This window comes from Ahaetulla prasina, chromosome 16 (assembly GCF_028640845.1).
Source record: "Ahaetulla prasina isolate Xishuangbanna chromosome 16, ASM2864084v1, whole genome shotgun sequence".
Lineage (NCBI taxonomy): Eukaryota > Metazoa > Chordata > Lepidosauria > Squamata > Colubridae > Ahaetulla > Ahaetulla prasina.
In genome coordinates, this window is record NC_080554.1 from 9,503,178 (window position 1) to 9,635,000 (window position 131,823).

Genomic DNA, 131,823 nt, shown 5'->3' on the forward strand with positions numbered 1-131,823 from the left:
GTAGATAGATAGATAGATAGATAGATAGATAGATAGATAGATAGATAGATAGATAGATAGATAGAATGAATATACGATGGATAAATGATACATGATAGTGATAGATGAGAGAGGGGGGAGAGGGAGAGACAATGAATATAGGATAAATGATACATGATAGTGATAGATGATAGATAGATAGATAGATAGATAGATAGATAGATAGATAGATAGATAGATGATAGCTAGAGAGAGACAGAGACAGACAGAGACAGAGACCGAGATGAGAGAGAGAGAGAATATACAATGGATAGATAGATTATACACAGTGGTGGGATTCAGCCAGTTCGCACCTATTCGGGAGAACCGGTTGTTAACTTTCTAAGCAATTCGGAGAACCGGTTGTTGGAAGAAATCTTATTTTGTTTTTGTTTTTCACTTTACAGGGCTAATCCTGTAAGGCAGGCAGGAAGGAAACATTCTGGAGTTGTTTCTAGCCTAATATTTATTGCCCTGCTTACAGCAACTGCCTCTCGGATTAACCCGAGCTGTTATTACATTGTAACAGCTACGGCGAAGCGCCCATCGACATGAGTGACATTGAGTTGGCCACATCCACACGGTCACATGACCACAAAGCCACACCTACCCAGCTGGTTATTAGGGCAGAGAACCGGTTGTTAAATTATTGGAATCCCACCACTTATTACACATTATAGTACATGATAGACCTATGGATAGATGGATAGATAAGAGACAGATGATAGGGATAGAGATATAGATAGACAGACAGACAGATAGACAGCTATCATACACACCCAAACAATTCTGCCTTTTCGGTGCTCTAACTGGCTCAAAATTAACGTCATCAAGTGTTTTTATTAGCCAGTTCCACTTTTGTAAAAGAAAAATCTTTCATGTCATAAACAAACAGGAGCTTCTCCTAACAAATATGACACCCTCTACAAACAAGCAACTAATTGCTACGATTGCTCACAGAAATGTGTATTTATCAAGGACGCTCCTCCCGGCAAGCCCCCACCCACCCAATCCGACATTAAAATTACAACTTACATCTGTGTGATGGGGAAGTTGTTGTGGTGGCTTACCGCTTTTGAATAGAAAAACACTCCAGGCCAAGGTCTTTGAGCAACGTTAAATTAAACGGCCGTGGGGACTTCGTCTCCAGCTCGAAGGTGAAAAATTGCCTTTCTTGTCATCCTTTCAGCTGTTTAATTGGCCTAACTATTGAAAATTTAAGAACATTAACCTAATGTTCCCCCAAAATAAGTCCCCGTTAAGATTATCAGCCAGATGGGTGTATTTAATGCCGTATTTCCCCCAAATAAGACCCAATTGGAAATAAGTTCTAGCGTGATTTTTCAGGATGCTTGTAATATAAGCCCTACCTCCCAAAATAAGCCCCAGTTAAGATTAAGTAAAGTTAATTAATTAATTAATTAAGGTTACGTTAAGATTAAGACGCGGTGGCTCGGGCTAGGATGTTGAGCTTGTTGATCGAAAGGTAGGCAGCTCAGCGGTTCGAATCCCTAGTGCTGCCGTGTAACGGGGTGAGCTCCCATTACTTGTTCCAGCTTCTGCCAACCTAGCAGTTTTGAAAGCATGTAAAAATGCAAGTAGAAAAAATAGGGAGCACCTTTGGTGGGAAGGTAACAGCGCTCTGTGCGCCTTTGGCATTGAGTCATGCCGGCCACATGACCACGGAGACGTCTTCGGACAGCACTGGCTCTTCGGCTTTGAAACGGAGATGAGCACCGCCCCCTAGAGTCGGGAACGACTAGCACATATGTGCGAGGGGAACCTTTACCTTTTTAAGATTATCAGCCAGATGGGTGCATTTAATACCGTATTTCCCCCAAATAAGACCCAATTGGAAAATAAGACCCAATACCTCTTTTGGAGCAAAAATTAATATAAGACCCGGTCTTATTTAAGGGGAAACATGGTATCAACTCAGCTAGATTAGAGCAAGGTGTATCCAGTCAATTTTTTTAAAATTTTCACTGTCAAACAGATGCTACATTCCCATCCCACCTAGGTTTTTGCAGATGAAATTGTGAATGTTTATCTAAGTGCAGCTAGGAGCCAACCCTAGGTGCTCCAGGGGTGAGAGGTTGCAATTAGAAGTTATCTTAAATGCTGGACTTCAGAAATAAGCCAAATCTGTTGACAATGTGACAATAAATGTGACCTGAGCCACATGAATCCAGAGATGGGTTCAACACATCTCACCATGACTTATTTGAAATAAGTTCTCTTCTATGTGTTTGTGAGGATTCTCAGTCATCCAGGTCATGGTTGTGCCAAAAGTGCTTTTTCACAAGGCAACTGGACTCGGTTATTCCTTGAAGACATTTCGCTTCTCATCCAAGAAGCTTCTTCGGTTCTTCCGAAGGCCCCTGGACTCTCTTTTTTCTTGAAGACGTTTCGCTTCTCATCCGAGAAGCTTCTTCGGTTCCTCAGAAGGCAACTGGATTCTGTTTTCCCTTGAAGACGTTTCGCTTCTCATCCAAGAAGCTTCTTCGGTTCTTTAGAAGGCAACTGGACTCTGGTTTTCCTTGAAGATGTTTCTCTGCTCATCCAAGAAGCTTCTTCGGTTCTTTAGAAGGCAACTGGACTCTGTTTTTCCTTGAAGAGGTTTCGCTTCTCATCCAAGAAGCTTCTTCGGTTCTTCAGAAGGCAACTGGACTGATATCCCTTGAAGACGTTTCTCTGCTCATCCAAGAAGCTTCTTTAGTTCTGACCTGATGAAGTGAAGAAGCTTCTTGGATGAGAAGCGAAACATCTTCAAGGGGAAACTCTTCTACATATCAAACTGGAATGGTTGACCACCTCTCTTTCTCTGTCTAGAATTCCCACCTGTGTTTAACAGAGATTTTAATTATTTCTTCTTTTCCTTTCTGGAAACCCCAGCTGCTTAGCAGATGGTAAGCATGGGGGGGGGGCCCCAAACCAGCCCTCTCCCCCACCCCAAAAAAAAAAACCCAGGGGGAAAAAAAAGGCTGAAAAAAAACGCTACGTTCCTACACCCCTATTCATTCAATCTGCTGTTTTGCCTGACGAGTAGACTAATCAGCCATTACACCAGCTACTCGAACGCTTCTCTGGTGTAAATGCATCTGTCAGCCACATTCCACATCATCAATAAAAGCTGGCAGATCGTTTTCTAATTCAATGATATAAGCTCTAAGCATCTTTGGGGGGGAAATATCATTTTAAAGATTGCCGTGCTGCGGTTTCCAGGGTTGGTTGCATCTGCATTGACAATATCTGCCTGTTGGAAGGTGAACCACTGGTGAAATCCAATTTTTTTTTACTACCGGTTCTATGGGCGTGGCTTGGTGGGCGTGGCAGAGGAAGGATAGTGCAAAATCTCCATTCCCACCACACTCCAGGGGAAGGATACTGCAAAATCCCCATTCCCTCCCCACTCCAGGGGAAGGATACTGCAAAATCCCCATTCTCACCCCACTCCAGGGGAAGGATACTGCAAAATCCCCATTCCCACCCCACTCCAGGGGAAGGATATTGCAAAATCCCCATTCCCACCCCACTCCTGGGGGGTAGAATAATGCAAAATCCCCATTCCCATCCCACTCCAGGGGGAAGGATATTGCAAAATCCCCATTCCCTCCCCACTCTGGGGCCAGCTGGAGGTGGTATTTGCCGGTTCTCCCAACTACTCAAAAATTCCGCTACCGGTTCTCCAGAACCTGTCAGAACCTGCTGGATTTCACCCCTGAGTTGAACCTTCTTCATCCTGGAATTGACGCAGACCTCAGCTTGCATCCTTAAGGTTGGGACACCGGTTTATCTGAAAGAACCGTATCTGTTGGCTTGTCCAGCCTGATTTGCAGATCAACTCTGCAAAGCCAGGAGGGCCAAGGGGCGGAAGACTGGCTCTGGCGGTCTGCACGAGAACACCCTCACCCATCGCCACCTGTCCATAGCTCTGTGGCTTTCAAAAGGCTTCTGGTTTCGATTCCAGGACCTTCAGCTTAAAAAAATAATAATAAGCAGGCGACCAGCAGCCATCTGGATTATGTGGTGTGTGGGCTCGTGCAGTCTGGAACCTAGGGGGGGAATGTAGCAAATGAAAGTGGTTGGTGTCCGGCCATTTCAATAGATGAAGCGCCAACCAGAAGGCCTCTGGAAAAGACGCTGCCTCTAATGTGGGGGCTGGAGATGGGAGTGATACATTTGAAATGAAATAATAAATCCAATAGAGAGGATTTCTCCTTGTGTTGCTTTTTACATGACAAGATGGAGTGGGGTGGGGTGGAGCTGGGCAGGGTGGGATCGGATCGGATAGGGATGAGATGGGATGGGATGGGATAGATTGGGATAGGATAGGGATGGGATGGGATAGGATAGGGATGGGATAGATTAGGATGGGATGGGAAAGGATAGGGATGAGATGGGATAGATTGGGGTGGGATAGGATAGGGATGAGATGGGATGGGGTAGATTAGGATGGGATGGGATGGGATGGGATGGGATACGGATGGGATGGGATAGATTGGGATGGGATGGGATAGGATAGGGATGGGATAGGATAGGGGTGAGATGGGATGGGGTAGATTAGGATGGGATGGGATGGGATGAGATAGGATACGGATGGGATGGGATAGATTGGGATGGGATAGGATAGGATATGGATGGGATAGGATAGGGATGAGATGGGATGGGGTAGGGATAGGATAGGGATGAGATAGGATAGGATAGGAATGGGATGGGATGGGGTAGGGATGGGATGGGATAAGATGGGACGGGACAGGACCGAATGGAATAAGGCCATGATGGTAAACCTATGGTATGCATGATAGAGGTGGCACACTGTGCCCTCTCTGATGGCACATGAGCCGTCGCTCTAGTTCAGCTTCACTGTGCATGCACATGCGTGCGGGGGGGATGTGTGCGCATGCATAGTGAGGCAGGGCACATGTGTGCATTTGCGGGCATGCGTGGGGGCCCGGAGCACATGCATAGGGCCCACGTGCACATTGCATTTTGGGGGTTCGGGAGCACATGGGTACATTCTGGCATGCATGCGCACACTTTGGGCACTCAGGAAAGGTTAGCCATCACTGGAATATGGAATAGAAATCAAATAGAGTAGAGTAGAATATATAGAGTACAGAATAGAATAGAATAGAATAGAATAGAATAGAATAGAATAGAATAGAATAGAATAGAAGTGGAGTGGAAAAGAAGTGAAGTGAAGTGGAATAGAATAGAATAGAATAGAATAGAATAGAATAGAATAGAATAGAATAGAATAGAATAGAATAGAATTGGAGTGGAGTGGAGTGGAATAGACTGGACTGGACTGGACTGGACTAGACTAGAAGTGAAATAGAATAGAATAGAATAGAATAGAACATTTTATAACATAAAATGTTATATTCCAGTCTCTTCCTCAACCCATGAATACGTTAGCAAGGAGCTGAATATTTGTGGTGATGCTTTCATTTCCACCTAATCAGAAATATTTTCCCGACAAACTCCCACCACCACCACCACCGCAGGTTGGTTATTATTTGATTAATCACGAAGCGCCCGGCTTTAATTTCCAGGGGCGTTTTTTTTTTAAAAAAAAATGGTTGGATATTTTAATACCTGATCTCTTCAGGTAGCAATTTGCATTTTCAGGCGGAGATATTTAAAGGGCAACTCTTCGTGGCATTTTCTCTCATGGCTCCTGCACCGTTTTGTGCATTGGCTGGGATGAATCTAAGTGTCACATTTCCTGGGTTGTTGTTTTTTTTCTTTTCTTTTCCAACCCAGCCGATGAAAATCCCCACCGTTTTTTATTCCATCTCAAGAGTCTGGTCACAAACCTAGTTTCATTTCCCCAAAACCGTTCCTTACTGGTTTTCCACGTCAAACGATTCTAGGTTAGAGTCATTAAAATATTGCTCTGCTTAAGAGATTTCGTTTCCCCCAGGGCTTTTAACTGGGGGTGGGAGGGTGGGAGCGATTTCCACGGCGCTGTTTAAATTAATTAGGTCAAAATTTTGCAGGGGAAGAAGAAAAAGTTCTCCTTGCTAACTTCTCCACCCCACCCCCACCCCGTAAAATGCCTTCTCTTATTTCCTCGGCAATTACAGAGCCTTGGTTCATTAGCAGGTTTTCACTACGAAGGGATTTTTTTCACTCTTTCAAAACTAGGATTGTGCAGAGACTAGACAGTCACTTATCGCCTGCTTGAACAGGGGACTGGACTAGAAGATCTCCAAGGTCCCTTCCAGATTCTATTATATTCTATTCTACTCTATTCAACTCTACTCCGCTCCATTCTATTCCATTCTACATTTTTATTCTCTTCTCTTCCAATCCATTCCACATATCCTATCCTATCCTATCCTATCCTATCCTATTCTTCTTCCATTCCATTCTACATTTTCTATTCTGTTCCGTTCCGTTCTATTCTATTCTATTCTATTCCATTCCATTCCATTCCACCTTTTCTATTCTATTCTATTCTATTCTATTCTATTCTATTCTATTCTTCCATTCCATTCTACATTTTCTATTCTATTCCATTCCATTCTATATATTCTATTCTGTTCTATTCTACTTTACTCTACTCAACTCTACTCCATTCTACATTTTCTATTCTATTCTATTCCATTCCATTCCACTCCATTCCATTCTACAAATTCTATTCGGTTCTATTCTACTCTACTCAACTCTACTCCATCCTATTCCATTTTACATTTTCTATTCTATTCTATTCTATTCTATTCTATTCTATTCTATTCTATTCTATTCTATTCTATTCCATTCCATTCCATTCCATTCCATATTTTCTGTCCCATTCCATTCCATATTCTATTCTATTAAGGGTGAATGACAAATAGCCCTCGACGTACTACAACTGAGCCTCAAACTTCTGTGAGATTGACCCCCTTCTACCACCTTTCTTGCCACTGTTATTAAGCGAATCACTGCCATTCAGCTAGTAACCCAGTCATTAAGTGAATCCGCCTTCCCCATGACAGGTCGCAAAAGGGGATCACGTGACCCTGAGACACCGTGATGGTCATAGATACAAATCAGTTGCTGAGGGTCTGAATTTTGATCATGCAACCATGGGGGATGCCGCAAAGGTCGTAAGAATGAACGACAGCCGCAAGTTATTCTTTTTTCCCCATTGTAACATCGGTCACTAAATGAACTGACCCAAGGAGGCTGAGATGTTACAAAAAACCACCCTCCAGGCAGTGTTACCATAACTGCAGATTTGATGAATCCTTTTTTATGGGGGCAAAAGGCCAAGGAGAATGTTCTGATCTAGGCTTCCTGAGACAGGAAAAATGAGTCACAAATAGTTTGGAAAGAGCCCGACAGAGGTCTGTTGTGACCCAGGCCCAAGTAGGTAGTATTAAACTTAGTCCGTGGAAAAATAAACTTTATTCGAACAGCTGGGAATTACTTCATTCCCAGCGTCGTTCAACTCAAAGTAAAACAAATGCCTCCCAAACACAAATTCTTCAGTTATCTCACAAACCTTAGTCCAATTAGGCAAACTGCCAAAGGCCCTTCCTGGCAAATGTCCACAAGCCACAAAAACAACGACATACACAAAGCAGAGGACGCAGCTACGTTGTTTTCCGGCAAATCTCAAACACTATTGCTGGTCTGTTTTAAGCTTTATGGGAGAGGCCAATCATCTCTTGGCCTTACTCTTGAGTTGTCCTCTCTGCTTGAGCTGCTCTTGCCTTCTGGCAGCTCTTCTCATGCATGCATTAGGAACAGGCTCCTCCTGTTCCTCTGCCTCACTACTATCAGCCTCTGGAGGCTCTGGAGTCCGCACCTCACTCCCCGATGGCCCTGGCCCCACCTCAGCCTCATCGCTGTCCGATTCCGGTGCCAGTTCCGTAGGTTACTGACGGACCACAACAAAGTCTGCCGCAGTCCTTCGGGATAAGGCTGATAAGCACCCACCTTTATCTCCCTTGCCACGCTGCCAAAGACCTAATTGGCAATTAGCTTTGCAAAGCCACACGGAGCACAGAGTCAAAAGGGAGCTTCAGAATTCAAACTGAAGCACAAACACAGTTGCTTCTTGCAAAGGCTCACGTGCCTTTGCTCCTCCTTTATGTCTTATGGGGAAAAACATCTCCAAGCCCTACTTCTGAGTTGTCCCTTTTGTTTTAACTGTTCTTGCCTTCTGGCAGCTCTGTGCATGTGCGCACTGGGAACAGGCTCCCCGTTCTTCTGCCACGCTGATGTCTGACTCTGGAGGCTCCAGAGTAAGCACACGACTCCCAGATGGCCCTGGCCCCCCCTCTGCCTCCGACGCAGAGCTCTCATCCGAGCCTTTCTCAGACTCCAGGACTGGCCCATGTTCCTCCCCAGCCTCCTCACTGTCCGACTCTGCTGCCAGCTCTGTAGGCTGCTGTTGTACCACAACAGAGAACTGGAAAAATTGTAGAAGGCACCCAAATATATCTCAGCCCCCAAAAAAGAAACATACAAAAGAACAGAAAGGGCAGAAATCACAATTACAAAGCAAGAGAAAAAGCTTTGCTATATATAGCCTTGCAGATGTTTCAGGTGTTGGGAACGGCATTCACAAAAGGAGGGATTCGGTGCAATTAATTCTGAAAGGTGTAAATTGATAGCAATTTCTGATTAGCTCCAAGTGTCTATAATTTAGTGACGGGAGTAAAATTAATCTGATGTCTCTGGTGAGAATTTTAACGAGGGTCTAAAATTAACAGAATATAACAGAATAGAATAATCGAGTTGGAAGGGACCTTGGAGGTCTTCTAGTCCAACCCCCTGCTTAGGCAGGAAACTCTACACCACTTCAGACCAATGGTTATCCAACCTCTTCTTAAAAACTTCCAGTGTTGGAGCATTCACAACTTCTGGAGGCAAGTTGTTCCACTGATTAATTGTTCTCACTGACAGGAAATTTCTCCTTAGTTCCAGGTTGCTTCTCTCCTTGATTAGTTTCCACCCATTGCTTCTTGTCCTACCTTCAGGTGCTTTGGATAACAGCTTGACTCTCTCTTCTTTGTGGCAGCCCGATTAAACTTCAATTCGATCATTCCCAGCGTCGTTCAACTCAAAGTAAAACAAATGCCTCCCAAACACAAATTCTTCAGTTATCTTACAAACCTTAGTCCAAGTAGGCAAACTGCCAAAGGCCCTTCCTGGCAAACGTTCACAAGTCACAAAAATCAATGCAAGACGTAGACGAAGCAGAAGACGAAGCTACCAACATTGTTTTCCGGCAAAGCCCAAACACCGTTGCTGGTCTGTTTTAGCCTTATGGGAGGGGCCAATCATCTCTTGGCCTTACTCCCGAGTCGTCCTCTTTGCTTTAGCTGCTCTTGCCTTCTGGCAGCTCTTCTCATGCATGCATTAGAAACAGGCTCCTCCTGTTCCTCTGTCTCACTACTATCAGTCTCTGGAGGCTCTGGAGTTCGCACCTCACTTCCCAATGGCCCTGGCCTCACCGACTCCGTTGCCAGCTCTGTAGGCTGCTGATGGACCACAACAGATCCTCTGGGCAAAGATGTTAACCCTCTGGAGCACTGTCCTATCTTGCCACTGTGCCATTGGCAAACCATACGCAGGTGCAGTAAGTTAAAATACTAGAAGGCCACCAGCAGTTTTCCATTCAGTTGTTGTTTCCTGAGAAGTCTCAGGTAGTATAATCTCTGCTGGGCCCTTTTGACCAGGGGTGCAATGTGAGCACCCCAGGTCAGGCCCTCTTTTTATGACAACATTCAGAAACTTAAAACTGGCCAGTTGCTCCACTCAGCCTCCACTGATGAGCAAGGGCTGGATGTCTGATCTATTCCTTCCACTATAAGCTCCTTGGTCTTATTGGTGTTAAGGACCAAGTTATTGTCGCCACACCACGAAAGCAACCGGTCCACTGCTAAGTCAAGGGCTAGCTGGATGCAAAACCATACCTCAAAAAATTGGACTCTCCAAAGCTAGAGGAAACATTTTCCCCAACCGTTAGAATCCTTTATGTTTGAGGTGGCTTGAAAGGATTTATGAAGGAATAAAAATAAAGGGATAAAATGTAGATTTTTGAGAAGAGATTCAAGGTGGACTGTGCTAGTTTCAGGCACAAAAATTAACAATCACCACCACATTTTTTAAAACAAAGAGATCCATTTATTGAACTGGAAACGTGGATCTTAACATTTTGTTCCTGAAATCAATTTCCTTGTCTCACACTTTACAACGTATAACTCGGAGCATAAATCCGGAGCATAAATCCATCCCCTCCATACACACACACACACACACACACACACACACACACAAGTTTTAAAGTTAGAACAAAAAAATATATTAGCTGTGTACCGTATAAAAGGAAGCGACAAAAAAAGCTGGAATCCAGCCATCCGGATGTAATAGAAAAAGCCAGAAAGGTGAGAGATTTTTATGGGGAAATAAATTTATTCCCTGCAGGAGCCAACCCTTGGCTTCATGGCTGGAAGTTGAAGGCCAATACTGGATCTATTTATCTATAAGTTCTGATTTTTCAGAGGGTGGTTTCTCGCCAGTAAACTACTCATCTTTCTAAATTCTTCGTAATCTCTGGAGAGAATTCACCTCTTTGATAGAGAAGGTGAAACTTTTAATGTTTCAAGAAGCGGCCATGTTTTCATACTTCTCTCCTCAATAGATCAACACCTCAAAGAGATGGTTGACATGCAAACTGACAGATGTCATTGAAGGTCCTACCAAGTAAGGCCAATGTTGAAATGATGGGACTAAGGATCCACCCTGACATTACCCTGCCAACAAAAGTGCACATAGTCAAGGCTATGGTTTTCCCAGTTGCAATGGACGGCTGTGAGAATTGGACCATAAGGAAGGCTGAGTGCCAAAGAATGGAGGCCTTTGAACGATGGTGCTGGAGAAAACTCCTGCGAGTCCCTTGGACTGCAAGGCCATCCAACCGGTCAGTCCTAGAGGAGATCAACCCTGATTGCTCTTTAGAAGGCCAGATCCTGAAGAGGAAACTCCAATACTTTGGCCACCTAATGAGAAGGAAGGACTCCCTGGAGAAGAGCCTCATGCTGGGAATTATGGAGGGCAAAAGAAGAAGGGGACGGCAGAGAACGAGGTGGCTGGATGGAGTCACTGAAGTAGTTGGCCTTAAATGGATTCCAGGGGATGGTAGAGGACAGGAAGGCCTGGAGGAATGTGGTCCATGGGGTCGCGATGGGTCAGACACGACTTCGCAACTAACAACAATAGTCCAACAGCCGTAAGTAGACTTGATCAAGTCTACTAAATGCAACTCCAGAAACACAGACCAAGAAGAACCAAGGAGAATCATCTCTGTACCTCCAAATTTGCTGCTGGACTCGGTTGTTCTCCTCTCCCCAAAAAACACCCCCACTATCTGCCATTTTCATGAAAAGAAATTCACCCAGAATTAACTTTCTACGTTTCCTTGGCTGTCTGAAAAAATCCCAAGCAAACATCCAGCTATCATTTTAATTATTCTGCTTTAGTATTTTCTGCTGGCACTAATTGCCTGGAGGGGGTCTAAGGAAAAAAATTAAGACATTTTCTTGCTTGGGATGGTTTAATCTAGCTACGTTCCTAAGGGCTGCTTCAACTTGTAATATTTTTTTCCCCCTAATAGGAAAGAAGCGATCAGTCTGGGATGGAGAAGATAGGAGAGGAGTAAAAGAAATATTATGGAACTGAAATTGTGTTGGGGTGAGACTCTGAAAAACATCCAGGTTGATCAAGACAGAAGTCTATTTAGCTTGGCCACCGGTTTTCCATCGGCGTTGGGGCACCCAACCGAGATGCCGATCAATAAATACTTCTTTTAAATCTTACCTTAAAAGACGTTCATCTCTAAAATGGTAATTATACAAGTCTGATGCCATAGCAAACAAGAAATGTATCACAGAAAACCGACACATTCTAAAACAGTCTACAGGAATGGTTTAGATCCGTGATGGCGAACCCACGGCACGTGTGCCACAGGTGGCACGCGGAGCCAGATCTGTGGGCACACGAGCATTGCCCTAGTTCAGCTCCAGCATGCGTGCACGCGCCGGCCAGCTGATTTTCGGGCCTTCCGGGCCAACTGGAAGTCGGGAAACAGGCCATTTCCGGCCTCCGGAGGGCCTCGGAGGGGTGGAGAAGGCTGTTTTAGCCCTCCGTCCGAGCGATGGCTTAATTAGCTGACTATCAGCTCTGGCAGCAAGCTAGTGAGCGTCTGCCAGGTGTCTCTGTTATCTCCCTTGATGCCGATGAGTCAACAAACAGTACTTCAGCTCTTAGTTAAGCAGTTGATTTCCCTGCTACAAAGTGGCATAGCAGCTCTCGCTGCTTTTATATCCTGTTGGGTGTGGCTCCATGACTCAGCACTTCCTAGGCCTGCCCCACCCCTGCTTCTGTTGTTCCCGCCTCTCCTGCCTACGAAACCTAGGGTCCAGCCAGGCCTGATTGCCATCAGCTGGGTCTGGAGGTGTGGCCTGGGGGGGGAAGAGTCAGGGGACGGAGGCCTCGTTATCTCCTCCACCTGGCCTGCCTCTGGCTCCTGGAGCTGAGCCAGGGAAGCCGGTGCTCCCGAGGTAAGTCCTGATGGCCCTTCCCCCTCACTTTCCAAGTCACTTTCTGGCAGGGGCCCCGGCATGCAACATGCAAAGACACAATTTAGAGGCAGTTGCTCTGCCCAAAAAGGAGGAAGCAGAAGGTCTCCTGCAGTTTGCGGGGGGGGGGGGAGAAGGGAGAGGGGAATTCCTACTTACAATCCAGTGAAGCGAGCAGAGAAATGGAAGCCTCCTCAAAATAAACATCTCCCTTCCCCGATTCTACAGTTGCAAATGTGGGTCAGGAGCACCCAAACGTTGTGGCTCCCAACTAACTCCTGCACCTGAGCTCTGAAGGAATGATGAAAGATTCTGCAATTATGGGATGGAGGGAGTGGAGAGCGACTTGCTTTGTGAAAACCAACATCTCCATTTTTATTTTTATTTTTTTCATTTCAGGGTCCTCTCGGGTGGCTGGGGTGATGGAGATCAAAACCCCGCGAGCTACCGTATCTTTTCCGACTATAAGACACAGTTTTTTGTCTGTATGTCTTACAAACCGAATATTGCCGAAGCCACGCCCACCCACCAGCTGTTTTTTGGGCTACGGACGCCCTGTTTTTGGGCCTATTTTTGGCCTTTTTCAGGCCTTTTTTGGCCTGTTTTTGAAGCTTTTTTGGGGCCATTTTTGAGGTTTTCACCCCATTTTTTCAGCCCTTTTTGGGGGCTTTTTTTGAGGATTTTTTGGCCCATTTTCGAAGCTTTTTTTGGCCTGTTTTCGAAACTTTTTTGGGGCCGTTTTTGAGGCTTTTTTCAGCCCATTTTTCACCCCATTTTCAGGCCTTTTTTCAGCCTTTTTTTGAGGCTTTTTGACCCATTTTTGGGGCTTTTTTCAGCCCATTTTTGAGGCTTTTTAGCCCATTTTTCACCCCATTTTCAGGCCTTTTTTCAGCCTGTTTGAAGGGTTTTTTCAGCCCATTTTTGAGGCTTTTTTTCAGCCTGTTTTTAAGGGTTTTTTCAGCCCATTTTTGAGGCTTTTTAGCCCATTTTTCACCCCATTTTCAGGCCTTTTTCAGCCTGATTTTGAGGTTTCACCCCATTTTTCAGCCCATTTTTCAGCCCTTTTGGGGCTTTTTGAGGATTTTTGGCCCATTTTTGAGCTTTTTGGCCTGTTTTGAAACTTTTGGGGCCGTTTTGAGGCTTTTTCAGCCATTTTCACCCCATTTTCAGGCCTTTTTTCAGCCTTTTTTTGAGGCTTTTTGACCCATTTTTGGGGCTTTTTTCAGCCCATTTTTGAGGCTTTTTAGCCCATTTTTCACCCCATTTTCAGGCCTTTTTTCAGCCTGTTTGAAGGGTTTTTTCAGCCCATTTTTGTGGCTTTTTTTCAGCCTGTTTTTAAGGGTTTTTTCAGCCCATTTTTGAGGCTTTTTAGCCCATTTTCACCCCATTTTCAGGCCTTTTTTCAGCCTGATTTTGAGGGTTTTTTCAGCCCATTGTTGGGGCTTTTTTCAGCCTTTAAAAAAAAACCAGTCTGAAAAAAAGCCTCAAAAACAGCCCCAAAAAAGCCCAGAAAACGTCCCCCAAAAAAGCATTGAAACAGGCTGAAAAAAGCCCCCAAAATGAGCCGAAAAAAGTCCTAAATCATTGCAGAAACAGGCCAAAAAAAAAAAGACTAGAAAAAGGCCGAAAAAAGGCAGGCCAAAAACTTTTGCTGTTGTTGTTTTCCTCTTCTAAATTTAGGTGCGTCTTATAGTCCGAAAAACACGGTAGTCATTTTTAGCCGAGACCTTGAAGCACACGGGTATCTGCGTGCCCACCTCCGAGCTTCCCACACGCCAAAAACTCCACCCGCCTACATTAACTCGGCCTTCGCTGACATTCTCGGCAGCCGGTCCATCTTCATGCCACTGACATGTAAAAGTGCCACCCTTTTCGCAGAAGCAAAGCCAAAGCACCGAGTTTGGCCCAGCCAGGGAAAGCTGGAGAAGAAGAAGAAATTATCGGTACCCAAATTTATCATCCTCGGGACCAAGAGAGAGCGTTGCAAATCTGGTTATCCAGAAGACATCCGGGGTAGAAAAAGCCGGAGTAAAAGGGTGGAAATGTAAGGAATGTTAAGGCCTTGGAGGGAAAGAAGTATTCAAAAGCACCGGCTGGGCAAAGGAAAATGGGTCTTTATTGTCGGCCCCCCGGAGCCTTCGCTTAAACCCTCTTCTTGATGAGGCTGGAAGGGGTGGCTTTGCTGTCTGATGGCTGAACCTGGGGAATAAAACAAAAGGGTTTTTTTTTGGCATGAATGGGGCTATCACAGCGACAGCAAAATAACCTCTTTCTCTCCCCTGTTGTGGGGTTTCTGACTGTATGCTAGCAGGTTCCCCCGTGTAGAAAAAATTCCCTGCACCTAGAAAATCTAGCAAGACAGGGGAAAAGACTTAGCTGCCCATCTCGGACTTCAGAAAACTCACTGGAAGTTTTTAAGAAAAGACTGGAGTCACTTATCTGAAATGGTATCCTGCTGCTTGAGCAGAGGGCTGGACTAGAAGACCTCCAAGGTCCCGTCCAGCTCTATTATATTCCTAGTTTATTCGTATTCCTATTCTATTCTCTATTCTTATTCCTTATTCTATTCTACCTTCCCTATTCTATTCTATTCTATTCTCCCTTCCATATTCTATTCTATTCTATTCTATTCCTATTCTTATTCCCTATTCTATTCTATTCTATTCTATTCTTATTCCTTATTCTATTCTACCTTCCATATTCTAATTCTATTCTTATTCCCTATTCTATTCTATTCTATTCTCCCTTCCATGTTCTATTCTATTCTATTTCTATTCTTATTCCCTATTCTATTCTATTCTTATTCCTTATTCTATTCTACCTTCCATATTCTATTCTAATTCTATTCTTATTCCCTATTCTATTCTATTCTATTCTATTTCTATTCTTATTCCCTATTCTATTCTATTCTATTCTTATTCCTTATTCTATTCTACCTTCCATATTCTATTCTAATTCTATTTTTATTCCCTATTCTATTCTATTCTATTCTATTCTATTCTATTCTTATTCCTTATTCTATTCTATTCTCTTAAATGCTTTTAAAAGTAAAAAAAAAAAAAAGTTGGCCATGCCCACCCAATCACATTACCTCCCACCCCCAAGCCACGCCCACAGAACCAGTAATAACAAATTTTACATTTCACCCACTGACCGAAGCCCAGTGATCGGTTGAACGTTAAGGGTTATCTGAAGTCCCTTCTCCAAGACGGGAGTTGCTAATCAGTTCTCCAGATCCCAATTATCGGGTTTTGTTTTGTTTTGTTTTTGCAAGGTGGATGATTCCCTAGTCCACACGACTTACGGAAAAGAAAGCAGGAAAAGAGACCGGAGGATAGGGGTGAATGTTTCTACTTACTTCAAGGTTTCCTCTGGCCTTTTTTAAAACATTGTGCGTTAACGCCACTGCAAAGAGAAAGAGAGACGGTTCGGCTTGAGAAGGAACATTTTCCCATGGCTTCCGGTGGCAGGCTTCGACTTACGACCGGGTGTTTAATGTCCCCCCCCCCAAAAAATATGCCCATTTGGGAGAGCAGATTTGGACTTACAACTGTGGGGTGGCGGCTTAAGAACCACCGTTAAACAAAATGGTTGAAAAAATCGGGCCTGGTCATGTGGTGCCTTGACTTAGGACTGCAATGATTTATGACTGGAATTCCATGCTCAGTTGTGGTTGTAAGCCGAGGACTACCAGTAAGCTAAGACAAACGTGGCTTGGAAGTTAAAAGCCGTGGAATAAGGAGAAATTTCCTGACAGTGAGAACAATTAACCCCTGGGACAGTTTGCCTCTAGAAGTTGTAGGTGCTCCATCACTGGAGGTTTTCAAGAAGAGATTGGGCCATTAGAATAGAATAACAGAGTTGGAAGGGACCTTGGAGGTCTTCTAGTCCAACCCCCTGCTTAGGCAGGAAACCCTACACCACTTCAGACAAATGGTGATCCAACCTCTTCTTAAAAACCTCCAGTGTTGGAGCATTCATGACTTCTGGAGGCAAGTTGTTCCACTGATTCATTGTTCTCACTGTCAGGAAATTTCTCCTTAGTTCTAAGTTGCTTCTCTCCTTGATAAGTTTCTATCCATTGCTTCTTGTCCTGCCCTCAGGTGCTTTGGAGAATAGCTTGACTCCCTCTTCTTTGGGGCAGCCCCTTAGATACTGGAACACTGCTATCAGTCCTTCTTTTCATCAAACTAGACATACCCATTTCCTGCAACCGTTCTTCATATGTTTTAGCCTCCAGTCCCCTAATCATCTTTGTTGCTCTTCACTGCACTTTTTCTAGAGTCTCCACATCTTTTTTTACATTTGTCTGGAATGGCATAGGGTGGGCTAGAAGAAGGTTGGGCTAGAAGACCTCCAAGGTCCCTTCCAACTCTCTTACTTAGCAATTCCGTTAAAATACTCCAAAGAGACCCACAGACATGTCTCAGATTCCCAGACAATGACAATTAATCAGTGGAATGGCTTGACTCCAGAAGTTGCGATTGCTCCATTACTGGAGGTTTCCATGAAGAGATTGGGCAGCCATTTGCCTGGAATGGCATAGGGTCTCCTGCTTGAGCAGAGGGTTGGACTAGAAGGCCTTCAAGGTTCCTCCAAGGTACCAAGGTCCCTCCAAGGTACCTAGGGGTTTTTAATTCGTTTTAAATGGGGTTTATTTTTATATTATGTATTTTATATTTCAATTTAGGCCATATGGAATACGTTTTTTAAAATAGTTTTTATTGTAATATATTGTATTATTTTACTTGGCTGTTCACCGCCCTGAGTCCTTCGGGAGAAGGGCGGTATAAAAATTAAAATATTAACTTATTTTAGTTAACTTATTACAATCCTGCAACAACTCGGCTATGGCTGCCAACGCCTTCAAATTTTTGAACCCTTGGGGTAAACATGTCCATGTGTATTGCATTTTGGTTCCTGTAGTTGGGTTCTCCCATTCAAAAGCGAACAGTGGCTGACTAATGGGGTGTACTGCGATCATGAAGAACGCATCCTTCAAATCTATAACGGATTTGGTGGGATAAGTAAGGGCCGTAATAGCTCAGGCTGTTAGAAGCCTGTTATTAGAACACAGCAGCCTGCAATTACTGCAGGTTCAAGCCCGGCCCGAGGTTGACTCAGCCTTCCATCCTTTATAAGGTAGGTAAAATGAGGACCCAGATTGTTGGGGGGGCAATAAGTTGACTTTGTAAAATATACAAATAGAATGAGACTATTGCCTTATACACTGTAAGCTGCCCTGAGTCTTCGGAGAAGGGCGGGATATAAATGTAAATAAATAAATAAAATAAAATAAAATAAATAAATAAAAAATAAATAAAAATAAGGCTGAGAAGTGTGTAAGGGTTAGGGACAGAAGGATGGATGGTCACTGTCATGTCATTGATTATCCTGAGGTCTTGGACTGGCCTATAAGACCCATCGGGTTTCTTTATGGGCGGGCTACAAACAACCGGACCATTCTGAACAGGGTTTTATAGGCCACCTTATTATTATTATTATTATTATTATTATTATTATTATTATTGTTGTTGTTGTTGTTGTTGTTGTTGTTGTTGTTGTTATTCCAACTCATCAATTCTGTTAAAAGTATTCCAGACAGGTCTCACGATTCCCTACTGGACATTATCTCAAAGAGATGTTCACACTAAACAACTCTTACGGCTAGTCAACTTCCTACTTGTTCCCCAACTGAGATCTAGCTTGGAGCTGGTGTAGCGGGGAGGAAAGTAGGGTTCAAAAAAAGGAAAGTGAATGGCATTGGGTCAGACCAAGGGTTGGTCTGTTTCAGCCTTCTGAGGTCACCGTGAACCTCAAAAGGAGGACAAAAGAGCAGAGAAGATGGAAGACTTCCCCACTCACACTGATCTATGATGACCCTCTCCATGTTTTCTTTGAGTTGGTTGGTGGAATACAAGCGCTTGGCCATGCTGTAGAGCTTCTTCTCCTGTTCGGTCACTTTCCGACGGAGTTTGTAGACCTCGGACTTCAGACTTTCATCCTGCAGAGCAAGGAGGACAGTTAGCTTTCCTTCGCATGACGGGTGTGGGCTTCCCAAAGGATGGGTAGAGGCAACTATGGCCGAAGATGACAATGCTTTTTCTCAAGAAGGTTTATCTGTTTCACGCCACAAACCTCTAGGTGGCCTCAAGGATGCAAATGACCAGCTGTCTGCAGGGGGTATCAATCCTTCCATTCCCCACCATCCCAGTCAGAGCTGAAGAAGCTTCTCGGAGGAGAAGCGAAGCGTCTTCAAAGAAAAAACAAGGACGTCCGGCTGCCTCTTGAAAAAAAGCACCTTTGGAACAATCATGACCTGGATGACGGAGAACCTCCGTAGACACATGGTCGGTTGGGTTGAACCAAAGAGCTTCTGCCCAGCATGTTGCCAAAGATGTAACAGGGGTGTCAAAGGGGCTACCCTGGAAACAGCAAAGGACCAGCTCGTGGGGCCTCTTGCCAGCATAAAATGGAGCTCAGGGGGACTGGGTCGAGCTTTGTTTTCGCTGGCAGAGGGTTGCAGAAGGCCGTTGCAGCTGAGAATGGAACTGGGGAGCCCCGTTTTCGCTGGCAGGATGCTCGGGCCACCACAGGCGCCCCCGGCACGAAGTGATGTGGAGCTGGCCATGCCCACTGTGGCCATGGCCACCCGGGCCGCCTGAGGTCAAACACAATCAGGGGTGGGCTTCAAAAAGTTTAGCAAGGGGTTCTCTGCCCGGCGGCTGAGTGGGTGTGGCTTAGTCAGCCTCCTGCACCAAGGCAGGGGGAAGGGGGGCATTTTTGCCCTCCCTGGGCTCTGGAGGCTTTCCTTGAGCCTCCAGGGGGGCGAAAACAGCTTCTGCAGGCTCCGTTTCCGGCCTTCCCAAACTTCCGGTAGGCCCATTTTTCGCACTCCTCGAGCCTCCCTGCACTTGCCTGCATCCAAAATGGGCCGCGTGAAGACTGCTGGAAGGGGCGGGGTGGGCAGGGCCAGCCAAGAGTGAGGATTTGGGGGTTCTCCGAATTGCACAGAATCTTAGCTAGAGGTTCTCCCGAACCCCTGCGAACGCCCCAGCAGCCCTCCCCTGGACACAACCCTGATGCGGCCCTCAATGAAATCGAGTTTGACACCCCTGCTTATGGAAATGGTCCCTCCCTCCCTTGCAAACCCTTCACAACTGGCCAGCGTTCCATCGGGTGGCAGCAAACCGTAGTCAAGAAAGGCTTCCTTCTATTGGCCGAGAATTATCCAGGGTTATCTTCAAAGGGAAGACTTCCAGCAGAGTGAGGAGGGGAGACAGAGGCTCTCTTGGCAGGTCTCTATCGTGGTACCCTCTCTCTAGCTCAGTGGTTCTCAACCTTTATAGTGCTGCGACCCCTTTAATACGATTCCCCACGATGTGGCGACCCCCAACCGTAAAATTATTTGAATTTATCGCGCCTGAAGCCGTATTGGCTAGCGATCTGAACTGCTTGCGATTGCCTTGAGGACGGAGGCATTAAAGCGGAGACTCCTCCCCTATTAAGGTTATGGCGCCTGAAGCCAGATTAGGCTAGCGATTGGGAGTGATTGCAGCTGGCTTGAGAGGGAGACATCAGAGCAAAGATTTCTCTCTTTTTTAATTGATCAGGCCTGAAGCCGAATTCGGCTAGCGATTTGAAGAGCCTGCAGCTGGCTTGTGGAGTCAACCGTTGGAGCGCGATTCTTTGACTCGCAAGTATACTTCCCATATTTCCGATGGTCTTAGGCGACCCCTGGCAAATCGTCATTTGACCCCCAACGGGGTCCCGACCCACAGGTTGAGAACCACTGCTCTAGCTTTTTGAATGCTTGAAATGTCTCCCTCCCTCCCTTCCTTCCTCCTTGCCCGCCGGGATCCTAACCTGAAGTGAGTAAGCAGCAGCGTGGACCACTTTCATTGGCAAGGAGACCCTCCAGAGGAGGTTCAGGAGGCGGCCAGCTTCTTCCAGGTTCTGCTGGACCGCCTTGAAGGTGGCAGACAAACTGTTCAGAGGAACCTGGAGAAGGGGGGGGGAGGGAAAGGGAGGGAAAAGATGAGAAATATATATATATATATTATCCTGTGGGATGGGTGGGTGGGTGGGTGGGAAGGAAAAGTCAGTATGAATTAACGGCCCAAATCCAATTTGCTACAGTTCGGGGAGGGCTGATGAGCGTGAATATTGCGAGTCAGGCAAAACTAATTTATTCCATTTAAAAAGGTAGCGAAATTATGTATTATTATTCAAGACCGGGTAAAGGGGGGTGGGGGGCTGTCGGAGGAGCAGGAATGCAGCCTAATCAATAACGGTAATTAATAATGGGTTACATTTACTGAGCTCGGTGGGAAAACACACTCCCTTCCTCTCCTGTTTTGCATTCCACGTCTGGTCATTTGAAAGTCAAATGACTCCGGACGTCACTTTGGGCAATATAGATGTTCCTCCCTTAGCAGACCCCCTTAAATGGTTCCATTTAACGGTGAGCGAGCTATCCGGAGCAGAGGCAAAATGTGTTCTTTGGCAGATAGATGAGAGAGAGACAGAGAGAGAGAGAGAAACAGAGAGAAAGAGAGAGACAGAGAGAGAGACAGAGAAAGAAAGAGAGACAGACAGACAGAGAGAAAGAGAGAAAGAAAAAGAGAGACAGAGACAGACAGACAGATAGAGAGAAAGAGAGAGAGAGAAAAGAGAGAGAGAGAGAGAGAGAGAGAGGCAGGGAGAGAAAATGGAAAGAATTTCTAAAGTGAGAAATGGGCAATAGAGAACGTGAAATGGGGAGAAACTAACCATGGTCAACCCAAAGGTGCTTTTTTTTTCAAGAGGCAACTGGACTTTCTGGTTTTTCTTTGAAGAAGTTGTGCTTCTCATCTAAGAAGCTTCTTCAGAGAAGGAGGAGGAGGAAGGAGTGGGAGGAGGAGGAGGAGGAGAAGAGAATAGGGGGATGAGGAGAAGAAGAAGGAGCAGGAGGAAGAAGAGGAGGATGGGGAGGAGGAGAAGAGAGGAGGAGGAGGAGGAGGAGGAGGAGAAGGAGAATATGCTACTTCTTGGATGAGAAGCGAACGGTCTTCGAAGAAAAAACAGAGAGTCCAGTTGCCTCTTGTAAAAAAAAAAATAATAAAGCACCTTTTAGGACAACCATGACCTGGATGACTGAGAAATTCCAGAACCAAGGTCAGATTTTGGGGTGGGGAGCTTTCTCCGATGGTAACTAGAAACTTTCTGGTTTTGAATGCGAGTCCCTTTGAAAGAGGATTGAAAACAGAAAATGGCCTGGAAAATGGCTTGAAAACAGCCAGAAAACAGTGTAGAAAATGACCTGAAAATGCCCAGAAAAACAGTCTGGAAAATGGCCAGAAAACAGCCTGAAAAAAAGCATAGAAAATGACTTGAAAACACCCAGAAAAACGGCCTGGAAACAGTGAAGAAAATGACCTGAAAATGTCCAGAAAAATGCCCAGAAAACAGCCTGAAAAAAGCATAGAAAATGACCTGAAAACACCCAGAAAAACGGCTGGAAAAAGGCCCCCCAAAACGGCCTGCTTTTGCATTTTAAGGCCATTTTCCGGCACTCGTAAAGACCAGCTGACATGCGCGCCGAAAACCAGAATAGCAGCTGGCGACGGCGCGCATGCCCATAGAGAGGGCTCTGCATACCACCTCTGCCACGCCTGCCGTAGGTTCACCATCACGGAACTAGACGAAGGGCAGCTTATTTTACCCTTCCTCTCAATTATGGGGGAAAAAAATATCACATGGACCCCTGGTGCCTTAACACTCCATCCTCGACTCTTCTAGAAGTCTGTGGTTCCATAATAATCCCACCCACTTACTGTCAGTGCAGAATCCAGACCTTCCGCGTCTTTTAGATGAAGCTCCAGTTTAGCCAGTCGCTTCCGCCCTTCCGTGATCTGCTTCCGGAGACAGTTGTAATCTTCAATCAAGCCAAGGATATGTTGACCGTTCTTGTCTGCCCAGACGCAGTGACTAGGGACGGAGCAGAGCTCCTTGCTGGTCAACAGGTTGCAATGGGAAGGGCTGTCCAAGGTGCTGAAACTCAACTCTGCCAGCGGAGGTACAGAAGATGATGTTGGGTTAGTTACTGACCGTCTGATTGACACGTACAGGTGACACTCCCAAAGTCCTCCTCTATGGAGAAGTGAAGACTCATTCCTAGTAAACCCACGACCCATAAATTTTCTCTACTCCTTCTCTACAGTGGAAAACAATAGAACTCCTCTGCTTCTAAAGAACTGGATGAAATTAACGGAATAACGAACAGTTGGAAAAGACGTTGGAGGTCTTCTAGATTGCCCCCTTTTTCTTATCTATTCCCTTGAATTCAAAATAACAGAATAACAGAGTTGGAAGGGACCTTGGAGGTCTTCTAGTCCAGATCCCTGCACAAGCAGGAGACCCTATACCATTTCAAACAAATGGTTGTCGAATCTCTTCTGAAAAACCTCCAGTACTGGAGCATCCACAACTTCTGAAGCCAAGTTGTTCCACTGATTATTTGTTCTCACTATCAGGAAGTTTCTCAGTTCTAAGTTGCTTCTCTCCTTGCTTAGTTTCCATCCGTTGCTTCTTGTCCTGCCTTCTGGTGCTTTGGAGAATAGCTTGACTCCCTCTTCTTTGTGGCAGCCCCTCAAATATTGGAAGATGCTATCCTGTCACCCCTGGTCCTTCTGTTTCTTAAACTAGACCCATCCAATTCCTGGCACCGTTCTTCATAAACTATCAAACGATGAAGCTGCCTCTTTAGAATAGAATAGAATAGAATAGAATAGAATAGAATAGAATAGAATAGAATAGAATAGGAATAGAGTAGAGTAGAGTAGAGTAGAGTAGAGTAGAATAGAATAGAATAGAATAGAATAGAATAGAATAGAATAGAATAGAATAGAATAACAGAGTTGGAAGGGACCTTGGAGATCTTCTAGTCCAACCCCCTGCTTAGGCAGGAAACCGTACACCACTTCAGACAAATGGTTATCCAACATCTTCTTAAAAACTTCCGGTGTTGGAGCATTCACAACTTCTGGAGGCAAGTCGTTCCACTGATTAATTGTTCTGTCAGGAAATTTCTCCTTAGTTCTAGGTTGTTTCTCTCCTTGATTAGTTTCCACCCATTGCTTCTTGTCCTGCCCTCAGGTGCTTTGGAGAGTAGAGTAGAGTGTAGAGTAGAGTAGAGTAGAATAGAAGAACAGAGTTGGAAGGGACCTTGGAGGTCTTCTAGTCCAACCCCCTGCTTAGGCAGGAAACCCTACACCACTTCAGACAAATGGTTACTCAACATCTTCTTAAAAACGTCCAGTGTTGGAGCATTTATAACTTCTGGAGGCAAGTTGTTCCACTGATTAATTGTTCTCCCTGTCAGGAAATTTCTCCTTAGTTCTAGGTTGCTTCTCTTCTTGATTAATTTCCATCCCTGCTTCTTGTTCTGCCTTCAGGTGAACAAGAAGTTCAACCTGGCCAGCTGCATTACAGAGACCAAAGGCGCATCAACCTTTCTCCTTATTTCCTAATCCCCTTGGGAGTTAAATAGCTCTGAGACACACACGCCTATTTTTGCATTGTTTTAAGATGTCTTGATTCATCTAGATATATATATATATATTTTCCCAGCTCGGCTCAACAAGGTCAAAAGTACCTGATGAAGCCCACTGTCAAAGTGGGAATATTTATTCGGTAAGCTAAGGGTCATCCATTATGTTCTGTGGCAGTAGATGTTCCCTTTCCCATTCAAATTTGTATGGCATACGGATGCTTCTGTCTTCCCCTAAGGTTTAAGTGGCTAGAAACTTTGATTTAACAGCTGTGGAGGAGGGTGGGATGGAGGGGGAGTAGGAAGAATGCTCCCCCTGGGCACCACATAAATTCTACTGATTCATTCACAGACCATCCAAAGTACATATTGATCATTTCCAAGCGATGTGCAACCAAATCTTAAAACAAGCTATTCAGTCAAGAGAAAGTTTACAGAGACCGGGTTTAACCATTTGGTCTTTCAAGGCTACAAGCTAGGCTTCTCTGCCACCACTTTGGTCCTGCAGGATTTTGAGAATGGCTCCTTAGATTGGATTCTTTGGGAAGAGACTGTTGTGGCCCGCCAGGGGCCAGCGGATCTGGCAGCAGATTGGAACAGTGAGGAGATTGGGGAGGAACATGAGCCAGTCCTGGAGTCTGGGGAAGGTTCTGACGAGGGCTCTGCATCGGAGGCAGAGAGGGGGCCAGGGCCATCTGATAGCTGTCTGCTGCCTTCGGAGTCAGACATCAGTGAGGCAGATGAACAGCTGGATCCGGTTCCCAATATGTGCATGCGCAGAGCTGCCAGGAGAAGGGAACAGGTAAGGAACAAGGGTCGACTCAGGAGTAAAGCCACAGGTGGACGGTGAATGGTCCCTCCCAGAGGGAATAAAGAGGAGCGAAGGGGAAAGGAGTTTGCAGGAGACAATTAATTCATTCCTGTATTCTTGGTGTCTGAAAGATATTGGTCTGGCCACTCTCCAAGTCTGATAAAGGTCAGTAATTGTGAACTATCTTGAAAGACTGTGGGAGAAGAAAGACTTTGCTGGAAAGGAATTCACTGTAAATTAAATAAAAGGGATTTATCGGGAAGGACTCAACTTCGTGCTGCTGGGGAAGCCTAGGTCAGAACAGAGATAGAGGTAGACATGGAGGTTTCTGAGATATCTCCTTCCAAAGAATCCAATCTAAGGAGTCACTCTCAAAATTCTGAAGGACCAAGGGAAGAATAAAGAGTACGTGAACTCAATCCCTCTCAAGTTTGTTTCCACAAAACATCTAACCACCTTGCATGGACTTGTTGAGTTCTCCACTCCGCTTTTGGGAGAGATGAAGAAAACTGTCTGGTGCTGGAAGGCAGCTCCATCACCAATTTCCTCGAGCTAAATATAGTTTGGAGAAGATAAGAAGATGAGGACAAGTTACAAGAGGATGGGACGACTTCCCACCTACAGATCAAAGGCTTCATGAAGCTCCTACGTGACGTGAAATAACCCCAACGAGCCTTTGGAGGAAATACACAAATCCAATCAGCCCCAACTCAAATAGTAAAAGACTCCATGAGCCTCAGCTTTCCCAAACCTCACAGGATCTTTAGCATGGATATATGGGTGGTATCTCCTGCCCAACCCATCACCTTCATTGATGCCAAAACAAAAGACTGATTCATAATTGGACAGTGTGATCACTATGGGTGGGAAGAATAGAATAGAATTTTTTATTGGCCAAGTGTGATTGGACAGACAATCACATGGTGCATATGTTCTCAATGTACACAGAAGAAAAGATAGTGAAAAGAAGTGGAAACTAATGTTTAATTACCATGTTTCCCCAAAAATAAGACTGGGTCTTATATTAATTTTTGCTCCAAAAGACGCATTAGGGCTTATTTTCTGGTTAGGTCTTATTTTGGGGGAAATATGTTACTAAATGCACCCATCTGGTTGGCAATCTTAACTGGGGATTATTTTGGGGGTAGAGCTTATATTACAAGCATCCTGAAAAATCATGCTAGGACTTATTTTCCGGTCGGGTCTTATTTTCGGGAAAACAAGGTATGTAGCATTGCACGGGAAAACTTCAGAGCTGGTTTTAATTCTTCAGTGCCAAAATGGTGTACTCAATAAAGTTTTGCTCTGGGGATTTTAAAGTTCCGGAGAGTGCCTGCTTTTCTTGGGTTCACAAGTCGGATAGTTGATACTTCATGAGCCTCGACCACCCCAAACTTCACAGGATCTGTAAGATGGATTTATACCTCCTGCCCAGCCCCTAGTACTGGTGGCTTTGATGTGAGATGATGGCCAAAACAACCAAGTCCGGAGAGCATCAAGTACCCCTCATTTCAGCCCTGAGCTACAGATATTCTCCTTTACGGATGCTTCTTCTCCTTACCTTTGATCCCAGTCGGAAGTTGTTGAGACTCGTGACCAAACAGGTAGCTGATCTGCACAGCTGGTCCCAAGCAGCCCTTCTCCCCCTTTCCTAGACGCAGCTGCTCTTCTACTTTTTCGTGCAACATCTGGTTGGACTTGATGCTCTGCTCCAGCTGCTTTCTCAAGAACTGGATTTCAGTCAAGAGTTCGCCCAAATCAAGAGGTTGATTTTGATCCTTCTGACATTCTTCTGCTCCATTCTGGCGCCGATCTAAAAGGTATTCATTGTTTTAGGAGAGGAGGCGGGCAGTTTAAGAGGGGGGGGAAACCACATTACTGTTATGAATAATTAAAATAGCAGCTCTTAAAATGCTGAACAATCCAGAATCTGAGCCAGCTCCAAAGAGTAGGTAGATAAGGATTTTACAAGCCAAAAAAAAAAATTGTAATAATAATAAGGCATGCCCACCAATGCACACAGACATGTATGCACGTATAACCTTCTCTAGTAATTGCTTTCACTCTCCAAAGATTTAATAAGAGCCAAAAATTATTTTTCACTTTGACTATAAAAGCTAATGTTGCATACCCAAAGCAAAAAAAAAAAAATTAAAAAAAAAATTACATATATTAAAGGACTGGAGTGAAGACGATTTATAAATTTTGAAGGACGTTTGGGAGCCTGGTGAGAAGAGAAAGAGAAGCTGGCGCGAGATTAAATAACCATAAGAAAGTGTCCCCATTACGAGACGCCGATGTGGAAGGTGGGAACCGAGCAGAGGTGAGACCGCTTCTGTTGTGAGCCAGGCCCAAGTAGGTAGTAGGAAACTCAGTCCGTGAAAAAACAAACAAACTTTATTTGAAATAGCTGAGAATTACTTCATTCCCAGAGTAGTTCAACTAAATTAAAGCAAATTCTTCCCAACACAAATTCCTCAGTCCTATCGCAAACCAATTAGGCAAACTGCCAAAGGCCTTTCTTGGCAAACTTTCACAAGTCACCGATACAAAAATAAATGCAAGTAGACGAAGCTACCAATGTTGTTTTCCGACAAAGAGCCCAAACGCCATTGCTGGTCTGTTTTAACCTTATGGGAGGAGCCAATCATCTCTTGGCGTTACTCCCAAGTCGTCCTCTTTGCTTTAGCTGCTCTTGCCTTCCGGCAGCTCTTCTCATGCATGCATTAGGAACAGGCTCCTCCTGTTCCTCTGCCTCACTACTATCAGGCTCTGGAGGCTCTGGAGTCCGCACCTCTCTCCCCAATGGCCCTGGCCTCACCTCAGCCTCCCTGGTGTCTAACTCCGTTACCAGCTCCACAGGCTTGCTGGCAGACCAAAACAGGTTCATCCAGCACCAGAAATGCGTGTGTGTGCGCATGCTTGCGACATCAAACAACACGGCAATTCCCTCACACGTGCCATCCACACATCCGTACGATGTCAAAAACACAGCAATATAGGATGGGATTCCACCCAGGCGGTACTACCGGTTCGCCCGAATGAGTCCGAACCGGTTGAATACCAGCTCTGAAACCGAGAGTAAAAATCAAAGCAGCTTCTCGTCTTGAAAAACTGGATATCTGATCGCCCAAATCAAGGAACTCAAAATTCTTAGAACCTGGCAAAGCGCAAACTTTACGTCGGGGGCCACCAATACAGCCTCCCATACCCTCCTGCAAGTTTTCAAAAGCCAGCAACATCTCACTGGAGACTGCAAAACATGGAGTGACACACCCCGCGTTAAAAGTTGCGGGTCTCAAGAGGTAGCCCTCAACTTACAGCAGTTCAGTTAGTGGCCATTCAAGGTTGCAAAAGCACTGGAAAAAGCGTCTTATGACCGGTTTTCACCCAACCATTGCAGCTCCCCCCCCCCATGGTCATGAGAGCAAAATTCAAAATGCTGGGCAACTGGCTCGTATTTACGACAGGTCGCACTGTCCCGGGCTCACATGATCTCCTTTTCTGACGTTCAGACAAGCCAAGTCAATGGGGAAGCCAGATTCACTTAACAACTCAGTGTTACGGAGTTAACAGCAGTGATTCACTTAACAACATGAGTGTTAAACAAGTTGTAAAATGGGGCAAATGTTTTAACAAGTCATAAAATGGGGCAAGCTCATTTAACCAATGTTTTACTTTGCAACAGAAATTTGGGGCTCAATTGCAGTTGTAAGCCAAGGACCACCTGTAATACTTTCGCATGAACGTGAGCATTTTTTTCTCCTGCAAAAACTCTCGAGAGTTCTCCAGTGTGAGTTATAGAGCAGGCCTGATTTTGGACATGGGAAAATCCAGAACTCGTTCCCTGGTCGTCCGTGAAATTCACCAAAGGCAAAGGACAAAGGTATCTCTACTTCTGCCTAACTATCTGACCTTCCATAATGATATGACTCTTGTCCTTAGGATTGTTGTGGCCTACCAGCGGCCAGCTGAGCTGGCGGCAGACTCGGACAGTGAGGAGGTTGGGGAGGAACATGGGACAGTCCTGGAGTCTAGGGAAGGCTCTGATGAGGGCTCTGCGTCGGAGGCAGAGAGGGGGCCAGGGCCGTCTGACAGTTGTCGGCTACCTTCGCAGTCGGGGATAAGTGAGGCTGAAGAACAGCTGGAGCCTGTTCCCAACGTGCGCATGTGCAGAGCTGCTAGGAGAAGAGAACAGTTAAGAAACAAGGGCCGACTCAGGAGTAAAGGCACAGGTGGATGTTGAACGGCCCCTCCCATAGGGAATAAAGAGGAGCGAAAGGGGAGTGGAGTCTGCAGGAGACAATTAGTTCATTTCATTAGTGTGAAGATCTGTTTGTGACTCTCAGAGATTCCTTACCAAGTCTTTTCTTGTACAGCGTTGCATTTGGAAGATATCGGCCTGGCAGCTCTCCAAGCCTGATAAGGTCTGTGGTTGTAAATTCAGCCTGGGAAGACTGTTTGCTGGGACTTTGCTGGACGTGAATGAGAGGAATTCACGTTAGCTTAATAAAAAGGGGTTTTGTCGGGACCAGGAGTCTGCTTCGTGCTTTTGTGAAGCCTAGGTCAGAACAGGGATTTTGCCCATGGACACATTGATGGATTGCCCAATCTTGAAGGTGAACCAATGGATGGAGAGAGAAGGTCCATAAATGCCTGCATACCCAAAACTGTCTCCTTTCCTCTGGGCTTCAATACTCAAATTGCCTTTTCAATTACCCTTCTGTAGAAGAACCCAACATTCTTCTTATTTGTATCTGGTACCTTTACCTTTCTCGTTCTGGAGAGCTTCGTCCAACTTTTCATACACCTTGAGCTCCACTCGCAACGAGCACAACAATTTGTCGCTCTCCGACAGCTGGTGCTGCTTGGTGGCCAGCTCCATCTGCAACCTGGAAGGTCCCAAGCAAACTGGTCAGCGTGGGCTTACAATTCCACATCACGAAGGGTGACCTGATTGTGGTAACGCCCTCCTTGTTGTCCTGAGAAGTTTCCTTCAAACCTTTCCTCCTAGAACCTGGTTTTCCATAGTAGAAGTGGACATTGGGGTGATTCATCTAACTTGGTCTTCCAAGTCTATACAAGTCCACAACACCATCTGCGTCCTAACTCTAGTTGTCATGTCTTTGTCTAACATTCAACCCTGTGGGAGAAGAATCTGTCCATGTCCCAATGGGACTCTCAGTCCACCCAATGAGGAACAATGTTTTTGTTTAGCAACATCTGGAAAACAGCTCAAAGATGTTTTCCAACATCTGGAAAACTGTTCCAAAAGGCAACTGGATGTTCTTGGTTGTTGTTTTTCCCCTTGAAAATGTTTTGCTTCTCATCCAAGAAGCTTCTTCAGTTCTTCTTGGATTCTCATCCGAGAAGCTCATTCAGTTCTTCTCGGATTCTCCTCCAAGAAGCTTCTTCTTGGATCCTCATCCAAGAAGCTTCTTCAGTTCTTCTTGGATTCTCATCCAAGAAGCTTCTTCTTGGATCCTAATCCAAGTAGCTTCTTCAGTTCTTCTTGGATGAGAAGTGAAAGACTTCCCAAGGGAAAAAACAAAGAAAGTCCAGTTGCCTTTCGGAATAGCACCTTTGACACAACCATGACCTGCATGATGGAGAATCTCCACCAACATCTGGGAAACAATTGATTCATCAGTCCCATTCTGTACCATAAGGTTTTCCCCATCCTCAGATTTAAGAATTACCTGTTCAGTTCATTCCTGACGTTGTAAATTTCGTGGGTCAGACCCTCGTTTGCGACTTCTCCTTTCCCCACTTGCTCCTGCAGCTTCTCGTTCTCCTTCTTGAGAAGCTCGTGGTCCTTCTGAAGACCCTCAACGGCCAGGTGCTTCTGAGTCAAGGACTCTCGCAACGCTTCGTTTTCTTTCTGCTTCTCTACAAGGTGAGTCTCAAGGCCTTCTGAATAGAAAGAATAGAAACAGAAATTCTAGAAATAGAAAAATCTGAAATAGAAATAGACTTCTTTATTGGCCAAGTGTAATAATAATAACAACAACAACAAGAACAACAACAGAGCCTTGGAGGTCTTCTAGTCCAACCCCCTGCCCAGGCAGGAAACCATTTCAGACAAATGGCTATCCAACATTTTCTTTAAAAATTCCAGTGTTGGAGCATTCACAACTTCTGCAGGCAAGTTGTTCCACTGATTGATTGTTCTAACTGTCAGGAAATTTCTCCTTAGTTCTCAGTTGCTTCTCTCCTTGATTAGTTTCCACCCATTGCTTCTTGTCCAGCCTTCAGGTGCTTTGGAGAATAGTTTGACTCCCTCTTCTTTGAGGCAACACCTGAGATATTGGAACACCGCTATCATGTCTCCCCTAGTCCTTCTTTTCATTAAACTAGACATACGAGTTCCTGCAACCGTCCTTCGTATGTTTTAGCCTCCAGTCCCCTCATCCTCTTGGTTGCTCTTCTCTGCACTCTTTCTAGAGTCTCAACATCTTTTTTACATCATAGCGACCAAAACTGAATGCAATATTCCAAGTGTGGCTTTACCAAGATAGAAAACACGGTGCGTAAGCTCTCCAGTGCTTTCCTAAATGCAAGCAAGATGGCACTACCCTTACAAGGTATAGGCAGTCCTCGACTTACAACAGTTCATTTAGTGACCGGATCCCTTTATGCGACCGTCTGGCAAGCAAAGTCAACGGGGACGCCAGATTCACTTAACAACCGCGTTGCTAACTTAACGACTGCCGTGGTTCACTTAAGAACTGTGGCGGGAAAGACCATAAAATGGAAGCGAAATTCACTTAACAACTGTCTCGCTCAGCGAGGGGAATTTTAGGCTGAATTGCGGACGTAAGTCTGAGGACTAACCTATAGCGCTCTGGGAATCGGGTTGTTTGTTTTTAAATGCGAGACGTAGAGCTCTACCCTCCCTGCAGCAAACAAACAAGAAACCGATCTGTCATTTAAGACTTTTGCGTTTCCAATTTTCTTTGGTGGTGCGGCTAAAAAAAAAAAGACAACTTGCATGAAAGGATAAAAATGTAACTCTTGAAATAGCTCAGAGGGTGATGAGCAGGGGAGGAAAAAAAAAAAGAGGTTTATTTCTCCCGTATAACACAGATTCAGCCTCAGGTTTGCAAGAGCCAATCGTGAAACGGTTCCAATTGATGGGTGCAAAATGTTGCAAAACATGAAAAGTCAATAACGCATGCATTTTCTTCTACGGCGCGCATCGTTTTGCCAATCCTGTCCTTCCTCCGATTCCAAAAAGACACTTAATGAAGCATCTTGTCCTAAAAGTGCTTTTTCCAAAAACAACTGGGCTTTTGTTTTTCCTTGATGATGTTTCGGTTCTCATCCAAGAACTGAAGAAGCATCTTGGATGAGAAGCGAAACCTCTTCAAGGAAGAACAAAGTCCAGTTGCCTTCTGGAGAACTGAAGAAGCTTCTTGGATGAGAAGTGAAACATCTTCAAGGAAAAACAAAGTCTAGTTGTCTTCTGAAGAACTGAAGAAGCTTCTTGGATGAGAAGCGAAACCTCTTCAAGGAAAAACAAAGTCTAGTTGTCTTCTGGAGAACTGAAGAAGCTTCTTGGATGAGAAGCGAAACCTCTTCAAGGAAGAACAAAGTCCAGTTGCCTTCTGGAGAACTGAAGAAGCTTCTTGGATGAGAAGCGAAACATCTTCAAAGAAAAACCAATTGCCTTCTGGAGAACTGAAGAAGCTTCTTGGATGAGAAGCGAAACCTCTTCAAGGAAAAAGAAAGTCCAGTGGCCTTCTGGAGAACTGAAGAAGCTTCTTGGATGAGAAGCGAAACCTCTTCAAGGAAAAACCAAGTCCAGTGGCCTTTTGAAAAAGGACCTTTGGGACAATCATGACCTGGATGACTGAGAAGCTCCTCCGATAAAAACATCTTCTTTAGAAGACAAGGTGAAAAATGGAAGGTAAGCAACTTTTACCGCTTTCCAACTTTAAAGGTTCAAACCTCTCCGTTTTCCCTCCCCATGTCCACACGTCTTATCTCACCTCTGGATCCTTTCGCCAGCATGTCGTTCAACATCTGGTTCTGCTTCCTCAGGAAATGAATTTCAGACGTCAGGGAATTCAGTTGCTCCGACGCACGGATGCCAGGATTGGCAAAGTCTGTAAATATATACATAAAATGGATTTCAGAGTTATCTTTGGGTCCAGCAAAGATTCGACTTTTCCCTCCCTGGATGAAACAATCTAAACAAAGCAGGGAGGGAGGTAAAACTACAAAAAAGGAAAAGAGAGAGAGAGAGAAAAGCTCCAATTTATTCTGATGGGTAGAGGGCAAAAGAATGGAATCCAGCTGGACTTTGCAGCGAGTCATCCTAAACAGGCTTTGAATCCTGGCCTTAATATCAGCCAGGCTGCATATCATCCTTTGCCGATAATGGGAATGGCGGGAAACGAGGCCACTCGGCTTAGCCTGGGCTACCGGCCAGAGATTATAAAAACGGACAGCTTTGCTGTCATTTTCAACACTCCAGGAAAATTGCCACAGGTATGTGTGTGTGTGTGTGTGTTTTAAGGGGGACTGTGGCTGGCTGGTGTTGATCTTTCCTGCTGACCCAAGAGATTCCAGCTGCCTTGACAGAAGCCGGTCAATCGGTTTGGCAGAGAAAGGGGCTACTGTTGCAAGATGACAACGGCGGGTTGTTGTTGTTGTTTGCAAAGCAAAAAAAAGAGCGTTTTAGAAGGGAACTGCCCCAGCCAAAACACAAACAGAGAGAAGTATCATCAGCGTTGTGGTTAGTACAGGAATGCAAATACATACATACATACATACATACATACATACATACCAGTGGTGGAATTCAAATTTTGTTACTACCGGTTCTGTGGGCGTGGCTTGGTGGGTGTGGTGTGGCTTGGTGGGCGTGGCAGGGGAAGGATACTGCAAAATCTCCATTCCCTCTCCACTCCTGGGGGAAGGATACTGCAAAATCCCCATTCCCTCCCCACTCCAGGGGAAGGATACTACAAAATCCCCATTCCCTACCCACTCCTGGGGGAAGGATTCTCTAAATCTCCATTCCCTCTCCACTCTTGGGGGAAGGATACTGCAAAATCTCCATTCCCTACCCACTCCTGGGGGAAGGATTCTCTAAATCTCCATTCCCTCTCCACTCCTGGGGGAAGGATACTGCAAAATCTCCATTCCCTCTCCACTCCTGGGGGAAGGATACTGCAAAATCTCCATTCCCTCCCCACTCCAGGGGAAGGATACTGCTAAATCCCCATTCCCTCTCCACTCCAGGGGAAGGATACTACAAAATCTCCATTCCCTACCCACTCCTGGGGGAAGGATTCTCTAAATCTCCATTCCCTCTCCACTCTTGGGGGAAGGATACTACAAAATCCCCATTCCCTACCCACTCCTGGGGGAAGGATTCTCTAAATCTCCATTCCCTCTCCACTCTTGGGGGAAGGATACTGCAAAATCTCCATTCCCATCCCACTCTGGGGCCAGCCAGAGGTGATATTTGCCGGTTCTCCGAACAACTCAAAATTTCCGCTACCGGTTCTCCAGAACCTGTCAGAACCTGCTGCATAGCACCCCTAATATACATACATATACACACATCTGCTCCAGGGGTGAAATGCTATTGATTCATCCCAGTCTGGGTGAACCGGGATTTCGCTATTGGTTCGGGCAAACTGGTAGTTAAAAAAGCTACCGGTTTGGGCGAACCGGTAGTTTAAAAAAAGCTACTGGCTCATCCAAACCGGTATTTCCAACTATCAGCTGTGTCACACAGTTTAGCTTCGCTAGGAAGCAGGAAATCCTGCTTTCTAGCAAAGCTAAATCGCGCAGCACAGCTGTTCCCCCCCCACCCATTGCTGTTCTACTTACTTGTGACAAATTGTTTTTCCATGTGCAACGCGTGCCCCGTGCATGCGTGGGCAGCGAACCGGTGGTGATCCTAGGAGGATTTCACCACTGCTCTGCTCTGCTAGAATATTTATAGCTCAGGGTTGAACTCGGGGAACCTCTCTGAGCTTGGTGGTTTCCTTGCAGACATTTCATTACCCAAATGGATAACATCATCAGTGAAGGTGGGAGTACTGATGACACCTAGCTGGATAATAAAACAGCTGCAAGAAAACCACCGAAGAAAGAGAGAGAGCATCAAAGACCCGACTATTCAACCCTGAACAACGAAGATACTTTTCTATCAATGCTGTCAAATAGGCCAATATCCTACACAGGTATTTCTCCCAGAAGAAGGAGAAAGAGAAGGAGGGAGCCGCCTTGATGCTCTCTGAGCTTGGTGGTTTTCTTTCAGGCATTTCATTACACACATGTTCGGTACTAGAAGGGGAAGAGGAGAAGAAGAAGGACGGCAACAGTGACTATGGAGTCCTTGATGCTCTCTGAGCTTGGTGGTTTTCTTGTGGACGTTTCATTACCCAACTAGGGAACATCATCAGTGCTGGGTAATGACCAAGGATGACCATCAGTGCCCTGATGTTTCTAAACGTGGTGTCCTCTGGATGACTTGTATGGGATAATGGGCAGCACCAAAAACGTAAATTTAGCACCAGTGAGCAGCCGCCTACCACCGGAGTAGAGTCCATGGGTCATTGAGGACTTTTTTTCCTACCTTGGTCTGGGACAGGAGCGGAGACCTGTTGCTCCAGCTGCTTCCTCAGATGTTCGTTGGTTTTTATGGAATCTTCTAGCCGGTGTCTCAGCAGGCGTATTTCCTGGAGATGCTCCATCAAAAGCTCTGAAGAAAATCCAGATATGCAAGCAAAATGTTGGAGATGTAATTGTGATGACGCTGCATATTTTCATATTTGGTGGACTTGTAAAAATATTAAGGCTTTTTGGATAAGAATTTGGTGGATTCTACAAAACGTTTTGGAAAAGAAGATAAAGTTCCTGCCACAAGTTTTTTTTTTGCTGGGAATTATCGCGGACTGTACAGTAATTGAGACTAAACTGATTTTAAATGTAATAACAGTGCAAGATTATTGATAGGACAGAATTGGAAGAAAAAAGAAGTACCCACAATAGGAGAATGGATATTGAAAGTTACCAATTTGGCTGAGATGGCAAAAATCTCAGCCTTTTTGAAAGACAATACGCAAGAAAGATATTTAAATGAATGGGAAAAAAATGGATTATTTTTTTTTAATTTGCATTTATATCCCGCCCTTCTCCGAAGACTCAGGGCGGCTTACACTATGTCAAGCAATAGTCTTCATCCATTTGTATATTATATACAAAGTCAACTTATTGCCCCCAACAATCTGGGTCCTCATTTTACCTACCTTATAAAGGATGGAAGGCTGAGTCAACCTTGGGCCTGGTGGGGCTTGAACCTGCAGTAATTGCAGGCAGCTGCTGTTAATAACAGACTGTCTTATCAGTCTGAGCCACAGAGGCCCATTGACTATATTCATAATAGATATCAGACTAAGAGTTATCAGATTGCCTTTGAATGATTAGGATGTATTACTTCTGATTGTTTTTGGGGGAGGTTAGGATTTGATGAGAATTGTAGGAGTATAATTGAGTTAGGAGGGAAAAGTTTTTAGTATATGTTTGTTTTATTTTTAAACTATACCTTGTGCTTGTTCCGGGAAATCGGGGGGGGGGGGGGGGAAAGGGTGGGAAAGTTTTGTAAAACTTTTTCAATTAAAAAAAAAAAAGGCTCTGAAGAAAATCCAGAGATTGGCTGAATCAGCTTAGCCGGGAAGCACGGGAAGCTAAGCATGCTGCAAATCCTCCGCGGTCAGTGATGGTCCTTCCAGATATTGGGAGGAAAGCTTCAAAAACAGTATCCATCACCCCCAGGCCCTGCGGGAGACCCCTGATGTCCCTTAACTACGTCACACATAGGCCTAACTTCATCTTGTCCACCTAAAAAGCCTTCTGCTCAAGCAATTCTATTCTTTGATGCCACCTCCCTTCGGAAGGCGGACAACTTAGAAACGAACGAAGATGGACAGCAGGAGGTGGACGGGAGGAAGGAAGGTGCCTGGAGCTTTGTTGGACTGCAAGGTATCTAGAAAACTAGTTAGTAATTTTTTAAAAAAAATGTAGCCACTTAAGAGTTCTTTGGATTGAAGCGCCATATAAAACGAAAGAAAATAAAACTGGATTAAAAGACAGAGCAAGAATGTGCTTTGTGTTTGTTAAGTTACGTTGTGTTAAATTATAAATAAAAAAACTTATTTAAAAAAGAAGACTAGAAAGGGTGACAGGCAGTTGACGCGATCAGCATTAGATGATATTAGAATTCCTCTTAACTGAACACAACAAAATTGCTTTCCCAGCTTAGCTGCTCAACTCACTCCTGAATTATGGGGTACCCCTCAAAAAAAATCATCTAAATTAAAACATCGGTGGGCACAACTGTATAGGAAAACACAACCTTTTCTCCACTTTCTCTCATCAGTAACTAAAACAAAGCACCTGAAGGCAGGACAAGAAGCAATGGAGGGAAACTACTCAAGGAGAGAAGCAACCTAGAACTAAGGAGAAATTTCCTGACAGTGAGAACAATCAATCTGTGGAACGACTTGCCTCCAGAAGTTGTGAATTCTCCAACACGGGAAGCTTTTTAAGATGAGATTAGACAACTGTTTGCCTGAAATGGTATAGCATTTCCTGCCTGAGCAAGGGGTTGGACTAGAAGACCTCCAAGGTCCCTTCCAACTCTTGTTATTCTATGTTCAAATCGGCGCAGACCATAATACCCCGATTCATCGCGTGAATTCCATCTCTACGGGCCTCCTTTCTCTACCACCACCAACCCCTCCCGTTCCTTCACCTCCTTCCTCCGCCCATCCAGGATCTGTCCTCGAATAGCAAGTCCCATCCTAGTCCCTCCCAAAAAATTGGGTCTCCAATTCCTAGTGATTCCCACGACCCAGGCAGGCTGGAGAAGTCAGAAAGCCCATGTGGCTCGTCCCATTTCAGGCGCATCACTCTGCGATATGCTCTGCTTTCAGCTGACGCCTCCCGCCTCCCCACATAGAAGGATAAGCCCGCTAAGGGACCGTGCGCCACCAAAAACGAAGCACCAAGGGATGTCGGTTCTTCCGCCCAGATACCTTTGAGGGTGCAATGCATGGAACAACGGACCGTTCTCCACCTGCTGTGCATTTCTGCTTTGCTCCAGTAGCGTTCACTGCCTACCCCGGCTTGTTCTGCTCACCCACCCCAAAACTTCCAAACTCTTGCGGCCGTCACCCAATGTTTTTCGGCGTTGCCCGGTCGTCACCTGAGCCTCCAGATTCCGACCTGAAGGCAACCAAAGGTGTGCATTTCTGGGTCAGTGCTCCATCAATTATGCAATGTAGGAGAAACCCGAGACTGGTTTCTCTGACGTTGAAAAGCCTAGAATTTAATCCTTGGCCTGCTGATTATTGGGTTAGCAGTTTACAGGCGTTTCTTTTTTTCCTTTTTTTAAAAAAAGACCAGTTGTTTGTTAAAAAGAAATCCACAAATCACAGGTGAAGAGGAAACCACGGGTGGAATAGTTAGCATCTCTCCGAGGCTTCAAGAGGCAAAGCAGAGCTGGAACAGCCTTTGGCAGCCAGGTAAGGACCTCAGAAGGTTGACTCAGCCTTCCATCCTTCCGGGGTGGGTAAAATGAGGACCCATATTGTTGGGGGCAAGAGACTGACTCTGTAAACCACTTAGAGAGGGCTGTAAAAGTACTGTGAAGCGGTATAGAAGTCTAAGTGCTATTGCTCTTCCTTCCTTCCTTTTCTCCCTCCCTCCATTTCTTCTTTCCCTCCTCCCTCCCTCCCTCCTTTCCTCCCTCCCTCCCTCAGCCTTCCATCCTTCCGGGGTGGGTAAAATGAGGACCCAGATTGTTGGGGGCAAGAGACTGACTCTGTAAACCGCTTAGAGAGGGCTGTAAAATCACTGTGAAGTAGGATATAAGTCTAAGAGCTATGGCTATTTGTCTCTATGTCTGTCTGTCTATTATCTCTATCTATCTATCTATCTATCTATCTATCTATCTATCTATCTATCTATCTATCTATCTATCTATCTATCTATCTATCATCCATCCATCTATATCTATCTAAGAGCCATGGTGGCACGGTGATTAAAATGCAGTATGGCAGGCTAACTCTGCCCACTGCCAGCAATTCGGTCCTGACCAACCCAAGGTTGACTCATCCTTCCATCCTTCCGAGGTGGGTCAAATGAGGACCCAGATTGTTGGGGGCAAGAGGCCGACTCTGTAAACCGCTTAGAGAGGGCTGTAATAGCACTGTGAAGCGGCATATAAGTCTAAGTGCTATTGCTATTTCTGTTGCTATTTCTATCTATCTATCTATCTATCTATCTATCTATCTATCTATCTATCTATCTATCTATCTACCTATCTATCTACCTACCTACCTACCTACCTATCTATCTAACACCCGCTCTCCCTCCCTCAGGTTAACTCATCCTTCCATCCTTCCGAGGTCGGTAAAATGAAGACCCAGATTGTTGGGGGCAAGAGGCTGACCCTGTAAACCGCTTAGAGAGGGCTGTGAAGCTGTATAGAAGTCTATTGCTTCAAGAGTCAAAGCTATTGCTATAAAGCTATTGCTTCAAGAGTCAAAGCAAGGCTGAAAAAACCTTTGGAGGTCTTGTAAGAATCTAAGAAGAAGGATCAGGTCGAGGATCTGATTCACCCAACACTCTGCGTCCCTCAATGGCCAATCGGAAGCATCCATAAATTCATAAATCTGCTCTAGTAGTGGTCATCTCACCCAGTAGATGGTATTAGTAGCACTTTGCCTGAAGCTGGGGGAGATATCATAGAGACATCAAGACTCGGTATGGTGAACCAATCCAATCCTCCATGAATGCATTGTGTCTTTTTAAAAAACTTCTGTGTTTGAAGGCACCTTTGGGACAACCACAACCCGGATGACTGAGAATCCGCAGACTTTTAGCTATACAATTTGGGATGGACCACCCTTTGAATGGTGGGGGAGTAGGAATGGATTTCCAGAGGGGAGGGGGAAACTCGCAGACTACAGCAACCATTTGCACTACTCAGCTGACCTTGAGGACACAGAGAAACCTCCAAGTGTCCTCAAGGACCTTCAGAAAGGATGCAAATGACCAGCTGTCTGCAAGGAGTATACAATCCTTCCATTTCCCACCACCATCCAGTCAGAGCTGAAGAAGCTTCTGGGATGAGAAGCGACAAGTCTTCAAAAGAAAAAGAAAAAAAACAAGGAAGTCCAGTTGCCTCCTGGCAAAAAGCACCTTTGGGGCAACCACGACCTGGATGACTGAGAATCTCTACAGATTTGAAGGCAGAAAGTTTTGCCTCCAAGTCCAGCCGGCTGGCTTGAGCAGGGGGTTAGACTAGAAGACCTCCAAGCCCCCTTTCTAACGCTGTCCTTCGGTTATTCTGACTTGGCAAGGTTGTCACTTCCGCAGCGTCCCTGGCAGACCAATTTTTACCTGGTGGAAACTTGGTTGGGGTGGCGGTTGGTTTCCCCTTTCCGCTCTCCGCTTCTTCTTTTCCGTGCATGGGCCCTTCTGAAGAAGGCAGGTGTTGGGTTATCTCAAAGTCAGACAAGCTACAGGGAAAGAAAATGGAGAAGGTTTAAATCCGGGTAGCCCTCGCCTTACGACCACAGCCGAGCCCAAAATTTCTGTTGCTAAGTGAGCCATTTGTTAATTTCGCCCCGTTTTACAATCTTTCTTGCCACCATGGTTATGTTGTGACCTAGGCCCAAGTAGGTAGCATTAGATGCAATCGGTTCAAAAATAAACAGACTTGATTAGAACAGCTGTGAATTAACTCATTCGCAGTGTCGTCCAAACTAAATCAAAGCAAATTCTTCAGAACCCAATTCTTCAGTCTTATGACCAACCTTGGTCTAATTAGGCAAACTGCCAAAGGCTTTTCTTGGCAAAAGTTCAAAAGCAGAAGACGCCGGCAAGAAATAAATGCAGCAAGACAAGAAGCAAGGCTATCAACGTTGTTGTCCGACAAAGAGCCCAAACGCCGTTGCTGGTCTTTTAAGCCTTATGGGAGGGGCCAATCATCTCTTGGCCCTACTCCCAAGTCGTCCTCTTTGCTTTAGCTGCTCTTGCCTTCTGGCAGCTCTTCTCATACGTGCATTAGGAACAGGCTCCTCCTGTTCCTCTGCCTCACTACTGTCAGCCTCTGGAGGCTCCGGAATCTGCACCTCACATTCTGATGGCCCTGGTCCCATCTCTGCCTCCGATGCAGAGCCCTCATCCGGCCCTTCCCCAGCCTCCAGGACTGGCCCATGTTCTTCCTCAGCCTTATCGCTGTCCGACTCCGTTGCCAGCTCCGCAAGCTGCTGGCGGACCACAACAGGTTAAGGGAACCACTCATAATCATCATCATCTTTTAATGACCCCCATAATCACTTGCGGGGTGGAGTCTGGGCAGCTGCCCAGATTCCACCCCACAAGGGATTATGGGGTCATTAAAAGGAGATGACGATTTAAACACAGGGGAGAGTCCTTATAGAAGGACGTGGAATTAAAAGCCATTCTAGCAGCACCTACCTCTGGGCAAGATTGCAAAGTTTGGTCATTTCGTCCTCTATTGACTCTCCTACAAAGCCAGGGAGGAAAAAAAAATAATTACAATTAGCAAGAAAAACCAAGCAGCCCGTCAGAGAATCCAGGCTAAAAAATGGAAAAAAAACATTCTATTTTTACGAAAAGAAGCCAATGTTTAGGAATTACATAAATAAGTAAAAAGTAAGTAAACAGGCAGTTCAGATTTCCCAAACCTGAGCCCTCTCTGAGTGTTGTTCTCAACCTCTCCGAGCAGACTGACTCCAGCCTTCTGGCTAGGGATGATGGGAACTGTAGCCCAACGTCACCCTTAGTGAAGTGTGCAAACCAGCATTTCCTGCGTCAGATGAGACCACATCTTTCTCCTTCTGTGCTGGCTACTTTCTTACAGCGGCACGATGGAGAGCGTTTTAACAAACTGCATCCCTGTCTGGTTTGGTGACAGCACTGCCTCAGATAGAAAGTCCCTACGGAGAGTGGTGAGGACAGTGGAGAAGATTATAGGAAGCTCGCTTCCCATTATTCGGGATATTGCTGATATTGCTGTTTCGGTTGCTCCCCTCTTGGAGGAGGTTCCGAAGTATTTCTAGAAGGACTCTCAGCTTCTGGAACAGCTTTGTTCCCTAGGCCATCCGTCTGGTAAGCTCGCAAGATTTGTTTTTCTCGTCATGCGCATGTATACATCCGAACCAGACTGTGTTATCTCTCTGGGTCATATATGTGGATATATGCACAATTTTGTATTTATTTATTTATTTTGTCATGCTCCTGTGGAGTATATTGGAGGTGATGACCTTTTGAGAGCTGTATGCAATGAAATGTCATTTTATTGTATGCCAATCAGTGTACATTCTGGGACAATAAAGTTATTATTCTGTTCCGTTCCATTATGTTTATATACAATCTATTCTATTCTATTCTATTCTATTCTATTCTATTCTATTCTATTCTATTCTATTCCATTCCATTCCATTCCATTCCATTCCATTCCATTCCATTCCATTCCATTCTTACATTATTCTATTCCTACATTATTCTATTCTATTCTAATTCTATTCCATTCCATTATGTTTATATACAATCTATCCCATTCCATTCCATTCCTAATTCTAATTCTTTCTATTCCTATTCTATTCTATTTCTACATTATTCTATTCCATTCCATTCCATTCCATTCCATTCATTATTATATACAATCTAATCAATTCCATCCATTATGTTTATATACAATCTATTCCATTCCATTCATTATGTTTATGTACAATCTATTCCACTCCATTCCATTCCTAATTCTATTTCTATTCCTATTCCTATTCTATTTCTATTCCTATTCTATTCTCTTTCTACATTATTCTATTCTGTTCCATTCCATTCCATTCATGTGTATATACAATCTATTCTGTTCTGTTCTCTCTCTAAATGGCATGATGTTGGCGAAGGTAAGGGTTGGGAGAGGAGGTCTAAATTAACCGTTATCTTTTTTCCTTCTTTTTTTTGGGTCAACAGAACGTGAAGCCATGACGTGACGTGGTGAAGCCTGCAGAGAAAATCAGAAGGATTAACACCACCGTCGCTGAAGTTCTCAAGAAGACCACGGCTACCCACCGTAGAGGCACTGGTGCTCCAACCTCTCGAAGATCTGGGCGCTTTGGTTGAGCTGCTCCCGAAAGCTCTCGGCGACATAGTAATCCACCTCGCTGTCCCGCAGGAGATCTTCAAAAGCTCGGATCAAGTTGGACAGGTGTTGTCGGTAAGTGGCACAAATGTTGTGGCTCTCGTGGATTTTCTGGCACTGGCGGGACTCCTCGTGAAGCGGCAGGCAGGCGGAGAAATCTTGCCTGCCAAACAGAAATGGCAGCTCCAGCCAAGCGTTTCTTTAAAACAAAACCCTTTTCTAAATGATCGTTCTTTATTTTGTTTAGTGACTCACTAATTCACTCTTAGGGACGCTGGGCAGCTTGGCCCAAAACAAGATCAAAACCCAAGAGAGGTAGTCCTCGATTTACGACCGTTTGTTTAGTGACCGTTCAAAGTCACGACGATACTGAAAAAAATTGGCCCGTTTTTCACACTTACGACCGTCGTAGCCTCCCCTTGGTCACACGATCCAAATTCAGACATCTGGCAACCGACTCCACTCCTATTTAGGGTGGCTGCAGTGTGCCGGGGTCATACAATCATGACCTTTTGATCATGTGATCCGTTTTGGTGACCATCCGAGAAGCTATGCTAATAGGGAAGCCAGATTCACTTAAAACAACAATTTGACTCATTCAACAACTGCAGGGATTCACTTAACAGCTGAAGCAAAAGCGGGGGGAAAAGCAGGCCGTAAAATGAGGCAAAGCTCGCTTAACGAATGTTTCACTGAGCAGCAGAAATTGTGGACTCAATTGCGGCCGTAAGTTGAGGACTACCTGTAGACAACAATAAAAACCATAAACACACACACACACACACACACACACACACACACACACACACACCCAGCTACAGGTGTTGGATCGGGAAAACAAAAATTCAGATTTCATCCCTTCCAAAATTACCAGGGTAGTTTTAGATCAGTATAACCCACAGGATGTTTTAGATCAAGGCCGTCCAATTTTTGGCAACGCTTCAATGCTTGCGGACTTCAACTCCCAGAATTCCCCAGGCAGCTGCCTGGTGAATTCTGGGAGTTGAAGTCCGCAAGCGTTGAAGTTACTGTTGTGACCCAGGCTTGCTGGGTCATTAAAACACATGAATAGTCCCAAAAATCTTTTTTGCTGCAACACCTGTGAATTACATTCTTTCACAGCTGACTGATTAGTTGCAAAACAAGTCCTTCAGGATAATCACCAACCTTTATCTCCTTTGACACGCTGCCAAAGATCTACTTGGCAAAGCCCCACGGAGTCCAGCGTCAAACAGAGATGCCGACTGGGAACAAAATTAACAACGTTGCTTTCCTGCAAAAGGCCCATAGGCCTTTGCTCCTCTTTTAAGCCTTATGGGAGGGGCCAATCATCTCCAGGCCTTACTCCCGAGCTGTCCCTTTTGTTTTAACTGTTCTTGCCTTCTGGCAGCTCTGCGCACTGGGAACAGGCTCCTCCTGTTCCTCTGCCTCTCTGCTATCCGACTCTGGAGGCTTCGGAGTCTGTGCATCGCTCCCAGATGGCCCTGTCCCCATCTCTGCCTCTGACTCAGAGCCCTCGTCCGAGCCTTCCCCGGATTCCAGGACTGGCCCATGGTCCTCCCCAGTCTCCTCACTGTCTGACTCTGCTCCAGCTCCGTAGGCTGCTGGCGGACCACAACAGTTGCCAAAAATTAGACATCCCTGTTTTAAACTTTGCAAATCTGGACAAAAGTAATTAAATCTTTCAATCGATGGCGCCAATTGTTTGATAATTTTCCCCTCTATCGATCGATCAGATCAGAAATGAAGCTGCTCGGAAGCTCTGCACCCGTTACGGAGGATGATATTCGGGTGTTTGCAAAGTTATTTTCACTTCTCCGGTCAGCTTGGCTAACCGGGATCTAACCAAACGTGGCTTTAAGCGTAGGAAATAAATTGAGAGCAGGTTTCATGCTGTGGCTCGGGAATGAATTTTTCCATTCCTTCGTCTCTTTGATATATTTCTGTACTTCGTTTACAGAGATGTGGGGAGGGGCATCCTTTCCCCCCTCCCTATCCTGGGCTGTGATAAGTGTAAATAAAATGCTGATTTTTCCACAAGGGGAAGATGTTGCATTTTTTAAAACAAAAAGCTTAAACTGGAGAGATAAAGATTGTTAGAGCTGGTGTTCTTGGCCGTTCCTCAAAATTCAGAGTTTCTGAGTCTTCCTAGCCTGGCTAGGTGGCTCAGTGGCTAAGACGCTGAGCTTGCCGATCAGAAAGGTTGGCAGTTTGGCAGTTCGTATCCCTAGTATAGGTCTCCTACATGAGCAGGGGGTTGGGCTAGATGACCTCCAAGGTCCCTTTCAACTCTGTTTCTGTTGTTGTTATGATTATGATTATTATTTCTTCAGACTGGCGTAAGAGATACCCCAGACCAGCCAACCGAGGAGCCAATTCTTTGAGAAGGTAGTCCTTGCATTACAGCTATTCATTTAGGGACCGTTACAATGGCACTGAAAAAAAGCGACTTATGACCGTTTTTCACACTTTACAACTGTTGCCGCATCCCCACGAAATGCCACCAAAAATACCATGAAAATATTGTGCTTGTTGTGGCCTCTTGACCGCCAGCCCCTCCAGCAGCCAAAACAGAGGAGGCGGCGGCGTGGGAATCAGGGTCAGCATCGGGCAACTTGGGAGCTCCGAGGGGGAACAGGGAATGGAGCTGTCAGAAAGAGAGAAATGGAGGTGGTCATCCATCAACCCTCTGATGGAGAGTCAACAACCCCAAGGTCTGGAGGTGGCTGAGGAGGAGGAGGAGGAGGAACAGCTGGGTCCAGTGCCTGATGTGCAGAAGGCAGAGGAGAGGAGAGCAGGGGAAATCTATGGGCCGGTCCTTGGGAAAGAAGAGCCACTGCTGCTAACAAGGCCCCATTCTAGCTCTGGGGATAAAAGGCAGAGGGTGGAGATGAATAATTGTGGCAGACAACTATTCATCTTCCAGCCAGACGGACTTGTTAGCCTGCAAGAGAAACTTTTTGCATCAGAGGGTTTGTCATGTTTGGGGAGCTGGGTCAGAACAATGCTGTTGCACCCATTATAACTTATTCCGTTACTTACTCATCGTTGTGGGAGATCTTGAGCTACTTTTAATCAAACTATAAACCATAATATAATTAGCAGGGGGGGAAAAACCCAAACAGATTTCGTTGGAAAGACTCTAAAAGCGAGTTGGGTGGTGTCTAAATTCGAGCCATAAATAAAAATATCTTTAAAAGGACCACATTTCTGAGTCCTTGGCTGCAGAAGAGGAGTAAAATCTCTGGCACACCATCCCCAAACCAAGGGTGTTTGCAAAATGTCCCACTTCAAGGAGTCTTTGACTCACTCGTTTAGTGACCCTTCAAAGTTACAATGAAAACAGGGCCTTAGGGCCGTTTTTCACCCTTACAACCGTTGTAGCATCCCCCCCCCGCCCATGGTCACGTGAATTCAAAATTCAGATGCTTGGCCAACCGGTTTGCATTTATGACGGTGGCAGAACCCCGAGGGGAGGGATCTCCCGCGGTCCCGTTTTGCGACCTTCTGACCAGCAACGTCGGCGGGGAAGCTAGATTTGCTTAACGACCTTGTGGCTAACTTAAAGGCTGCAGCGATCGGCTTCGCAAGTTCGTAAAAGTGGGGGGGGGGCAAAACTCACTTAACGACCATCTCGCTTAGAGCAGAAATTGGGGGCTGAGTTGAGGTCGTACCATTGGTGGGTTGCTACCAGTTCGGTCTGGATCAGACGAACCCGTAGCGGCGGCAGTGGGAGGATCCACCCACCCACCCGGACGCTTTTGTGCATGTGCAGAAGCATCCCGCATGCGCGTGAACCCACGAGCAAACCGGTAGCGACGGGTTTTGAAACCTGCCCCTGGGTCGTACGTTCGAGGACTACCTGTATTATAACCATGGTTGTTGTCGTTGTTGTTGTTTTGCAGGCGCACCCAACCACAAACCTCTTTTCTCCGAGGCTGAGAGGCTGCTACTCACTCGTCCCGGGGAGTCACGCTTTTGAGCTTGTCATGCAGACGATGAACTTCGTCCACCAGCTTCATGTTGGCCATCTGCTCTTTCTCAAGCTCGGCTTCGTTTTCCGACAACAACTCTCTGAGCTTTTGGACGGTCCGGTCGTTTGAGGGACCGGATCCAGAAGAACCCTCAACTCCTTCTTTCGGCTGTGTTTCGTTGGAGAAGCTGGTCAACTCCAGCTCGCTTTCCTTGAACCCTGCAGGAGAGGGACTCTCCCCGTCGCTCGGACCGTGATCCAGAGGGTCGCTGGGAAGACGCGGTTCGATCAGATCGAACTGGATCAGCAGCATCTGGTATTTTTCCACCACGGATTTCAGATCCCTGATTCTTTGTCTCAGGTCTTCGATGTCACTCACGGCTTCGCAGTCGAACGCGTCGAAGCTGAGAGCGCTCTGCTTAAGGGAAGGGCTCTTCATGCCCCCCAAGAACGCGGACCCGAAGTCCCCGTACTGCTTCTCCTGAGGGAGAAGCTCTGGCAAAGCAGATTGTTTGGACTTGGGGCTCTCCCTCTCTGTTTCTGGAATGGAAAAAAGGTGAATGCATTTGAACCAAAGACGGACTCGGTTTGGGACTCAGGAGAAATTCCCTGACGGTGAGAACAATCGACCTGTTGTTGTGCCTCGCTCGCCGCCCCCCTCCCCCCCGCAGCCGGGCCCCTCTCGTCTCCTGCCGGACGCTGATAGTGCAGATGAATGGCCTGACATGCCTCCAGCCCCCAGTCCTGGCACCATGCCCAGACAAACGGAGCAGCTGGGCCCCTCCCCCACAGCATGTGAGCCTGGGGAGTATGAAGCCAGTCACGAGCTGGAATTACCGGCAGCTGGAGGCTGGAGAGATCCCCGCTTCCGGAGAATGGAGAGGTGACGTCAGCAAAAGGAAGGGAGGGGCAGGCCTGGATAAGTGCTGAGTCATGGAGCCACACCCCATGGCCTATATAAAGGATCTGCTTTCTGGCATTCTTTGAGTCAGGCAAAGTCTAAATTGGATTGCTGAAGTCACATCTTGGACTCCTGCCTGCCCTGAGAACTCTGACAGAACTTTGGCAAAGCTGCAGAGGCACGCTTGATACGGACTTCCCCGACCCGGCCGTCAGAGGAGGAGTGGGACACGACACCCGTGGAAATGGCTCGCCACCAGAAGTTGTGGGTGGAGGCTTTTAAAAAGAGACTGGACAGACGTTGCTCAGAAAGGCTAGAGGGTAGTGATGGCGAGCCTTTTTCTCGGTGTGTGCCGAAAGCGCATGTTACCCTCCCCAGCTCCCCCTGCCCCTGCACATGTGCTGCAACCCCCCCCCCACACATTTTCAGACTAGCAGCCTCCCTGAAGCCTCCTGGGCCCCAAAACGAGCCAGGGTGGGGGGCTGCATATCCTGTACCCGGTTTTTGGAATAGCAGGCTCCTCAGCCCAAAAATGGGCTGGGGGGGAGGCACACTTCCCCACCCCCACAGCCGAAGAGGTTGTAGAAAAATGCTTTTAAAAGGTTCTGACGATCCCAGCTGAGCCGAGCAATCATCAGGCTTTTTTTTTTACTTTTAAAAGCATTTTTTCAGCCGAAGAAAAAAATGCTTTTAAAAGTAAAAAAAAAAAAACCCTCTGATGATCGTGTGGCTCAGCTGGGCATAGGCGGGGGGGGGGCAGGGATTTTTGCTACCAGTTCTCCGAACCATCCACCGCCATCGCTACCGGATCGGGCCATCCAGTCCAAAACCGGGAGCATTTCACCCCACCCCATTCTCTTCTAGCACTGATGACATAACCTAATTGGGTAATGAAACATCTGTAAGAAAACAACCCAGCTCAGACAGCACAAGGACCCCATAGCCTTCCTCCTTCCCCCCTCCTTCTCCTCTTCCTCCTTTCCCCCTTTCTCCTCCCCTCCGCAAACCCCACTCCCTTCTAGACTGACGACATTACCTTGTTGGGTTATGAAACATCGGCGAGAAAACAACCAAGCCCAAAGAGCAGTAGGGACCCTGAGCTACAAATATTCTCTTGTATTTGGTACCATTTTACATTTCTTTATATTTTAGATGTATATATCCCAGCTTGCTTCCAGGAGCTTTAAATAGCATCTATCACACATTCCTGCCCCCAATTTCTTTTTCACCAGTTGCCAATCCTGAATTGTAAGCTCAGCTGAGGGAGAACGATTGGCAACGAATGCATTTTAATGAGCTTCCATGGGGTTAGAAGTGGGGAGGGGGCCCTGTAGCCTTCCATTTCCACCTTCCAAATTCTAACCTGCCACCTTTCAGGCCCCAATACCTGCAGTTCTTCAAATAATTAAAGCAAACCTCCGTGTGCATTTTTTGCTGGCATAATTTTGCTGGCGTTTGTACGCGGCGGCTTTCTCTTGCCTATTTGTTATTCCGTTTTTTTTGCAACGGAAGAAATTATTGATGGGAGTAACTTTGGAGGTCCCTTTGATGTCGGGAAAGAGGGAATGGGAAATTTGATACCAGGTTCACTCCGCGGATCATTAATCCCACGTACAAAACTGCTTTAAGCTGTTCAGTTACCTCCCAAGAAATTCAAACAGGAGGGGCAGCGGGGGGGGGGGGGAAGGTATCTGTAGCTCACAAAATGGGCTTGTTAGAAGACACACGATGACCATTTAAAAATAAAATTACAGGCAGGATCAGAGAAATTCCATCGCTTCCGGCTCAGAGGGAAGCTGCACCTTTCAATTATACATTTAACCGGCTTCATGAATCCCGCTGACGAGTCAAAAATAAAAGTTCATTCTCAGAAGCTTGTTTTTCCAAAACGAACTACAAACTGAGGGGGCGGGGGGCAGGTAGGAACAATTAACGGCCGCAAAATCGACGGTGAGATGGGCTATTTTAACAGAAAATATTGTAACCTGGGTTTGGGGTGTTTTGTTTTTTGTTTTTTGCTTTTTCTTGCATGTGGGGTTAGCAATTGCACACCCTGCAAACTGCACCTGTGCAAAAAAAATAAAAATAAAAAATTGTAGGCGCTGCAGGAATTCAAACTCGGGAAACGGTACCTATTTGGGTCACGTCGCTGATGCTCGGATCCTGGTTTCTTTGGCCAGCGCTTTGGATATTGGGCAGGTTAGGATCTGCTTCAAAGACCTTTGGCTGGACTGCCGATGCTTCTGCAGAAATAGGTAGGCGATATATTGAGTTTAAGTGACTGGGAAACGACATTGTTAAATCATGTAAATAAAATGTGAAAAAGGAAGAAAAAGGTGGTTGTTTTTTTAAAATTTATATTCTCCTATTTGAAGAGGGGAAAGGGACATTTCACTGACGTTTTAAACTGGGATTTAAAAGTTAAGTTCACTGCATCCTTGGAAAGTTTTCTTTGTGTATATTTACTTATTGTGTTTTCCTCCCTTCGTGGATATTCCTAATCGCATGTATTTCTAGTCTCTTTCTACAGTTTTCACCCGATTGTTAAATTTATTATATATTTTTTTTACCTGTGTGCTATGTAAAATGTAATACCAGTATTGGGAAAATGAAAATAATGACAATAAAACACAACATTTGTTGATTATTTCATGAGAAATCTCCAGTGGGGTTTGTTTGTTTTTCGGTTTCAAAATTTTTGGACAAAAATGGGATTTAAAACCTCTATAGAAACTGTAGTAACTAACAGGAGATTGCAAGAGACAGGCCTATTCACTTGGCTTTGTGCCAAGGACGATGTAATCCCACTTTCCAATGATGTCGTCTTTTTGTGCGTTACGTCGTCTCTAGTTTCTAGGGGAAAACCTAACTTTCTAGGCTTCTATTCACTTGGCTCTGTGCCAGGGATGATGTAATGCCACATTCGAATGCTGTCATCTGTTGGACATTCCGTCGTCTCTTATTTCTAGGAAGGAATTTAAGGTTCTGCTTTTCTTTGTGCCAGCCAGGCACAAAGGGACCAAGGGAAGAAAAGGGTAATGCTACGTAATGCCACATCGTTCCGACGATGTGTCCTCTTTTTTGTGCGTTACGTCATCTCTTATTTCTAGTGAAAATTTAATTTTCTATCCCAATGATAGCTAACCTTTTCCGGACCAAGTGCCTAAAGTATATGTGTGTGTGCGAATGCGTGCCCAAACCCCCAAAATGCAAAATGCCCCACCGTGCTCCGCTTGCATGCGCCCCCCCCACATGCACACGCACCCCTACACGCGCCACGCCCCCCGTGCATGCACAGCAACGACCTGAAGACCAGCTGGCCGGTGGGAGATGCGCGCGCATGCGTGGTGGAACTGAACTGGGGCAATGGCTTGCGCGCCCACAGAAAGGGCACTGTGTGCCACCTCTGGCCCGCGTGCCATACGTTTGCCACCACAGTTCTAGCCCATTCACTTGGCTCTGTGCCAGGGTGATGTGATGCCGCATTCCAATGATGTCATCTCTGTTGGGCATTACATCATCTCTTATTTCTAGGCGAAACCTCGATTTCTAGCCCATTCACATATGCCAGGGACAATGTCATGCCACATTCCAATAATGTCGCCTTTGTTGGGCATTAAAATGGTAAAGGTAAAGGCTCCCCTCACACATATGTGCTAGTCATTCCCGCCTCTAGGGGCACTGCTCATTTCCATTTCAAAGCCGAAGAGCCAGCGCCGTCCGAAGACGTCTCCGTGGTCATGTGGCCGGCATGACTCAACGCCAAAGGCCCCCGGAACGCTGTTCCCTTCCCATCAAAGGTGGTTCCCTATTTTCCTACTTGCATTTTTAACGTGCTTTCGAACTGCTAGGTTGGCAGAAGCTGGGACAAGGAACAGGAGCTCACTCCGTTACGCGGCGCTAGGGATTCGAACCGCTGAACTTTACATGACGTCGTCTCTTATTTCTAGCAAAAAAAATTAAGGTTCTGCCTTTCTTTGTGCCAGCCAGGGACCAAGGGAAGAAAGGGGCTACGTAATGCCACCTCATTCCAATGATGTGTCATCTTTCTTGAGCATTACGTCGTCTCTTATTTTTAGGGAAAACCAGGAAATAACCGAGGGGTGGGGGGGAAAGAGGTCGCCTTTATGCATCCATGCACAAACAAGACCGTGAGGACACGCATGAACAGGGGAGTAATTGTGCACGTGACGCAAACAAAGCCACAAGCGCTGGCAGATGCTCCCACTCCCATAGCCCAGTGGCCAACAGCCTACGGCCTGGTAGCGGGCAGTGGCCCACAGGTGGGGGATCTCTGTCCTAGTGGACAACCTCTTATATGTCCAAAGGAAAGGAAAAGATGAAAATTGGGTTGGTCTCAGGGGCAGGATTCAGCTGGTTCGGACCGGTTTGGGTGAACCAGATACTAATTTTACATCTGGTTCGCCGAACTAGTAGTTACAAGGACTGGCTGATCCCACCCACCCCAGCACCTCCCCTCCCAGGAGTCTCCACGTGGGCAGCAGATGCCAGGTAAGTAGGAGGGCCCATGCAGAGGATCTGGGAGGGCAAAAAACGGGCCTCTCCAGAGTTCTTGAAATCCAGAAACGGGCCTGTTTCTGCCCTCCAGAGCCCGGGGGAGGTCGTTTTCGCCCTCCTGGAGGCTCGATGAAAGCCTCTGGAGTCCGGAGAGGGCAAAAAAAATGGGCCTCCTGGAAGTTCCAGAAGTCTGAAAATGGGCCCATTTCCATCCTCCGGAGGGTCTCCAGAGCCCAGGAGAGGCTGTTTTCGCCCTCCTGGAGGCTCGAGAAAAGCCTCCAGAGCTTGGGGAGGGTGAAAATGCCACGCCCACCCAGGAACCGGGCAGAGAAACGGTTGGTCTCCTTGTAAGATATCTTCCCATACCTGGTTTTTTGTCTTCTTCTCGTACGTCTTTCCGGAGGGACCCGTGACCCTCAGCCTCGCTTTGGTGGGCCTCTTCTCTCAACGGCCTTCCCTTCAGGCCTTGGTCCAGGGTGAAGACACAAGACTGGAGGTCTGGTCTGGGCAGTGGGGTCATTAGGGAGATGCTCCCCAGGGACCTGGAGGCCTTCAGCAAAACAGGCAAGCGCGATTTCTTGGATTGGTAGCAAGAGTTGCTCTGAACGAAAAACACAAGATCGAGAAAAGATTTTAACGGCGCGTCAACAGAGCCCAGTTTGGAGAATCAAATACGGTCTGATAGAATCCAGGGCAAGCCGAGAGGGAGAAAAACGGGGTACCAATTCACTCCGATTTTTGTGTTTCTAACACAGGCAGTTCATTTAGCGACTGTTCGAAGTTACAACCTCACCAAAAACACGTAGTAGGCCAGTGAGATTCAATCTGGAACTGAGAAGAAATTTCCAGATAGTGAGAGCAATCAATCAATGGAACAGAAGTTCCCTTCAGAAGTTGTGGGAGCTTCATCCCTGGAGGCTTTCAAGAAGAGATTGGACTGCCATCTATCTCCTGCTTGGGTGGAGGGGGTTGGACTAGATGACCTACAAGGTCCCTTCCAACTCTGTTAATCTTTCCTATTACCTACTCTTTTAGCATCTTACAACTATAAACTTGGTGGTTTGTCGTCTCCCAATTTACGTTGATTGTTTTTATTAATATTATTTCATTTCAAACAATCAACTGGAACAGAGCTGGAAGGGACTTTGGAGGTCTTCTAGTCCAACCCCCTGCTCAAGCAGGAGACTGCACCATTTCAGACAAATGGTTGACTGATCTCTTTTTAAAAACCTCCAGTGATGGAAGCACCGCACAACTTCTTAATTAATCATTAATTGTCCTACCTGTCAGGAAATTTTTCCTCAGTTCTAGGTTGCTTCTCTCCTTGATTAGTTTCCATCCATTGTTCCTTGTCTTGTGTTCTAGGGATTTATCATTATCATTAGAGCAGAGGTTGCACAGTGGTTAGAGTAGTTAGTACTGCAGGCTACTTGAGCTGACTGCTAGCTGCAGTTCAGCAGTTCAAATCTCACCAGTCTCAAGGTTGACTCGGCTTTCCATTTTTCCGAGGTGGGTAAAATGAGGACCCAGATTGTTGGGGGCCACAGGCTGACTCTGTAAACCGTGTAGAGAGGGCTGTAAAAGCACTGTGAAGTGGCATATAAGTCTAAGTGCAATTGCTATTTTCCTTCCTTCCTTCCTTCCTTCCTTCCTTCCTTCCTTCCTTCCTTCCTTCCTTCCTTCCTTCCTTCCTTCCTTCCTTCCATCCATGGTGGTACAGTGGTTAAAATGCAATATTGCTGGCTAACTCTGCTCACTGCCAGGAGTTTGATCCTGACTGGCTCAAGGTGGACTCAGCCTTCCATCCTTCCGAGGTGGGTAAAATGAGGACCCAGATTGTTGGGGGCAAGAAGCTGACTCTGTAAACCGCTTAGAGGGGGCTGTAAAAGCACTGTGAAGCGGTATATAAGTCTAAGTGCTATTGCTGTAGCTATGATTTTATTATTATGATCATGATTATCACTTATTGCTTGCATGTATATTGACAGCTTATTCACCAGAGACAAATTCCTTGTGTGTCCAATCACACTTGGGCAAGAAAGAATTATATTCTATTAATTCTGTTCTGTTCTGGTCTGGTCTGGTCTTATTTTTTCTTATTTTATTCTATTTCTATATTATTCTATTCAGTTCCCTTCCCTTCCCTTCCCTTCCCTTCCCTTCCCTATCCTATCCTATCCTATCCTATCCTATCCTATCCTATCCTACCCTATCCTATCCTATCCTATCCTATCCTTAATTCTATTCCATTCCATTCCATTCCATTCCATTCCATTCTACTCTATTCATTATTTCATATTCTATTCTATTCTATTCTATTCTACTCTACTCTACTCTATTCTGTTCTGACTGTTGCCCATGGTCACACAATGGACGTTCAAATATTTGGCAACTGACTCATATTGTGACCTTTCGAGGGGAAGGCAGATTCACTTAACAACCCTGTTACTAACTGCGCAACTGCAGTGATTCCCTTAACAGCTGTGGCCTAGAAAGGTCGTAAAACGGGGCAAGAGTTCGCTTCCCTCTCTTGCCTATTGAGGGGATATTTGGGGTTCCACTGCGGCAGAAGGACCGACTTCCCTGTAGGTTGAGCAAACGGGACGTCTATAGATTTTTAAAGTCTAGTTCTTCCTACCTAGCTTTCTCCTTCCTTCCCTTTTTTTTTTCCTACCAGCCCTTCCTACCAGAAAGATTTTTTTAAAATGATTAAGGAAGCACGTCGGCACCCCCCCACGCCTCATTAACTTAAGAAATTACCCCTGAATGTTGCGATAACTATGAAAATTACTGGTTATTTCTGGGCATTAAGGATGTTCGGGAAGAATGCTCCACCAGTGACTGATTAGCTGTAATGGAGAATAATGGCTACAAGACCGTAATAGCTAGAAGCAACGTTACTCCAACTGCTTCAGGATTTCTTCTAGGTGGGGAGTGGTGAGACAAAAAAATAAACCGCTGGAAGACCCACTCTCTGGGAAGAGGCATCTCTTGGCCTCAGTTACTCAGTGAGTAAGGGGTGAGAAGGGACAGGGAAAGAGAAGGAAAAATAATAACAACAACAACAACAGAGTTGGAAGGGACCTTGGAGGTCTTCTACTCCAACCCCCTGCCCAGGCAGGAAACCCTACACCATTTCAGACAAATGGTTATCCAACATCTTCTTAAAAATTTCCAGTGTTGGAGCATTCACAACTTCTGGAGGCAAGTAGTTTCACTGGTTAATTGTTCTCACTGTCAGGAAATTTCTCCTTAGTTCCATGTTGCTTCTCTCCTTGATTAGTTTCCACCCATTGCTTCTTGTCCTGCCTTCAGGTGCTTTGGAGAATAGTTTGACTCCCTCTTCTTTGTGGCAACCCCTGAGGTATTGGAACACTGCTATCCTGTCTCCCCTAGTCCTTCTTTTCATTAAACTAGACATACCGCTAGTCCAAATAGAAATGGCCCGCTACGGCAGCGGTCGCCAACTGGTGGCCCACGAGAAAATGTTGGTGGTTCGCAGACAAATTATTTGCATTTTTTTATATTGCACTAAATCAGGGGTCCTGGGGCGGATACTTGCAGTGAATGTTTGTGTTGCTGCAGAGAGTCTCCCCCTTTGGGGTCTCTTTGTGTGGGTTGGAGGGGGGCATAAATTCTGACTTGGGGTCTGCTTCGGCCTCCTGGTGTGGGGCTTTGGGCGAAGGCTGGAGGGAAGTACCACTGGTGGCAAAGAGCCGGAGGGCCTTGTTCCAGTGGGACTGCATCATGGCCTGGAACTGGCTGACCATCTCAGCCTGCTGAGCCTCCACACGCCGGGCCCTGGCCTTGCACTCCCACAGGTCTTCCCTCTGCTTGGAAAGCCTATGCTCCTAGTCCTCAGTGAGGTGCTTCTGCTGAGCCTCCTTCTCGGCCAGATTCAATTTGAACTGAGCTGTTTTGCCAACTCTTTCTCGTGGTGGCTGCTTAGCTCCAACAACTGCTTCCTCTTGGGGCCCTAAGGAGCCCGGGCGGGGAGGGATCAGGGGTTGGGAGGGGAGGGGCAAGTAGACGCTGGCGAGGCGCCGCTCGACGTAACATCAAGTTGGCCACGCCCACCCAGATAGTCATTAAGCAGATCATATTAGTGGTCCGCGGGATTTGAAATTATGAATTTAATGGTCCCTGAGGTCCGAAAGGTTGGTGACCCCTGGTCTAGGGTAAGACCTGAACTTCTGCAGATCTTTCAGGATGTCCATCAAAGGTGGCTGAGCAAACCAGGGCTCATGGAAAGGTGGCGACCGTCCCACCAGCTTCAGGCCAGGTCTCCGTTTCTCACCATGCCTGAATGTGTTTAGCCGAGTTGGGCCAGAGAGCAAAATGTGGTTTTCGTGTCTTCTTGACAGAAGAAGACACTAAAAGAAGCCCAGGTTCATGAAGAGCAAACGAGGCCAAGTAGAGTTATGGGCCCTTTCCTTAAGTAGGCGCTTCTAGCACCAACACAACCAGATCAGGGATCAAGGATCTCCTCTTTTTCCTCTTCCGCGTACTCTATAGTTGCCATGTACTCACTAGGGCTGATGACGTTATTTAGTTGGGTCATGAAACGTCTGCAAGAAAACCACCAAGCTCAGCAAGGCACCAAGGACCCCACAGCCCTCCTCCTCCTCCTCTCTGCAAACCCTACTCCCTTCTGCCACTGATGATGCTACCTAGTTGGGTAAATGAAATGTCTACAAGAAAACCACCCAGCTCAGAAAGTACCAAAGACCCCACAATCCTTCCCTCCTCTCCTCCTCCTTCTCCTCTACACAAACCCAGTTCCTTTTTAGCACTGCTGAGGTTACCCCGTCATGATGTCACCTAGTTGGGTAACGAAACATTTGCAAGAAAACCACCAATCTCAAGAGAGCACTACTACTACTGTTTTCCTGCAGACGTTTCATTACCAAACTAGGTAACATCATCAGAGCTAGAGCAGGGAGTGGGGTTTGCTCTCTGGATTAGCAATTTCCATTCCCTTCCAATACTGATGATGTTCTCTAGTGTGGTAATGAAACATCCACAAGAAAACCACCGAGCTCAGAGAGCACCAGGGATGACTCCTCCTCCTCCTCCTTTTCCACCTTTTCCTTTCTGCAAACCCTACTCTCTTCTAGCACTGATGATGTTCCCTAGTTTGGTGATAAGACGTCCACAAGAAAACCACCAAGCTCAGAGAACACCAAAGATGACTTCTCCTCCTCCTCCTCCTCCTCCTCCTCCTCCTTTCTGCAAACCCTACTCTCTTCTAGCACTGATGATGTTCTTTAGTTTGATAATCAGATGCCTGTAAGAAAACCAGCAAGCTCAGAGAGCACCAAAGATGACTCCTCCTCCTCCTCCTCCTCCTCCTTTCGGCAAACCCTACTCTCTTCTAGCACTGATGATGTTCCCTAGTTTGGTAATGAGATGTCTCCAAGAAAATCAGCAAGCTCAGAGAGCACCAGGGATGACTCTTCCTCCTCCTCCTCCTTTCTGCAAACCCCACTCTCTTCTAGCACTGATGATGTTCCCTAGTTTGATGATGAGACATCCGCAAGAAAACCACCAAGCTCAGAGAGCACCAAGGACCCCCTCGTTTCAACCCTGACCGACAAAGGATTCTCCTTCCATCGATACTCACTTTGTTTACTTTGCCGACTGGAAGGACAGCCTTCTGCGGATCGTTCTTAGCCGAGACGTACCTCTGCCGGCAATCCTGGTCAAACCGAGAAGATTGGGGGACGGCTCCATCTTTAGAGACCGTCGTCCTTTTGCCTTCGTGCTTCGGCCTCGCGGCGCCCCCCAATGACCCGGTCATCGTTTGGGTAGCCGTGTCCTTCACTTCCACTTTTGACGATTCGGTCTCCACGTTCAACTCGCCTGCGCTTTCGACGTCCTCTTGGCCAGGGGTGGGTTGTGGCTCACCTTGTTGCTTCAGGGAGTTGTTGGCTTGCATAAGCTGTTCGAGTTCAGCTCTCAGCTGAATAATCAGCTGCTTAAGATCCCCAGCCTCTTTATCCTCCAGATCATCGCTTAAACTGTCTCGATCAGCGATCTTTTGAGGCTCTAACGGCTCGTTTGCAGTTTTGCTCTGTCCTTGACTGCTTCTTTATGCAGAGAGCCGAGACGGGAGGAGGAACGGAGGGAGAAAAATAACAACAAAAAAAAACATTTCTAAGAAAACAAATTCACCGGTTGCAAAAACAGTTTCCAGGCCTCATCATAAAGCTGGAATGAATTCCTTTTTTTATTCATGTCAACCACCTCAAAGAGAGTCAGATGAGAGGGCGGAAGATTAGCAAAAACAGTAGGATTTGCTTTTTTAAAAAAAGAAATAATAATAACAGAGATTCAGAAACAAACTTAATCCGACCGTTATCGAGAAATGATTACGTATAATTTGGCGAGAGTTTAAAAATAAAATAGCAGGCTGGTCAAAAAAAAAAACCCCGTTTGATGGAAGCTGCTGTTTTCCCCTAGAAAATGGGAATTATTTTCTCACTTATCACAGTCGGGCAGGTTTTTGGAGGGACAGAGGGCAGAGAGGAACCAAAAGCGCTCCAGAGGCACCAAAATAACTTTGCTGTTTTTCCAAAATAATGTTCTGACCTGGGTTTCCTTAGAAAGCACACAGTACAGTCTTAGCCCTGGCAAACCTCTTTTATTCATACGGCTGTGAATTATTGCCATTCACAGTCCAAAAGGCTTCTCAAACAGTCTTTCAGGGGAATGTTTATAAACACCCACCTTATCTCCCTTGGAATGCTGCCAGAGAACTAATTGCCAAACGCAGAGCAAGACCAAACTTAGCACAGAGTCAAACAGAACTTTCCAAAGCTTTAACTGACCACATTAACTAATTGCTTCCTGCAAAAGCTCACAACCTGTTCGCTCCTCTTTTATATCTTATGGGAGGGGCCAATCATCTCCAAGCCTTACTCCCAAGTCGACCCTGTTTTCTTAATTGTTCTTATAAGACCCGGTCTTATTTTCAGGGAAACGCGGGTATAATAAATTACTGACTTAATTTTACATGTCTTAACTGCAGCTAGAATTGTATTTGCACAATAATGGAAAAGTGAAGTGATCCCAACAGAGGAAATTGTAATTAAAAAAATATTAGAATGTGCAGAAATGGATAGATTAACGCTTAAAATTAAGGGAAAAGAAGAAACTGAGTACTTTTAAACATGGGACTTATTTTATCAATGGCTCACCAATAAAAATAGAAGTTAGAAATATGGGAAATACAAGAGAAGGACTAATTGCATAAAGAAGATCTTTTTAAATATTAAATATTTAAATATATTTAAATATTAAATATTAGGATTACTATGAGATTAACACCAATGTGATGGATATTACTGTGAATATTATGATTATTATTTCTCAAATTTATTTGTACTCAGACAACACACTGTTAAAACTAGAAATGGAATGGAAATCTCTTTTATATATAATAAAAAACTTTTTAAAAGCTGGGGGGGAAAAAACCCCAATTCCAGTAACAACCACAGCGATCCACTTAACAACTTGAGCGAGAAAAGTAATAAGATGAGGCAAAGCTTGTTTAGCGACGGCCTCGCTTAGTGAGAGAAACTTCAGCCTCAGCTGTGATCAGAAGTTTGCACAGCAGAACCTTAGCGGTCTGCAATCTCTCCAGACAAAAAGAGAAACTCATTTCCTTAGCTTGCAATTCTTCCTCATTCGGAGATGAACAAACTTTTTATAGGCCTGGAGCGTCTTTTTCAAAGGCATCGTTTGACATGGGTGGTCTCACCTGCTCGCCCCCCCCCCCCAGAGGAAGCATCTTCCCCCCACCACCACACACCCCGAATCGCCAGGAAGGAAATTCGCTCCATAAACGAAGACTGACAATGGAGCAAAACTCCACGTCTCCTAATGACTTAATTGCAAGAAGGGCTGAAACCTTTCCGAAGGCAGCTAGCATAATTTCTCCCAGGTAAATTAGAGAGAGGGCAATTATCTCCCTTTGTCTTTAAAATGCAACGGCTTCCTTCAGAAGGAGGACATTAAATTTACATTTACTGACAAAGAAATAAAGGGAGACTAGTATAGATCTATTTCAAGCTATTTAGCTCTCATCAGCTAGCCATACCCTTCTGGGATTCGAACCTGGGTTTGCTTGCATATTAGGCAGATGTATTAACCACTAAGCCACAGGTTCTCCTCGCTTTGTCAGCTGTACTGACAAAGGGTCAGGCTAGCTGATGAGAGCTAAACAGCTTGAACTAGATCTATACTAGTCTCCCTTTATTTCTTTGTCAGTAAATATAAATTTAATACAAAATAGTTTATCGTGTAAGCAACTGCCTGTGAGGGCTCCTGGATTGGGGCTGAAAGGCGAAAGGGAAGAAGTATGCTCCCTCCCATATTTGGGTAGACCAGGTTGATTCGATAGGAAAAAACCCACTTAATCTTTCCCCTGATACAACTGACAAAGGGAAGAGAACCTGTGGCTTAGTGGTTAATACATCTGCCTAATATGCAACCAAGCCCAGGTTCAAATTCCAGAAGGGTATGGCTAGCTGATTATATATATATATACATACACACACACACACACACACCGTGTTTCCCTGGAAATAAGACCCTGTCTTATATTTTTTGAACCTCGAAATAAGTGCTTGGCCTTATTTTCGGGGAGGTCTTATTATTTTCGGGCATGTGGAGCAAGATGGGGCTCCTCTTGCCGTCTTACCTGATTTCCACATCTGTTTCCCTAACCCTAACCAGAGGAAATGGTGGGGACCAGCTGTGCATGCATTTAAATATTTTCAGGAAGGGCTTATTTTCGGGGAGGGCTTATTTTTGGGGGAGGGCTTATCATCAGGGGATGTCTTATTTTCGGGGAAACACTGTATGTGTGTAGATAGATAGATAGATAGATAGATAGATAGATAGATAGATAGATAGATAGATAGACAGACAGACAGACAGACAGACAGACAGACAGACAGAGGCAGACAAATATAACAGATGATAGAGATAGATAGATAGATAGATAGATAGATAGATAGATAGATAGATAGATAGATAGATAGATAGATAGACAGACAGACAGACAGACAGACAGACAGACACAGATAGACTGAGATATAGATGATATATATATATATATATATACATATATATTTGTTTTCTGAGGGTGCTTCTGGGAGCAAGAAGCACGAAGCTGAAGCCTGAAGATGACGAATGAGACTATATATATATATATATAGAGAGAGAGACAGACAGATAGACAGACAGACAGATAGATAGATATATATATATATATATATAGAGAGAGAGAGAGAGAGAGAGAGAGAGAGAGAGAGAGACAGAGAGAGAGAGACAGAGAGAGAGAGAGACAGACAGACAGACAGACAGACAGACACAGGCAGACAAATAGATGATAGATAGATAGATAGATAGATAGATAGATAGATAGATAGATAGACAGACAGACAGACACAGATAGACAGAGATATAGATGATATAGATAGATAGATAGATAGATAGATAGATAGATAGATAGATAGATAGATAGATAGATAGAATGAATGAATGAATGAATGAATGAATGAATGAATGAATTTATTTTCCATTTAAAAAAACATAAACATTTCATCTCGCCTTACGTAGTGTGTCATCTGGGTACAAATATTTCTCTGCAACATCCACAAATTATATACAATGAACAATTATACCTTGTGCAACTCTTCATTTCCTTCATAACTTATCTTCTAATAAAAATACAATAGTAACATTAAACAGGGTTATTCTCATCATACCCATGTTATCAATGGCCATTTTATTCTTATCTGAAAGTTATGACAAAGAAAAATACATAATTTAATCATTCATGTATTAACAGCAGCTGGAATTGTATACACACACTATTGGGAAGGCGAAGAGATGGTGATTACGAAACTATTAGAATGTGCAGAAATGAATAGACAAACACTGGCAATTAAAAGAGAAAGAACAAACTGATCGTTATATGATACGGGAAGCATTTTACCAATGGTTAGAGAATAAAAAAGGAAATTGGAAATAAAGGAAGAAGACAATAAGAAGAATAGAAAATACATTAAGGTAGAAATGGCTATGTCTTGAGATGCTCACTCACCGAGATCCAAATTCTGCCGCTCCACTTGCCTTCAGGAAGCACACGGGCGAAGGATTGTCTTCCAGAGTATCACAAATCTTGGCCGCTGGGCTCTCTTCAAAGTATTTGCTGGCGACCGGCTCGGGTTCAAACTCCGCTGGGTTCCGAGTCTTGTAGGGTTGATCCAAAGAATCCAAAGGAATGATCTGATGGAAAGAGGGGGGGAGGGAGGGAGGGGAAAATGCCTTGGTCTTTGGCTGGTGGAAAGGAAACGTGTACGACACCTGTCCATCAATCTAGAGACAGGATAAGTTGAGGATAGCCACCAACACTGGCCAAAGAGAAAGACTCTGTAATAATAGTTTTTTAAGCGGAAGCAGTATGCTCCGTCCCATATTTGGGTAGACCAGGTTGCCCTGATAAAAAACACTTAATCTCTCCCCTGGTGTAGCCGACAAAACTAGGACAGCCCGTGGCTTAGAAGTTAATACATCTACCTAATATGTAAACAGCCTGGGTTTGAAGCCCAGAAGGGAAATGCCCGTTGATGGGTGTCTCCTTGGGAGGGATGGGATGGGAGAGGGGAAGGGAGGGGAGAGAAACAGAAGAAAAGGCTAAAGGGAGAAGAAGGGGAAGAAGGGAGAAGGGGAAGACGGGAGAAGGGAGAAGAAAGAAAGGAGAAGAAGGGAGAAGAGAGAAGAGAAGAAAGGAGAAGGGGAAGGGGAAGAAGGGAAAAAAGAGGAGGGAGAAGAGAGAAAGGAGAAGAAGGGAGAAGAGAGAAGAAGGGAGAAGGGGAGGGGAGGGAAGGGAAGGGGAGGAACACTAGTAGAGTAATGACAAAAGAACTGGAGTTATTTCCTCCTGTCAACCTGTAACTTCTGTGTGGCATACATGGGATTGTAAACGCATAAATCCTTGCAGGTCACTAATCTTCACGCCATTAAGTGGGGCTAAGCTTCAAACACAACCAACTTCACCTATTCTTGAAGGACCATCCAAGCAATTCTCTAGAACCGTGATTGATTGATTGATTGTTTAAATTTCTATACCGCCCTTCTCCCAAAGGACTCAGGGCGGTTTACAGCCAAAGTAAAAGAACTGTGATTGATTGATTGATTGATTGATTGATTGATTGATTGATTGTTTAAATTTCTATACCGCCCTTCTCCCAAAGGACTCAGGGCGGTTTACAGCCAAAGTAAAACAATTAATACAAAAATTAAAACCAGTTTTAAAAGGAAAATTTAAAATTGGCTGAACACTTAAAACCAATAAAAACCCCATTATTAAAACCCCATTAGGCCAGTCCTGCGCGATGGAACAGAAAAGTTTTCAGCTCGCGTCGAAAGGTCCGAAGATCAGGGAGTTGGCGGATACCTGGTGGTAGCTCGTTCCAGAGGGTTGGTGCCCCCACAGAGAAGGCCCTCCCCCTGGGTGTCGCCAGCCGACATTGTCTGGCCGACGGCACCCTGAGGAGACCCTCCCTATGGTCGATGGGAAGTTGCCGGTAGCAGCAGGCGGTCCCGTAAGTAACCCGGTCCTATGCCATGGAGCGCTTTAAAGGTGGTAACTAACACCTTGAATTGCACCCGAAAGACCACCGGAAGCCAGTGCAGCCTGCGCAAGGCAGGTGTTATATGGGAGCAATGAGTCGTTCCCTCTATCACCCGCGCTGCCGCATTCTGAACCAGTTGGAGCCTTCGGGTGCTCTTCAAGGGGAGCCCCATGTAGAGAGCGTTGCAGTAGTCCAGTGATGGCGAACCTATGTCACGCATGCACGACAATCAGCTGTGCAATTTGCGTGCGTGGCAGTGCCAAAAACCAGTGTGCATATGCGCGTCAGCCAGCTGATTGTCGGCCGTGCATGCACGCTAGAACCCGGAGGTTCAGCTTTTCCGCAGTGTGGCCCTGACGAGCAGGCGCATGCGCGTGATGTTTCCACGCAACCTTTTCGGCCCTCGGTGCCGAAAAGATTCGCCATCACTGCTCTAGAATTTAGTAGCATCGTACCACCACCACCCCCACGCCCAAGGACCCTTAAAAAACAGGCCGCCAGTCTTTCTTGAAAGACTATACACTAGAAAAATATATTTTAGAATGGAAAATGTGGATTGATTATATTCAAAATAAGTATCAGATAAAAAAATATCGAATAGCATATGAGTAAATTTAGGAAATATTTTGTATTAGATATATTTCTGAAGGAGAGGGGAATTGAGAGTGTGATTAAGTGTGGAGAGACTAGAGATTATAATTTAGGAATTATTTTAGATTATGATTGTTAGTTTTGATACCCTGCATTTTGTTCTGGGAAGTCGGGGTGGGGGGTGGGGGGTAAGGAGGAGGGGAATTGGGGGGGGTTTGGTAGAGATGGAGTGATGGTTAATGTACAGGGATTATTGAAGATGTATAAATATAATTAATGTAGGGTCGGGTCTGCCTAGTTACCATTTTAGAACGGTGAGGAGGGAGAAAAGAGGAGAGAGTAGGAGATAGGAAAGAGGAGAAGAGGAAGGAAGAGGGGTAGAAGAGGGAGAAGGAAGGTGTAGGGTGGAGGGAGGAGAGGATGTAGATAAGAGAAGGAGAGGAAGGTCTGGAAAGCAGAAGAAGGTAGAAGAGGGAAGAGTGTTAAAAAGGGGGGTGGTGACTGGGCAAGCCCGACTAATTGTATATAACTGTACATTGGATGAATTATTCGATATGATTGTAAAAATAAAACTTTTTATAAAAAAAAAAAAAAAAAAACAGGCCGCCAGGCCAATCAACTCCCACCTCACTCAGTGTTTCCCGACGGTCGCAACTCGGCGCGCTCGCCTCTTCGTCAGAAGCCTCCAGCAAAGTCTGACTTTCCTCCGTCTGTTCAAGAAGCTACACAAAAGTGTGGAATGAGATGAAAAAAAGGCTGCATTGGTCAAAGGAAACCAGGTGATATGACGCATGTACAAACGAGTAATGTCTTTTTTTTTTTTTTTTTTTTTAAAGGAGGACAGAGACACGCCTGTAAACAAAATAACAGATTTGAGGTTATTCAGTATCGGCGCCGTCCCAAAAGATAGCAATAACAATAGCACTTAAGACGTATATATTGCTTCACAGTGATTTTACAGCCCTCTCTAAGCGGTTTATAGAGTCGGCCTCTTGCGCCCAACAATCTGGGTCCTCATTTTACCCACTTCGGAAGGATGGAAGGCTGAATGAACCTTGAGCCGGTCAGGATTGAACTGCTGACTGTGGGCATAGTTAGCCTGCAACACTGCGTTTTAATCACTGTGCCACCATAGCTCTTAGATAGATATAGATGGATGGATGATAGATAGATAGATAGATAGATAGATAGATAGATAGATAGATAGATAGATAGATAGATAGATAGATAGATAGATAGATAGATAGAGATAATAGACAGACAGACATAGAGACAAAGCCATAGCCCTTAGACTTATATCCCACTTCACAGTACTTTTCCAACCCTCTCTAAGCGGTTTACAGAGTCAGCCTCTTGCCCCCAACAATCTGGGTCCTCATTTTACCCACCTCGGAAGGATGGAAGGCTGAGTCAAACTTGAGCCTGATGAGATTCGAACTGCCAAATTGCAGTCAGTCGGCAGTCAGCAGTTGTAGTACTACATCTCTACACTCTAACCACTGCGCCACTGCCAGGATACAAAATACTAAAGATACACTGCCAAGATACAAAAATACTAAATACTAAAAAATACTAGTCTAGGGAAGAGAAGGACCAGGGGAGAGAGGATAGCAGTCTTCCAATACTTGAGGGTCTGCCACAGAGAGGAGGAAGGGGGTCAAGCTATTTTCCAAAGCACCCGAAAGCCAGACAAGGAATAATGGATGGAAACCGAACAAGGAGAGATTCAACCTGGAAATAAGGAGAAATTTTCTGACCATGAGAACTATCAACCCATGGAACAAATGTTGCCTTCAGAAGTTATGGGAGCTTCATCACTGGAGGCTTTCAAAAATAGATTGGACTGCCATCTGTCAGAAATGGTGTAGGGTCTCCTGCTTGGGCGGAGGGGAGGGGGTTGGACTAGATGACCTACAAGGTCCCTTCCAACTCTCTTAATTTGTAATCGGTAATCTCTACATTTGCCGGAATTCCTTGGTACGTTATAGCATTTAGCGTTTAATGGAAACTTTACCAGGCGCCGCTTAAGCTAAACCGATTCTCCGGAGAGCCATTTCCCCTGCTCGCTTAATGAAATTCCAATAAAATTAAGTGAGCAGCTCTCCCAAAGTTTGATTTTGAAAGAGGTTCTGCTGCCAGGCAAAGAAAAGAGGAGATGCTACCCGTCTTGAACCCCTTAGGCCTTTCTGGATTGCTACAGGATTCATTAATCAACCCACGTTTCTTTTCTTTTTTTTCCCTGGGAAGGACACATTTGGTTTCTCTTTCCAGTGTTTTAAATCTGTCTGCAGAATTCACCACCGGAACAGCGGGAGATTCACAGCTCTGCCTTTCTCCCCAAAATGTAAAATTCTTTATAAACTTAAGAAAGCTTGGAGGTTTCTCTAAGAAAGGTTAATTTTCTGCATTCTGGGATGCATTTAATTTAAAGATTTATTTCCACCGGGTCACGTTGAACCTCCATAATCCCTCGCGCGCTGAGAGTAAATTGTTCTGGTGGGTTGTGATTAAGATTGGATTAAGATTAACAGAGATGGAAGGGATCTTGGAGGTCATCTAGTCCAACCGCCTGCCCACGCAGGAGACCCTACACCATTCCTGACGAATGGCAGTCCAATCTCTTCTTGAAAGCCTCCAGTGATGAAGCTCCCACAACTTTTGAAGGCAGCTTATGTTCCATGGGTTGATTGTTCTCATGGTCAGAAAATTCCTCCTTATTTCCACCATGTTGAATCTCTCTTTGGCCAATTTCCATCCAATATTCTTTGTCTGACCTTCGGGTGCTTTGGAAAAATAGCTTGACCACCACCACCCCCTCCTTTCTGTGGCAGCTCCTCAAATATTGGAAGACTGCTATCATGTCTCCCCTTCTCCTTCTCTTCGCTAGACTAGCCGTGCCAGTTCCTGCATCTATTCATTTTATGTTTTAGCCTCCAGTCCCCTAATCCTCTTGGTTGCTCTTCTTTGCACTCTTTCTAGAGTCTCAACCTCTTTTTTATAGTGTGGTAACCAAAACTGGATGCGGTATTTTAGGTGTGGTCTTACTAAGGCTTTATACAGTGGTACCTCGTGTGATCTTGATTGTATCTCTCTGTTAATGCAATTTAGGATGGCGTTGGCTTTTCTGGCTGCCGCTGCAGACTGCTGGCTCATATTTAACTGGTTGTCCACTAAGACTCCAAGATTTCTTTCACACTTGCTGCTATTAAGCTTGGTGTCACCCAGTCTATATGTCTCCTTTTGGTTTTTCTTGCCTAAGTGTAAGACTTTACTTTTCTCGTTAGGCCCAGTGTGTTCAAGTTAGAATTTCGTTAGGCCCAGTGTGTTCAAGTTTGTCAAGATCCATCTGGATCTTGAGCCTAGAGATAGAGTGTTGGCTATCCCTGCCAGCTTAATATCATCCACAAATTCTCTGCAAAAGTGGACGGGTGCCTGAAGTCACACGAGATCATGGTCCTCCCCAGAACCTTTCACTCTCGGGACACAAAAACCATTTGCAAGCTGATCAGATGCAGGAAGCGAAATCTTCCCGCTCTCAAAGAAACCGCGTCGGAGAGGAGACAGATCTCCACATGGTACGTGAGTCCGGCGTGGCAGGATGGGGATGGGGGAAGCAATTGTGGGGAGCATGAGGTATGTCGATGGGTCAGGGGAGTCCTGAGATACCTCGTGCGCTTAATGTCCTGCACATTTGATTAGCGAATGCATGGGTGAAAGCAGGGAGTGATCACATTCAAGTTACAAGATTCATGTTGTGTCTGCACCCCCTGAGCCGGCCCTGCTGCCAGAAAGTGACTTGGACAGTGAGGGGGAAGAGCCATCAGGACTTACCTCAGGAGCACCGGCTTCTCTGGCTCAGCTCCAGGAGCCAGAAGCAGGCCAGGTGAAAGAGATAACGAGGCCTCCATCCCCTGACTCTTCCCCCCCCCCGCCATGCTGCAGACCCAGCTGACAGCAATCAGGCATGGTTGAATCCTAGGTTTCGTAGGCAGAAGAGGAGGGAACAACAGAAGCAAGGGTGGGGCAGGCCTAGGAAGGGCTGAATCATGGAGCCACACCCCACAGGATATAAAAGGCAGCCAGAGCTGGTGTGTCTCTTTGTAACAGGCAAATCCACTGATTGACTAGAGCTGAAGTTTGTGACTCACCAGCGTCGTGCAAAATAACGAGGGCTCTTGACAGACGCTGGCTCTTTTGTCGCCAGAGCTGATAGTGCCGGCTAATTAAGCCATCATTCGGATGGAGGCGGAGGAGGACAGAACAATTCACTCCAACGAATCCTCGGGTTTACGAATGTACAAATTCGTAACTTGAGGATTACCTGTAGTATTTTTTTTTAAAAACGGGGAGAGGGGGGAAGAGAAGACTTTGACAAAGGGACTGGGGTTGCCCAAGGCAGCTCCTGTGGCGAACTCTGAATGCAATCTCAATTCTCGGCAGCTTCCGCTTCGGTTGCTGGCAAGAGGGAGAAAATGTCAACTCTGCCTTGAAATTTCTCGACTGTGTCAAGGATTCAGCCTGCTTAGATCAATGACATTTCTTACATCCAGCCCGTGCTCTTAATGGATGGCTCGCACCAAAGGTGCTTGGCCGATTTCACACTCATGTTGGCAAAGCTGCAGAAAAGGACATGAGGAGGAAATGATTTGATCTTCCTTCCGGCTGACTCGGTCTTCCAACTCTTTGGGCAAGCAAGGTGGGTGAAGGGACCGCCAAGGTGGTCCTTGTTTTGATGGGGGTTCAAAGCAGCATTTTAGAAGAAAGGGACAGGGCCTGTGTGCTCAGCGGCTCCTTTCCAGAATGAGCAGGTATAACAGGATAACTGTTGTGGCCTGTCAGCTGCCAGCAGAGCTGGCGGCAGACTCAGACAGTGAGGAGGTTGGGGAGTAACTTGAGCCAGTTCTGGAGTCGAGGGAAGACTCTGATGGATGCTCTGCATCGGACGCAGCGATAGAGCTAGGGCCGTCTGACATTTCCCAGCCACCGGAGATGCAGCTGCCTTTGGAGGCAGAGATGAGTGAGGAGGAAGAAGAGCTGGGGCCTGTTCCAGATGTACGTATGCGCAGAGCAGTTAGGAGAGAACAATGGAGAACAAGGAGTTGACTCTGGAAGCAAAGCACACATGGATGCTGAATGGTGCCTCCCTGGCTGGGGAATAAATAGAAGGAAAGGCGGAGCGGTTGTTGTAGGAGACAACCGTTTGTATTTCTGAAGATTTTGCTCATTGTGTTCCGTGCATCAAAGACTGCTTGCCAGAACTTCATTTGCAGCCTTTCGGCTGGGAGCTCAGGGCCTTGCAATTATCGCAAGGAACTGATAAGGTCTGTTACTGCAGTTAACTCCTTGAAGGACTCTTGCCTGGATTTTTCGGTGGGGGAATGCCATTAATTCACAAGAGGTAAATAAAGAGGGGGTTTTTTTGTGACAAGGAAGTCTGTTTCTTGCTTCTGCTAAGGCTGGGTCAGAACAATAAGAGAGATGGAAGGGACCTTGGAAGTCCTCTACTCCAACCTCCTGCCCTACATCATCCCAGACAAATCTCTTCTTAAAATCCTCCAATAATGGAAGGCCCACAATTTCTGGAGGCCTGTCCTTCCACTGATTAATTGTTCTCCCTGTCAGGAAATTTCTCCTTCGTTCTAGGTTGCTTCTCTCCTTGATTAGTTTCCATCCGTTGCTTCTTGTCCTGCCTTCAGGGGCTTTGGAGTTCACTTTGGCCAAAACGTTGGGAAAATACACATTTCCATGTCACACCGAGTCTCAGCTTCTGCTCGATGGCAGTCAAACTGTCAAATTTCCTTCCCCCCCCCCGAAAACACACACACACACACACACACACACACACAGAGCTCAAGGTGAAGAGAAGGGCTTCCAGGATCGATCGGTCTTGTTCAAACGATCCCCCAGTGGCCAAAAACCTTGAGAAGGTGCTTTTCCCCGACGATACGCCGCATTTCGCAGCCAACCGGAGGGTCCCCCGAGGGTGGACTCAGCACAAAGAGCTGCCGGTTTGTAAGCAGATGTTTGGAGAGAGAAAAAGCAAAGCTTTTCATTCTTGGGAGAGCAAAATCGGTCCAGGTGTTGCAGGTCCCCCAAGGAGATGGAAGTTATGAAGGACTTAAAGTAAGGGGTTAAAAGGATTGCTACCTTGCACTCTTTCTAGAAAGCTGGGGTGGGGGGAGAAGAGAGTGTAGGCTCAGCAGGTTTAAAAAGAGCTGAGGAAACAGCTTAGCTTGGCCACAATTGATAGAAAAACACATTCCTAACGAAGGATACCCAGATATTTTTGGATGAGGGCCAGCCTGACTTAAGAATAAACGCCATTATCAGAGGCCTATGCCAATTCAATGTCCGAATTTTAATTTAGACCAGGTGGTAAGACTCAAGACCGAGGAAGATGCGAAACTAAATACACTGATTTTTTTTTCTGCAAAATTAATAAGTATGATATATAGAGTGAGGTCCTACAAGATCTCAAAGTCTCTGTGTCCCTCCGAGCTTGATAGCTTCAAAACTATCAAGACTATCAAGACTGTATGACTGTAACTTTGTTGCTGGTAATCCTTATGATTTATATTGATATATTGACCATCATTTGTGTTGTAAATGTTGTACCTTGATGAAGGTATCTTGTTCTTTTATGTACACTGAGAGCATATGCACCAAGACAAATTCCTTGTGTGTCCAATCACACTTGGCCAATAAAAAAATTCTATTCTATTCTATTCTATTCTATTCTATTCTAAGAAGGAATAGAATGGTTGGGATTGATGGACCAACTGCTAACACTTTTGGGTAACTTTCCCCCAGGGGCATCCAAACTTGGTGACTTTAAGACTTCTGGATTTCAACTCCCAGAATTCCCCAGCCAACAAGGGAGCTGAAGTCCACAGGTCTTAAAAGTTGCCAAGGTTAGATATCAAATAAGATCTGAGCAGGATGGGTTGCAATGCATCAACTCCAGAACACTCTGTCCAAGGTCCTGAAGTACATTTTTCCTATTCTTTCATCTCTCTGAGGATCATCAGTCTTCGAGCCTCTCCATGGATTAAAACAGGGCTTGGCAACCTTAAACACTCAAAGAGCCATAAAGCTCCTAACCGGAAGCCCCCCGTTCAATTCTGGAGCCAATCGGAAGTCCGGTTCCGCCATCATAGTCTTCTCCTAGCGTAGCATCCTTTTTCCTCTGCCAACCGGAAGTCCGATTCTTCCACCATAGAGTCTCCTCCCCTTTTTCCTCTACCTATCCTAACCGAAAACCCTATCAATTGTGGAGCCGACCGGCAACAGGGAGCTGCAGCAGAGGGATGAAAGAGCCACATGTGGCTCCAGAACCGCAGGTTGCCGACTCCTGGACTAAACCTAGACCAAAGGACCGCAACGTTGGTTCCCAAATTGGCTCCAGCAGCTACAACTCACCAGTGGAGCCAAGACACTTATTGGGATGAGAATTCAAGTCCTTTTAGCCACCACCCTAAGTGGAAATCGTGGGAATCCAAGGATCTCCTAACCTATCTCAGAGTTCAAGTGATGAGACAACATTTCTACTTAACCGAGAGAACGGCTTATGGGCAACATAAGAGACAGCCCTGCTTTAAGCATCCTTTGATTTGAACTTTTGATGCCCTAGGACAGCGGTTCTCAACCTGTGGGTCGGGACCCCGTTGGGGGTCGAATGACAATTTGCCAGGGGTCGCCTAAGACCATCGGAAATATGGGAAGTATACTTGCGAGTCAAAGAATCGCGCTCCAATGGTTGACTCCACAAGCCAGCTGCAGGCTCTTCAAATCGCTAGCCGAATTCGGCTTCAGGCGTGATGAATTAAAAAAGAGAGAAATCTTTGCTCTGATGTCTCCCTCTCAAGCCAGCTGCAATCACTCCCAATCGCTAGCCTAATCTGGCTTCAGGCGCCATAAACTTAATAGGGGAGGAGTCTCCGCTTTAATGCCTCCATCCTCAAGGCAATCGCAAGCAGTTCAGATCGCTAGCCAATACGGCTTCAGGCGCGATAAATTCAAAATGAAAATAATTTTATGGTTGGGGTCACCACATTGTGGGGAATTGTATTAAAGGGATCGCAGCACTATAAAGGTTGAGAACCACTGCCCTAGGACTTCAAAGGCTGTGAAATACTGGGTTGTTGTTTTTTTTACTTAATAGCCAGAAGAATATAGAATAATACAGAATAACACAGTTGGGTGTGTTTTCTTCTGCAGTGGGGCGGGGGGGACGCCTGTCAGCTTTGGAAGCCATACTAGGCCGAAGGCTTCCACACGCTGCCACTTTCTCCTGTGTGGGAAAGTAGGAGAAGAGGGATGGTGGTGGTACAAGGTGTCGTGTCCCACTCCTCCGCTGACGGCCAGGTCAGGGAAATCCGAATCTGGCGTGCCTCTGCAGCTCTGCCAAAGTCCTAGCAAAGTTCTCAAGGCAAGCAGGAGACCAGAAAGTGACTTCAGCAAGATAAGGTAGACTTTGCCTGACTCAGAGACTGCCAGAAAGCAGATCCTTTATATAGGCCATGGGGTGTGGCTCCATGACTCAGCACTTATCCAGGCCTGCCCCTCCCTTCCTTCTGTTGCTGCCGCCTATCAATTCTCCTGAAGCGAGGGTCACTCCAGTCTGCAGCTGTTGGTAATTGACCTTCCTCAGGCTCACATGCTGTGGGGGAGGGGGAGGGGTCTAGTTGCTCCGTTTGTCTGGGCATGGAGCCAGGGCTGGGGGCTGGAGGTGCTTCTTCTTCCTCAGCCTGTCTGGGCATGGAGCCAGGGCTGGGGCCGGGAGGCATGCTAGGACATTCCTCAGCGTTCGGAAGCAGATAAGAAGGCCCCGGCTGCGGGGAAAGCGGACGAGGCACAACACAAGGGGCCATTAACCGTAATAACATTCTTCCTGACGGTCAAGGTCAGGCCAAGACTGCATCTGGAGAAGGAGTGGTGGGAGTGATGCCTCGAGATGGGACGGTTTGGTGATTGGAGCACGTGATCGGCAGAGGAGTTAAGGTGGGGTGGTGGGGGTGGTCTGGGGTTTTGTACTACTGAGGAAAAACCCGGATCTCCAGATTCGGCGTTCATCCAGCTGTGCCAGCTTACCTGTACCAAGTAGCTTAAAAGAACTTTGAAAGATGTTTGCCTCGGAGTCTTTTCTGCAGGAGGGGGTTTTCTGGAACGCTGACAGGGAGGGGCCTTGGGGGGGGTCATCACCCTAGACCATTTCGGCCCTAGTGGCTAATCCAGTCTCTTCTTAAAAGCCTCCAGTGATGAAACACCCACAACTTCTGGGGGCAAGCCGTTCCACAGGTTCATCGTCCTCACTGTTAGGAAACTTTTCCTTAATTCCAGGTCACTTCTCTCCTTGATTCGTTTCCATCTATTATTTCTTGCCCTGCCCTCTGGTGCTTTGGAGCAGGGGTCTCCAACCTTGGTCCCTTTAAGACTTGTGGACTTCAACTCCCAGAGTCCCTCAGCCAGCTTTGCTGGCTGAGGAACTCTGGGAGTTGAAGTCCACAAGTCTTAAAGGGACCAAGCTTGGAGACCCCTGCTTTGGAGAATTGGTTGTCCCCCTCTTCTAGATACAGCTAGAAGATACCCACAGAGAGGATTTCCTGCAGCGCCGCCTGGATCCCAGAAAACTTTCCGCAATTTTAAAACATCCCCTCAGGAAAAGAGTAAAAAATAATGGGTGAGGGTACCCCCTCCCCCCGCAAGGTGGTGCCTCCCTCTGTTTTCCCATCAACTGACAGCCTCCTTAATGCCAGCGTGCCAAGAGAGGGACGAGGTTGCACCCAGTGCCTGCACGACTTCATCAAGCCTGTAATCCACGGTCCAGTGGTTTTATGCCCTGAATCTGCTGGAAACAGTCAAAAAAAAAAACCCAAAAAAACCAGGTTCTGCAAGCTTCCTATTTTCCAGCTCTTTGAGTCAGAAGTCCAATTTAAGCACTCAAGGTAGGAAATGTCATTCTGGTGCTTGGTTTTTGATCCAGACAAAAAAACGAACCGACTTGGGCTTTTTTAAAAAAAAAATATATAAAATAAAAAAGAATGCAAGCAGTATACTTCCAGTGGATTAACCGGGCATCATGAATTATTAAAAACTGCCGCTGCGTTTTTAAACATTTGTGGATAGGATAGGATAGGATAGGATAGGATAGGATAGGATAGGATAGGATAGGATAGGATAGGATAGGATAGGATAGGATAGGATAGGATAGGATAGGATAGGAATAATGGAATGGAATAGAATAGAATAGAATAGAATAGAATAGAATAGAATAGAATAGAATAGAATAGAATAGAATAGAATAGGAATACGAACAGGAAGAGGATAGGATAGGATAGGAATAGGAAAGAATAGAACAGAATAGAATAAAATAGAATGGGATGGGATGGGATGGGATGGAATAGGAATAGGAATAGGAATAGGAATAGGAATAGGAATAGGAATAGGAATAGGAACAGGAATAGAATAGAATGAGGAGAGGAGAGGAGAGGAGAGGAATAGGAATAGGAAAGAATAGGATGGGATGGGATGGGATGGAATAGGAATAGGAATAGGAATAGGAATAGAATAGAATAGGAAGAGAAGAGAAGAGAAGAGAAGAGAAGAGAAGAGAAGAGAAGAGAAGAGAAGAGAAGAGAAGAGAATATGTGAGCTTCCTCCGTGGAAGCTTTCAAGAAGAGCCTGGACTGCCATTTTTCAGAAATGGGGTAGGGAGGGTCTCCTACTTGGGTGGAGGGTTGGACTAGATGACCTACAAGGCCCCTTCCAACTCTGTTAATCAAGGAGAGAAGTCGCCTGGAATGAAGGAGAAATTTTCCAACAGTGAGAACAATTAACCAGTGGAACAGCTTTTCTCCAGAAGTTGTGGGTGCTCCAACACTGGAGGTTTTTAGGAAAAGATTGGATAATCATTTGCCTCTGGACTGATATAGGATCTCCTGCTTGAGCAAGGGGTTGGACTAGAAGACCTCCAAGGTCCATTCCAACTGTTATTCTCTTATTTTTAACTGGTAGCTGCTGGACTTTCTTCTGAAGCCTTCAGCAATCATCTTGCAAATCCAAGGAAATTGTGCACATTGGATTAACCTCTATTCTGCAATAGGGGTTCTGCAACCCAACAAGACAGACACAGACTTCAGGGGATCATTAGAACTGCAGAAAAAACAAGTGCTACCAACCTGCCTTCCATTGAGGACTTGCGTACTGCACGAATCAAAAAGGGGGCTGTGAAAATATTTACAGACCCCTCGCACCCTGGACATAAACTGTTTCAACTCCTACCCTCAAAACGACGCTATAGACTGCACACCAGAACAACTAGACACAAGGACAGTTTTTTCCCGAACGCCATCACTCTGCTAAACAAATAATTCCCTCAACACTGTCAAACTATTTATTAAATCTGCACTACTATTAATCTTCTCATCGTTCCTATCACCCATCTCCTTCCACTTATGACTGCATGACTGTAACCTTGTTGCTTGTATCTTTATGATTTATATTAACTGTTTCCTAATATGGTTTGATTGCTTATTTGTATCCTATGAGTATCATTAAGTGTTGTACCTTATGATTCTTGACGAATGCATCTTGTCTTTTTATGTACACTGAGAGCATATGCACCAAAGACAAATTCCTTGTGTGTCTAATCACATTTCGCCAATAAAGAAACCTTCCCTTCTCTTCCCTTCCCTTCCCTTCCCTTCCCTTCCCTTCCTTCCTTTCCTTTTTTTACTGGCACACCCTAAAAGCTATCAAAACCACATTTATAATAATCATTAATGATAGGAGCCAAAATTCTTCATGATCAAGGCTTAGCTTGAACGCATCTGCTTAACTTTACAGTCGATCTCCATTAATCCTCCCTTAAAAAAGGATAATTTTTTGTTTCTTGATTATCCACAGTTCCCTTTTCTAAAAGACGACCTACAGCGGGAATATTCCAAAGTTGAATTTTAGAAAACAGTTCCCTATTTTTCTTAGGGGTCCCAGATGACTTCTATTCCTTTTTTAATATTTTTTTACATTTTTTTACAAACATATCAATGCTTGAACTATTTGGCACCTGAGTGTCATACATTCTAATACGAATAAAACTAGTAGAATTAATCATAGTTATTACATTCAATCCAGAGGTGGGTTTCAGCAGGTTCTGACCTGTTCTGGAGAACCGGTGGGGAAAATTTTGAGTAGTTCGAAGAATCCGTAGTACAAATTCTGACTGGCCACCCCCCCATCTATTCTCTGCCCCCCCAAGTCCCAGCTGATCGGGAGGGAATGGGGATTTTGCAGTAACCTTCCCCTGGAGTGGGGTGGGTATGGAGATTTTACAGTATCCTTCCCCTGCCACACCCACCAATCCATGTCCACCAAGCCATGCCATGCCCACCAAGCCATGCCATGCCTCGCCCACCAAGCCACGCCCACAGAAACGATAGTAAAAAAAAATTGAAACCCACAGATTCAATCAACTTCTATATTTCTATTAATAATACACATTTATATTGTTGCATTCTTTCATTATCCAATTATTCCTTGTTTCCTCGTTACTGCTTTTATTTTATTATATAAAAGTGTATACACAAATATTCCCCCTTCTCTTATTTCTGTCTCTTATTCTAACTTTTAATCGTATCATCCTTTATTTTTAAAAAAATGTTTTCTTTCTATCCTACCTGACTTCTAATCATGTCACCTACCTGAAAAAAAGAAAAAAAAGCGAGAGAAAAAGAAAAGCAAATCAGAACAACAACAAAAAGGAGATATCATCTGTTCACTGTCTCTCTTCAATACTTTAATTGCTATGCTTTTTTTCTACTCGCCTCCCATATTCCTCTCTTGGACCTGTCTGCATCTACATCTTGGCTGTTCAATCTAGATATTTCTCCTACCTCTAACCTCTTTCACTGTCCAACTTCCAAAATGTGTACCCAGGTCCCTAACAACCTTTCAAGAAGTCTCAGATCATGCAATCTCAATGTGTTCGTCTGCGGTCAAATCTGTCTGTAAAACCTTAAATGATTTCAGGATTAAGTTTTAGGAGGATCAAGAAACCCAGGTCTCACCTCGCTTGTGTCTAAGGATTTCTGCTTCTCGTTCCCCGAAGGATCTGATGTGGAGAAGTCCAACGGCTTCTTTTTCAATTCTTGGATGACCCAGTGCATTTCTTTCACCACGCCGAGGAGCTCGACAAACTGAAACCATGAAGGAGAAGCTCTTGAAGACCGTGGGAACTCTTACATCCTTCCAAAAAATTCTTACGTTCAAGTTTGAACAGGTGAGTCCATGGCCAAAAAGTCCTGCCTGATTCTTGGGTTTCCCACAACCCAGGAAATTCATGTTGGAAAGGGCTATCTGAGGTACCTATCTACAAATGCTTATGGATTAGGTAGACTACGCCTTTCATGTAGAGGGAATTCTAAAAAGTTGGGGCATTTATTCCAATCCAATGCAAAGATGAGGTAGACTCTGTGTTTGAGAGGGATCACAAGGAGTGTCAGATTCTAGATTAAAAGAATCTGACACTCCTTGTGATCCCTCAATTCTTGTAGTTGGATCCTGAAGGTCATTCTAGATTTGCTACTCCAAATATCTCCCCCATCCGGATTCCTTGCGATTTCCTTGCAAACTTGTGGCATGCATAAAGCAGCACCCAGGAATGGGACAACTTACCACGGCCAACTCGCCACGGCCAACTCATCATGGCCAACTCACAACTGTCAACTCACCATGGTCAACTCATCATGGCCAACTCGCAACAGCCAACTCACCACAGTCAACTCAGCATGGCCAACTCACAACTGTCAACTCACCATGGTCAACTCATCATGGCCAACTCATCATGGCCAACTCGCCACGGCCAACTCACCATGGTCAATTCATCATGGCCAACTTGCCACGGCCAGATCATCATGCCAACTCGCAACTGTCAACTCACCATGGTCAACTCATCATGGTCAACTTGCCACGGCCAAATCATCACGCCAACTCGCAACTGTCAACTTACCATGGTCAACTCATCATGGCCAACTCACAACTGTCAACTCACCATGGTCAACTCATCATGGCCAACTTGCCACGGCCAACTCATCATGGCCAACTCACAACTGTCAACTCACCATGGTCAACTCATCATGACCAACTTGCCACGGCCAATTCATCATGGCCAACTCGCAACAGCCAACTCACCACAGTCAACTCAGCCTGGCCAACTCGCAACAGCCAACTCACCACAGTCAACTCAGCATGGCCAACTCACAACTGTCAACTCACAGTTGACTCTCCATGGCCAACCCGCCACAGCCAACTCGCTGCAGGACAACTTACCGCAGGACAATTTAACAATTCAATTTAATTATTCAAAATAAACTTTAAAAAATCGTTTTAGTTTTTGGCATTCACACTTCATTCTGTCCCTCGTTTTGCATCCTTTCTTTAATGGTTTCATTCCACTATTCCTTTGATAGTAGCGTAACTCTCATCCTGCAAGGAACTGTCCTGCGGCTGTGGTGAATTGTCATAGACCCACAACCACAGTGCGGTCTCAGAAATGGCTATTCCAAGGTAAGACACTGTCAGCCCCTTTGATGCTTGCTTGCTATCGGCTGCCATAGCAACGGGAAGGGGGGAAGATTGGCATTTGGGTGGGGAGTGAAGATGGCGCGCATGTGAACCAAAAGGGAGGGATGCTTTCATGATCTTCTGCGCAGGTGAATAGACTTCTTTATACCCAGTCAAGGTCAACCATCTCGGCATACCAGATGGGCAAAAACACCTGAAGATGCACCCCACATGACACCCTATGGAATGGGGATTGGACATTCCGCCTGGGTCCCTGTGGGGGTGGGGAGGGATTTGTGGAAACTTTCAATATGTAACTTTCACGCCTTTTGGCTCAGATCTTGCTTTTCTTTTCTTTTTTTAAAAAGTAATTTTTATTAAACTTTTGACTTTTGAAAACGAAAGAAAGTAAAATACAACAAAAAACAAAAACACATTAAAAACACGTAACAAACATAACATCACATCATATATTATTTTACTGTATCAACATAGATATATATTCTCTATCGTTCAATCGTTCATCTACGTGCTTATTATGTACATTGGTGTCTATTTACAGAACCATCGTTGTCCGGTTAACACTATTCAATAATTTACACTTCCTAGTTTTAACCCAATTAGATTAATATTCCGATTTATTATTATTTTGATTTCTTTTTTCTAACCAATCATATAGTTTGTTCCACACTTTATAGTATTCCGACTCTTCCCTTTCCTTAATTTCCAGTGTCAACTTATCCATTTCTGCACATTATAGAATTTTTTGGATTATTATTTCCTCTGCTGGTACATTGTTTTGTTTCCATCCATATGCGACAGCAATCCTTGCTGACGTTAATATATAAAGTATTAGATATTGTAAAGATTTGTCTATTTTGGGGTCTAATAAATAGAGTTCTGGTTTAAATTCCATTTTTAATTGGGTAATTTCCTCCAACCAATTTTGAATTTTTCACCAACATTTTTTATCTTGGGGCACATCCACCACATATGGTAGTATGTCCTCTAGTATGGTAAATCTTGCTTTTCTTTCGTTGCTACTGTTTCAAACTCAGTAAAAGTGCCTCTTCTCAACCCACCAACAGAAGAAGATTTAATTAAGAAAATCATAGAATGTGCGGAGATGGATAAACTAACAAAAGAAATCAAAAAAGAGGATACAGAATATTATAAGGTCTGGCGTATATGGTATGAATGGTTAGAAAATAGGAAAGATAATGAAAATTGAACAACGGTAAAATCTGTTTGTAGATGAAATAAAGAAAATATAGATGAATGTAGATGAAATAAAGGAAGATAGATAATATCAAAGTAGAATAAGATAGAATTAAAATATGTATAAATAGTAAGAAAGGACCACTTTGAATAGCTGATAAGAAACAGTGATATGCATATAAATGTTGTATGTTTGTCTTGTGTTTTTAATGTGTTCAAAATAAAAATCTTTTTATAAAAAAAAGTGCCTCTTGTCTGCAAACATGGAGTCGAGGGTTTTCTTTCTTGGGTTCTGAATGGAGGCACGCCTGACAGTGACGTTAATGAGCTTTCTGGTAGACCTACAAGAGGGGAAGCCAAATACCTTCTTTTTAAGCTCCTCCAGAGAGAGTTGATCTACTGGACAGTCCCAGCGATGATCCTGGTCCCGTAAGCAAATGCTCATGTACGACGTCTGATTGCTCCAAGATAAAGGGGTGTCTTCTAGGGGAAAAAAAGTGAAGTGGGGAGGGGGAATTCACAGCATTTATTTCACAATCCAGGCGGAATATGCTCTAGGTAGTCCTTGGCTTACAAACCTTCATTCAGTGACATTATAATGGCACTGAAAAGGGGCTTATTGGCCAGTTTTCACATTTACAACAGTGGCAGCATCGCCATGGTCACATGATCAAAATTGAGATGCCTGGCCACTGGCATGTATTTATGAAAGTTGTACTGTCACAGGTCATGTGATAATTATGTCTAGCTATGCCTATCTATCTATTTACGGTATCTGTCTCTCCGTCTGTCTGTTTCTGTCTATTTGTCTGTCTGTCTGTCTAGCTCGCTCTCTCTCTCTCTCTTTATCTATCTGTCTATATTTATCTCTCTATGGATGTCTAGCCATATATCTGCCTATGTCTGACTGTCTGTCTGTCTGTCTGTCTATCTCTTTGTCCAATATCTATCTATCTATCTATCTATCTATCTATCTATCTATCTATCTATCTATCTATCTATCTATCTATCTATCTATCTTTATCTACATCTGTCTATCCATGGATCTGGCTCTTTCTGTCTGTAACTTGACTATTCATATCAATCTATCTATCTATATGTCTGTCTGTCTGTCTATCTATATCTGTCTGTCTATCCATCTATCTGGCTATATTTGTCTGTCTATCTTGTCTATTTATTTATTATTTATATCTGTGTGTGTGTGTGTGTGTGTTGTGTGTGTGTGTGTGTGTATCTATCTATCTACCTACCTACCTATCTACCTATAATCTAGCTTTTACCTTTCTCTCTATAATTCTCTCTCTCTCTCTCTCTCTCTCTCTCTTTACCTACCTACCTACCTAACTACCCATATCTATCTACCTACCCACCTACTTACCTACCTACTTATCTGCCTACCTACCGACCAGCCATACCCTTATTTGCAAACCTAGGCTACTACTACTCTTCCTGCTTTTCCGGTCTCTCTTCTTTACGTTAATGTGATTCTGGCCCATTTAAAATTGTATGTTGAATTCAGCACTTCTTTTAAAAACATCAGATTTGTCCGACCAAGGCTTGGCCTTACCACAAAGGCTGTTCTTCTCCACAGCTGTTCCTTTTCTATCCCACTAAGGTATCCCCTCCTTACACACACACACACCCCAATGTTTTTACTTGCCTTCCTGACATCTTAAGACGCATCCCTGCGTCCCCCACTAGCTATCAACATGCGTCGCGGATCCACTGCACAATTACAGTTTGCATCCATAACGTGGCAATTTTAAAATTAATTTTAAGCAGGTGCACGAAACACGGAGGAAGGGGGGAGCGAAGGGGCGCGTGCGAGGCAGAGAGAGTTGGAATTATTCTTCCGTAGTTAAAGATTTTTGTGAAAACGAGATTGAGGTCTCGAGGGAAGCAAAGGAAAGCTGGGTTAAATAACAATGCCAATTTTATTTTATTTTAATTTTTTTTTTCTCCCCGCTATTGGCACAACGGACTACGGGAACTGAATCGCAAAGAGCGGCTTAGGTTTGTTTAAGAGTACAATTTGTGTGGTGGGAAGCTGTCATAAGCAGCTTATTTCAGAACTAAATTACGGGGGAAAGGAGAGGAAGGGAGAAGAGAGGGCAAACAAAAGAGACCTCCCACCTCCATTACCAAGCTCAGCAATGCCAGCAGATCACCAGAAAACTACAAATAAGTCGGGCAGATCTTCTAGAGGTCATTTTAGAGGAGATCCGTTTGGAGGCAAATGGGGCTACCCGAAAACAAAGTACAATTCTCATCACTTCTCAATCTTCCATATTTTATACAACTCCGAGCTGTCCACTCTTCAGTTTGGTTCTTTCCTACTTTCCTACTTCCGGCTCTTCTCACAACTCTGAGAAGGCTAAACGGGAATTCCCAGGAGGTGAAGGCTACCGTTAAGCCAACGGGTTGCTAAGTTATCCCTTGGGTATCTTCTCCAAATATATAGAAGACCAGCAACTCTCATGTCAAGCGTAGGCCAGCAGAGAAGACACAGCCTTGCTGGTTGAGGCCAAAGGCCCATCCTAGTTGGTGTTCTTTGTCCCAAGCTGGTTGACCAAATGCCTCAGGAAATTCATAAGTGGAATGTGAGGATGGAAGCTACCTTAGATGGAGCCATGAATGTGAGGATGGATGCTACCTAAGATAGAGCCATGAACATGAGGATGGAAGCTACCTAAGATGGAGCCATGAATATGAGGATGGATGCTACCTTAGATGGAGCCATGAATGTGAGGATGGATGCTACCTAAGATGGAGCCATGAATGGGAGAATGGGTGCTACCTAAGATGCAGTCATGGATATGATGATGGATGCTACCTTAGATGGAGCCATGAATGTGAGGATGGATGCTACCTACAATGGAGCCATGAATGTGAGGATGGATGCTCCCTAAGATGGAGCCATGAACATGAAGATGGATGCTACCTAAGATAGAGCCATGAATATGAGGATGGATGCTACCTAAGATAGAGCCATGAATGTGAGAATGGATGCTACCTAAGATAGAGCCATGAATGTGAGAATGGATTCTATCTAAGATAGAGTCATGAATATGAGGAGGGATGCTACAGATGGAGCCATGTACGTGAGAATGGATGCTACCTAAGATGGAGCCATGAATATGAGGATGGATGCTACCTAAGATAGAGCCATGAACGTGAGAATGGATGCTACCTAAGATGGAGCCAAGAATGTGAGAATGGATGCTACCTAAACATGAGAATGGATGCTACCTAAGATGGAGCCATGAATATGAGGATGGATGCTACCTAAGATAGAGCCATGAACGTGAGAATGGATGCTACTTAAGATAGAGCCAAGAATGTGAGAATGGATGCTACCTAAACATGAGAATTGATGCTACCTATGGTGCAGCCTTGAATATGAGGATGGATGCTACCAAGCCATGAAAACTGGTAGTCCTATGTAGCCCTTTCTCCATGAACCTATCTATTCTCCTTGGGACAGCAAGAGGTTATTTTGCCACCTGTTCTGCTCACCTTCCTTCCGGTTATCCCGGATTTGCTCTTCCAACGTTCTCCGCAAATTCCAGGTCTCCAAGATGCCTTCTTCGAGTTGCTTCCGCAGGGCCAAGATGGTGTTTAGCTCCTCCTGCAGATTGTTTATGCTAATATTTAAAAAAAAAAGAAAAAGAAGAGAGAATATATTTTAACTGAAGACCAAAGGAGACCAAGCTCATGAAACATTTGAGGGGAAAAAAATTGAGCTCTGGACTTCTTTTTGTTCGTACATAAAAGATCTCCTTCCAAAGGAGAAAAAGAATGAAGTCGCTTTTAAAAGCCTCTTGAAAGGACAGGATAAACGGATCTTTAGAGAAGATTAAAATAAAAATTAAAAAACAAACGCGTCGCTTGTCCCCCCTCCGTGGTGGTGTCATCTTTCAAACTTTTATGACATCCTTGCGCTTCAAACTTACCGCATTTTTTGGACTATACGATGCACAGGAGTATAAGACGCACCAAGATTTCGAAGAGGTAAACAAGGAAAAAAAATGTTTTTGCCCTCCCCGGCCCCCAGGAGGACTCTGCAGGCCTCCCAAACTCTCTGTGTATCCCGTTTTTGCAAAAAAATGGACCATTTTTGGCAAAAACAGGGTGCGCTTAGGGTTTGGAGAGCCTGCAGAGTGCGCCTGGGGGGTAGGGAGGGCAAAAACACAACACATGGAGGGTTTGGGAAGTCAAAAATAGGCCCATTTTTCGCAAAAACAAGGTGCACAGAGGGTTTGGGAGGCCTGCAGAGTGCTCCTGGGGGCTGGGGAGGGCAAAAATGCCCATTTTTGCAAAAAACGGGTCCATTTTCGCAAAGAACAGGCCCATTTTGGGCCTCCCAAACCTCCTACACATCATGTTTTTGCCCTCCCCAGCCCCCAGGAGCACTCTGCAGGCCTCCCCAACCCTCTGCATGCTCTATTATTGCAAAAAATGGGCCTGTTTTTGGCGAAAACGGGACGTGCGGGACGGGGTTCCGGGAGGCCAAACTTGGCTGTATTCGGTATATAAGACGCACCATTTCCACCCTCTTTTAGGATGGAAAAAAGTGTGTCTTATACGCCAAAAAGTACGGTATTTTTTTCCTCAGCAAAGAAATTTTAACAGTCTTTAACAGTAACAGAGTTTGGAAGAGACCTGGGAGGTCATCTAGTCCAATCCTCTGCTCACGCAGGAGACCTGCACTAGGGATTCGAACCGCTGAAGTGCCGATCTTACTGATCGACAAGCTCAGCGTCTTAACCCCTGAGCCACCTAGCCACGACGACACAAATTTGTTTAGAACTGCTAAAGCCTCCAGAGAGAGCTATTTATTTCAGTAGATAAAACATCGATATTTTTCCCCTCAGGCTGCCGAGTTCTCGATCTCTCTTCTTTATTCGCTTTTATCTTCACAACAGTCGGGCGAGGTAGCTTAGACCCAGGATGCATTACAGGGCTCAGCCCTCAATCCTCAACGCATGACAACAAGTAACAGAATAACGGAGCTGGAAGGGACCTCGGAGGTCTTCTAGTCCAACCCCCTGAATGGAGCTCAAAATTTCCGTTGCTAAGCAAGACAGTCGCTAAGTAGGTTTTGCTCCGTTTTGTGACATTTTCTCCCACGGTGGTTAAGCTAAACACCGCAGCTATTAAGCCATGAATCATCCGGTCGTTAAACGATCTGGATGGGAAGTTTACTAATGGCGATCACGCAAGCGCACGGATTTTGCTGCAACGGTCCTATGAAACTGGTCATAAGTCTCCTTTTTCCCCCCCCCAGTGCTGTCATAACTTTGGTCACTGAACGAGTCATCGAAAGTCGAGGACCGCCCGTGTACCGAATAAGCTTTGCAGCTGCATGAGAATTTGTCCACCTCGCCAGGTAGCAATTTCGGCTGGTAGCCAAACCTCTGAACGTTACACTCATTGCTACAAGCAAAGGGAGAGAGACATGAAAATCTAAAATACCTGAAGGGTTTGGCCAGCCCTTCTTCAGACAAAAATATAAATATTTTTATATAAATAAAACAGCCAACAGCAGCCTGGATTGCTTTTTAAGTAAAGTTCCTTCATCTAGGGAAGATTTTTTTTTTTAAAAAAAAAGGGGGGGTAGAACTAAAGAAGGAGAAGGGACTTTTAATACTATTAAATGCTCAGTTCTTTCAAAAAAATATAAACAAACACACACAAAGGCAATTTTTTCAAAGCCTGATTCTCCATGAAATAACTTTCCCCCCCTTTTTTTTTTTACTTTTGAAAGGAGTCAAAATGGTTGTTTGAAGAGGGAGGGAGGGAGGGAGGAAGGGAGGAAGGAAAAAATGGGGAGGAAGGGAGGAAGGGAAAGGAGGGAGGGAGGGAGGAACTCAAGAATTAAGCACTGCTTGGAAAACGAATAAATACATAAATGTCAAAAGGCTGCACATTCATTTCCTTAATGAAGGGCATTACTTGATTAAAGGTGACACGGCTGGGATTCAGTTCTTGGCAGGATGGATGTTTGGGCAGAGGGTGGGGAGGTGGGGAGGAGACAAAGGCTGGATCCAAGATTTACTCCATCATCTTGAAAGGAACAAGAACGGATCTCTGAACCTGCTGTCCGTTAAGCTCAGGACTACACTGGGGACCAATTCATGAGCTTCATTCAGTGTCCTCAACAACACTGAAGGTAAAAGGTACTCCTGTCCTCCTCCTCATTCTTCTCCTCCTCCTCCTCCTCTTCCCCTTCTCCTCTCCTGCTCTTCCTTCTTTTCCTCTTCCCCTTCTCCTCCTTCTTCTCTCCCTTTTCTCCTTCTCCTCCTCTCCTCCTCATCCTCTTCCCTTCTCCTCCCCATCTCCTCTTCCCTTCTTCTCCTCCTGCTCTTCCTTCTCCTTGTCCCTTCTTCCCTTCTCCTCATTCTTCTTCTTCTCTCCTTCTCCTTCTCCTTCTCCTCCTTCTCTTTCCTCCTCCTCCTCTCCTCCTCATCCTCTTCCCTTCTCCTCCCCATCTCCTCTTCCCCTTCTTCTCCTCCTGCTCTTCCTTCTCCTTGTCCCTTCTTCCCCTTCTCCTCATTCTTCTTCTTCTCCTCTTCCTTCTCCTTCTCCTCCTCTTCCTTCTCCTTCTCCTCCTCTTCCCCTTCTCCTCTCCTGCTCTTCCTTCTTTTCCTCTTCCCCTTCTCCTCCTTCTTCTCCTCTTCTCCTTCTCCTCCTCATCCTCTTCCCTTCTCCTCCCCATCTCCTCTTCCCTTCTTCTCCTCCTGCTCCTCCTTCTCCTTGTCCCTTCTTCCCTTCTCCTCATTCTTCTTCTTCTCCTCTTCCTTCTCCTCCTCTTCCTTCTCCTCGTCCTCCTCTTCCCCTTCTCCTCTCCTGCTCTTCCTTCTTTTCCTCTTCCCCGTCTCCTCCTTCTTCTCTCCCCTTTCTCCTTCTCCTCCTTCTCCTCCTCATCCTTATCCTCTTCCCTTCTCCTCCTCCTCCTCCCCATCTCCTCTTCCCCTTCTTCTCCTCCTGCTCTTCCTTCTCCTTGTCCCCCTCTTCCCCTTCTCCTCCACCTCCTCTTCCTCTTCTCCTCCTTCTCCTTTTCCTCCTCCCCTTCTTCTCTCTCCCTCCTCCTCTCCTTCTGGTTCTCCTTTATAATTTTAATTAGCATCATTTGTACATTGATTGATTCATTTCTTGTAACGTGTTTTGTTTCTGAACGGAGAAATAAAAAAGGAAAGTCCTCCCAGGAGAACACTTTCATTCATGAACCCAAGCAGGCATTTGGCACCAAGATCTCCACGAAGTTTGAGGAGGATGTTGTGCAAATGAGGTTAGCCAAGGAATTAATCTCCTCTTCTAAGCTGTTGTTTCTGTGGCTGGGGTTTTGTATGTTATGGTCTGCCAGCAGCCCCCGGAGCTAGCAGTGGAGTCAGACAGTGAGGAGGCTGGGGAGGACCATGGGTCAGTCCTGGAGTCAGGGGAAGGCCCAGACGAGGGCTCTGCGTCAGAGGCAAAGATGGGGCCAGGGCCATCTGGGTGCGATGCGTGGATTCCGGAGCCTCCAGAGCAGAGCGGAACAGGAGGAGCCTGTTCCTAGTGCACGCATGTGAAGAGCTGCCAGAAGACAAGAGCAGCTGAAGCAAAAAGGACAACTCAGGAGTAAGGCCAGGAGATGATTGGCCCCTCCCATAAGGCTTAAAAGAGCAGCAAAGGCTCTTGGGCTCTTTGTAGGAAAGCAACATTGCTACATTGGTTTCTAGTTGGTGTTTCTTGTTTCTGAACTTCATGGGGCTTTGCCAAGAAAGGCCTTAGGCAGGGTGCCAAAGAGGACAAAGGTTTGTGATAAGGGCGAAGGACTGTTTATGAAGAATTTGTTTTGGAATTAATTTGGACTAAGCTGAGAATGAAGTAATTGTCAGCTATTCTAATAAACTACGCTTGTTTAGGACTGATTGTGTTTGGTAATAACTACTTGGGCCTAGGTCACAACAGTGTAGGAGTTTGTGTGTTGAGAAACCCTGGGAAACGTTGCCTAGATGCCACCCCCAAAGTGCTCTGCCACTGCTTGTCAACTCTTAGGCAAAGTAGATACTGCTCACCCATCGGCATCTTTCAGAGACTTGATCAGAGTCGCAAAAATGGTGTGCTCTTTTCGAAGCATTTCGAGCATTTCGGAGTATTCGGATTCCTTGATTCTCTGAAAAGAAAAGAAAAAAATCAGGCATGGCCTCTCCTTTTAAACTCCATCAGCAGCTGTGCCTTGTAAAGAAGATCAGGTCTCTTTCCTCCCTCGTAAGCCACGCAACCCCCGTTGCTCTCTTCTCTGTTCCTCCCTGTGCTGCCTAGGATGAGGAGGGGGTGGACCTTGGTCTTCATCTGAACCCCCTCTCCCTTGTTCTACCTTTCTCCTGTTCTGCCCAGCTGACTTTGCCCTTCCCCAGTTTCTTCCACAGCCAACGGATCCACTCTCTCGCTCTCTGTCAGCCGTTCCTCTTCCCCTTCGGATTCAGACTCCGACAGGGGCATGAAACCACCCCTTATTTTTATTCTATCATATTCTATTTGCGACTAACTCTGAAATAGCCTCTAATGGTTTTTTTAAAAAATATATATATATAATTGGGAGAAAGTTCAGTCCAACAGGACAGGCTTACCTCTAATTCGTGCATCATTTTGGTCACGAGCTGCTCGGATTGGGCTGCGCATTTCTCTTCGATCAAGGCTTCGTTCTGCCTCTCAAGGCTCTCTTTGTTTTTCTCCAGGTTTTGAAACTTAGCCGACCATTCCTGCAGCCTCAAATCTTTTTCTCTAATGACCCCATCAAGAGTCTGCGCAAAAAAAAAAAAAAAACCTGACATGAAACAATGTTCTTGCTTGTCGTTAGCGGGCGGATCGCTAGGAAGAAAGGCGTTCTCTTTTCTCCATCTGTTTTTGAAAAGACCAAAATCGCTGAAGTCAAATCTTGGCGCGTCTTCACAGTCCCAGCAAAGGAACCGTGTGAAATGGCAGCATGGCTCTGCAATTTCTTTAAAAGCCCTGGGCCGTTTGAGAAAATCAGGACATCTGAGTTAACGAGGGAGGAAAATCAGAATAACAGAGTTGGGAAGGGACCTTGGAGGTCTTCTAGTCCAACCCCTTGCTTAGGCAGGAAACCCTGCACCACTTCAGACAAATGGTTAACCAACCTCTTCTTAAAAACTCCCAGTGTTGGAGCATTCACAACTTCTGGAGGCAAGTTGTTCCACTGATTAATTGTTCTCACTATCAGGAAATTTCTCCTGAGTTCTAGGTTGCTTCTCTCCTTGATGAGTTTCCACCCATTGCTTCTTGTCCTGCCTTCCGCTGCTTTGGAGAATAGCTTGACTCCCTCTTCTTTGGGGCAGCCCCTGAGATATCGGAAGACTGCTATCCTGTCTACTCTAGTCCTTCTTTTCATCAAACTAGCCATGCCCAGTTCTTGCAACCGTTCTTTAGATCAGTGGTAGTCAACCTGGTCCCTACCGCCCACTAGTGGGCAGTCCAGCTTTCATGGTGGGTGGTAGGGGTTTTGTCCGATACTGAAGCACTTTCCTTTTTTTTAAATTTAATTGATTTTTTTTAAAAAAATTCATAGCATTATTTAAAAACATTTTCATTAGGTTTTCATAAAATTCCCTGTGACCATTTAAATTTCTGAAAATATACTATTTGTATCGCCTGCGCATCAGTTTAGTTCACGTTACGTAAGTGAAACTAAATGGCGCTATAGTGCGACCGCAAACACCTCGTCCCAGAGTAGTGTCAAGGTTCCAGAAATACCTCTTCTGCGTAAAAGAAACTCGGAGGCATTTCTTTTCCAGAGTTCTTTACTAGCATGAGGAGACTGGCACACGATGAGTGCAATTCCAAAACTGAAGTTCCGGATTCTTTTCCCAGTTATACAAACCCCAAGAGTCCCACCCCCCTGACCCCTTTGATGGTCACATGGTCCCACGTTCTTCCAGTTCATTCGAATATCTTCTTGCCACTCTTCCTGCAGATGTGAACACCATCCGACCTTGACCGCTTGAAGAATGTTACCATACCCCTCAACCCCCCTTCTTCCCCTCAGGGGAAAAATGTGGCAGCGTCTGGAACCCTAAAGTCTAATATGGTTTCCAGGCCTGACAAGTAGCTTGCGCATCTCCCCCCACACCACCCAGCTGTAACAAACAAGCAGAGCTGGAAGCCGGCGCCCCCCCCCCAAACCCAATCCACAATGCGCGAGAGGCATGCGCAGACGATGATACACAGCGCATTACTGTGGAAGCGGTGGCCGGTTAGAAAATTTTACTACTAACAGAGATACAAAAGTGGGCGGTAGGTATAAAAAGGTTGACTACCCCTGCTTTAGATGTTTCAGCTTCCAGTCCCCTAATCCTTTTGGTTGCTCTTCTCTGCGCTCTTTCTAGAGTCTCCGCATCTTGAACAACATCAGGACTTTCCCTTCAGCAGATGTTCTCCTTACCTGGAGCAGCTCATCTTTCTGAACAACGTTATCCGTCAGGCGCGCGATGACCAGCTCTTGGTTCTGCAACCTTTGATCCTCTTCGCTCAAGAGCACCTGGTAATGCAACTCGATCGCTTTTTCCTTCTCCGCCAACTCGCTCTGAGTTTTTTCCAACTGGTTTCGAAGGTCCTGGCCAGGGGGGAAAGGAGACAAGAAAGCGCACGGGGATGATCGGGAGAGCTCAGGATACATTGCAGGGAGTCCTCGACTTACGGCCTGAATGTCCGTTGCGGTTATTTAAGTGAGCCGCACCCAATTTTGCAGCCTGCTTCACAAAAGCCGCACGAGAATCGGAGGGAATCCCCTTCCCTCTTTTACCTCAGAGTCAAATACAGGTAGTTGCTCAACTGATAATAATTCATTTAGCGACCATTCCAAGTTACAGCGACAATGAAAAAAAGGAACTCAGGACTGTTTTTCACACTTTCGACCGTTGTAGCAATCCCCACGATGAAAATTCAGGTGCTTGGCTGCAAAACTCGTATTTATGATGGTGTCCCGGAGTCACTGTTCTGACCTAGGTTTCCCTAGCAGCACGAAGCCGAGTCCTCGTCCCGATAAACCCCTTTTATTTAATTTACGGTGAATTCCTCTCCTGCAAAGTCTTTCATCTCCCACAACCTTTCAAGATAGTTCACAATGACCGACCTTTCTCAGGCTTGGAGAGTGGCCAGGCCGATATCTTTCAGACTCCACACTATAACCGACAATACTTGGCAAGAATGTAGGAACAGATCTTCCCCCAAATGAACTAATTGTCTCCTGCAAACTCCCCTCCCCTCCCCTTCGCTCCTCTTTACTCCCTGTGGGAGGGGCCATTCACTGTCCAGCTGTGGCTTTACTCCTGAGTCGACCCTTGTTCCTTAGCTGTTCCCTTCTCTTGGCAACTCTGCGCATGCGCACACTGGGAACAGGCTCCAGTGTTCTTCTGCCTCACTGATGTCCGACTCCAAAGGCAGCTGACAACTGTCAGACGGCCCTGATCCTCTCTCTGCCTCCGACGCAGAGCCCTCATCCAAGTCTTCTCCAGTCTCAAGGATTGGCCCATGTTCCTCCCCAACCTCCTCACTGTCCGAATCTGCTGCCAGATCCACTGGCGGGCCACAGCTGTCACATGATCCCTTCCGACAAGCGAAGTCAATGGGTAAGCCGGATTCACTTTAACGACCGTGTCGTTAATTTAACAAATGCATTGATTCACTTGACAACCATGGCAAGAAAGATTGCAAGATGGGGCAAAGATGGGGGACCGTCTTGCTTAGCTAACAACATAAATTTTGGGCTCGATTGTAGTCATTAATTCAAGGACTTACCTGTATTTAAAACGTAACACTCCCTTTGTCAAACTATTTACTAAATCTGCACTACTATTAATCTTCTCATCGTTCCCATCACCCATCTCCTTCCACTTATGACTGTAACTCTGTTGCTTGTATCCTTACGATTTATACTGATATTGTTTCCTGATTGCTTATTTGTAGCCTATGACTATCATTAAGTGTTGTAAGTGTTGTACCTTGATGAAGGTATCTTTTCTTTTTATGTACACTGAGAGCCTATGCACCAGGACAAATTCCTTGTGTATCCAATCACACTTGGCCAATAAAAATTCTATTCTATTCTATTCTTTCTTTTTAAATTTGGGAATGGGACAAATTTGGTCCAACTATCTCCCAGCGTAGGCAATTAAAAGATCTTTCGGTCAAAGACGAAACAGGTCACCAAAGAAATTATTATTATTTGGGTAGACTGGGGAAATCTTGAATTCAGGAACTGAGCTGCGGCTAAATCTCCATTGTTGTTTTTTTATATATTCTGTATGTTCGAAACGTCCCTTTATTTCCCTGTTCGGTTTGTAAATATTCTGTTTGGAGCCGCCTGATCTCATTTGAAAATCTGCATTAGCTTCTGGCTGTCTGGGGATTTCATAATAGGTGTGAAATCTAGTAAGAGCCCTGAAATGTAACAAGCGCAGTAGGGAAAAATAAAAAAAAAAGTATCAGCTTCCACGTGTCACTCAGATGTAGCCCTAGAGAATTGCAGTTCTGGGTCAAATCTGCAAAACTTCGCCCCAGACTGAAAATATTTTTGCACATTACGACAGGCCAACAACAGGTTTTTTTTTAGATAAACACCCAGTCGGATGCTGAGAAGTTATTTCAAGGGGTTGGAAAAAGCAAGTATTGAAGGTCGGGCAATCCTTGACTTATGACCACAATTGAGCCCACAATTTAGGTTGTTAAGCAAGATGTTTGTTGAGTGGCCACCGTTGTTAAGTGAGAAACAGGGTTGTTAAGTGAACCTAGCCTCCCTGTGGACATTGCTCACCAGAAGGTCGCAAAAGGAGATCACACGACCTCCCGGGATACGGCGACCGTCATAAACACGAAGCCTCCGCATTCTGATCACATGACCATGGGGATGCGGCCAAGGTCGTAACGGCGGAAAACGGTCATCAGTCACTTTGTTCGGCGTTGCCGTTGTAACTTCAGCACACTGAACGAATTGTTGTAAGACGAGGACCTCCTCTACGTACCGATTGGATCAGGTCCGTTCTCGACTAGGAAAGTTTATAAATTAGTTTGGGCCAGTCCGGTGGTACTATTCAGCCGACCTAATACCAGAGCTGAAATCTAAATGTCTTTCCTACCGGTTCTGTGGGGTGTGGCTTGGTGGGTGTGGCTTGGTCATAATTAGTTAATGATTAGTTAGTCATAAACCCTGGATTATCCTCTGAAGCTAGTGCCAGGTTTGTAGTCCTCCCTTCCTCTCCTTTTCCTTCCTTCCTTCCTTCCTTCCTTCCTTCCTTCCTTTTTTTCTTTCCTTCCTTCCTTCCTTCCTTCTTTCTTTCTCTCTCTCTCTCTCAAATGAACCCCCCCCCCCATTTTTTGCCTACATCCCCCATTTTCTGCCTAGCAGGCTTCAGCTTTCTTACCTTTTAAAAGTAAAAAAATAATAAATAAAAGCCTCTGATTATCAGGCACCTCAGCCGGGATCGGCAGAGCTTTGTTTTAACCCTTTAAAAGCATTTTTTTTACAACCTCTTCAGCCGAAAAAATGCTTTTAAAAGTATATATATATATATTAAAAAAAAGGCTCTGACGATCACGCAGTTCAGCTGGCCATGGGGGGGGGAGCAGGGATTTTTGCTACCGGTTCTCCAAATCACCCGCCGCCACTGCTACCGAATCAGGTGATCCGGCCCGAACCGGGAGTATTTTACCCCTGCCTAATACCATCCTATTTAGCCATGTTTTCGAGGCCGGGCGCACGTCCAGAAAGTGTGCGCACAAAGCACACACATGGAAGGCCAGGGGCGTGCATGGAAAGCACACACAAGCATGAAGCGAGCGTGCGCGGCAAACCAGTGGTAAGAATATGTGCAACCCATCTCTGGGCCAGTCTCTTTCTTAGCCTTAACTTGCCCCTTAAAGTTGCAACGAGAAAAAATAAATAATGAGGCTATATATTCTGTCTGGAACTCCTGGAGTAAAAAGGCTTTCGAAAGAAATTGTAAATAAATCAAAACTGTACCAAGCCGAACAAAACCTCTCACCAGCCTGCTCAGGTGGCCGAAGATATTGAACACACACACAAAAATATACCACGCGGGACTCGCGAAAGGGAATTTGTGTCGCTGCTACCCACAATTAAACCGCAGGTGGCATTAATATCCCAAGAGCGCCTCCTCGCTCACCGAAGCCGCTCGCTGCACTTAACCAAGGATGGCGCCCGCCATCCTTAGCGTTATTGTATTTCAGAGATCATTTAATTTCCCAGCCTGTAACTTTTAGCTTCCGATTCCTTCCCCTCTTCCGAATTTAGAAGTAAAGGACCCCCCCCCAAAAAAAAAAATAATAAAAAAAAATAGAGTAAAATAAAATAAAATAGGGAACGGTTCATTGTGTGAGTTTTATGGACTGGCAACCCAGCGGAGCAGCTGTCTCTCGCCTGCCGTTAAGTAAGATGGGAATGCGGCGCGGCTCGCTCACAAAAAGCTTTGCGTGGCAGCCCTCAAAGACACTGCCGTTAAGAAAACATTGGGGCACACTTTTTGCTCCCGCTTGCCTGCTGGAAGAGCAAAAATTGCACACTCAGGGCCCTTGGTGCGATGTATTTAATAACCCCGTGTGTGTCTGTGTGTGTGTGTGTGTGTGTGTGTGTGTGTGTGTGTGTGTGTGTGTTTTGCACACTTCAAACTTGCACACGTCCAACAAGTGGGGAGCTTGGATTCTGAAAATGTAGATAGATCACAAAGGAGCCCAAATTTTTGGTGGCTAAATGGGAGGAGACGGAGCCAATTCCGTCCCATTTTTTTACAACCTTTCTCGCCACGGTTGTTAAGCGAACCGAGCTCTCCCCTTGACTTTGCTCATCGGAAGGTCGCAAAAAAAAGGGAATCACGTGACCTGGGGACACTGCAGGGAAAAAAAAGAAGACGATCAAATACTGGATTTGAGTCTACGACGATTCGCAGCAGCCAACTCTCCACACCCAGCTCACCGTGGGACAGTTCAACCTAATTCTTCCTTTCAGTTATTTTTATTATTGGTGAAAGAGGTTGAGATTTTAGAAAGAGTGCAGAGAAGAGCAACCAAGATGATGAGGGGACTGGAGACTAAAACGTATGAAGAACGGTTGCAGGAACTGGGCCTGGCTAGTCTAGTGAAGAGAAGGACCAGGGGACACAGGATAGCCGTTTTCCAATGTTTGAGGGGCTGCCACAGAGAGGAGGAAGGGGGTCAAGCTCTTTTCCAAAGCACCTGAAGGCCAGACAAGGAACAATGGATGGAAACTGACCAAGGAGAGATTCAAACTGGAAATAAGGAGAAATCTTCTGATTGGGGGTTGGACTAGATGACCTACAAGGTCCCTTTCAACTCTGTTATTCTATATTCAATGGAATAGATCGCCTTCAGAAGTTGTGGGAGCTTCATCCCTGGAAGCTTTCAAGAAGAGACTGGACTGCCATCTGTCAGAAATGGTGGAGGGTCTCCTGCTTGGGCGGGGGGGTTGGACTAAATGACCTACAAGGTCCCTTCCAGTTCTATTTTTATTGATTGATTCAGCCTAGAAATAAGGAGGAATTTTTTGACAGTGAGAACAATCAACCCATGGAACAGAAGTTGCCTTCAGAAGTTGTGGGAGCTTCATCCCTGGAGGCTTTCAAGAAGAGATTGGGCTGAAATCTGTCAGACATGATGTAGGGTCTCCTACTTGGGCAGGGGGTTGGGGTTGGACTAGATGACCCACAAGGTCCCTTCCAACTCTATTAATCTATTAAAATACATTTAACTCTGATATTTATTGAATGGTCCCACGGTGGGTTTTTCACGGCCAGCTATCCCAATCCGACTTCGATTTGATCGTTTTAAGATAGGGATTAAAAAGCTGAATCCTGGCTTGGAAAACAGGAAAAAAAACTCAATTGGGCTCTGTCAAGATTAAGCAGTACAACTCAAGTGCTAATGGATCCCACTTGATTTAACGAGAGATATGCAAGGCTTTAAACCAGCAAGCTTGGGCCCCTTGGGAATTTTATCTCTTAGATTGAGTCATAGTCAGGATTTTATCTCTATTTCTCTCTCTACGAAGCAAAGTTGGTCTACTTCCAGTTAAGTTAGGGGAAAAAATAACGCGGCGAAGAGAGTTGTAGAATAGGGTCAGAATCTGGAATCTGGTCCCAGGACGTGATCCCCACAAAGGACTTAAGTCAGCGTATATAATTCTTGGTCAAACCAGCCTGTCACTCATTCAGACATAAATGGAAAAGAGCAACGAAAACTGTATTCAGAAAATAACAGTAGTATTTTTGGATCAACGGGCAATCGGCACGCTTCCATCCTTGTTCCTATATCCGAGATGTAATTAAATTTCTGTACACACACACACAAACACAGGTGCACCCGGCTATAAACCCACGGAGCTCATCTGCCACCGGTAGCTTTTCATCCCTACTGGGTGAATTACACAGCTGTCCTTTCCAGCTCAAAATATCCTAAATATCAATATGAAGAGAATTTATGTAGCTTAGGGTTGAGCTGCCGAGCCCTCGGTGCTCTCTGAGCTGGGTTGTTTGCCCAAGCGAAATCCGAAAACGCCGGGGAATTCTTGGCAGCTTGGCACACAGACGCCATCAGCCATCAACGGACACATAGAGATAAACCACGTTTACAAAGCATTCAAAAGAGACAATGAAGAGGCTAAGAAGGAAACAAAGAGACCAGAACGGTATCCTCTTCAGCAAGATAAGAAGGGATTAACGTCAGACAAACAATCAAGCAGAAAACAATACCCTACTAAAGGAATTACCAAGGTGAAAATGCACCAACACGGACAAGCTACTGTACAAGAGGGAGGAAACCCCACACTAACTAGCACCGATGATGTTACCTAGTTAGGTAATGAAACGTCTGTAAGCAAACAACCAAACTCTGAGAGCACCAAGGTCCCCACAGTCGTCCTCCTCTTCCTCCTCCTTCTCCTCCTCCTCCTCCTCCTCCTTCTCACCAAGGACCTCTCTTCTACCATTAATGATGTTATCTAGTTTGGTAATGAAAATTCTGCAAGAAAAGAACAAAGCTCAGAGAGCACCAAGGACCTTGCACTCCTCCTCCTCTCCTTCCCCTCCCCTTCCTTTTTCTTCTTTTCTATCCTCCTCCTTCCTCTTCCTCTCCTTCCCCTCTTCCTTCTTCTTCTTTTCTATCCTCCTCCTTCCTCTTCCTCTCCTTCCCCTCTTCCTTTTTCTTCTTTTCTATCCTCCTCCTTCCTCTCTTCCTTTTTTTTCTTTTCTATCCTCCTCCTTCCTCTTCCTCTCCTTCCCCTCTTTTCTTCTTCTTTTCTATCCTCCTCCTTCCTCTCCTTCCCCTCTTCTTTTCTTCTTTTCTCTCCTTCTCCTCCTCCTCTCTTCCTTTTTCTTCTTTTCTATCCTTCTCCTTCCTCTTCCTCTCTTCCTTTTTCTTCTTTTCTATCCTCCTCTTCCTCTCCTTCCCTCTTCCTTTTTTCTTTTCTATCCTTCTCCTTCCTCTTCCTCTCTTCCTTTTTCTTCTTTTCTATCCTCCTCCTCCTTCCTTCCTCTCCTTCCTCTCTTCCTTTTTCTTCTTTTCTATCCTCTTCTTCCTCTCCTTCTCCTCTTCCTTTTTCTTCTTTTCTATCCTCCTTCCTCTTCCTCTTCCTCGCCTTCCTCTCTTCCTTTTTCTTCTTTTCTATCCTCCTCCTCCTTCCTTCCTCTCCTTCCCCTCTTCCTTTTTCTTCTTTTCTATCATCCTCCTTCCTCCTCCTCCTCTTTCTTCTTTTCTATCCTCCTCCTTCCTCTTCCTCTCCTTCCCCTCTTCCTTCTTCTTTTTTTCTATCCTCCTCCTCCTCTCAAACCCCACTCTCTTCTACCACCAATGATGTTACCTAGTCAGGTAATGAAACTTCTGCCAAGAAAAGAACAAAGCTCAGAGACCACGAAGGACTCCAGATATCCCAGATGCCTTTGTTGGGCACAGTCCATCCTGGAACATACGCTCAGATTGCAACTCCCATCATCCCCATTCAGTCCTGGCAAGAAGCGGCTCCTCCCATTCGCAAACCAAGATGGCAACGAAACATTCTGCAAGCGTCGGAACACCACTGCAGATGTTAAATGAACAGCCCGGTTGTTAAGTGAATTTGTCTTCCCAAAAGCTCACAAAAGGAGATCACGTGACGCCCCCCCCTTGCCACCGTCATAAATGTGAGTCGGTTGCCAAGCCTCCAAATCACGTGACCACAGGGGATGCTGTGCAAACTGGTCACGAGTCGCTTTCTTCCGCGCCGTTGTAACTTTGCAACGGTCGCTAAGTTGTCAGTTGAGGACGACCTGTATCGGTAAAAGATTCGTTTCAGGGGCCAAAAATCCCTGGTGCCGATATTCGGACCTTTCACCGTGAGCTAAAAACACACTTATTTATTCAAGCGGGACTGGCATAATAGTTTTACTATTTTAAACTGGGTTTTTATTGTTTTAGGGTTTTAAATTTTTTAAATTTTAAATTTTAAATTTAAATTTTGATTGTTGGCCTTTTTTATAATTTGCTTTGTTTTAAATTCTGGTTTTAATTGTATATATATTGAGTTTTATTCTTGGCTGTACACCGCCCTGAGTCCTTTGGGAGAAGGGCGGTATAAAAATTTAATAAATAAATAAAATAAATAAATAAAAATTCGCAGGAAAGGCAGAACCGGGTCAAGGTTTTTGCAGGCTCGCCCAAACAGGAGGACAAAAAAATAAAACAAAACCAGAGAAACAATGGGGAACAGCACCGCAGTCGGCAATTCTGTCATATATAAGTAGATCACACAAAAAGAGGGTGAAAATGTTGTGGCCATTTGTGGAGAGAGACACCCCTCTGCTGGCTTGAAGCAAGATGACAGCAGCAAATCAACAAGACGGGTTTCCGGTCAGGGGAGAAATCTAAAAAAAATTTCCCTACCGGTTCGGTGGGCGTGGCATAATTGGTGGGTGTGGCTTGGTCAGGTGACCAGGTGGGTGTGGCCAATAACAAGAAATAATACAAATAATAAACAGAGTACACAGAACAATAAGAGGTACCAAAAACCAGCTTTCACACTTCACACACAAACACACACACACAACAGAACACAACACAACTGACTCACACACATAGTAAAAAGCAGCTGCAACCTCACCCAAAATTTATTTATTTATTTATTTATTATTTAGATTTTTATACCGCCCTTCTCCCGAAGGACTCAGGGTGATGTACAGCCAGATTAAAACAGTGCAATATACAAATTAAAACAACAGTTAAAATAACATATGATATAATTGGCCGAAAATTAAAACCGTCAAATTTGACCCCAAAAATAAAATACCCCAGTTAAAATTATTAAAATTTAAAAAATTTAAAAATTTAAAAAGTTAAGCCAGTCTTGCTTGAATAAACAAGTACGTTTTCAATTCACGGCGAAAATGGCCCCTGCAGCAAGCAGGAACCTCACACAGCCACAAAAAAGCCCAAAAACCAACTTTTACACTTTACACATGCACAACACAAAACAACACAACTGACTCACACACAATGTAAAAGCAGAAAGAGATATTTATAATAATAATAACAACAGAGTTGGAAGGGACCTTGGAGGCCTTCTAGTCCAACCCTCTGCCCAGGCAGGAAACCCTACACCATCTCAGTCAGATGGTTATCCAACATTTTCTTAAAAATTTCCAGTGTTGGAGCATTCACAACTTCTGCAGGCAAGTCGTTCCACTTATTAATTGTTCTAACTGTCAGGAAATTCCTCCTTAGTTCTAAGTTGCTTCTCTCCTTGATTAGTTTCCACCCATTGCTTCTTGTTCTACCCTCAGGTGCTTTGGAGAATAGCTTGACTCCCTCTTCTTTGGGGCAGCCCCTGAGATATTGGAAGACTGCTATCACGTCTCCCCTAGTCCTTCTTTTCATTAAACTAGACATACCCAGTTCCTGCAACCGTTCTTCCTATGTTTTAGCCTCCAGTCCCCTAATCCTCTTTTTTGCTCTTCTCTGCACTCTTTCTAGAGTCTCCACATCTTTTTTACATCACGGCGACCAAAACTGAATGCAATATTCCAAGTGTGGCCTTACCAAGGCATTATAAAGTGGCACTAACACGTCACGTGATCTTGATTCTATCCCTCTTAATGCCAGCCTTGGCCCCCGGAAATCTGAACCCCAAGCTCTGAACGATGAGCATCAAAACCGTGTCAACTTCGCTACCCGCCGGCTTATTCAAAAGGGCAAAGAAAATGGCGCACTCACGTGGATGGTTTTGTCGCTCTGGTTTTTGTGCTGCCGCGCTTCTTCCAAGTCTCTCGCCAGCTTCTCCTTCTCCAGGAGCAGCTCGCTCAGCTCCTGTTCGACCCTCTTCAGCTTCCGTTGGAGCTTCCGGTTCTCGGTGTCCTTGGTCAGATTTTGCGAGCGCAAATCTGCCAGCAGGCTCTCTTTCTCCTTCAGTAGCTCCTGAGAACCTTCGCCATCCTAAGAGAAGAAAATAAAACAGGTTACAGCAGCCTTTCCCATAGGTATACTCAGGGGTGGGCTGCTGGGGGTTCGAGAGAACCTCTAGCTAAGATTCTGTGCAGTTCGGAGAACCCCCGAACACCCACTTCTGGATGGACCTGCCCACTCCGTCCCGCCCCTCCCAGGAGAACCCATGCTGCCCACTTTGGATGCAGGTAAGTGCAGGGCGTGCGCGGAGGTTCAAGGAGGGCAAAAATCGGGCCTACTGGAAGTTCGGGAAGGGGGTCTCCAAAGCCTGGGGAGGCCATTTTTGCCCTTCCGGAGGCTTGAGGAAAGCCTCTGGAGCGTGGGGAGGGCAAAAAAGGCCCCCCTCCCTCCAGCCGTGGTGCAGGCGGCCGACTAGGCCACGCCCACCATGGCCACACCCACCCAGCACCTGGGCAGAGAACCCCTTGCTAACATTTTTGAAGCCCATCCCTGGGTATACTTGGTTTTAAAAGAGTGGTGGTCCCACTCCGTGAAGGTCTTGGTGGTCTCTGAGCTTGGTTGCTTCCTTGCAGACATTTCGTGACCCAACTAGGTAATATCAGCAGTCCAGAAGGGAGTGGGCTTCGCTCTCTGTCTATATATAGCTCTTTCTAGAACAGGTGGCCTTACCTAGCTGGATCATGAAATGTTTGCTGAAAAACAACTAAATTCACCAAGGATCCCACAGTCCTCCCCCTCCTCCTCCTCTTCCTCCACTCCACAAACCACACTCCCTTCTAACACTGATGATGGTACCTAGTTGGACCATGAAAAGTCTGCAAGAAAACAACCCAGCTCAGAGAGCACCAAGGACCCCACAGTCCTCCTCCTCCTCCTGCTGTCTGCAAACCCCACTCCCTTCTAGACTGATGATGTCAAGTCATGAAACACCTGCAGGAAATCAACCAAGCTAAGAGACCACCAAGGACCCCATAATGCTCCTCTTCCTTCTCCTCCCCATCCTCCTCCTTCCCTTCCCTTCCACTCCACAAACCCCACTCCCTTCTAGACTGATGATGTTACTTAGTCAGGTCATGAAACGTCTACAGGAAATCAACCAAGCTAAGAGACTACCAAGGATCCCACAATACTCCTCTTCTTTCTCCTCCCCATCCTCCTCCTTCCCTTCCCTTCCACTCCACAAACTCCACACCCTCCTAGCACTGATGATGTTACTTAGTCAGGTCATGAAACGTCTACAGGAAATCAACCAAGCTAAGAGACCACCAAGGACCCCACAGTTCCACCCTGAGCTTTAAATACTGCTATCTACTCCATCTCCTTTCCCCAACCTCGAACGTCTGTGTCTGAGCTTGGGAACCGATCTCTCCAGATTTGGCCAACGATGCTTTCAGGCTTTCTATTTCAGAAGCAAGGTCGCCATTCTAAAACAAGACGAAAGAATGAACAATATAGGCGCAGAGGGAAACCAGCAACGACCACAAAGGGGAAGAGAGATGCCTCCCTCCCGTAGAAAAGTAGACTTTAGAGTCCGACGCAGCCAAGGATGCCTTGATATACTGAGGTATCCTTCAGCCTCAAGATTTCATGCGTTTTTGTTTTTGTTTTTCAGATGTTTCTGGCAGGACAGACAAAATCTCTCCTACCTCGTTTTCCTTGGTTTTTAAAACAAGGGTTAAACCCTGGATGGTCTTGTCTCGTTTCAAGGCGTTTTTCTTTTCGGCGGAAAGCTCCGTTTCCCGTTCACGCAGGTTCTCCTGGAGATCCTAAAAGTTTTTTTAAATGGAAATCCAAATTCAATTGAATTCAATTGAGTTCAAGAATAGAATAGAATAGAATAGAATAGAATAGAATAGAATAGAATAGAATAGAATAGAATAGAATAGAATAGAATAGAATAGAATAGAATAGAATAGATGGAATGGAATGGAATGGAATGGAATGGAATGGAATGGAATAGAATAGAATAGAATAGAATAGAATAGAATAGGTGGAATGGAATGGAATGGAATGGAATGGAATGGAATGGAATGGAATGGAATAGAATAGAATAGAATAGAATAGAATAGAATAGAATAGAATAGAATAGAATAGAATAGGGCTTAGAAAATTTAGAATAATATTTAAAATTTATTTATATTTAATATATTTAAAGAAATATTTAAAATAGAATAATATTTAAAATTTAGAACTATATTTAGAATAGAATAGAATTGGGCTTAGAAAATTTAGAACTACGCCTTCGACATGACCTGACTTTAACTCATAAAATCATCTATTACAATGTCCTTCCTGTCGAAGACTACTTCAGTTTCAATCACAACAATACAAGAGCAAACAATAGATTTAGGCTTAATATTAATCGCTCCAATCTTGATTGCAGAAAATATGACTTCAGTAAAAGAGTTGTTAATGCTTGGAACAAACTACCTGACTCTGTGGTCTCTTCCCAAAATCCCCAAAGCTTCAACCAAAAACTGTCTACTATTGACCTCACCCCATTCCTAAAAGGTCTGTAAGGGGCGTGCCTACCGTTCCTGTCCTAATGTTCCCTTTGATTGTTTCCAATTAATATAGTTATTACATACTTATGATTATATTTATGCTTATATATTGTATAGTTATTACATGCTTATTTATACTGTGTGACATAAATAAATAAATAAAATAGAATTGAATAGGATAGGATAGGATAGGATAGGATAGGATAGGAAAGGATAGGATAGGATAGGATAAGATAGGATAGGATAGGATAGGATAGGATAGAATAAAATGGAATGGAGTGGAGTGGAGTGGAGTGGAGTGGAATGGAGTCGAGTCAAATCGAGTCGAATAGAATGTTAAAGGGACTTTGGAGGTCTTCTAGTCCAACCCCTTGCTTAGGCAGGAAACCCTACACCACTTTAGACAAATGGTTATCCAACATTTTCTTAAAAACTTCCAGTGTTGGAGCATCCAGAACTTCTGGAGGCAAGTTGTTCCACTGATTAATTGTTCTCATTGTCAGGAAATTTCTCCTTAGTTCTAAATTGCTTCTCTCCTTAGTTTCCACCCATTGCTTCTTGTCCTGCCTTCAGGGGCTTTGGAGAATAGTTTGACTCCCTCTTCTTTGTGGCAGCCCCTGAGATATCGGAAGACTGCTATCATGTCTCCCCTAGTCCTTCTTTTCAGGAAACTAGACCTACCCAGTTCCTGCAACCGTTCTTCATATGTTTTAGCCTCCAGCCCCATAATCCTCTTTGTTGCTCTTCTCTGCACTTTTTCTAGAGTCTCAACATCTTTTTCACATTGTGGCGACCAAAATTGGATGCCAGAGTCCAAGTATTTAACACATCCATGTTGTATTGTGATACGTTGTTCCAGAATAGATGAGAGAAAAATTATTGGGGCTGCAGAATAACAGATCGCAGCTAAATGTTCTTCTGACTTGGGAAAATTATTTTCCTTGCTTTCAGAAAACTGAATTCTAAGAGGGGGAAAAGCTGCCCCAAATTCCCCTCCCGAAAATGTTAAGGTTCTGAGTGCAAAGGATGTGAGTGTCATACCTCGATCCTTTTTTCAAGATCTTTTTTTTCACTGCTGAATTCTGTCCTGAGAATCTACAAGAACAGAAAGGTTGTTATTTTAATTTCGGCAATAACCCAAAAAGAAAAAAAGAAGAAGGAGAAGGAGAAGGATAAAGGGCTATTTGCGACTTGTGCTCAGCAGCATGGAAAAACCGAGGGAATGGGAAGGGAGAAAAAGAGAATTGCATTGTGAAGTCTTGAGGACTGGAAACCTGGAACAGAAATTGGAGAGGATTGGAGAGACTATAATTGTCTCTCCTCACTGATTTCATCAAAGTGAGAGGCTGTTACGCAAGCATTCCCAACTGTTCAAAAAATGGAGAGAGAGAGGGAAGCAAATCAAAATGTTTTCTAAGATGCTTCATTGTGGATTATAAATATCCAACTTGGATAGGGAATGTTATTTTAAATTTGGTGGCAATTTCCTTTAATTTTTTATAATTGTTCACCACCCAGAAGCACTTGTATTGAGATGTATGGCCATACATATTGAACGAAGGAATGGATGAATGAACAGATAAGGAAGCGGTCTTTGGCGCTCTCTGAGCTTGGTTGTTTTCTTGCAAACGTTTCATTACCCAACTAGGCAACATCATCAATGCTAGTGAATGTGATTTGCTCCCTGTTAAATATGGTAGCTCTGAGCTTGGTTGTTTTTTTGCAGACATTTCATGACTCAGCTAGGTAACATCATGAGTGGTAGAAAGAAGGGGGAGGTTGCAGAGAGGAGGAAGAGCAGGAGGAGGAGCAGGAGGAGGAGGAGGAGTGGGGGGATGATGACACAAACAGGACAAGCCAAGTGTACATAAACAAAAAGCAAACCCCACTTCCTTCTAGCATTGATTGTAAAGGTTCCAAGTAGCATTGATGATATTACCTAGTTGGGTCATGAAACGTCTGTAAGAAAACGACAAAGCTCAGAGAGCACCAAAAATCCCACAATTCCACCCTGAGCTACAAATATTCTCCTTTATTGAATTGATGGATGGATGGATGGATGATGGGCAGATGGATGGATAATGGATGGATGGATAGATGGGATGGATGATGGATGGATGGATGGATGATGGATGGATGGATGGATGATGGGCAGATGGATGGATGATGGATGGATGGATAGATGGGATGGATGATGGATGGATGGATGGATGGGTGGGTGGATGATGAATGGATGGATGGATGGATGGATGGATGGATAGATAGATAGATAGATAGATAGATAGATAGATAGATAGATAGATAGATAGATAGATGGAACAAACATCCACCCTACTCACCATCCTTAGCAACCCCCCATGTTTTCCTCACCTCTAAGGTCTTCTCTTTTTCATCATTCAATGCAGCACCAGGATCTTGGCTTTCTTCTGAAGATCTTCTCTCTCCTTCCTCCAAGAGCTGGATTTCAGCATTTTTCCTTTCCAGAGAGAGCCTCAGCTGCTCTATGCACCTACGGACACAATACCAGCCTCTTACACCACAGGCAGGGAGAAAGCAAGGAGATCCCAAAGGTTGCCTCGCTCACAGGATAGAGCTTCTCCAGTTGGGGCCTCACCACCAACTCAGGATGTCCCAAAGGTGCTTTTTCAAGAGGCAACTGGATTCCATTTTTCCTTGAAGACATTTGGTTTCTCACCCAAGAAGCTTCTTCAGTTTTGACTGACTCCCGTCCTCCACCAGAACTGAAGAAGCTTCTTGGATGAGAAGCGAATCGTCTTCAAAGAAAAACCAGAAAGTCCAGTTGCCTCTTGAAAAAAACACCTTTGGGACAACCTTGGATGACTTGAGAACCTCCAGAGACATTTGTGATGGACGCCTTTATCATCTGAAGGTATCCTTTCTTCCTTTCAGAACCGGGGTTTAATAGCAGTCCAGTTGGGGGGAACCATCCATGATGTTTTTATCCACCCGCTGACTCCGGAAGCTATGGAAGATGAGGAATGTGGGAATGGTTCCTCCCCTTTCCTTCTGTTACACCCTGGATGTTTTAACTCTGGTTTATGGAGATTCTCGGTCCTCCAGGTCATGATTGTCCCCAAGACTTCCTTTCTTTTTTCCTTGAAGGCATTTCGCTTCTCCTCCAAGGAGCTTCTTCAGCTCTGGCTGGATGGTGGGGAATGGAAGGATTTATATCCCTTGCAGACAAGATCAGTCATCTGCAATCTTTTAGCACGCCAAGCATTTGGAGGTTTATCTGTGTCCTCAGATAGTCCTCTTGGTTCCTGTCGTCTGGAATTTTTCTCTGGAAAGCCATTCCTCCTCCCACACCATTCCAAGGGCGGGGTCCATCCCAAATTGTATAGCTAAAAGTCTGTAGAGATTCTCAGTCGTCCATGGTTGTCCCAAAGGTGACTTTTTTTCAGGAGGCAACTGGAGTTTCTTGGGTTTTTCTTTTCTTTTGAAGATGTTTCGCTTCTCCTCCAAGAAGCTTCTTCAGTTCTGGCACCTGCTAAATGTCTCTGGAGATCCTCAGCCATCCAGGTCATGGTTGCCCCCTAAGTTGCTTTTTCTATAGGCAACTGGGTTTTCTTTGTTTTTCCTTGAAGATATTTCGCTTCTCCTCCAAGAAGCTTCTTCGGTTCAAGAAATGCTTCATCCAGGAACCGAAGAAGCTTCTTGGATGAGAAGCGAAACATTTTCCGGGGGGTGGGGGGGGAACCCAAGAACATCCCGTTGCTTTTTGGAAAAGCACCTTTGGTACAACCTGAACGATTGAGAAGCTCCACAGACATTCAACCTGCGAGCAGTGCGGTGGCCTAGAGGTGGAGCTCTCACCTCACAATCGGGAGGTGATCCTAGATAGAGGCAGATATTTCTCTCTCGGGGCACACTGAGAATATATATCTGCTGAACAAAACTCCACATTGGCAACAGGAAAGGCATCCGGCCATGAAAACACGCCGGTAGCTCCATTCAGTTGCCCAGACTCCACCCCTCAAGGGATTATGGGGTCCTTAAAAGAAGAGGATAGACATTCAACCTGTCTTTTTCTCCCAGCAGGGCTGTGACATCAGTATCTTTAGCCTGAGCAGTAATGATCAAGGAGAGCTGTTGTTCCACTGCCAGTCGCTGGGCTCTTTCGCGCTCCGTCAAAGCAAACGCTTTCTCTACTTCTTTCTGGGCCGTTCGAAGGTCCTGTTAACTCAGAAAATAAAAGAGGGACATTGAAGGCAAGGGACAGTCAGGCTACCTTTAAAGCCAGCCCACTCAGCTCTGGAAAGACCCCACACATCTACCCAATATTTATGACTCTACCATACCACAAAAAGGATGTTAGAATAGAATAGAATAACAGAGTTGGAAGGGACCTCAGAGGTCTTCTAGTCCAACCCCCTGCTTAGGCAGGAAACCCTACACCACTTCAGACAAATGGTTATCCAACCTCTTCTTAAAAACTTCCAGTGTTGGAGCATTCACAACTTCTGGAGGCAAGTCGTCCCACTGATTAATTGTTCTCACTGTCAAAAAATGTCTCCTGAGTTCTAAGTTGCTTCTCTCCTTGATTAGTTTCCACCCATTGCTTCTTGTTCTAGCCTCAGGTGCTTTGGAGAATAGCTTGACTCCCTCTTCTTTGGGGCAGCCCCTGAGATATTGGAACACCACTATCATGTCTCCCCTAGTCCTTCTTTTCATTAAACTAGACATACCCAGTTCCTGCAACCGTTCTTCCTATGTTTTAGCCTCCAGTCCCCTCATCATCTTTCTTGCTCTTCTCTGCATAGAGTCTCAACGTCTTTTTTACATCACGGCCACCAAAACTGGATGCCGTATTCCAAGTGTGGCCTTACCAAGGCCTTATAAAATGGTATTAACACCTCATGTGATCTTGATTCTATATCTCTGTTGATGCAGCCCAGAACTGTGTTGGCTTTTTTGGCAGCTGCTGCACACGGGCTGGCTCATATTTAAATGGTTGTCCACTAGGACTCTAAGATCCCTCTCACAATCACCTCTATTGAGCAAGAGACCACCTATGATGTACATGTGCATTTAGGGTTTTTTTGCCTAAAGGTAGAACCTCACTTTTTTTCACCACTGAATTTCATTTTCTTTTCAAAAGGCAAGCGGACGTTCTTGTTTTTCTTCTTCAGCATCTTGGATAAGAAGCGAAACGTCTTCGAAACAAAACAAAGAAATTCCAGCTGCCTCTTGAAAAAGTACCACACTACAGAAAAAGATATTGAGACTTTGGAAAAAGTTCAGGGAAGAACGACTAAGAGAATCAAAGGCCTGGAAATTAAAACATAGGATGAACGGCTGCAGGATTTGGGTCTGGCTGATCTTGAGAGAAGGACTAGGGGGAAACATAATAGCAGTATTCCAATATTGGAGGGGCTGCCTCAATAATAGTAACTGTGAGAGGGATCTTGGAGTCCTAGTGGACGACCATTTAAATAGGAGCCGGCCGTGTGCAGCAGCTGCCAAAAAAGCCAACACAGTTCTGGGCTGCATAAACAGAGGGATAGAATCAAGATCATGTGAAGGGTTAATACCACTTTATAAGGCCTTGGTAAGGCCACACTTGGAATACTGCATTCAGTTTTGGTCGCCACGATGTAAAAAAGATGTTGAGACTCTAGAAAGAGTGCAGAGAAGAGCAAGAAAGATGATTAGGGGAGTGGGGGCTAAAACATATGAAGAACGGTTGCAGGAACTGGGTGTGTCTAGTTTAATAAAAAGAAGGACTAGGGGAGACATGATAGCAGTCTTCCAATATCTCAGGGGCTGCCACAAAGAAGAGGGAGTCGGGTTGTTCTCCAAAGCTCCTGAGGGTAGAACAAGAAGCAACGGATGGAAACTAATCAAGGAGAGAAGCAACTTAGAATGAAGGAGTAATTTCCTGACAATTAGAACAATTAATAAGTGGGACAACTTGCCTGCAGAAGTTGTAAATGCCCCAACACTGGAAATTTTTAAGAAGATGTTGGATAACCATCTGTGTGAGATGATGTAGGGTTTCCCACCTGGGCATGGGGTTGGACTAGAAGGCCTCCAAGATCCCTTCCAACTCTGTTGTTGTTGTTGTTGTTGTTATTATTATTATTATTATTAAGAAGAGGGGGTCAATTTATTCTCCAAAGCAACAGAAGGGAAGACAAGAAGCAATGGATGGAAACTAACCAAGGAGAGAAGCAACCTGGAATTGAGGAGAAACTTCCTAACAGTGAGGACAATTAACCAGTGGAATAGCTTGCCACCAGAAGTTGTGGATGCTCCATCCCTGGAGGTTTTTAAGAAGAGCCTAGACCTGTGATGGCAAACCTATGGCACGCGTGCCACAAGCGGCATGCAGAGCCATCTCTCCAGCCATGCCAGCCATTGCCCATTGCTCTTTTGGGTTCCATGCGTGCCAGTCTTCGCGAGAGCGGGAGCACCAGAACCCGACCTGGTCTTCCGGTTTCCGACGCTCCCATGCATGTGCGCCGGGAAGCTGCTCTTCTGGTGGCGAAAAGGTTCGCCAACCCTAGTCTAGACAGTCACCGATCGGAAATGGTATAGGTTCCCCAGCTTGAGCAGGGGGTTGGACTAGATGACCTCCAAGGTCCCTTCCAACTCTTGTTACTTTTTAAAACCTCCATGGTCCCTTCTAGAGCTCATTCACTCTATAGCTACCATAAAGCGGGTACCAGTCCATCTTCCCAAACTCCACACAAAACCCACATGGGGAGGTTGCCACGGTCATAAGTGTGAAAAAACGGCCATAAGTCACTTTTTCCGTGCTGTGGTGGCTTTACAGTCACTAAACGAACTGTGTCGTATTTTGTGTGTGCGGTATTAAACGTATTTCTGTTCTCAGTCAATCAAACATTAAACGCATTTCTGTCCTGGCTCACTCAAAACGATTGCACGGCTTACTAAAATAAATACAATTTCAAACAAAGGCGGCACAATCTTAAAAGCTCAACCATCCCAAATACCGCCGAAAAATAAATACACGAAATGTATTTTTGTTTCATCGCAATCAAAAGACATCGCAATCAAAAGACATCGCAATCAAAAGATATTGCAATAAAAAAAAAACACATCTGCACGGGTAAATAATACAATTTGCAAGAGAAGCAAGACAATCTTAAGAGCTCGAGCATCATAAATTGGAATAAAAATATGTTTTGCCCTGCCTGTTGCTGGGAATAACTGCACAGCTCATCTCTCAAACCGAACACAGCCCTTGGGGCAATGTTGTGGTTTGCCAGCAGCCTCCGGAGCTGGCAACGGAGTCGGACACCAATGAGGCTGAGGTGGGGCCAGGACCATCGGGGAGTGAGGTGCGGACTCCAGAGCCTCCAGAGACTGACAGTAGTGAGGCAGAGGAACAGGAGGAGCCTGTTCCTAATGCACGCATGAGAAGAGCTGCCAGAAGTCAAGAGCAGCTCAAGCAGAGAGGACAACTCAGGAGTAAAGCCAAGAGATGATTGGCCCCTCCCATAAGGCTTAATCAATTGTGGCCGTAAGTCGAGGACTACCCTTATTTAAAAAGTGTCCCATCCTTGGTGTCCAAGACTCGGGATGGGGGAAGAGAAGGGCAGCTTTTCCTTGGATTGTCTTGGGATCCTCACCGCCGGCAAACTCCAGGCTTGCGACCAGGTCCAAAGACTCAAAATTCCCCCCAAATTCCAGAAAAACTTCCCAAGACTTGCCTCCTCTAGAAGCCGGATTCTGCTAGTCAAGCTCGCTTCTACTTCCTGGACTTTTTTCTCGGCATTTTCCTTCAGACGTTGGATTTCGGCATCGCCACCCTGGGCCAAGCTCTCAACGGCTTTCCTGCGAAGGCCAAATATAAGACCGTTTGTTGTGGCCCACCAAATGGCCAGCAAAGCTGGCAGCTGAGTCAGACAGTGAGGAGGTTGGGGAGGAACATGGGCCAGTCCTGTGGGCAGGGGAAAGCTTGAATGAGGGCTCTGCGTCGGAGGCAGAGAGGGAGCTAGACAGCAGCGAGGCAGAGGAACAGCTGGAGCCCGTTCCCAGTGTGTGCATGCACAGAGCTGCCAGAAAACAAGAACAATTAAGAAAGTAGGGTCGACTCAGGAGTAAAGCCACACCTTGGTGGTGATTGGCCCCTCCCATAAAACAAAAGAGGAGCGAACGGGGAGGGGGCTTTTGCCGGAAACAATTTGTTCAGTCGGTCGTTTCAAGAGTGGAAAGTTCTGTTCGTGACTCTAAGAGACTCCGTGCCAAGTTTTGCCTTGCCCTGCCTTTGGAAACTATTTATCTGGCAGCTCGCCAAGCGAGATAAGGTTTGTGTTGATAAATATTCCTTTGAAAAACTGTTTGGACAGGCCTTGCTGACTGTGAATGAAGGGAATTCACAGTTGTGTAAATAAAAGGGGTTTTGCTGGGACCAAGACTGCTTCTTGTTTTTCAAGGAAGCCTAAGTCAGAACACCGTTGAGGAAGAGAAGCGGAGCAGCAGAAGACCGAAGGACGGAACTGCTGTCCAGCTAGACTTCCCTTCTCAACCTAACCCACCTCCCCAGCCTGGCCTGCAGAGGGGAAGCCCGGCTGGGCATCTAAAACACAATTAAACGACGAGGGCCGTCCAAACATGCGCAATGGGGAAAATAATAATAATAATAATAATAATATTTTAATTTATAGACCGCCCTTCTCCCGAAGGACTCAGTTAAAATACAAAGCAAACCCATACAATAATTAAAAAACTACCCCTAAAAAACTTATTCAATTGGCAAGACTAAAATACAATTACACCCTATAAAATCACTAAAATTTAAAAAACCCCAATAAAACCATTTAAAAGTTTTTAAAAGTTAAGCCAGTCCAGCAAGATGAAACAAATAGGTTTTAAGTTCGCGGCGAAAGGTCCGAAGGTCGGGCAATTGTCGAAGTCCAGGGGGAAGCTCGTTCCACAGGGTAGGAGCCCCCACAGAGAAGGCCCTCCCCCTGGGGACCGCCAGCCGACATTGTTTGGCAGACGGCACCCTGAGGAGACCCTCTCTGTGAGAGCGCACCGGTCGTTGGGAGATTGAAGCCGGCAGAAGATGGTCCCGTAAGTATCCCGGTCCTAAGCCATGAAGCGCTTTAAAGGTCGTCACCAATACCTTGAAGCGCACCCGGAAGACCACAGGTAGCCAGTGCAGTCTGCGCAGGATAGGTGCTACGTGGGAGCTCCGTGATGCTCCCTCAATAACCCGCGCAGCTGCATTCTGAACTAACTGGAGTCTCCGAGTGATCTTCAAGGGGAGCCCCATGTAGAGAGCATTGCAGTAGTCCAGGCGAGAAGTAACGAGAGCATGAGTGACCGTGCATAGGGCATCCCGGTCCAGGAAGGGACGCAACTGGCGGATCAGGCGAACCTGATAAAAAGCTCTCCTGGAGACGGTCGTCAAATGCTCTTCAAAGGACAACCTTGAAAAATACTCACGATGCTTTCCGGAGCAACTGCTCTCGTTGCTGAAGTTCTCGTTTCACGCTCTCCAATTCGACTTTGAGCTCAATGTTCTAATGGAACGAGACAGAAATGCAGAAAATGCATAGATTATTTTTTTTTTTTTTGCCCGCGAGGAATTTTTGCAGCTCGGTTTTCTATACCACAACAAAGTTTGGGACAAAGTTTGGCTTTCGCGAGGGGCAGACTCCAAGCAGGCCCCGGGACATCCTACCCAGGCAACGGGGCGAGCACGTCGTGTTCCTAGACTTAAGACTTAGAATAACTTTATTGTCACTTTGAATGTTTGGCTCCGCAACCCAGCAAGACAGACACAGACTTCAAGGGATAAGTAGAACTGCAGAATGGCTAACAACCTGTCTTCCATTGAGGACCTGTATACTGCACGAGTCAAAAAGAGGGCTGTGAAAATACCTACAGACCCCTCGCATCCTGGACATAAACTGTTTCAACTTATACCCTCAAAACGACGCTATAGAGCACTGCACACCAGAAAAACTAGACACAAGGACAGTTTTTTCCCACATGCCATCACTCTGCTAAACAACTAATTCCCACAATACTATCAAACTATATTACTATTATTCTTCTCATCCTTCCTGTTACCTATCTCCTTTTCTACTTACGACTATAACTTTGTTGCTTGTATCGTTACGATTTATATTGATTTATTTAGTTTCCTAGTATGATTTGATTTTTTATTTAGTATCCTACAAAAGTGTTGTATCTTATGATTTTGGATGAATGTATTTTTTTTATGTACACTGAAAACTTATGCACCGAAGACAAATCCCTTGTGTGTCCAATCACACTTGGCCAATAAAGAATTCTATTCTATTCTATTCTATTCTATTCTATTCTATTCTATTCTATTCTATTCTATTCTATTCTATTCTACTCTACTCCAGTCCACTCCACTCTCCATTCCATTCCATTCTATTCTAATGTATACAAATTGGCATATATTAAAATGAAATTTCCTTGCCTATAGCTCTCAAAGGGTCACCACCTCCAAGATACATTCTATGAACATAAATAAATACAAAATTATGCATATACCCACATATATTATGACACAGAGAAACAACGCAGTCTAGCCTGGATGTATACATGTACATGGCGAGAGAAACAAATCTTGCGAGTTTATCAGATGGATGGCCCAGGGAACAAAGCTGTTCCAGAATCTGGGAATTCTGCTAGAAATACTTTGAAACCTCCTCTGAGAGGGGAGCAACAGAAACAGACCATAAAGTGGATGCGTGGGGTCTCTAACAATGCTTCAAGCTCTAACCACATAGCACTTATAAGCAGCATCCTGAATAACGGGAAGTGGGCTTCCTATAATCTTCTCCACTGTCCTCACCACTCTCTGTAGGGACTTTCTATCTGAGGCAGTGCTGTCACCAAACCAAACCAAACAGGGACGTCCTTACATGCCGGTAATGTCCTAATAGGCATCGGGGCCCGTACAGAAACCAGGAAAACCCCCCCCAAAAAAAACACCCAACACTTACGATCCGGTAGACGTCATCATGGGGACCATCAAACTTCTGCTGAATCCGGTCCTCCAGGAAATAGATGCGAAGTTTCAAGTTGAAATTCTCTTTCCGCAGCTCCGTGATTTGCTGGCGAAAGAAGAGATGGTGACCTGAATGGTTTTCCAAACAACCCAAGTCCCCACCGCAAACATCAGTTTCCCCAAATAGAACTTCTGTAGGCCAGTTACAGCTAGTTCTCGACTTGTGACTGTTCATTTAGCGACCGTCCGAAGTTACAACGGCCCTGGAAAAAAGTGACTTAGGACTCTTTTTCACAGTTACAACCATTCCAGTAACCCCGTGGTCACGTGATCAAAATTCAGCCGCTTGGCAACCGGTTCGTATTTATGACGGTCGCTTGTCTCAGGGTCATGTGATCCCCTTTTGCAAACCAGCAAAAATCAATCGGGAAGCCGGATTCACTTAACAACCGGTTTACTAACTTATCAGCTACAGTGATTCACTTAACAACAGAGGCAAGGAAGGTCGTAAAATGGAGCAAAATTCACTCAACAAATGTCTCACTTAACAGCAGAAAAGATGGGCCTCGATTGTGGTCCTAAGTTGAGGACTACCTGAATTTTTGGGTGGCATTCCAGGTTAAAATTGGAGGCGATGCAGGAAATTTGATCCGACGTTTTATCGATTGATAAATTTATTCTCCTCAGGAGCGCTGGCCGGGCCTTTGCCTTCCAACGGTTCCTATTGGAGGTTTTCAGAAAAGCCAGACCTTCTACTTCCTGCAAGCTTTCTGCCCTGTTTTAAAGTGGGTTTTTTTTATTTTTATTTTCTTTTTGCTGGGCCTCCCACAACTCTTGACAGGAAATATGAGAGCCGTGTGGCCAATTTGGTTTTATTTCTGCTCTTGAAAGGAGCTTTCTTAATTAGGAACATGCTTGCCGAGGGTGGGGAGGGGATATAGTCCACTCTCCTGTGAAGAGGCTGGAGTGGGGGGGGAAAAAAATCTGGATTTTCTCTTCTCTAAATGCTAGGTTGCACAAAGGAGGAGGATTCCCTTTTTCATTTCGTTCAACTTGGCTCAGATCGCGCCCTCAAAACGCTGGGAAAAGCCAGCGGGTGCTGATTCCTGCTTCCCCAGACAAGAGCCGGTGGCTGAATCGCTTCCCACTGAAACAGCTAAAATGCCCTTCGCTCATGGCGACGTTGTGCCCGTGCTCACCTTGTAATTTACCTCAGCCCCAAAATGGCTGCCTGCTTCATCCAAGTCTACGTGCAAATCGATCTTTGCCAAGTGTAAGTTTGTGTGCCGATTTTGGCGGTTAAGAATCAGAACAGAGCTGGAAGGGACCTTGGAGGTCATCTAGTCCAGCCCCCTGCTCAAGCAGGAGACCCTCTACCAGGGATGGCGAACCTTTTCGGGACTCAGTGCCCAAAGCGCATGTGCGCGTGCGCACCCTGAACCTCCCAAATGCAATGCACGCGTACCCCCCACGCATGCCCCACCCTTGTTAAGCGAATCCGGCTTTCCCATTGATTTCGATTGCCAGAAGGTCGCAAAAGGAGGTCACGTGACCCTGGGACCGTCATAAATGTGAGTCAGTTGCCAAGTTGTCAGAGTTTTGATCGCGGGACCGTGGGGATGCTACAAAAGTTGTAAGTGTGGAAAACGGTCCTAAATGACTTTTTTAAGCGTCATTGTAACTTGAGTCCCTAAATGAACTGCCGTAAGACAAGAGCTACCTGTTTAAAATATTCATTTAAATCTGGGGTCTCCAACCTTGGCAAACTTTAAGCCTGGAGGACTTCAACTCCCAGAATGCCCTAGCCAGCAAAGCTGCCAAGGTTGGAGACCCCTGATTTAAATAAAGCAGCTATCCAAATACCCTTCAATTACCACCACATCCTACCCATCTTTGCCAACCTGGAGAAATCTCGTATCATCCTCCTCCTCTTTTAACGACCCCATAATCCCTTTGCAGGGTCTGAATGAAGCTAGCAGAGAGTTTTAATGGCCAGATGCCTTTCCCGTCGCCAATGCGGAGTTTTGTTCGGCAGATATATTCTCAGTGTGCCCAGAGAGAGAAATATCTGCCTCTACCTAGGATCAAACTCACAGCCTCCCGATTGTGAGGCGAGAGCCCCAGCTCTAGGCCACTGCACCACTCCCCAGGGAAATCTTTTATATATATATATAAATACATACATACATACACGATTTATGAACAGAGTATTGGCCATATCACAATTCAATATATTCAAATATATTTTACTTAGGTATAGTTTTTGCCAAAATATTCTTTTTTCATAGTTTTTATTCATTTCCTAATATTTCCTTGCTCATTTTATTAAGTCACATCTTCCTTCGCCCTCAAGTTCTAATTTCTCCATTTTTATTGGTGTTCATTCTCTTTCATTCTTTTTTTTTTAACTGTTTCAATTTTTATCCTAATACATTCAAATGTATTCAGGGTTGCCTTTCTTCCATTTCATCTTTTCCTTTTAACAGCACTCCTTTCTTCTCCTCTCACTCTTTTCCCTCCCTCCCTCCTTTCTTCCTACCTCCTTTCTTTCCTCTCCTACTCCTTCTCTACTTCCCCTTCCTTTCTCCCCCCCCCCACCCTACTTCCTCCCTATCTAACCTTCTCTCCTACTCTTACTTCCCAGGGGAAATCTCATATGTTGCTAATAAAATATTGATGCTTGCCCCTTTCTATAAATGAAAAGGGAGACACAACTACTCAATTTACAAAGCAGCCTAGCATAACAAAAGTGGTAAGCCAAGAGGTTCATCCAGCTTTTCTCCCAGGTAAACACTTCTTAATGGAAGCCTTTCCAAATTGGTTTACTTGCCCCCATTGTTTCCAAATCGCAACTCGGCACTGCAACCGTCATAACTTTGAGTCAGTTGCCGAGCATCTGAATTTTGATCGCGCGACCCTGGGGATGTTTCAACGGTCGTAAGCAGTGGTGGGTTGCTACCGGTTCGTCCCGGTTCGGGGGAACCGGTAGCGGCGGTGGGAGGCTCCGTTCACCCGCCTGGACGTCTCTGCGCATGTGCAGAAGTGTGCGCCCATCCACGAGCGAACCGGTAGCAGCGGGATTTGAATTCCAGTACTGGTCATAAGTGTGGAAATCAATCCTAAGTGACTTGTCTCAGTGGTGTTGCAACTTTGAACGGTCACTCAACGAACAGTTGTAAGTCAAGAACTATCTTTATATGTAAAAAACACCCATCCATCCCAAAAACAAACCAGCCACCAAACTTACATTTTCAAAATCCTTCATGGTTCGCGCCCTGCTTGGTGAAACGGTCTCTTCGGCCACCTCAGGTAACGCTGCCAATAATTCAAATAAAGAGCAAATATTTGCACACACATAGACATGCAATATATACCGTGTTTCCCTGAAAATAAGATCCTGTCTTATATTTTTTTTTGAACCTTGAAATAAGCGCTTGGCCTTAGTGCCATGCACTCAAAAGCCCAATTGGGCTTATTATCAGGGGATTTGTCTTATTTTGGGGGAAATAGTATATATATCTCCTGTCTCTTTCTTTCTCTCTCTCTCTCTCTCATTCTCTCTCTCACTTTCATTTCCCTTCCTCTCTTTCTCTTTCTTTCTCCCTTTTCCTTTCTCTCTCTTTCTCTCTCTGCCTCTGTCCCTCTCTCTTTCTTTTTCTCTCTTTTTCCCCTCCCTTTCCCTTTCTCTTTCTTCCTCTGTCTGCCTCTATCTCTCTTTCTCTTTTTTTCTCTCTCCCTTTCCCTTTATCTCTCTTTTCTCTCTCTCTTTTTCTCTGTCTCTTGTCTCTCTTTCTCTCTCTCTCACTCTGTCTCTTTCATTCTTTCTCTCTCTTGTTCTTCCTCTCTGTGTGTATTTCTCCCACTCTGTCTCTCTCTGTCTCTATCTCTCCATCTCCCTCTCTTTCTCCCTCCCTCCCTCCCTCCGTGTGTGTGTGTGTGTGTGTGTGTGTGTACATACACACACTTTTTATTTCCAGTTGAGAGAAATTCCCTGAAAATGAGTTCCAGCAGGAATTTCTGGTCCCATCAACTGACCCAAATTCAATTTCTCCTCATTATCCTGGAACATTTAAATTTTCCTTCATTCGAAAATAAATAAACCTCAGGATGAACTAACCATGCAGAAAAGAAAGAGAAACTATTTACACCCCACTCTTAAAAAGCACCAAATGGGGCCCAGCAGTATTTTTTAAAAAATTTAAAAAACTTTCAAATTTATAATAATGCAAAATGCAGAACTCAAACGGAAATGCCAAATAAACCTGTATTATTAATTTTTTTTTAAAAAAAAGATCTCTTCCATCATTTTTCACGACTTATTTTCCAAGAACCCGCAAATAAATAATTTTTTTACGTGCGTTACGTAGTTCAGATTTAGAAAATAATTGCTTTTGATGAAATATTAAATCGTTTCCTGCATTTTTTTCAGATCAGAGGCACCAAATAGTTTTCACCATGCAGAAGTACACAAAAAGGAAGTGAACTTTGGGGCAATTTGGCAAAGCAACAAATACGTTAGAGCTGAAAAACCAGAATCTCCCATAAGAGTTTTATTTTTATTTTCCTGGGTTTGGGGGAAAATGTTTAAATAAAGCACGTTAAGTCTAAATTTGGATTTAAACTACGTCATTTATACTATCATTTTTCTTTTTTTCCAGCTTGAAAACACAGAGAGAAATTGCCCTCTATTTTCAACAAATGCAGTTTGAAATAAATTCTGGTGGGGAAGAAAAGTAGAACTTAAGGGTATTAAACACGCTGTTTGTGGTTCGTAAAAGGGATTGTGTAATTTTCCAAGAACTTATTTATTTTTTCTTCCTCCTGGATGGGTTTTTACAATCACTTAGAAGAAGAAACTTGAATGCAACAAAGTTTCCGGTGCAGACTTAATTACTTCCCTTTTGTTTCTCTTCCAAGTATTTTTTTTTGGTTTTGTTTTACTGGTACTTAGATAAATGGCTTGAAATGCAACAGTGTGTTTACGCCAGTCTGTAAAGTTTGATTTAAGTTGCATTTAAAGTGATTTTTTAAAAGAGTTTGGGGGAATTTTTTATTTTTTTTTACCTCCACCGCCTCCCGCTTGATTGCGAACCTCGTCTCCCGAGACATCTGGAAGCCGGGAAAAATTGAGGCTGGAAAGAAGGAAGTTTTAAAAATAATCAGCCTGCAGGCCCCAAGCTATCTGCTCCCCACCCACCTGCTTTTACAGCCCTGCACTACATGTCCCATCAGCGGTGGACCGATGGGGCTTGAGGATATTTGGATAGAGGCACCGTGGCTTATCCAGCCTCTGCAATACACAATCTTTCTCCATCCTCCTTCATACGTGCATTTAAATAAATAAAAATGAATTTTCTGGCTTTGGCTTCCCCCCCGCCCCCTCCTGCATCTTCAAAGCGAGCGATGGGAACTGTAGTCCAAGACGCCAAGTTGAAGGGAGAAAGGTACAAGAGCCAGGAAGGGGGAAACTGCAGCTAGCAGAGGCTGGGTCTCTGCGTCCTACACCTGGGGAGGATGGGGTTTGTAGTCTGAATGAAGGAAAGCACACACACCCCTCCCAGCCTGGTCTGCTGATGTCCCCCAATCCAATCCAGCTGGAAACATGCACCCCAAGTCCCCCCCCCACTCTTCACAACCTGGAAGGTCATCCATCCAATCAGCAAAGGCAGTTAAAAGGATGGGAGTTGTAGTGCATTCCCATCGGGATCACGAAACAACTTAGTCTGAAGCCCACCCACCCCAATCCGATCCAGCTGGAAACATACACCCCAATCCTGATCGCTCTTGCAAGGATCTCCTCTGCCACCTTTCCTCCCCCCACCCTTAACAACTCTCCTGCAGGGTTGTCCATCCCATCAGCAAAGGCAGCCATGACAAGAAGTTCACAGGATGGGAGTTGTAGCACATTCCCCCATCAAGATCAGGAAAGAGCCTAGTCTAAAAGCCCACCCCAGATTCAATCCAGAAACAGACACATCCCAATCCTGATCACCCTTGCTAGAATCCCCTCTGCCCCCCTTTCTAACAACCCTCCTGCAGGGTCGTCCATCCCATCAGCAAAGGCAGCCAAGACAAGAGGATGGGAGTTGTAGTACAATCCCCATCAAGATCAGGAAAGAGCCTGGTCTAAAAGTCCACCCTGCCAGATCCGTTCCAGCTGGAAACACACACACACCCCAATCCTGATCATTTTTGGAAGGGTCTCCCTTATTCCCTCCCCCACCTCTTCTAACAACCCTCCTGCAGGGTCGTCCATCCCATCAGCAAAGGCAGCCGAGTCAAGAGGATGGGAGTTGTAGTACAATCTCCATCAGGGTCCCCTCTGCCTCCTTTCCCCGCCCCCTCTAACCACCCTCCTTGCAGGGTCATCCACCCTATCAGCGAAGGCAGCCAAGACAAGAGGATGGGAGTTGTAGTGCATCCCCCATCAAGAGCCTGGTCTAAAAGCCCACCCCCCCAAACACGTACACCCCAACCCTGATCACCTTTGAAAGGGTCTCCCTTATTCCCTTTTTCTCCCCCTCTAAACACCCTCCTTGCAGGGTCATTCCATCCCATCAGCGAAGGCAGCCAAGACAGGAGGATGGGAGATGTAGCAAATCCCCCATCAAGAGTCTAAAAGCCCACCCACCCCCCCAAAAAAAACACGTACATCCCAATCCTAAGGCTCTCCTTTATTCCCTTTTGCTCCCCCCCCACTCTAACAACCCCCCTGCAGGGTGGTCCCAAGGCCGGCAAAGCAGCCCTACTCGTTTTCCCACCCACCCACCCCCAAAAAAAAAAAAAAGGCCGGACTCAGCTCCACTGCGCCAGCCGCTGGAGGCTCCACCGAGGGAGGGAGGGGAGCCAAGAGGGGCGCGCCGGCCCCGCCCACTCGCTTTGTCCGCCGCGCGCCGGCAGGGAAGGGGTTAAGCTCCTCCCCCTCCTCCTCCTCCTCCCCCCCCTCCCCTCCCGTCAACGGCCCTAACGGCCCTTTTACCCGCTGTTGATCCCCAGGGGTAAAGTGGGGTCTTCGCCCGGGATGGAGTCCATGGCGCGGCCCCGGGAGGCGGCGAGAGGGAGGCGGCTGACGGGTGGAAGCGGCGGCGGCGGCGGCGGCGCCTCTTCTTCGCCTCCGACTTTGGCGGCTGCCTCGGAATTTTAAACGACCGCAGCAGGCGCTCGGACCGCCCCCCGCCCCCCGCCCCCCGCCGGCGGGGGCCATCTTGGCGAAGCCGCCGACGCCGCCCGGAGAAGGGCAGAAAGAGGGGAGGCGGGAAAAGGAAAGCAAGAGTCTACGAGGGCGCCATTTTGAGGGCGGGAAAGGCGCCGAGAAGCCCGTCCCGGCGCCATCTCGGTTGAGGGAGAGAGAGAGGGAAAAAAAAAAGAAAAAGGAAAAAAAAAGAGGGTGGAGATACAGTGGGCGACGTGGTGGTTTGACTTGGGCCGGCCGCGCCTGCGCGGTGAGAGGGAGTGAAGGCGAGGAGGGAGGCCGGGGCGCCATCTTGGTCGAGGGCGTGGTACCCAAGAAACCTAGAATAAAATAGAATAGAATAGAAATTGGAATAGAATAGAATAGAAATTGGAAGAGAGTAGAGTGGCATAGAATAGAAATTGGAATAGAATAGAATAGAAGTTGGAATAGAATAGAATAGAAATTGGAAGAGAATAGAATAGAATAGAATAGAAATTGGAAAAGAGTAGAATAGAATAGAAATTGAAAGAGTAGAATAGAATAGAAATTGGAAGAGAGTAGAATAGAATAGAACAGAAATTGAAAGAGTAGAATAGAATAGAAATTGGAAGAGAGTAGAATAGAATAGAAATTGAAAGAGTAGAATAGAATAGAAATTGGAAGAGAAGAAAATAGAATAGAATAGAATAGAATAGAAATTGGAAGAGAGTAGAATAGAAATTGAAAGAGTAGAATAGAATAGAAATTGGAAGAGAGTAGAGTAGAATAGAATAGAAATTGAAAGAGAGTAGAATAGAATAGAAATTGGAAGAGAATAGTATAGAATAGAATAGAAATTGGAAGAGAATAGAGTAGAATAGAACAGAAATTGAAAGAGTAGAATAGAATAGAAATTGGAAGAGAGTAGAATAGAATAGAAATTGAAAGAGTAGAATAGAATAGAAATTGGAAGAGAAGAAAATAGAATAGAATAGAATAGAAATTGGAAGAGAGTAGAGTAGAGTAGAATAGAAATTGAAAGAGAGTAGAATAGAATAGAAATTGGAAGAGAATAGTATAGAATAGAATAGAACAGAAATTGGAAGAGAAGAAAATAGAATAGAATAGAATAGAACAGAAATTGGAAGAGAGTAGAGTAGAATAGAATAGAATAGAATAGAATAGAATAGAATAGAATAGAATAGAATAGAATAGAATAGAATAGAATAGAATTTTTTTATTGGCCTTGTGTGATCGGACACACAAGGAATTTGTCTTGGTGTATATGCTCTCAGTGTACATAAAAGAAAAGATAACCTTCATCAAGAAGTGGAAGAGGGGGAAAAAAGGATGGGCTGATTCAGATTCACAGATTTGGAAGGGACCTTGTGGGTCATCTACTCCAACCCCTTGCCCAAGCAGAAGACCTTACCCCATTTCTGACAGATGGCAGTCCAGTCTCTTTCTTGAAACCCTCCAGGGATGAAGCTCCCATGATTAATTAAGATGCTTTAGGAATTGGTTGATGGAGATGCAAATTAAAGTTAGGTTGGATGGGGACAGCTCTCCAAAACTGGGGGTGGGGGATGGGGAGGCCAAGCCCATCAAGTCCAGGAGCTGGACCACAACTCCCATTCTCTATTTCTCCTGCCTATCCTGATGGGACCTGGAGTCCACATGTCTTCTCTGATGGGACTTGGAGTCCGCATGTTTTGTTTTATTTATTTATTTCCCTGTTTTCACGTGGAGTTGGACTTTCGATCCTGGGAACAAAATTCAGATGTTTGGCCACGGACTCGTAATTATGACGGTTGCAGTGTCCCAGGGGGAGGGACGTGATTGATCGCCTTTTGAGAACTTCTGACAGGCAAAAAGCCAGATTCCCTTAACAACCGTGTTACTGAGGTAACAACAGCAGCGATTCGCTTAAGAAACGTGACAAGAAAGAAATCGTAACATGGGGCGAGACTCAGTTAACATCAATTCTGGGCTCAGTGGTGGTCATAAGTTGAGGCCTAACTAGACGTTCTTTCTCTGCACGTGGTTTTTTTCAGATTCCTCTAGAAACGAGATGCGAAGACGAAGCTGCACGCCGTAAAATAAACTTATAAAACAGCCCAGCTGGGTTAGATACAAATTATCTACATTTTATTTGTTGTTTAAATAACATTCTTCGGTATAAATTCCAGGTAAATTCGAATCCATACTCTCACCCCTCGCACACATTCTGTACGCTCTTCCACGCAGAGCGACATTTTTTCCCCTCTCAAACAAATGCATTTCATAAGCCGAACAAATGGTTAGGATTAAAAAGCCTCCCCCCCCCCAAAAAAAAATATATAGTTGACATGTCATATTAGAACGCATACAAGCTCTGCAAGTCAAAATCTTAATGCAAAGAACCAGAGGCATAAAACGGTGCGAGATTATCAGAAGTTTAGAGGGTTGCATTAAAAGATAACGCATTTTCAAGCTTCTTTTAAATCGATTATGTCTGTGGGACGTAGACTCTTCTTTCGCATATCCTTAAAAGTGTCCAACGGGCTGGGCAAACCATGCTAAAATGATCATACTCGTTTCATAAATTTAAATATATTATTTTTTTGGCCAGGTCTATCGTGGTACCTATTTCATTATACAGTTTCATGCCATCTCTCTATAGTTAAAACTTCATGCAATTATTTCTAGCTAGGGGTAGGTCATTAAATTTAAGATTTTTGGGGGGGGGGTGGAAAGATACACACAAACACACAAAGCCTCTCTATTTACGTTTGGAAACAATTTTTCCCAAGTGGTCATGGAACGGATTATTTCACACATTCACTGGGCCATTTTCCTTAAAATCGTAAAACATTTTGAACGCTATTTTGTGTGAAGACCGACGCTGCTGGGATATCACCTCTGTTCAACCCATCAACTCAGGGATTGAAGTGGCTCACCCTTCTCGTTTATTATTATTATTATTATTATTATTATTATTATTATTATTATTATTATTATTATTATTATTATTATTATTATTATTTAAATTTTTATACCGCCCTTCTCCCGAAGGACTCAGGGCGGTTCACAGCCTGATAAAAAATACAAAATAATACAATATAAATACGATTAAAATATAATTAAAAAACTTATTAAATTGGCCACGATTAAAATTTAGAATAAAAACCCATTAAAAACCCATAAGTTTAAAAACTAACCCAGTCCAGCGTGGATGAATAGGTGAGTTTTAAGCTCGCGGCGTTTATGTGACTTAAATCAAAATTCGCCTGTTTTTTGTTTTGTTTTTTCACTTTGTGTACATTTCCTTGAAGGTGTGTCTAGTGGTGCCCTTCTGGCAATCTTCGCTTGCACACCCAAGTGATTTAATTGTTTCACAGGCTTTTTTAAGGACCCGTGACCAGGGTTTGTTTTTTTTTGCACTGTGGAGACATCACCTGCTCATGGGCCACTTTGATCCCATGGGAGTAAATGTGTTTTATGACTCATTCAACATCAGTCAAGGTGTTCCGCTTACAAGCTCAACGCGCCATTGCAATATTTGCAAAAAGATGTCCTTGCAAGCTTTTGTTGGGTTTTTTTTAAAAAAAAAGGTCTTTTGAAGAGTTTTGAACTTTGCCGTTCTCGGGGCTAAAGAAAACATCAGCCCTGATGATGTTCCCTAGTTGGGTAATGAAACATCTACAAGGAAACCTCCAAACACCAGAGAGTTTTGCATAAAACATCATATCCAGCAAACGTCTTCTTGTCTCAATTGCAACTGATAGCAGGACTGTCTGAGGGCTTCAAGACATGATGGAGACCTCTTCTTCAAAACCTTCCTAAATAACAGCACTCAACATCCACTTTCTGGAGGAAGGGGGACCCTGTCTCACCCTGTTTTAGCAAAACGTAAGGATTGCCGATGCAATATTTACCACCCAAACCCCATAAGCCAAAAATTGGAAGAGTCTTCAAAGTTCTGGAAAGATCAAAAGAAGAAGGCGTGACTTTAGCAAAGCCGCTGCCCAGGACAAAAAAGAAAAGTGCAATTTTTTAAAAAGGAAAGCAAATAGGGTACGTCAATAAAGGAGAATATTTGTAGCTCAGGGTTGAAATGAGGGGGCTATGATTGGTCAAATGTTGTGCGCGATGCCATAAGGGTACCATATCTGTGGGATCCTTGGTGGTCTCTGAGCTTGGTGGTTTTCTTGCAAGACGTCTCATTACCCAACTAGGGTAACATCATCCGTGCTAGAAGGGAATGGGTTTGCTCTCTGTTTATATATATATATTATAGCTCCACTCCCTTCTAACCGGGGTGAAATGCTCCCGGTTTGGACCGGATCGCCAGATCCGGTAGCGATGGCGGCGGGTGGTTCGGAGAACCAGTAGCAAAAATCCCTGCTCTCCCCCGCCATGCCCAGCTGAGCCACACGATCATCAGAGGGTTTTTTTTAACTTGTAAAAGCATTTTTTTCAACCGAAAAAATGCTTTTAAAAGTAAAAAAAAAAAGCCTCTGATGATCGCGCGGCTCAGCTGGGATCATCAGAGCCTTTTAAAAGCATTTTTTACAACCTCTTCGGCGGAAGGGGTTGTAGAAAAAATGCTTTTAAAAGTAAAAAAAAAAAGGCCACGTCCACCAAGTCACATTAGCCCCTCCCACCAAGCCACGCCCACAGATGTAAAATTAACAAATTTTACATTTCACCCCTGCTTCTAACACTAATGACATTACCCAGTTGGGTAATGAAACGCCTGCAAGAAAACCACCAAGTTCAGAAAGAACCCAAATATAGGTGTACCATATAAATATGGTCCACCTATGGCATCCCGCACAACATTTGACCAATCATAACCTCTTTGAAAGCGGTAAAACGCTCTAAAATCCAAATTCAGTCTAGCAGATGGCTGTAACCGCAGGACAAAAAATAATCCTTCGCATATAAATCGTCCCATTCCTCCTGTTCAGAGTTAATTTATCTCAGCAACTTCGGGAGCCTCAAAAAGCGCTAAGAACATGTTTCTTTGATCTACTACGGAAGAAACCAGCGCTCAAAAATCTCGGTTTTATCTCGGTTCAAGTCTATTTTCGTTTCGCTTCTGGCTCCGTCAGCTGAAATCCTATCAACCTTTCCTGCTAATATCACTTCCCGGAATATCCAATTCCACTTCGTCGGCCTACAGTGCAATTTCTCCCACACCAACCGTGCTGACGAAAGTTGTTTTCCCTTTGTCGGAACAAGTGTGACACTGCGCAGGGAGTAATTTCACACAATTTCCTTCTCCAAACCCGGGAGGAAACCGGGTTCTGCGTTCTCTGCACACACACACCCCGAAGCCTGACAGTTAAGTTAATCAGATGTGCGCACGGAGCAAATAGGGTCGCCCAACTCCCGATGCGTCAATTCATACAAGACTCGCAGCTCCAAGAAGAGGAGCTACTTAAAAAAAAAACCAAACCTCTCAATAAAGGAGATGAAATACTGGCAGATGTTTTAGTTGGTGTGTGTTCCTGAGATGTTGTAAGTCTCTTTCCAACCTTGTAAGATTGTTGACTAGCACTGGTGATGTTATGTAGTTTGGATATCGAAACGTCTGTGAGAAAACAACCAAGCTCAGAGAGTACCAAGGACCCCACAGTTGTTGTTGTCCTCCTCCTCTTCCTCCTCCTCCTCCTCTTCCTCCTCCTTTCTGCAAACCCTACTCTCTTCTAGCACTGATGATGTTACCTAGTTTGGGTCACGAAACGTCTGTAAGAAAACAGCCAAGCTCAGAGAGCACCAAGGACCCCACAGTCATTGTTCTCCTCCTCCACCACCTCCTCTACCTCCTCCTCCTCCTCCTCCTCCTACTTTCTGCAAACCCTACTCTCCTCTAGAACTGATGATGTTACCTAGTTTGGGTGATGAAACGGCTGCAAGAAAACAACCAAGCTCAGAGACCACGAAAAGCACTTTCAGATCAATGACTTCCAGGCTACCACTCTATTTTGTTACTTGGAGTTATTTAGAGAGAGGAACCAATTTCTTAGAGAAGAAGGTTTTGGCTAATAGTTCATGATCCCGCCTTGCCTACTGATAGAAAGAAACCGAACGAGAGCAAGTCACATCTGGTGAGACCCACAGTCTTGAGAATAGAGACTGTGCCACAAGATCTTAATGCCACCCATTCTGATGGCAACCTCTGTTCTAGGTCATTCTTCTAGATCATGTTCTACAGATGTTCTCATGATCATCCTAAGGACCTCTCGGTCGAGAATTTCAGGCCAGGAAAATGTAATTCAGATTGTAATCCTGCCTGTAGCAGAATAAGGAACTCTTGAACCCAGATAGATAGCTTGATTGATAGATGATAGATAGATAATGATAGAGAGATAGAGAGATAGGTAGGTAGGTAGGTAGGTAGGTAGGTAGGTAGGTAGGTAGGTAGGTAGGTAGATAGATAGATAGATAGATAGATAGATAGATAGATAGATAGATAGATAGATGGATGGATGGATGGATGGATGGATGGATAGATAGATAGATAGATAGATAGATGGATGGATGGATGGATGGATTGGTAGATAGATAGATAGATAGATAGATAGATAGATAGGATGAGATGATAGATAAATGATAGATAGATAGATAGATAGATAGATAGATAGATAGATAGATAGATAGATAGATAGATAGATAGATAGATAGATAGACAGAGATAGATAGAGATAGATAGATATAGATAGATAGATAGATAGATAGATAGATAGATAGATAGATAGATAGATAGATAGATAGATAGATAGGATGAGATGATAGATAAATGATAGATAGATAGATAGATAGATAGATAGATAGATAGATAGATAGATAGATAGATAGATAGATAGATAGATTTAAGGCATAGATGGATGGATGCAAGATGGATGGATGGAAGGCAAGAAACTTCTGGAAATCCAAGCCATCATCTAAACTGCCATCCCAAAAATAGCAGATGATAATTTTCAGTATGAGTTTCTGAACTTCATTGGACAAGCCAGATGCTCCACCCTTATAACAATTCATACTATTCCTCCGTTAATGTGGTCAGTTTTGATTAGTGGGTTTTCGTGCAACGCAGACACCCCTGCTTACAAATAAGACAGAGAGTTGGGAAAAGGATGATGGCCATTCTAAATTCAATGCAGATTCTGAAATTTTGCACCAGAGAAATCTGAATTCTCCATCCATATCCTAGAGCATTCAGGGGAACAATTCTATATCTTAACTCTATCTCCCTATCCTAAATCCTTGCCTCCCACCCCCTCCCAAAAAAATCACAAAAGTCTTTGTTAGGTTAAAAAAAAATCCTTGAAATAACAAGCAGGGAAAAGGGAAACTTGAAGATGCAAACAACTTGTATTGTTCGAAGACGAGAGATTCGCAACACACTTGCTCCGTCTGGAGTCCCAGCTCCAGATATTGGCCCTCTAAATTTACAGCACTTTAATACAATACTTACTTTCTCCCACCCACCCCAAATCTTAGCTTAAGTCGGGTTTCATTTGGCCTCGTTTTTTGTTTTTTTCCAACGATGCCTTGAACCCCTGTACAGATAAAAAAAAAATCTTAAAACAGTTAAAATTCAACACCTGATTTTTTTTCTTTTGTACAAATAGTTACAAACGCAGCCAAAGGAATCTCTGTTCACCTTCTGTATACACATTGTTTCTGCTCCAAATACGGTTCCGTAAAAATTCTTGACCACATCTTTATAGAATACAGAATAAGAGAGTTGGAAGGGACCTTGGAGGTCTTCTAGTCCAACCCCCTGCTCAGGCAGGAAACCCTGCACCACTTCAGACCAATGGTTATCCAACCGCTTCTTAAAAACTTCCAGTGTTGGAGCATTCTTTCACGCTTCCTATCTGGAAAAGGAATCCAGGTCGAAGCAAAATAGAGACGCTTAAAAGCCACGTTTAACTTTTAAATAACATTACTTGCTTAGGAGGAAACTATTCACAAAAGAATGGAAAGAGGACGCCTCGGTCCCTTTCTCAAAAAAATAAAGAGAGGAGAACGAAGGGAGTTTATGCAAAACTTTGGTCACCGTCATTCTGTCTGGATCCGTCCATCGTTTTTGTTTTTGTTTTTTTAAATAGCAAAACTCGGACCGAGAAACATTTTGGATTCTTCTTTTCCGAACTTTGCCACTGGTCAACCTTTCCAACAAGCGCTTAAAAAAATTCCTTTCCCAGTGTCCGCCTGAGTTTTTTGAGTGGCTGTGAGATGATTTCTGAGTGACTTCTCCGAGGGTTCCGTACAAAAATATATATATTCAAGCAGCTGCTTCTTTTTAAAAAAATACAGGCGAATACCCACTGTAGCATTAGAAAGGCCGAGCTGAATCCAATCCAGTAACTTTCATATGACTCGCCTCTGTCATCGTCCGACTCTCGCCTTGTTGGACAATGTACAAGAAGCTTGGCCAACCCAAGAAAAAGAAAATACCTACCGTATTTTTCGGAGTATAAGACGCACCTTAGTTTTTGGGGAGGAAAATAAGAAAAAAGCTGATTGGCAGGTGGATCGGCCTCCCCGAATACCCCCAATCAGCTGTTCACAGAGGTGAATTTTAGCAACAGGTTCCTTGGTCGTAAGCTCTGTGCCTTGGTTTTTTTTCAGCCTCTGAAACTTCTGAAACTCTGTTTCAGAAAAAACGTTTTTTTATGCCTCTGAAAGCCTCCGAAACAGCTTCAGAAGAAAAGCCTCTGAAGCTCTGTTTGGGGGCTTTTTTTCTGAAGCTCTGTTTGGGGGCTTTTTTTCTGAAGCTCTGTTTGGGGGCTTCTTTTCTGAAGCTCTGTTTGGAGGCTTCTTTTCTGAAGCTCTGTTTGCAGGTTTCTTTTCTGAAGCTGTTTGGAGGCTTCTTTTCTGAAGCTCTGTTTGGGGGCTTCCTTTAGCTTCCAAAACCTCCATTTGAGAAGCTGGGTGGGGCTATGCACCCAGATTTTCACCCTCTTTTTTGGGGAAAAAAGGTGCATCTTATACTCCAAAATATATGGTAGTTCCTTCTGGCTTGAAACACAGGAACCATGCAATCTTCACCCAAAGCGACCTGGCGCTGATTCATTCCAAGTTTTAAAAACAAAAAAAAAGAAAAAGAAATTTGCAATCCATTCCTGCCCGGATTCGTCATGCTTTGTAGTTATGCATCGGCGTGGCCAACGTCAACTGTCCATTGGGCGCCACTTCGTTGGCGTCGTCTTCTAACAAGCCGGAGATGTCCGCATTGGGGATGCTGTCATGGTAGCTGCTGAAGCTGATGTTGTCCTCCTTCAGTTCGATGGTCCAAAACGGGGCGTTCAGCTTCCGGTTCTGGTATTCGCGGTACATGTAGACGGCGCCTACAAAACCCATCAGCAGAATGACCAGAATGATGATGACTGTCAGGATGATGATGTTGAACTGGGCCCAGGAGACGTCGGCCAACGTCGACGTGCTGTTCTCGGAAGACGGACTTGGGAAAGCCGCCTGTACCGTCGGATGCACCAATGTGGCGTTGAAGACCATGGTAGGCGAGATAGTTGACATGTTTGGAGCTGTAGGGATGAGCCTTGGGGGCGGAGTATATTCTACATTTAAAAAAAAAAAAAGGACAAAGTGAAGAGTTATTATGTGATGCAAGTAACCAGACGTTAGATGGAGGAGAATGGTAGTTCACAGTCTATTCGGGATTGGAGTCACAAGTCACGTTAAAAGTAAAACACTAGTAGCCCTCGTCTTACACAATGGAGCCCAACATTTCTGTCATTGAGCGAGACGTTTGTTCAGTGAGTTTTGCTCTGTTTTATGACCGTTCTTGCCACAGTGGCAAAGTGAATCACTGCAATTGAATAAGTTAAACATCGAGTTGATGGAGCTGGCAGAGATGGCTAAATGGACCGTTTTGAGACTAGGAATAGGAGAATAGAATAGAATAGAATAGAATAGAATAGAATAGAATAGAATAGAATAGAATAGAATAGAATAGAATAGAATAGAATAGAATAGAATAGAATAGAATAGAATAATAATGGAATGGAATGGAATAGAACGGAATAGGATAATGGAATGGAGAATAGAATAGAATAGAATAGAATAGAATAGAATAGAATAGAATAGAATAGAATAGAATAGAATAGAATATGGAATGGAATGGAATGGAATTGAATAGAATAGAGAATGTGGAA

The 131,823-nt window shown here is 45.0% G+C and overlaps 2 protein-coding genes across 4 annotated transcripts in view; both read right to left on the bottom strand.

The window, feature by feature from the left end:
• Positions 1–14,698: 14,698 nt before the first annotated feature.
• On the bottom strand, positions 14,699–121,631 carry CDK5RAP2 (CDK5 regulatory subunit associated protein 2). 3 transcript variants are annotated; one of them, XM_058159128.1, is made up of 37 exons: positions 121,478–121,631; positions 119,563–119,630; positions 117,746–117,813; positions 114,494–114,604; positions 112,956–113,032; positions 111,215–111,338; positions 107,557–107,711; positions 105,888–106,026; positions 104,559–104,612; positions 102,660–102,779; positions 102,345–102,437; positions 100,825–101,043; positions 90,998–91,168; positions 89,166–89,339; positions 88,611–88,708; positions 84,067–84,194; positions 80,915–81,033; positions 77,838–77,966; positions 65,400–65,495; positions 62,649–62,833; positions 58,158–58,620; positions 52,901–53,135; positions 50,149–50,259; positions 47,100–47,655; positions 43,073–43,305; positions 41,453–41,501; positions 40,370–40,488; positions 35,538–35,663; positions 32,932–33,048; positions 30,640–30,853; positions 29,711–29,832; positions 26,502–26,753; positions 22,415–22,644; positions 20,466–20,600; positions 18,465–18,603; positions 15,958–16,004; positions 14,699–14,798 (listed from the first exon to the last, which is right to left on the bottom strand). In XM_058159128.1, exons 1-37 carry the CDS (start codon positions 121,528–121,530, stop codon positions 14,742–14,744), a joined length of 5,586 nt encoding a protein of 1,861 aa, XP_058015111.1. In that variant the 5' UTR covers positions 121,531–121,631; the 3' UTR covers positions 14,699–14,741. The 3 variants fall into 3 exon arrangements, with proteins under 3 accessions (XP_058015111.1, XP_058015110.1, XP_058015112.1); XM_058159127.1 differs by having other exon boundaries at positions 58,158–58,623; XM_058159129.1 differs by lacking the exon at positions 104,559–104,612 and having other exon boundaries at positions 58,158–58,623.
• A 7,601-nt stretch (positions 121,632–129,232) lies between these two features.
• MEGF9 (multiple EGF like domains 9) overlaps positions 129,233–131,823 on the bottom strand; it is a 58,409-nt gene continuing 55,818 nt past the window's right edge. The window contains exon 6 of the mRNA XM_058159130.1: positions 129,233–131,226. Coding sequence (XP_058015113.1) covers positions 130,787–131,226 — 440 coding nt within the window. The 3' untranslated portion in view covers positions 129,233–130,786. The remainder of the gene's footprint in view (positions 131,227–131,823) is intronic.

Bases quoted from the DNA above. Each gene is read 5' to 3' on its own strand.
- CDK5RAP2 (XM_058159127.1), bottom strand. From the start codon at position 121,530: ATGGACTCCATCCCGGGCGAAGACCCCACTTTACCCCTGGGGATCAAC. The intron at 65,496-77,837 runs GTGAGACCTGGG...ACTTTTGTGTAG, and splicing joins AATCCTTAGACACAAGCGAG to CTTCTTGAACAGACGGAGGA. The intron at 50,260-52,900 runs GTATGGGAAGAT...CTATTTCTGCAG, and splicing joins AGAAGAAGACAAAAAACCAG to AAGCATCGGCAGTCCAGCCA.